General features: G+C 40.6%; 6 protein-coding genes across 9 annotated transcripts; 1 reads left to right on the forward strand and 5 right to left on the reverse strand.

The window, feature by feature from the left end:
• Nucleotides 1-2239: 2239 nt before the first annotated feature.
• Nucleotides 2240-10006, reverse strand: TAAR1 (trace amine associated receptor 1; the record flags this gene model as incomplete). Its single annotated transcript, XM_082757331.1, has 2 exons — nt 9942-10006; nt 2240-3344 (listed from the first exon to the last, which is right to left on the reverse strand). The coding sequence occupies exon 2, from the start codon at nt 3308-3310 to the stop codon at nt 2240-2242; it is 1071 nt and encodes a 356-aa protein (XP_082613457.1). The 5' UTR covers nt 3311-3344; nt 9942-10006.
• Nucleotides 10007-18476: 8470 nt separating this feature from the next.
• LOC309876417 (pantetheinase-like) lies at nt 18477-26288 on the reverse strand. The gene is given in 8 exon segments (XM_082756658.1): nt 18477-20704; nt 20706-20813; nt 21902-22072; nt 22244-22614; nt 23600-23891; nt 24534-24726; nt 25803-25933; nt 26037-26288. Coding segments are annotated over 8 exon segments (1503 nt in total). The 5' UTR covers nt 26250-26288; the 3' UTR covers nt 18477-20680.
• A 3549-nt stretch (nt 26289-29837) lies between these two features.
• LOC309876418 (pantetheinase-like) lies at nt 29838-44913 on the reverse strand. The gene is made up of 9 exons (XM_082756659.1): nt 44895-44913; nt 43373-43469; nt 39542-39783; nt 39307-39437; nt 37610-37802; nt 34823-35114; nt 33291-33664; nt 30662-30832; nt 29838-30409 (listed from the first exon to the last, which is right to left on the reverse strand). The coding sequence occupies exons 3-9, from the start codon at nt 39752-39754 to the stop codon at nt 30311-30313; spliced, it is 1473 nt and encodes a 490-aa protein (XP_082612785.1). The 5' UTR covers nt 39755-39783; nt 43373-43469; nt 44895-44913; the 3' UTR covers nt 29838-30310.
• Nucleotides 44914-46044: 1131 nt separating this feature from the next.
• On the reverse strand, nt 46045-52132 carry LOC309875799 (pantetheine hydrolase VNN2-like). 2 transcript variants are annotated; one of them, XM_082755496.1, is made up of 7 exons: nt 51817-52124; nt 51595-51725; nt 50008-50200; nt 49201-49492; nt 47574-47947; nt 46806-46976; nt 46045-46361 (listed from the first exon to the last, which is right to left on the reverse strand). In XM_082755496.1, exons 1-7 carry the CDS (start codon nt 52027-52029, stop codon nt 46242-46244), a joined length of 1494 nt encoding a protein of 497 aa, XP_082611622.1. In that variant the 5' UTR covers nt 52030-52124; the 3' UTR covers nt 46045-46241. The 2 variants fall into 2 exon arrangements, with proteins under 2 accessions (XP_082611622.1, XP_082611623.1); XM_082755497.1 differs by lacking the exon at nt 46806-46976 and having other exon boundaries at nt 51817-52132.
• Nucleotides 52133-53403: 1271 nt separating this feature from the next.
• SLC18B1 (solute carrier family 18 member B1) lies at nt 53404-69911 on the reverse strand. 3 transcript variants are annotated; one of them, XM_082756494.1, is made up of 14 exons: nt 69755-69911; nt 69386-69516; nt 67543-67638; nt 65907-65980; nt 64977-65124; nt 62555-62711; nt 60836-60972; nt 59071-59172; nt 58286-58377; nt 57019-57114; nt 56175-56249; nt 54706-54799; nt 54559-54605; nt 53405-54113 (listed from the first exon to the last, which is right to left on the reverse strand). In XM_082756494.1, the coding sequence occupies exons 1-14, from the start codon at nt 69798-69800 to the stop codon at nt 54041-54043; spliced, it is 1368 nt and encodes a 455-aa protein (XP_082612620.1). In that variant the 5' UTR covers nt 69801-69911; the 3' UTR covers nt 53405-54040. The 3 variants fall into 3 exon arrangements, with proteins under 3 accessions (XP_082612622.1, XP_082612620.1, XP_082612621.1); XM_082756495.1 differs by having other exon boundaries at nt 69386-69513; nt 69755-69910; XM_082756496.1 differs by lacking the exons at nt 56175-56249; nt 57019-57114 and having other exon boundaries at nt 53404-54113.
• Nucleotides 69912-74924: 5013 nt separating this feature from the next.
• RPS12 (ribosomal protein S12) lies at nt 74925-78623 on the forward strand. The gene is made up of 5 exons (XM_082757986.1): nt 74925-75109; nt 75545-75661; nt 77250-77352; nt 77847-77948; nt 78535-78623. The coding sequence occupies exons 1-5, from the start codon at nt 75096-75098 to the stop codon at nt 78595-78597; spliced, it is 399 nt and encodes a 132-aa protein (XP_082614112.1). The 5' UTR covers nt 74925-75095; the 3' UTR covers nt 78598-78623.
• Nucleotides 78624-144179: the final 65556 nt, after the last annotated feature.

A 144179-nucleotide genomic window follows, 5' to 3' on the forward strand; every position in this document is an offset into this window, starting at 1 on the left:
CACAGTACGAATATGGTGAGAGTGCAGTTCTCAATTTCTGCAATTCTCTCTGAGCCTCCAGCTGTACCAGAACTGCATGGGCCAGACGGACTTTGGAGAAATCAAATGGAGTTCGGCATGATTTGATGCTCTCATCTGTTGCTACTCAAGGAAAATATGACTGCCCACCCCTGTGCCCACAAGCAGCAAAAATCTTGTCTCTGGTGTTACACAGTGATGTCTTTTTATGCCAGGCATATAGTGGATGAAAGGAAAAAGAAAAAAAAAAAAAAAAGAGCTATGTCTCCTTTAACTTCTTGAAGGGTCTATGTTAACATATGCTGAATGTATTAAATACACTTTAAAAGCCTCAGGTGAGCAACACTCCTTTTAGGGAAATTCCTTCAATCTATAACACCATCAGAAAATGGGAGATATCACCTGGCAGCAGCCGTGAAACTGCTCTTTCAAGAGAGATCAAGATATTCTAGTGATCACACAATTCACTTCAGAAACTAACACTGAACATTAGAAAATGAACTGCATCAGACAAAACTCACCAGGGATGAAGAAAAAGACAATTATCCATTAATTTATTGGAAAATTTATTGGAAAGGTAGAGGTGGTTTTTTTTTGTTGTTGTTTGTTTGTTTGTTTCTTTAATCTTTTTTTTATTGTTCTGTGATAAAGAATTAAAGTGGTCATATTGTCACTACCAAGGATTATCTTCCACAGTACAAAAGCTGAGGTGTTGCATATTTCAGTCATTGTTCATTTTTATGTCATTATAGAGTGCAAACTTACAAGATGACAGCGTAAAGGAGACAATTTCAGATACGGATAGTTTGCTCTGCTGAAATGTAGCATCATTGAATTTTTATGCTCTACAGTGCTGAATGCTTCAGAGCTCTACAGAACACAAAAAAGAAAGACAAGATACATGTACAACATGCACATATCCCAGCAAAATGAGCGGAGGACACCATTTGCCACTGAACATAGCTTTTTCTTCAATACCAAGTCATCAACTTCACCATAGCCTCTTCTCAGATACCAACATTTTACTGTCCATTCCCAGAACTAGTCCTCCATACTCCAACCGGATGGCATAGGACCAGGCCAGAGGTATTACCTCCTTCTGTTTGGTGATATGTTAATTCTAGCAAAGCCAGTTAACAGATTAAAAAATTGACAGCATATCGGCCTTCTTCAGCTGGTAACCATGTGCTAGCTTTTGACTTCCTCATCTGTCCTTTCTGTCCCAATTTGGGTGTCCAGAAAGGCTGCACACAGATGTAATCTTGACAGCCTGCTCACCCGGGCTCCATGACACCGAGCCATCCCTATGATTCTTTTTCTGGCACTCCTCCTGGTGCTTCCATGTCCATCTTGCCCCACTCACCATACGATCAGGCAAGCCATAGAATTTCTATATCAATTCTTTATATAGATCCCTCACTGGCTGTCACAGCACTGCTGTAAGCCAAAATATCAATATATCCAAGCTATATAAAGTTCTGAAGGATGTAAATGTGTGGATATTTTACATCAAAATTTTAATTACAAAAGTATCATTTTCTGGCATTGTCAGATTCAGTGTTGCTTTTCACTACTGCTTTTTATTCCTTTATTGTGTTTTCCACAATATCTTTGATCTTATTAAAGACGCTTTTGACCTCATTAAGCAGGAAAGCCTTTAAATGACAAAAGTGACAAGCACTAGTTGAAATGGAAAGAGAAGGAGCAGCATGACTTCTCTTTTTCCCATCTTCCCTCCATGCAGCATACTGGCATAACTGTACATTGGCCTGTTTAGACTTCTGCATGCATACTGAAGTGGAGGGACAAAACTTAAAAGCTTTGGGTTTTTACTCAAAGATGTCTGTATATTCAAAATGAAAGGCTTTTCTGATCTTGTCAGAGGACAGCAAATAACCAGAAATACATATTTTTAAAAATATAGCCTGTTGTATCAGAATCACTTCTTAATGATTAAAAACAGTTAATAAGCTGCTGTGTTTTTTTTTTTTTTAACCCAGGTTTTGCTTTCCTCTGCATGGCATATAAATAGCTATAGCAAAACACTATAATTCCCAGTCTTGAATGAAAGAATAAAACATAATCGTTTCTTATCTGCTTGACCAAATTTGATAAGTTAGCAAGCAAATAGGAGTTTCTTCTGTCATTTTCAGCTCTTCTTTCCTGGAGGTCAGCCTCTAGACAAGATCTCAAAGCCATAAAACCAACCATTTAAAGGATGTCACTCTAAAAATAATTGAATCCTTGAAGAGTCCCTTTGAAAAATGTTTCCAAAAAGAATCATCTTTAATGCTTTGCGAAACCACAGGTAAAAAAATGCATAAACAATTGGATTAAATACAGAATTTAAATAACCAAACCAAACCAAAGCATCAATGAGAATAGGAGGAGCCATATAATTCATAAATGGATCAGTTGCTGTAAAGAAGAAGAATGGGCTCCAGCATATAAAAAATACTCCCATTATTATACATAATGTCCTTGCAGCTTTCCTTTCTCTGCAGCATGAAATGTGGTGCTTCATTTCACATCTCTTCTTTTGGCTAATTGCTTCAATGGATCTTGCATGCCTCTTGGCTATAGAGTATATCTTCCTATAGACGTACAGCATAACAAATCCAGGGATGTAAAAAGACACTACGGAGGCCACAACACCTGAAGTTTCACTAAAGAAGACAAAGCATCCTCCTGCACAATGGATGTGATTATAAATCTCTTCTGCTCCTAGCAGATTTAGTTCTAGAAAGATCATCCCAAAAGCAAAACCAGCAGGGACAGTCCAACTTATGAATATCATGACCAGGATAACAAAAGTATTTATCTTTGATTTGTATCTTAGAGGGTCACACACAGCATAGTAACGATCAATGGATATGAAAGAAAGATGGAAGATGGAAGCTGTGCTCAGCATAATGTCCATGCTTGTGTGGATCTTGCAGAAGAAGTCGCCAAAATACCAGCAGTGTTCAACAGAGCGCACCATGCTGCAAGGCATGATGAGGAATCCCAGCAAAAAGTCAGCTGTGGCCATGGAAAGTATCAAGAAGTTGGTAGGCGTGTGGAGCTGCTTAAAATGTGATATTGAGATGATAACCATCAGATTTCCAAACACTGTGGCCAGAATAATGCAAACCATGAAGATATACATGGAAATGCGGATACTGTTTGACCAGCTGCTCTTTATGCAAGAGCCATTTACAGATTCACAACACAGTTGCATCCTTACTGAGGTACCAAATCCATGCAGCGATAGGGCACAGCTTATATGGCATGTCCTAATGCTGAGGGACATTTACAGCCATTTTTTCGTTTCTTTGTGAGAGAAGCTGAACGAAGAAAAAAAAAGAAAAGAGCAATCATAAACACTTTCATCTAGTTGAATGTGTAGAAAATTCACATTTCACTACTTATGAAAGATGAAATTATTTTGCAATTATACATTTAATAGAACAAGACTTTTATCATAAGATTTCCCTTGAAGCACATATCTCATTTGATAAAATAAAATGTATAATTGGGTGTCCTCATGCCTGAATAACAGTGGGTCCCATTGCACTGGGCAATGTATTGGGTTTTCCTGGCAAAGTTTAGGTAGCAGGTGGGCTTCAGGGGTGGCCTCTGTGAGCAGAGCCCAGCAGCTGCCCCATGTCATATCAGAGCCAGCTACAGCTGGCTCCAAAAGGGACCTGCTGCTGGCCAGAGCCAAGCCAGGGAGTGATGCTAGTTGGGCCTCTTTGAGAGCAGATTTAAGAAAGGGAAAAAACTGCTGTGCAACAGTAGCTGGGAGAGGAAAAATACTGCTGTGCACGCACAGGGCTGGTGAGCACTGAGTACCTGGTGGTGGAAATGGGTTAGCCTTGGTCTTAGAGGCACAAAATACATGTAAATGCCTGGCCACAAATATAGAGATGAGAATCCTTTTGAGGACATCCAATGAAAATGTGTGTTTGTGTAAAACCAGAGGGACATCTTTCTGCTGTACAGGCCTGATGCAGTCTGATTTCCGAGAGGGTAGCCCACATTCACAGGGGAGAGCACTGCCCAGTGAACAGCAAACATGCTCAGCACAGCCTCAGGAACGAAGTGAGAAGTTATACATCAGCATTAACCTCACAGCTTGGGCGCAGGACAGACATGGGCACCTCTCAGCTGCCTTCCTGGCATGGCAGGGAGACCTCTGCTGCATCGAGGCTCCATCAGGCCTTCAGAAGACCCCAGGGCACAGGGCTGGGCCCTCCCTGGGCCCTCCCTACAGCCTGTTCTGGGCTGCTTGGCCTGCGTGTGTGGCAGTCTTCATCCCCGCAGGCTGGCAGCCTCTCTTCCAGACCTGTCCCGACAGAGGGGGCTGAACCTGTTGTACACCTGGCAAAATCAAAATGTTTCCATGAACACCTCATTTTCAGGCAGATGGCACTGCTTGGCCAGATCAAGTCTTACTGTAAAATCCTGTAGGATTGAGTTGGCATGTAGGGAAAAAATGTACGAGGAGAAATAGTTTTCTGATCTTACACTGCACAAATGTAATGGAAGAGCCTGACTACTCTGAAGCACTAAATGCCATTTACGTAAACATCTTTAATGTCAGGCTCTCGTTTATTTCAGCAGTAGTAGTTTAGCATTGTTATGTGTAATTATTTTGTTGATACTGCTTTGGAGAAGGACAGACATGGAGAGAAATATTTGCTGAACATTGCTTTAGTCTGCTTCATTATTTGCTTATTTAGGATGCAAATATTGCTGTCCTTCTCTTGTGAGTGCAGTAATTTGACTATTTTACTAGTCTCTCTCTCTTTTTTTTTTTTTTCCAAAAGCATTTCATGAAAGTATTCAAGCATTTGGCAATGAACATTCATTCTGGTTTTCCTTTAATTAATAGAAAAATAATATTATCATGAAAAAGATCATCACCATATGCTATTCAGTATCATTATGATATAACGTGACTGTTTAAGTCAGAAAAATACTGACACAGCAATTCAACCACCTAACCCATTTGCTTTGGGCTTTGATGCCTGTGTTTATTTTAGACAGAACATAACAGAATAAAGTATTTTTTTCCCTGTTGAAACAAATTTTCTTACAAGCACATTGTGCTATTAAAGCTAACTAGAAGTCAAATGTAGATGATAAACTATAGCTTGCAAACCCCTGACAGCTACCATGAACAGCCTGTGTTATACAGACAGACTTTCTAGTGCCAGACATTGGCTGTCTCATTTTAGGTGGTGGCACCCGAGCACCAGGGATGCAGTGTACCCAGGAGGTACCTTCAGGAATACAGGACAGATGGAATCTGAGTGTGTACATTTACTGTTTGGTGTGCATCTTGCTTCCTCTTTTTCTGCTTGCTAATTATTTTAAACAATCTTTGTTCTTTTACACTTTTCTGTAAATATCAGATTTTGCATATTTTTCCTTCACCTTTAGTCAGTATTTTCATACTACCTATTATTCCTTCTTTTGGCATATTTCCACCCAAAATAGAGAAAGCACAGCCAGCTGGATTTTTATTAACCCAAAATTTCACAACAGAAAATATTAAATGACAATTTAACTATATATTGTACAGAATTAAAAAGAAAAGGAAAGGAAAGGAAAGGAAAGGAAAGGAAAGGAAAGGAAAGGAAAGGAAAGGAAAGGAAAGGAAAGGAAAGGAAAGGAAAGGAAAGGAAAGGAAAGGAAAGGAAAGGAAAGGAAAGGAAAGGAAAGGAAAGGAAAGGAAAGGAAAGGAAAGAAAAGAAAAGAAAAGAAAAGAAAAGAAAAGAAAAGAAAAGAAAAGAAAAGAAAAGAAAAGAAAAGAAAAGAAAAGAAAAGAAAAGAAAAGAAAAGAAAAGTTTAAGTTCATTTAGATTGGAAATGTGTCACATAGATTTTTACCTTCATTTTATGTGTAAAGAAACTAAACAAATATGGTAAAATGGGATATGAAGCCAAACAAAAAGAATTAAGGTGTTACTTCTAGTTTCCTCTTCAACTTTTTGTTGTCTCTGTTTTCTTTTGTTCTCTGACAGTGCAACTGTTTAGCCTAAATGAATATGATTTCCCATGGAAAAAAAAAAAAATTCTTTAAAAAAAAACACACTTATTTTCAGGGGATTTTTTGTTGTAGTTGTTGCTTTTAAACTGAAAGAAGAAACTCCATCCAAAAAAGGAGTGAGAAAAAAAAAAAAAAAGAGAAAAAAAAAAAGAACAAATTGTGCAATTCTGCTCAAGTGTGTTTTGCATGAAAACAGAAGCAAAATAAATCCAAATTCCTGTGGAAAACTATCCAAATGGGCTGAAGAAGTTTTCAACAAGAAAGTAGGATAATTCCCTTAATTACAATGAGCAGTTAGCTTAAAATATGATACAATATGAAGCACCCTTTAAAGAAACTGCTGTCCTACCTTTCTCTCCTGATGCTAGGTGGAAGTCTGCTCTTGGTGCTCATTTGTTTTCTGCTCATTCAGTTGCATCTTTCCTTTTAAAGATGCCCTCAAAAGGCAGCTGAGGCTGCTCATCATCGTACCTGTTCTGGGTATCATATATTTTGAGAGGATAGACACAATCCAGAACAGCCTCCCAGAGCTCCCAGCATACTGCTTAGGATATTGGGTGTAATGAATGGCACTCTTGACCCATTGTCTCAGAAGCAGCTGTTAATAGTAGCTCATACTCTATATTTTGTCATCTACTCATCTTTGTTTAACAGACCTTATTTATAGGTACATTTAATTCATCTGAAGTACGTTTACTTGTTTAATTAAACATTGTGGTCACTTTGTGAGCAGTCCAAGATTGCCTAGGAGCAGAACAAAAACTGTCATGTAGTCTTTCTTCTGTAAGCTTTGGTAGTTAATAGCAATATGTAACATTTCCCTTGAAATACTGTGTACAAATTGACTTGATGTGTATTTGTCAGCCTAATTCTGCTTACTCTACTGAACAAACAAGTTTAATATAACAGGCTAATCAGTTAACAGCTATGTGCAAAATACAGCTACTGAAAAGGTGTTTAAAGTAAACAGCTATTATTGACTGTACTGGAGTCACTGATGAGGATCATTCTTTTCATGCTGCACAAAGGACAATGCAGACCTTTGAAACAACTGTGATGCTGCTGAACATCACAGACTATTAATATGGTGATCATCACCTAAAGCCCACCCATTCGGGGCCATATACAACAATGTAGATTAAGATTATGCTTCTTGCCAACTATGGTCCATGACCTGGTTTAGCTGCTTCATCATATAGGCTGCCCAGGGAAGTGGTTGAGTCACCATCCCTGGAGGTCTTTAAAAGACGTTTAGATGTAGAGCTTAGTGATATGGTTTAGTGGAGGACTTGTTAGTGTTAGGTTGTAGATTGGACTAGGTGATCTTGGAGGTCTCTTCCAACCTAAATGATTCCATGATTCTATGATCATATTACGTGCACAAAAATTCAAGCCTATTCAAACAACTCGGTTCCTTTATTTTTCTTGAAGACTGGGGTGTTACAATGCAAGGTTCTCCTTGCAATGGGAAGAGAGTTTGCCAACTAAAAAAAAGTGTAAAAAACTTTCCGGATGAGTGAGAAATCACTTGAGACAGTCAACAGGATAGAGACGGGACAGATCCGATTACTTAGAGCTGGAGAAATGTCAAAGAGATTCTAGGCACCCTAATGTTTGCCTCTGAGAGGAGTCTTCACCCTTTTGAAATTCATGCCTGTGAGCCTTCCTTGGAGCCAGACATTTCTCTTTGAGGACTGAATTCTTGAGGACTGAATTTTTGAGGACTTTGAGGACTTGGTAATTACCATCTAGACAAACACATTTTTTAGGAAGGTAAAATTTAGGGGAACAGGCTGACATTGCCTCAGTTTGTACCAAACTCATAATTATGAAGAAATCTGATGGCCAGCTTGCTATAGGGACTTAGTCAAAGGACATACATGGATGCACGCACACACTGCTCTCTTGCCATGCTTCTCCTTTGAGAAGTACGGTGGCCAAATCTCATGGGGCTGATCTGGAAAAGCAGCTCTCCTTTGATGTGCTTTCAAGAAGAGCTTTCACGTGTTTCAGAACCAGCAATTAGCCAAATCCCTACATCCTCTGGGATCCCACTGCCACCACAATCAGGGCAGACAATCTGGAAAGCGTATCTATGCTCTGAGCAGCTCTGCTCCTTCAGCTAGCATCCATCTAGGAAAACTGTGTTTGTTTGTTTGCTTGTTTGTTTTTGTTTGTTTTGTTTTTCTGTCTTTTTTCACAGTCAGATTTTTAGTCTGGCCAGTGGGTGCTTTTCTCCAGTTTCTGACTTACTATCCATTCTTCCATGTGACATTCTTTACATGTGACATTTCTCCAGTAAGCGACTTGATTTTTTTTAAACTTGCTCAGGACTGTGGAAAGGTTAGGAGTTCTAAGGCAGATGAATAAAATGAGGAGGAAGAGCTCAAAACCTGATAAAGATGATATGTTGTAGGGTTATTATATTCATCAGATAGCTTTATGACAGTCATTTCTTGTTTGCCTGTGCTGTGCATCATTGGAGTATGCTGGTGGAGGGGAAGTTCAAACAACAAATCTGAGAGCAGCCATTTCGAGTGTAGAACCCCTGGGGAAAGCCACATTTGCTCTCTAGCTATAGCTATCGGTAATGTTTACATAGTTTATACAGTTTAAAATACTTAAATGTATTTTGAAAAGAAAAATGGAGAGAAAGTAGAAAGGTCATACTACAGGTGGTTTTTTTTGTTTGTTTGTGTTGTTGTTTTTCTTTTTTTTCCCTGACATGAGTGTAGCTGGGCTCTCACCTTGACTTCACCCTACAGAAGAAAGGACGGATCCTCCAGGGCCTCCCATAGCCAGCCTTCTGCTCCTACCAAAATCTCAGTTGGCTAAGGGAGAAGGACAAAGCTGCAAGTATGGGCAGGGGTGGTGTGTAATAGTGAAATGTTTAGTAAAATGAACGTAGCAGCTTCTAAGATGCCAAGATAATTAAGTATTTAAGAATGTCAAATTGACAACTAATTTAGAGCAACAAAGAAATGCTGGTAACAAGTACTAATATTATAGGTGCAACTGCTTCATATAGGCATTTTGTTGCTGCTTAATACTGATGTGGATCAAAATATTCTCAGACTTCCAGTTTATAGTATCATAGAGATATATATCAAGCTCTATATTTGCATCCTCAGAACACTTATGAATAGTCACCATTCAACAGTCTTTTGAGTCTGTAATATTATAGTAAAACAGTTATACGTCAAAATTCAAAATGAAGACTTGTCTACAAAATCATTGCTGTGGCTTTCTTTTTTTTTTTTTTTTTTTTGCAAGATTTACATTTTTGTAATAATTAGTTTGCAGATTCTTGGATACAGAGAAAAACAAGAAAAAGAGATGTTTTCACATAGCCTATCATACATGGGTTATCTACATTAAAATAAAATAAAAATAAAAATAAAAATAAAAAATAAGTATATGATTATTAAAACAGAAAAGACAGGGGAAAAAAAAAAAAAAAAAAAAAAAAACATCCCAGGGAATGGAAATAGTACTTTTGCCAGATCTCAAACTCATCTAAACGTGTTCAAAAATGGTTCTGTCCTTCTTTGGGAAGAACTTTGGCAAGAATGTGGAAAGGACACCAGAAATAGGAAGGAGCAGAATGCGTCTAAGGAGTGAGAACAGTTCCCATGGGGGAAAAAAAAATATATATATAAAAGCTGGACAGCAGTGATTTCAGCTGAGGGTCTTGTTTACATTTGTGTGGGCATGGTTTGGTCATTTGGCAGAAAATGTTGTTTTGCAGTATCCATTAGACAGAGGAAAGTTTCTCATTTTCACATGGTTCGTTTTAAAAGCTGGATCTCTCTATGGAATTTAAAATTACTATCTGAGATGGCCCCATGGTTGAAGAGGAATTTTTAAAGTATGTAACTCCACTCACCATTTATGCAGTCCTCAGAAAATAAAAAGCACATCATTACAAGAAGTTATCTTCTTAAGTTTCCATTTGTACATTTGAAATCTGGGGAAAATGCACAAATTGCCAGTAAGCCATTAATTCAAAATAAATATTTAATTATATGGATTAAATGGGAAGATGTACCAACTACTGAGCTGAACATTATTGCTGCAAACCTGGTGTAATTCTGGACAATCTGAAGTTAGACCAGATTTATAACAGGGAAATTTAAAGAACAGATGAGTTGATCAACCTCTAGATCTTTTTCCAATGTTTATATTCTTACTTTTCAGTGCAAAACATTACTTTTCCTTGCCAAGTAGAAATAGCTGTTTATACAGAGAAACATGATGTTTATGCAGCTTCTTAAAGTGCATTTTTTAGGCTCAACCTCCAAAATGAGATAAATGCAACTCTGAAATGCACAGAGAAGTAAGAGATTCTAGCAAGAAAAAAAAATAAAATATGTTTCTACAGCAACGCAAAACACATCTGTCCAAACCCGAGAAACTCACTCTGCACAGGAAGGGTTGTAAATGTTTTATAGCCCTGCTATTAGCAGAAGATACTGCCCCTGACACCAGCACCAGGAAGCTCCCCGGAGGGCAGGAGCAGCCCTTTGGTGCTCTCTCCAGGAGTCTGGCAAGTTCCCCGAGCCATGGTGCCAAAGCAAGTCAGGTTCTCTGTGCCTTTCTGCTGTCCCATGCACCCACCAGTCCCAAAGCAGCACACTCAGGACCATGGCCAGTTTGTAGGCATTTTGGTGGCCTCCAAACACCACCTCCAATGTGAAGGCAAAAATGGAGGAGGGAGGCAGCGAGCAGCAAGCACATAGGATCCCAGCTAGGTCACTCCACATCCTCATGGAATAGCTCCACAGAAAGTGAAGAGCATTGCTCCTCATTCGTAGCTGTGCCTGAAAAGAGGTTTGCCCCCTAGCTATGAGGTATTTGAGGTATTTCTTTGAGGTATTGGGAATTAACATATCTTTGAGATATCTTTGAGGTATTGGGAATTAACAGCTTTTAAAATGATCCTCTGAGCCACTTCCAAAGTCTTACTACTGTTGATGCAGTTGCTGCTCAGTGCAGAAAGAATCATAAGTGCTAGCCACGGAAAATTCATCACCGATAATAATAATAATAATAATAATTTCCTAAACTAACATATTAGCAGCTATCTGTATGTGAGAAGGTAAGACCGTACCTGCTCAGGAGCTATTTCCTCATTACGAACCGGCGCAACCTGCGGATACAGCACAATAGTGACTCATCCCACACGGAGCCCACAGCTTGGCAGCTGCCTGCTTTGGTCTGACTCTGGATTAGAGCCCGCTGGAAACATCTCAGCAACAGAATGACGTAGGTATTAAATATTCAGAAAAGATAAGCAGACAATAAATCTGTTCTGTCACAAGCCGGTTGCATATGCAAAGATGAATGAATCTGAAATAAGTTAAAGCCAGGATCATGGAAAGAAGCATACAAAAGAAAACTGCATGTTTATTATGGTTAAAGCCTAGATGGAGCTAACAGCACTGAACTGTTGCTACTAAGATAGCCTCATGGTTTCTAACTCAGGGCTCTACTTTCAATTTTGTTAGACTTTGACAAGCTTTAGCAATTTGAGTTATTTTAGAAAATTTGATGTGTCTATCCAAGACTTTCAAAGAAATCCAACCACAGTACTTCAACAGTATCTGAGAACAAGAGAGATTTAAAAAAGAAAAAAAGAAAAAAATATATATTGTTTCTTCTTGATTAAAAAAAAAATCTGCTTATCTTCTATTTACAATGCCCTGCTGTTTACAATGCCCTTTACATCAGGGACTTAAAAGGTGTTGATTCCCTATGTATACCTTTTTCCATCTCAGAGGAACTATACCTAAATATGGCCAAATTGTAAATCAGCAGCAGTCAAACCACAACTTGTTTGTTTTTAAAGCACAGCTCATTTACCAGCATGAGTAAACTCTGAGGTTTCTCTGAGCCCTGAGCATGATGTGTGTGGCTCTGGTCACAGCGTCTCCCTGTGGACTTGGTGTTGGGGCAGGTTAGAGAGATAAGAAAGCATGAGCCTGGCAAGGTGGCACAGGGGACATGGAACTGAACAGGAGGGACAACTCTTGGTGAAAGGAAGGTCTTGGAATGTCACGTTTTGGTTTGGAGGGGTGGCTGCTCTACAGGAAGCCATTGAAAAATAAAATGGCCCATAAAGGCTTATATGTCAATAAGCAATCTGTTGCTTACAGGACTCACATCACAGTACTCTCTGCCACTTTTCACAAATGTTAGATTTTACTATGATAGGTGCATGTTGTTTGCCTAGAAACACTGAGTAAATTTGAATGTTTCTAATTTCCCATCCGTAAGCCCAACAGATTGAAGATGCCAGCGCTACTGCACCATGGGCCATTTTTAAGTGGAGGAACCAACCTGTGCCATCTTCTGCTTCTGCAGTTGTTTTCTGCTGCAGGAAGTAGCAGCACTGTGCACGAGCATCTCTGGTGCCATGTCACTGTAGGTGCAGCAGTTCAACCTACACAGAAACTACCAGCTTCAGAAGTTGTGCCCTTTCATGCCCACCCTCTGCTGCCCCATCTCAGGAAGATATGCATGGGCAGTCTGACTTTTCACCAGAACAGTTTCCTCAGTAGCTGATATACATGTATGTCATTTAAATATGCTTTGGGATCACCAAATGGGAGGTAAGGACCTCATGGATTCAGTTTGAATTTGATTTATTATTTGCTATCAAGTTCCTGTTTGCTATCCATCTCTTGCACAATACCTGTGAGACTGGAAGGAACAGATGGCAGGAACAGGAGGTTTACATCCTTAGATAGTTCTCCACCAGCCTGCATAACTTATGTTCTTGCAAGCGATGGTTGGTGGAAAAAAAGAAAAAGTAAATCTTTCTCCCTCTCTCTGTGTGTCTCTCTGTTTTGTTTTTGTTGCTGTTTTCCCTTTTCTGATGAGCAATGTTGTTCACATCTGCAACCTTTGCTGCTTCTTCTGTTCCTTGCAAGTCTCATTGCTCTGTGTGTCTACATGGCCTAATGCTCTAAGTGGACCCTTGTACAGGTCCCTGTTCTCATTTCCATCCCTTCTATTATGCTCTGTATGCATCTGTTAACACATGGTATTAGGTGGGTCATTGAACATCGTCTTCATTACCTAGGTTCATGCCAAGAGCTGATTTTTACAAGTAGGTTGCAATTACAGCTGAAGTCAGTGATAACAATGTTTTGAATGCTTCTTAAATATATAAAGTATTTTTGTAATATGTAATATATTCTTGCATCTCAAGTAATTTTGGCTACTGTAAACATCAGTTTATTTGCACTTCATCTCCTTCTCTATGCAAGAGGATAGAAATTATTCTTTAGTTTGTAGAATTTTGTATTCTTTAGTTTGTATTCTTTAGTTTGCTGCAATGACAAATGTTCTTAAGATATGAAGATATCATCAAATGATAAGCCTTAGAAAATCAAGGAGGGCTCTGTGTTGCATCCTTGGTGAAAGAAGAGCAATGATCTGTAAGAAAAGATTCAGTAAAAAACAACTGGCATTTTAAGACTCTTGGTAAAATCCAAGAGAGGTTACATGACGTAACTGTTGTAGGAACCCCAACTGAGAGAGGCTGCATGCTTACTTTTGATTTAGTCTAATGCTGAACTTGGAAGAATCCCTGCAAACAGAGGCTAATGTCAACATGAATAAACAATCTGCAATGTCTAGTGTAACATTAAAGAAAGTCTTAGGAAGTCTTCAACATAAATGAATGTTTAAACCTGTTGCTAAGCAATGTGAATGATCAAACTTAAGTTTTATTGTTTTAAAACTCTGGTCTTTATAAATAAAGCCATCTGATAGTCAAGGTATAGCTAAATGACATCTGTTATGAAAGGCACCACACGTACTTTTACCCACACCTGCAAAACCTTTCTGTCTTTCAGTCTTGCTACCAGGAAGTACATCATTGTGCATTAATGGCTGTGTTTTAACAGCTTGCTCTTCCCTTTTTTATCTCCGTGTCAGATATATTTGATTTCTGCTTGGGCAAACATAATTATTCTTTCAAACAATAACTTTCCGGGAATGAATTATAATGTGCTTTTGCAATTTGGAATCACGGTATATCCCAAATTGCAAGGGACCCACAAGGATCATTGAGTCCAACTCATGGCTGCACACAAGACCCTACAGAAATCAGACCTTATTGTCTGAGAGCATTGTCCAAGTGCTTTTTGAACTCTGTCAGGCTCAGTGACGTGACCACTGCCCTGGGGAGCCTGTCCCAGTGCAGAATGTCTCTGGGTGCAGAACATTCCCAGCCTGACCCTCCCCTGTCCCAGCTCCATGCCGTTCCCTCGGGTCCTGTCGCTGTCCCCAGAGAGCAGAGCTCAGCGCCTGCCCCTCCGCTCCCCTCGTGAGGGAGCTGAAGGCCACCATGAGGCCTCCCCTCAGCCTGCTCTGCTCTGGGCTGAACAAACCAGGGGACCTCAGCCGCTCCTAATATGTCTTGCTCTCTAGAGCCTTCACTATCTTGGTAGCCCTCCTTTGGACACTCTCTAATAATTTTATGTCCTTCCTAAAGTGTGGTGCCCAAAACTGCACACAGTACTTGAGGTGAGGTGGCACCAGAGCACAGCAAGACAGTCTCTTCCCTCAACCAGCTAGCAATGCCATACTTCATGCCCCTTGGACATGGCTGGCCCTCTTGGCTGCCAGGGCACACTGCCATCTCATGTTCAACTTGCTGTTGACCAGAACCCCCAGATCCCTTTCTGTGGGGCTGCTCTCCAACCTCATTCACCAGTCTGTATGTGTAGGAGGGTTGCCCTGTCCAAGGTGCAGAATCCGGTACTTGCTGTTGTTAAAATTCATATTGTTGGAGATTTGGTTATGCTACCTGTTGTGTCCAACTCAGTGTAAGAGCATCTCTGAGAAAACTAGAGAAGATAACTACTAACCAAGTAGGGGGTGGAAGGAAACAAATGTTTGCACATTTTTGACCAATTTTTGTACAGTTTCAGTTCGTCAGCTGGGTGACAAAACAAAGTATTAGGAATTCTATGGGGCCGGTGAACCTAACTGCTGCCAAGGTGAGAGCTATATGGATCATGATCTATAGGATCTCTCCCGGGCAGAGCCAATGACTTCCAAACCTGGCCAGGCCCTGCTAAGTGGTGTGAGGGCTACTTTGCAGGGTAAACAGAAAAGAAGACGGAGTCCAGCTGTCTGAATTCAAAACTAGATGTACATCTCTTTCTCTGCAGATCCACAATCAGCAGATGTAAGCTGACGTACCAACATTGATTTTAGTAGTAGTACATCTACTTCACTGTCCCCATTTGTCTTTATCAGACCTCAATAAAAAGATCGTTAAGTTAAGATGTTTGGCCCTTAGTGGAGACAAACTGAAAAAAGGAAAGAGAGATATGTTAGATGTTAGATAGCAGTATTTAGCTAGTACAATAATAAATGCTATCTGAAAAACTTTGGAAGGTCTCTAACAAGGATTGGGGAGTATATCCTACAAAGTTGATGACGTAGCAGTGACTACCTTACTAGGCCTAAAGTTCACTCTATTCTTTTTGCTCAGTTTAAGGGACTTGGTGCTAAAATGTCAAAGCTTCTTGTTATTATATATTTACCCTAAGATTTTCATAAATGTTTCAGAATAATGTTTTGATCTTTTCAAAGCTATTCATAAATTTGACAGGAATTACTAGTGAAGTTTTGCCTGAAAATTAAACTGAGCTGGATATTTTGGGTGATTGGTGTCTGTGAGGAAGAAAAAGAATTCAAAGAAAAAGTTTCTGCATTCACAGTGAGGGTTCAAAATCACTGGAATTGCACAAGCCCCTAGATGATCATTAAGGCTTTGCAATACTTCAGTTTTCTCTGAAACTATGAGACTTCCTTGCTTTTTTTCCCATGAATACTCATCACAAAATTTTATCAACACAAGCAGTGGGCATATGTTTATGTTACACCTGAAACAGCAGCTGACGTTTTGCTTTCCCCACAGACGATTGAGGGAATTAGGGTTTGAGGCGCAGATATGAACCTCACATCCTAGCACATGGTAGTCCTCATGCAAACAATTAGTTCAGCTCCTTGCCAAGTTTTAGCTCTTCACTAATGCTTATAATTCCTCAATAAGTCAACACAACTTTAATGAAAAGAAGTTACACCTGTGTGTAGTATTTTTCATTACTGAAATCTATTTTCTAATTTCTACCTAGCAGGTTGGAAGATAAGTGCATAGCTGGTTAACTTTCTTAGAATTCAACATAAACTCTTCCAGGTGAATAGGATTTGTTGCATTCTTCTCCAACTTCAGAAAGATTTTTATAAATTAAAAAATAAATTATAAAAATTAAATTATAAATTATAAAATATAAATTTCAGTGGTATTTGAAAGCTACTATGGTCTATATGATGAAATATCTTTCCTTATTTCCTTATTTCCTGCTTTGTTTTAGTTAAGAATTACATTTACAGACAAATATTTTATTGTCAATTCTATTTCATAGATTCCTTTTCAATTAATAGAATATGTAGTAACCTTCACTATGCACAGTATCAGATTATTCCAATTTTAGTTGGTCTTGTTCTGCCATTAAAAAATATTAACTCCTTCCTACACTTCTTTTTACTCCTGCATCCTTACACCATCAATGCTACAAGGCTAGGAGGTCATCAAAATACACATTAATGTTAAAAGCAGTAAATGATGATGAGTTATAATCATGTAATTGTAATTACAGTGTGTTTTTTATATTGTACATATTTCTAGTACAAATTCACTAATGCCATGAGAATATCTGAACAGACAGTTCAGATAAGTGTGTAAGTATGACTTACACACTTAAAATATTGCATGGTTGTTGTAAATATTTTAATACTTTCACAGATGGAGGCTCCAAGTGCCTTTGTTAATTATCAATTTTTTTCTAAACTGACAGATAAATTAAGATATTGCTGTCAATAAGCTAAGCTTCTGCTTCACAAGACCTATCATCTCTATTTTTTCTAGCTGATACACAGGTAGACACTAGGTAAGACTGTTATGGATATCTGTGGCTTCTGTAGGAAGTGCTGTTTGTCTACAGCATCAGTTTTTGAGAGGTTTATTTTTAGAAGGTGTGCTGTAATTACTTCTCTATGGTCTCCATGACATATTACAGACTTCAATAAGCCACTGAGAAGTGTTCCTATATTAGCTGTGGTAAGCCTTATAATAATTACCTTTATTAACCTTTGCAAGTCATTGCTCTTTTCAGTTTTCCTGCTTTGATGGTGGACAGTGACCCGGCAAACAATATCTGGATGAGGTGGGGGCTACAATTTGGTTCTTGGTTAATTAGAAATGTATGAATTCTTCATCTCAAACACAGGTCATGGCCTTTCTGTCTGTCATCAACTAAATCTGCACTGAATCTGTGTACTTAGGAATGATTACTGTCGGTAATTCACATATGATAACATGAGTTGTTCATAAATGTTTAGTATTGTATTATTGTGGCTAATAGTTGTACAATCTCTGATTGTGCCTCACTGGTCCATGCTATTTAATGGATAACTTGAGGTTATAATGATTAAAATATGTGTACAAGAACAAGGCTGTAGTGTCCTGTTCTCTTAAAAATAACAGATTATTTTGATTCTGTCACTCTACTGTTGCTCAAGATCTGCTTGCCTTAATTCAATGTGGACAATATAATATATTAGATTTTACACAGAGCTTAAATTTTCCCAAAGGTGTTACCAGTCTTACTTAAGTCAGCCATAAGATTTGGATTACATTTGTTTTAATGCAGTATTTTTCTACCTTCATCTGAAGTCTTGCATCAGTAAAACCTCTTAAGGACTTGTTTTTCTCTCTGTATGATCAGAGACACTGTGTAAAGGCGTGTCTTGTTTGCTTTGGCCACCACCAAGGAAGCGTATTGACAAGAGAAGAGAAAGCTTTTCCAGTTCCAAGAAGGATGGAGTTCATGAGGATACCATCTGGAGTAGCTTTTGGGGTGGAGTCACAGACATGAATTACATTAAAAATTAATTTGATTCTTCTTTGGCATGTTTACCCCAGAGTCAGCAAACACTCTTGATCTTTCAGAAACTCAAATACTTTCCCCTAAGGAAAACATAAGAGAGGCTATTTATTTGTTTGCATGTTTATTTATTTATTTCACAAAAGATCAACTAAATTCTCTCTTTTCTAATTTCTACCTAGCAGCTGGTTAAATTTCTTAGAATTCAGCGCAAACTCTTGTAGGTGAATGGGATTTGTTGCATTCTTCTCCAGATTCAGAAAGATTATTATAAATTTCATGTCAATTTGGAATGCATGAAATACTCGGGATTTAGAGTATGAGCATCTTGAAAAATGCTGTTTTGCGAGTGACACTGATGATCTGTGAAGCATGGAACATCTAAAACGTCCCAAAATAACTCTTTTTTTTTTTTTTTTTTGGATTAACATGTAAAAGTATTGATGCCAACCAGTGAAATAATATTTTATTCAGGTGATTTGACTACAACAAAAACAGAAGTCAAATTATGTTCACATGCAGCTACAGTAGAAGTTCCTCTTTTTTTTCCCCCTCTCTCTCTCTTTTTTTTTTTTTTTTTTCTACCATGCTAGTAAATCTAGGCAGGTTAATAAAAGCATATTTTGCCTGAAGTGCTGAAGGTGCAGCTGAGTAAGAGATGGAGGTGAGTGGCAGGGTGCATAAGAAGGAGGTCCCTGGAGTTTGCAGCTCTTGCAGCACCTGTGTGGTAAGAGGGCTGCAGGAAGCAGCCTTTTTAAAATTTTAAGGTCATTTTCAGTACCAGAGTTTCAATGTCAGGGTAGTACTTGCCTTTCTCAGAGCATTTGTGAGGCTTTAGTTACTCTTTTACCTCTTTAGGGGCACATGGATGAGTGAGCAGCACTCGGAGAATGGATGGGAAAGCACCACCTTAGGGACCACCCCCAAGGCAAAGCTCCTGGCTCCTCAGCTGCAGAGACACTTCTCACTCTACGTATGTGGCTGATCACACCCAGTGCAAACCAATGGACCTACATGGTCAACAGGTTGACACTGCAGGTCTTCATAACCAACATGCTTATTCTTGTTTGTCCTTCAGAAATTGCTGCTGGTTACAAACCATAAAAGTTCCTGGAGTGTACCAGACTGGCTTGGGGAGCAGGGATCAGCTCCCACCCATCAGCATGGTCTTCTACATCTGGATATTATGAACTCTGTACCCATTACACACCCAACAGTACTGCTGTTGAGGAGTCAACTGCTCGCTTGACCAAAACCTGTTTGATGAAGGACTGTCCTGGGTTACAACCTTAGGCCAGAGTGAGAAAAGGGTGAGATGCTGGACAAGCCACAAGGAAGCACAACCCTGAGGGCTTGCAAGTTTGAATAACTGCTCCCAAGTAGCACAATCCCTCCCCTGAATATAAACTCAGCTATTTTATTTCCAGGATGAAACAAATCCTAGGAGGAATCTCCAAAGTTGGACGCTGAGAATCAGCACCACAAGGAAAACAAAAATAAGAGGATTACAACAAATTCTGGATAACGTATGTTGGTGTGCTTGTGGTGGGAAGCCATAGAGTTTTTCTATTGTGCCACAGTTAGGGCAGCTCAATGCTAAGCATAGTGCATGCTGTATGCCAGTGATATGAAGGGCAGTAGATGCAAAAGTCTATGGGATAAGTATTAAGGCAGGGAGCACTCCAAGGCATACATGGTGAAATGAGGCCTATTCGCTGCAGAACATGGTATATATAAACCAGACCCAGGGCTGCCAAGTTTCACATGACCCAAGTAATGGGATGTAGATATAATAACATCTAGAAGTCCCAAATAATGCACATTTCTCATACTACATGGTCAAATGTGTCTCGGGTACTAAAACATTACATATTTCATTCATTTCCAGAGTTTTGAAGAAATGTTCCAAATACCCAGTGGAACGTTCTAGTATACTATGTTTAAGTATGATCTGAAATGCTTGGACCCAGCATGTGTATGCCATGATTGCCATGTGTGCCATGCAAGCTCAGAGAGATTGCAGAACTGAAGGTCCTTTACGGAGCAGACTTGGTGTCTGTGTGGGTCATGGAGAACCACTTTCTCTCTCTGAGATTGCACCTAAAACCATTACAAAGCTGTTTTTTTCTTCATAGTTAAGTACCTTGGTCTGAATGCCATCAAGGCCCATTGAGCATTAGGAAGGCCCTGCTGAATGGTGTGTAAGGCTGAGGAACATGGACACTTTTTCATGCAGTGTTCATGCAGTCTGAAAAACAGGAAGGGACAACAAGGCTTCTCTGGGGAAGATTTGTTCAGCATTAAATTGGCAAACTTCACGTCACACATTTTAGTATCAGTGTCTGACTAGTGTTATCCTGGCAACCTACATTATATCTTTGAAAATAAAAAAAAAAATTCTAATCAGAGACTTCATCTGACTGAGCATAAATAATAATTGCATTGGCTCAAGCACTATTTAAATGATGTACCACTGATATAGGTACACAACAGAGTGTTCACATCTCTTTCTCCTAAATAAACCCAACTGCTACAACTGCTAAACAGAAGTGTAAGACTGCAGAACAGGAATGATACAGGATAACTGCCACAAATCATGAGGAGCTCATGGTCACCGTGGGAAATTCTCATTCTGCCTATGCTAATTGTGTAACAGTTAAGGAGTTACATTATGGGGAGTTTCGCAGGGGATGCTTCAGGTCCTTTTCGTAACGTCTTCCAAAAAGTGTTGCTGTTAAGAGTGGTTTTGATGTGCTATTCTTACTTTCCAGACGTCCATCAGGTAGCACCTAAATGAAAAGAGAAAGAGTGATTCTATTACCCACTAACAGAGTAGCAGTATTGCATGGTACAAAAGGGATAGGCCTTAGTGGTCAAATAATTATATACAGAACTTTTTAAAGAAAATTCTCTGTTTCATGCATGGAAATGTTCTTGCACTTCAGGCACTGAAACAGAGCTCAGAAAATTGAAGTATCATGCTCAGCTCTGCCTCTGCCTTCCCACATTTCAGTGGACCTGAAAGTCTTTAAAGTCCTTCCAGCTCCATCTTTGTAAGAAAGATCATTTTCTCTATCTCTAAAGAATACAAGAGTGGCAATAGCTGGTTTGTTATGTTTTCATTAGTTACTTGTACATGGTGATGTAGGTTATATCTAGGACAGTAATATTAAATCTTTTTTTTTATTTGTAGACCCCTAAACAATTTCCAGATGGAAGTAAAAAGAATTGTGGTCTACTGGACATATGTTGCTTTTCTTAGCTACTTTTTACAGATCTGTCTGAAATCATTGTACACAACCTATGGGTACCTGTAACTTTTTTAGAGCCTCTATGACAGTAGTACGCATGTATATGATAAGATAAACTTGTTTCCTCTAAAGCTCTATGAGCTTTTTCCACTGCCTTCATTGTCTCTTGCAAGCTATTAAACAACTCTTACAAATCAATCAAGATTTCATCTAGTCTTTTACATAAATGTAATCTGAAGTTTATGAATGGAAACATATTTTGACAAATATATGAAATTTCATATAAAAAAAGTATTAAACCTGACAAATTACTTAAAAATACCTTTCCGTATTTTTAACTGCATTGGATCTCTACCCTTATGCATAATACTCATTACTAATTGAAAGCTGCTATTTATAGCTTTGGGCTGTGAAGTGGGAATGCATACTTGCTAAAGAAAACACTGAAGAGATTATCAGCCTTAGCATCTATATGTTCTTCTCGATGAGGATGAACTCAGTACATGCATTTAACTGTCCTCTTCTGCAGAACCGGAATGGTTCTGACTTAGCTGCCATAGCAGTTTCCCGTCCAGTACCACAGCCTTGAAAACCTTGTGTCAAACAGTTTTGGAGTGTCCCATTACCTCAAATTCCCCAGGGGCCAGCTGCACGTCGCTGTACAAGACCTCTGGAAAGACGTAGTTAGTGCCAAACGTGCCACTGAGGGAGAACATGTCAAACTTGGTCTGCGCAGTCTCCACCGGCTGCCCACATGTGCTCAGGTCTGTGCTCTTACACTTGAGCAGTGTGCATATCTGTGGTGAGAGGATACAGAAAAGTAACATGCAGTAGGATTTCAGTAATCTAGAGCTGGACTTGATAGAAGAAAAAAAAAGTTCTTATGATGCAGGAATGAGCAAGTGTTTTGGAATGATTCATTAATTTTGGCATATACAACCCATTCTCAACCCTTCTGAACCAATTACCTGCCAGTGGTATTTTATGACAGAACCATGAAGCCCATCAAATGCACCAAGTACATAAATTTCATCGTTGCTCTTGTTTGACATCCTGTAGGTCAAATGACAACAGAGGTCCTTCTGGCAAACTGTATAATTTCCATCTTCGTGCTTGAGTTCACTGAAAGTGAATATATCACGCCGGACAGCTCCCAGAAAAGTGCTATCTTCTGTAAAGTTTTTGACACTTGTAGCATATGAGCTCCAGTTGACTGCAGGAGGGTAGGTGGGAGAAAGACGGGGTCGTGCACTCAGCTTGGCTACCAGGAGACGTCCCTCTTCTGTCTTACTGTTGTAGTAGTAGGTGGCCGCTCCGCCCGGCGTGAACAGCCCGCTCCCTGCAAAGGACACGCACGGCACCCCCTGTTACCACCTCCCGGCGGGTGGCACCATGGGCTCTGTCACCTGTAAACACGAGGCTGTCTTCAGACAACTTGTTAATGAAAACTGCGGAAGAATTTTAAAGTGTGGAGACACTAAAATACACATCATAATTTAAAAAAATGTAAATCTAAAATCCAAAGGTTTTTTGCTTCATTGCATCTTGAATCTGAGCCTTCAGAGGCAATTTCACACAAGGCCATATATATTTTTAATGACTTACATAAATTATGACAGAAATTAGAGCTCTGGAAGTGATATATATGCCAAGAAGGAAACTGTGGGCATAATTACATTTCATAAAAGGAAACCTAGAGCAGTGCCCAAATTCAACGCAGTATTTTAACGGCAGACAAAAATGTTCCTTTGTGGCTTTTACTTCTGCTTTGGGGAGTAGCTACATATGCAGCTAGAACAATGTTTTCTCAGTTAACAGAAAAAAAAAAAGGCAGTAGACATCTATTCATATCGAACCAAAATATATCATCTCGAATTCTTCATCAGCAACAAAAATCTGAAAATGCTTTATTCAATACAAAGGAGAATTCCTTTTTTTTTTTTCTTTTTTTTTCTTTTTTTTTTTGTGGGGGGGTTATTAAGTTCTGTTTAAAACATTTTTATCCATTTAACTGTTGATTGAAATTTAAAAAACAAAAAAATGCTGCCTCTACACAAGATGGTGAACATTTAACTGAATATTTGTGCCATTTCTGAAAGAAAACCTTGCTTTTGAAATACCAAAATTTAATGTCATTCTAATTTTACCTCTCCCTGAACTTTCATCATTTTCTTGCCAGTAGTGGTTTACTGCATTCAATACAGCATCAAGAATATTTTTAATCTTCTTGAAATACTGTTTTCCAGAGCTATTTTAAAACAATGTTGCCTGCTTCTGAATCCTGTACTATGAAGACTATTCCCCTTTTCCTCAGGGCAACTCACCTGTCATAGACATTCCGATGTTGTGAGTATTTGCTGACAATAAATTGACTCTCATGCCCATTGCCCATGCAGAATGAAACTCCACAGCAGTCAGAAAGGGCAGGACATTCATCCAGGCTGTTGGGAAGAGCACCGTGTCCACCTGGAGCTCACTCACCAGCACCACAGCAGGCTCCCGGAAAAGGATGTCGAAGCAAGTGAAAATGCCAAACTTTCCAAAGGGTGTCTTGAAGGTGACAAGTTCTGGCTCTTTAGGGTAATTAAACTGTGTTTCTTGTCTAAATAGGTTGTACTGCAGGCAAAGAAAATGGCATATCAGAAACTATAAATAAGGCAATATTATTAGCTGCCACTTTTTTATCTGAGATTAAAGCAAAACTGTGGGTTGAGATTTCTTTGGGTAAAGGAAATCTCAAAGCTTCCTCGACAGCCACTGGAGATGTCCAGAGGAGGCTCAGTGGTGACTGGGAGTCAAAGGAAGTAAAACCCTCACCCAGAGGTTTGTTGAGCAGGAGGTGGATGTGTCCCTAATGTCTACTGGCAGCAGTGCTGAGCAAATGCTAACTGCTAAATGCTGTCAAGGCATCACCTGAGAAAGTGCTGCCTGGTTTGGCTAAAACCGTGCTGAGAACCAGCTAAGATTTACTGAGCATGGCCAACTGTGCCAATGTTTCATTCCAGTTTGCTCTCATTAATGTAGTCTTGAGGCATTTGATAGCCAGCATGCCTTCTGCAGCTGCGGTGCTCCTGGGAACAGTGCCCGATGGATCAAGTGTTTGCCTGCTCTTCCCTCTGGCCACAAGAGCCTTGCATTGGATTGGCTGTCACTCTACAATTACCTAACGTTATTGTATAAATCTGCTGAAATCGGTGCCAAAGAGATGAAATGTATACTGATGATCAATTACAGAGTGATGCAGAAGTGCCTCTTTACCTTGTGGTAACGAGCCACCAGTTTCCCTTCTGAGTCAAAGACAACATTGGTGTTGTACTGGTAGCGACCGTCACTGGGGCAGCTGGGATCACTGGAATTGCACGACTTCTTGTCCCCGATGTTTGCAACCACATAGATGGAGTTATTCCTGGCCATGCAGCTGAGTCGTTCCAGCACTGGTGCTGGAGCAAATCTAAGGTGTTTTATATGAAATAAACAAAAACATCAACAACAAAATTACAAGTTTAAGTTTGAATAAGGAATGTATTCAAACTTACTATTCCACTAACTGCATATCCCCAGGTGGCGTAAAAGGGAAAGATCGCTTCTGTTCTTTTTCTCCTCTCTGTTCATAGCATCATTTTAAATTCCTGGTGTCTTTTAGCTTTAAAAAAGGGGTTCCCTGTGCTCTTCTTTCCTGTACCCTTAAAGAAACTAAGTTGTTGTTTTCTGTGTGCATATAATTCCCAGCTAACATACAAAGAAAGCTATGGACAGCTTCAGAAAACAAGGGAGAGAATAAACCAATATATAGGTATAAACTTAAAATAACTTAAAAATTAATTATCAGGAAAATCTGAGTCTCAGTTTCAAAAGACCTTTTTAAAAACTCTTCACTCTGTTTAAGGCAGCTGCCTATAAACCATTGGTAAAGAGTGGTCACAACATTTACAGACCCTTGAAATCTTGCTACATAAAGCCCCAGAACAGAAGAATACTAAATCTTAGTTGAGAGGCAACCCTTATCCCCTTGGTGTCCCCTGCTGACACACATTCAGAGAAGCCTGGTATGCCATAGCAGACTGTGTAAGTAGTTGGATTCCTGAAAGGCATTTCATTCAAATCTAGAGAAATATTTTGTGCCATTTGATTAAGAAATCATCCCAGCCACATGAGCTGAGATCTGAATCACATTGTTTAATCCATGCTTTTGCCGTGATAATTAACTGGTTTATAGTTACAGAAAACTTTCTCGAGTAGTCAGAAGTGGTAAACTTTTGCATGATTTCAAAATAATGATGTTGCCTAAAATTTCCTCATTTTCCTCCTCTTCTAATTTTCAAAAGTGAAGCTGTCTCAATGCTTTTTATCTTGCATATTTCAATTACATTTAATTAAGAGTTCTTTTTGAAGCATTTAATTTATACAGCATTTGGGATTTTTAAGAGATTAAAAAATTCATCAGTTCTTAGGCATTTTTTTAGGAACAGCTCACAACTCCATGGGACACCAGTTTAAAACCAGACAAACAGCTGCAGAAGGAATCACCTTGTGGGATCAGTGCAGGGAATCCAGTTCACCTCTGGATCGGGAATGTCCTCCAGGTACGGGTAGATGGCTTCTCTTGTGAAAACCCAGCCATAAATGCCATCCTCAGGAGTCACAATGATGTGCGCGCCCTGGCAGAAGAGGCTCCGTTAAGAAGTCTCCATCAGTACCTCCCCACGGAGGGGTGTCAGCGGGAGAACACACGATTAACACCACTCGGGATACGTCTCATACCTGCTGGGCTGCTTCCTTGATGGCTCCTTCCAAGATGTCCATGTTCTTGTTCATCAGGGCCAAAGCATCTTCAGGAGAAACTGTCTCTTGAGCGGCACGTGGCAGGATGACAGCGTGCTCGTACACAGCCGCAATGAAGGTGTCTGAGGCCAGGGCCTGCAGGGCTGCCAGGGCAAACACCGCAGCGTGCACCACAGGCCAGGGAGGGACCATGGCTGCTGCCTGGCAATTGCTTGAATGCTCTGAGTCTGGAAGAGTCATGAGGAATATAAAGTAGATGGGAAGAGGAGGAGTAAAGTTTGTAACAGGTTTGTTTTGGAAGTAATCTTCTATTGAGTAATCTGGGGAAGTACAGTGCATGTCAACATTCAAGAACATTCATTTATGGTAAGAAGAGAAAGAAACAGTTGCATAAATTGGATCATTTCCAATTTAAAATGTCATAAACAAAAGGTGAACAAATGGCTAAGAGAACGTGCTAGGAGCAACACAGGTCTACAAGAGTCTTCACAGAAGGATCGCTTACAAGCTCCATTCGCATCTTTCTCCAGGCTTCCACACTGATCTCTGCGCTAGCCCAGGCTCTCATGGTGAGGGCACACTGTTCCACACAAACTCGCTCTCTTTGGCTTCTATCAGTTAAAAATGCAGCCAGGGCTGAGGGCAGACCACCTGCATGCAGTGGAGCGTGGCTGCACCTGATATCACATACAGTTATAAGCTATGTGGTCTTGCCATGCTATGCTCTTGTGGCTAATAACTTATCATAGCTAGAGTACTTTAGAGCATCCTCCCTCCCAGGTACACACTGTAGTATACACTAACCCTTGAACTGTTCTGATCTTTCTGTCTAGAGCTGAAGTACTAACTAGTTTTGTGAAGATTAATTAAACAACAAACCTTTTTTGCTATTTTATTAAAAGCAATTTTTTTCACAGTAATTAATTAGAAATTGCTTATAGCAAGCAATTTTTATTCCTCACAAAGAGTATTTTTTTGCATATTTTGGAAATAGCACTTTACTACAATAGCTCCAGGTGCTTCATTAACAGTCCACTGTTAGAAGCTGCATCGTGCCTGTGAGGATGAAGGAACATAACCTGGCTAATCATCTTGACTTTTCGGTAAGACATCAACAAATGTACTCTTCATCCTGACAAAATCTTCCTCTTCATTTTGCAGCTCCATCCAGAAATCTTATTTCTATCCATCAGCATCAAGGCCTTCTCAGGAGAAGCAGGCAAGAGCATGCTGTGCTCATAGACGGCTGCAATGTAGCTGTCCAGGGCCCAGGCCTCAAGAGCAGACAGCACCAAAACCGGACAGCAGAGGCATGAGCCCTCAAAAGCCCCATACCTGAAATCTGGAAGTCACCCAGGAGGAGGACCAGGGTGAGCAAAATCAGGGGACTTTAATAATTTCTTGCAGAAACCTGGGAATTCTCCAGAGTGCCAGAAAGTTGACACCATGCGATGCAATCACTGTGTCCCTAAAGACTCAAACATCAAAGGTCAGAGAGCCACAGGCATTGAGCAATCCTGCCCCATGGTTACACCACCGACAGAGAAGTCGCCACTGTGCTGCAGCTGAAGAAACGCATTGCCGGCCAGATTCACCGAGTGTTCAGGCCCGGCATTACTCTAATAAGGTGAAAGCAAGCCCAGGTCACAGTGGGAAAACAAGCCAGAGGAGTTTAGGAAATCACAGCAAAGACCGGAACAGACACATTCCTGGCCAAAGTGCAGGGTGTGGGGTGCAGGCAGGGCTGCAAGAGGTGGGTGCTTGGGCACCGCCTGTGCCACCCCTGGCTCAGGGCTGTGGGGCCTCTGGAGGCCGCTCCACATCACAGCAGGGATGCCAGCAGGCTGCTTGTCTGGGCAAACCTGTTAGCACACCGCTCCATAACTGAGCTCGGCGGATCTCTAGTCCTTAAAGATGTCTGTTAGAGCAGCATTGTCCTTGGGAGCCATAATTCCTAAATTTTGCCCATTGCACCCTGCTTTAGTTACATCTACAGATCACCCCATTGAAAATCTTGAATCTGAAGCTGCACATGCAGAAAAAATCACATTTGCTAAGGTTTCTTACCTTCTTTGTTCCTGATTCAGCTGTCAGATAAAGAAATGTTTTTTTGTTTTTTTGTTTTTTTTTTTTTTTCCTGTACTGGCCTGGAAGAACAGTCTATTGTTATCAGTGGTTACGCACAGACTTATCTTTATGCACAGTGAGTTGGTATGTGGATGAATGGGTAGATTTGAAAAGGATTATACTTTGTATGCCTGCCTCACTTCATACAACAAAACATTTCATGATTATGAATATTATGCAATCTTTGCGGCAAAAAGAATTTAGTGCAATAATGGCTTATGCCAGCCTTCTATGAGAAAACATTCAACATTCAAACACGTAAATCTACCTAGTCAGACAGCAGTGGTCTTTGAACCAAATCCTAAATTCAAAGTACTTGCCAGGTTCAGGGTTGGGATCATATACTACGTGCACATCCATTTCCTTAGCCAAAAGACTTGTACCAGTCCTGAAGGAGCTGCCTCCCAGCCTCACCACATGCTCCCACTACATCCTTTCTACACTGCAAGATGAAACCTCCTTGCATACCATAGAGTCCTTTAAACTCAGATCCTTTCCTCAGGCAAGTTGCATCATGACCCGCCAGGTTCCTTGGGGACAAGGAGTGTCTGCACTGAGTCTGTATACCTGGGAAGAGGATCAGAGTGAATAACCCTTGCTAAATTGAGATCTGTCTGGGGGCAGGCAACCACTGACTGAAACAGCGAAGAAGGTTTTGAAAGAGCGTGGCTCTAGCAGCACTGATGTTGAGCTTCCATGAGTCAGAGCACGGTATAGGGTTAGGAAGATTTGGGATTTTGATGAACAAGTTCATGATATTGTGTTGTGTCACAACTATTTATTTGTCTTTGAAAGCAGAAAGGTCATATGGTGCCCAGCAGTGATAACTAGTGCTGGAGTCCAGATAGGATTTGCATTTCTACCTTCTTGTCAACTTTGTAACCAAAGTACGAGGAACTGAAGACCTTGAGAGTGCTGTGCTGGGACCAGAAATGGTGCCTGTGTGGGGAAAAAGGAAGTGGAATTGGGACTTATAGGGGTGTCTGACCCCTTTTAAAAGTCCACAGAAAGAGATGCATATCTCTATACACCAATATGCTAAAGGAAGAGGATATGCTTCCCCTGGTCACAGGGGAAGATGAGGAAGCAAAAACATGAATAGTGCTTTCTCACCAGGAGTTGCTAGTATCTAGTAGAAATCTAAACCCCCTAATCCCAACAGTTAATGCACTTGCAGGGCAGCACCACCCATCATTATGATCAAGAAGCAAAGGGTAAGGCTTATTTCACATATGTTGGTGTTACATGACAAGGAAGAAATAGAAAAGATAGGAGGAAGAAGCTGCTACATACACTGTCACTCAGTAACCTCTTTTCTGGCTACACACAGTTCCAGCACTGTATCCAGTACAGCCAGAAGGTCTTGACAAACTTGTTCAGAACCGGCAAGTGGAATATTTTGGGTTTTCAGTTTAAAGTTTTGGGTTAACAGAGATTTCTGAAAAATGATGATTCATCTTCAGTTCTGTACAAGAACAGACAACAGATTTTGGCTCAGGGTGGGCTCTTTGATTGGAGTTCTGGCTTAGCCTCCATCATGCACTGTTCTGTGCTGCTACATGCCACACAATGTTAACCTTTGGCATAAAGACAACAAACACAAAACAACACAGACAGAAGAAAGAATTGTGTAACTGTGATAAAAGAATAGACTTGTAAAGTAATTAGCATTAGGAGCTGCATATCAGAGACAAAACATTACTGAGCTTTGTTGCATGGAGCTGTCACAAACTGCATCTTTCAGTGTTTTATTTACTGATCTCAGCAATCTGCAATTATAAAATATGCAATGCAATTTTAGTAAGAATTTATCTTCTGTCCCAAAATACAGAATTTGAGGGCTAGAAAAATAAAAATTCCAGAAAACAGTGAAACACAACTGCTATTTTGTACTAATAAAAGATTAATATTCTTATAATATAGAAATAGTTACTTCTCAATAAATGGTAGCAATAAAAGAATGTTGCCGATTTTTTCCTATACAAATCACATTGAGAAGTTTGTTCAATGTGAAGAATGAAACAATCCTGATTATTGTTGTAGAGTATCTCATTTGGACGTGAGATTATTAGTGTACAGCTTCAGTTATGGTAACATCACGGGAAGGCTGTCAGTTGTGGGTCTTGTTATAGATGATCCTTTTCATACCACCGACCAAAAAGTGTCACAGTGACAACTGGTTTTGTTGGTTTTGTCTTACTTATCAAACGCCCATCATTCAATACCTGATTGGAAAAAATAAGAGAAAGACATAATTAGAGAAATACTACTATGAACAAACAAAGTGCTCAGAAGGATGTAAGAAAACAAGAAGAAGGTACATCAGACCATATCACTTACTAGTGACTTCATTGAAAAGTATAAAATATGTCTGATTATTCACTAAGAAAAAGTTCTCTTTAGCTGTTTTGATGTAGTTATTCCACTACTAGTCCACAGAAAGTCTAACATGAACCAGTTCCGGAGTGCTCCATTACCTCAAATTCCCCAGGGGCCAGCTGCACGTCGCTGTACAAGACCTCTGGAAAGACGTAGTTAGTGCCAAACGTGCCGCTGAGGGAGAACATGTCAAACTTGGTCTGCGCAGTCTCCACCGGCTGCCCACATGTGCTCAGGTCTGTGCTCTTACACTTGAGCAGTGTGCATATCTGTGGGGAAGTCAAAAAGACAACATATTAAGCAAGACAGAAATATTCTGACATGAAAGCCTTGTGCCATTAAACTTTGTGTGTGTTGGAGTAGGTGTCAGTCACTTAATTTCTTTTATAATCTTAAATCAAAATCTCTTTCATAAACTTCAGTTGTAGCTTACTTTTTCACCCTTGACCTGACTGAGGGTATTACAGACCTGTACTGCCATAATAGTTAGAAATAACCTTTGTTTCTGATGTAAGCACTACCAGAGTTCTTTATTTGATCCCTGCAGGCCAGTGGCATTTCCACTAATTCTTCTAGTTGCCAGTTCTTATTTGAAGATTCCTTTCTCACAAGTCTTATAAAGATGAATTTGTGAATGGAAATTTTAGGAAAATGAAACCAAGTCCTCCTCATGTGTGCACTGGATTACCGTACACACAAGTCCTCTTACTGGTATGCGTACGTGTTGCTAATAACAGTTCATTAGATTGTCTAGTCTATTGTGAGAAATCTGAATTTCATGTTCTCCATCCAACTTCTGGTGAATACTGCAGTATCACACTGAATCACCTGCAATACCGTGTCCAGTTCTGTCTGCCCCCTCCCTTGCCCCCTATACAGGAGACACTTGGACATACTAGGAGTCCAATGTAGGGTTACCAAAATGATCAAAGAACTGGAGCACCTCTCATGTGAGGAAAGACTGAGAGAGTTAGAACCGTTCAGCCTGGAGAAGAGGAGGCTCAGGAGGAATCTTACCAATGTCTACAAATATCTGATGGGAAGGTGCAAAGAGAATGAGGACAGGCTCTTCTCAGTGGTGCCCAGTGCCAGGACAAGAAGCCATGGGCATAAGCTAGAACACAGGAGGTTCTGCTGGAACATCAGGAAGCACTTCTATACTGTGCAGGTGAAGGTACTGTGCAGGCACTGACCCTGCTGGAGTTCAAGAAGCGTTTGGACAACGCTCTTAGACATCCCATCTGATTTTTGAGTGGTTGTGTTGGGTGCCAGGAGTTGAACTCTATTATTTTTGTGGGTCCCTCACAACTTGGGATATTCTATGCTTCTATGATAGGGTCCTGGGCAACCTGGCTCTAGGTGCTTCTGCTTGAGCAGAGGTCCCTTCCCACCTCAACCATTCCATGACTCTGTAATAGATGACCATGTAATGAAGTCAGCATCCTCTGTTACAATTTTGTATTAGCAGCAGTAGCACATAAAGGAAAGTAGGAATGGTAACGTTTTCCTTTTGTCCTTATGGTTTAACCATAAGCATTCTCCATCTTAAAGCTGATAAATGTTTAGAGACACTATGATGAAATATGAAATAGGGCTAGCACTTCTGTGAAGATTCAAGTAACACCGGCTGGCTTTGCTGCCAGATGATGGAACTGTTTTGTCTACTCATGCCAGGTGTTGGGAGCCAGAAGAAGCATAGCTGCAAACAACCAAAGTATTATTCATCAGCAAATATGCTTTCCTATTGAAATGCAAATATGCAGACAAAAAATCTAATTCTCTCAGTGTGTTCTGAAGAAATTAAAAAAAATATTAAAACAACAACAAAAAAGTAGAAATTCCTATCTGCTCTATCATACTCAGTACTGGTAGAGACCATCTGGCAGCTTTCACAATCACTGAAATAGATTTTCCAAGTGAGCTCACCAAGAACTGATTTTATTCAAGCTATCTTCTTAGATGCATTAGTTGAGCTGTTCATTGGCTAAAACCTCTCTACATATCCTGGAGTCTATGCCAGCTGGTATGCAAAGGCCCTGCTGGCAGAGAAAAGTAACTAAAAAAAAATAAATTAATCTGCTGGCACAATAACTTAATTATGAAGGCAAAAAATACAGCTTTAAACAAACTATTATCTAGGATGCAACTCAGTGTCTTCCCACATACTTGATTAAAAAAGAGGAAGAGTGGATATTCCAAGTAAAAGTTATATGCCATTTCAGTAAAATTCATAGCTATAATTTGAAAAAAATGACAAAATATTAACTTCTTCATGAATCCAAATTATCAGAGCATTTCATAAATATAGATAATCAAGTGATTTTTTTAACAGCAACCAGTTGATAAAGATTAAAGGAGAGATTCATAACACTTACTGCAGATACTTACAACAGAAGACTAAAGCGTAACTCCCTGTTTAGCCAATACTGTATGTCTAAAAAATAGCGTGTGGCCTCTGGGAACATAAAAGAGGTTGAGAGATGAGAGACCTCTGCACTGCGTTTCTTGGATTTAAAGGCACATTTGGATATTTGGACATTTTAGCAACTACTTCCTGTTGCTAACTAATAGGACACCAGGACCATAGCATACAAGAAATAAATTATTGTCCTTATCCCCTCCTGCCCCAAGGAGCTGAAGGTTTCTCCCTGTAAAGAAACTTCCTAAAATTTCTAAAATTTCTAAAATTCCTAACCACCATCCCCCCACCCCCCAAAGAATCTTTACCTGCAGATAGTATTGTCCTTCAACAACATGAAGCCCATCAAAAGCACCAAGCACATAAACTTCATCTTCTCGTTTCTCTGCCATCTTGTAGCTCAGGTGACAGTGGAGGTCTTTCTGGCAAACGGTGATACTCCCCTCAGGCTTAGTGAGCTCAGTGAAAGTGAACTGGTCATAGAAGATCAATCCACTGAAGTCATGTTCATCTGGTATGCATTTTTCTACACTTGAAGCATATGAACTCCAGCTGACAGCACGAGGGGAGGCAGGAGAAAGGCGAGGGTGTGAATCTAGTTCAGCAATGAGAAGACGGCCATCCTCAGTTTTCATATTGTAGTAATAAGCTCTGGCTCTATCTGGTGCATAAATGCCGCTCCCTGAGGAGAATGCAATTTTCAGTCCAAAATAGTTCAAACACTTCACATTGTCCTTTTAATTGTCATTATTGCTAGCTTATCCAGTCTTTTATAAATATTGTAGAAATTTTATTCTCACCGAAGACAACTATTATTAACTCAGTATAGAGATCATGCTTTGGCAAAGAGTAGCATTTATTTCTCTACATGAGGTCTGCTCAGTATAGCCTAAAGGCAGATAGTATTATCTTATGATTGTATTCATGACCTCCCCAGTAACAACAGAGTTGACTGAAAATTCCTTCTTTCTTGGCAATTTGATGTAAGAGGACTAACTACTGATTGAGACCATCCAAAACACCACACAGACAAGCATCGCAAGCCCATCCTGATGGGCACAGCAAGAGATAATAGCTGTCTAGCTCAGTTTATACCATCTGAACACTCCGCACTTGGGTAATTCACACATGGCCAGTGCCAAGTGATGGATGAAAATCAAAGAAAATCTGCCATGCCTATTACTGTCAAAGAGCTCTGCCCTTCAGCTACACAAAATGGACAACAAGCAGTAACCTATTAAGCATTTCAAATGAGAAGCCCCAATCCAATATTGTGATCTCAGGGCACAGTCTAGCTGAAATATATTATCCCATAAGCTAAACTCTAGAAAATCAGTGTCAAACTTTTAAAAGAAAATGCACACTTCTTAGCAGTGTTACTGCAATAGGTCTGAAAAAATGATTTCAACACTTTTCCACAACTGTATTTAATACAGCTACAAATGAGTATTTCATTTGTCCAGAATAAATGGAGCCGTGCATTGGCTGTACAACACAGTTCTGCATTTAAGAACAGATTTGGAGGTCTAAAGGAAAAGAGCTTAAGTTTCAGAAGTTTCTACTCATGTAGAAGCAGCAGTAACTTACTACTTGTTTGGAGGCATTAAAAGAAAAAAAGGAAACTCCTAAGAAGCTAGGGAGGAGAAAAGATAACACCAGAAATTTTGCTATGCCATATATGGCACCAGTAGGGACAGGGTTTGCCAGGTTTAAAATCTGTTGGCTAAACTCTTTACCTTCCAGATAAACACATTATAGTCCTCTGCAAAATGACCTTGCAAAATAGGGGAAAAAGATTCCTGGTTATAATGATTTTTCAGACAGAGTTAAAATTAATTACCTGTCATGGACATGATGGTGTTGTGAGTATTGGAAGCTAGGAAATTGACTCTCATGCCCATTGCCCAGGCAGAGTGAAACTCCACAGCAGTCAGAAAGGGCAGGACATTCATCCAGGCCGTTGGGAAGAGCACCGTGTCCACCTGGAGCTTGCTCACCAGCACCACGGCAGGCTCCCAGAAAAGGATGTCGAAGCAAGTGAAAATGCCAAACTTCCCAAAGGGTGTCTCAAAGGTGACAGCTTCTGGCTCTTTAGGGTAATTAAACTGTTCTTCTGACATAAAGAGATTATACTATAGGGGAAGGAATAAAACCAGAAAATAGTTAAAGGTACCTACTGCCATATCCTGGAGTCATTCTGCAAAACTGTTCTGAATGACTTCAGGTTTTTATTCTGTGATGGAAGCCATCATATGTATGATCACTGTAGTGACCAAAAAGTTGACATGGGAAGACACGTATTGTCCTGGCACCTAGCTAAAAAAAACATCTGGCTATCTGTTGGTCTATTGTGTCAGCTACCTGCAGCTCCTTTAAAAATTAGCTTTCCCATCTCCCCACCTAATTTTAAAAACCCGGTGAGCCAAAAGGCACATAGAAGAGAAATGATAATGGAAGAGGAGCATAGAGCATCTGGTGGGTTGGTAATTTTGATGTGAAGATGCATGGACAGAATGTACCAACACAACAGTACTGGAAGGAAGCATGAGACAGCAAAAGGTGACCACAAAACAGAAGAAAACAAAGGTGGTGGTGATGAAGAGGAGGTAAATTGTCACAGCTGACAGAAGAATCCAAGTCTGTGATGCTCCCTGCTTTGTAACATTTCCATTCTTCCTTTGGGTTCTCCTTAACCAAAAGAGTCCTTTAATATACAAGCAGCCTAGGCAATAAACGTACGTAACCGAGCCAGAAAGTGGGTTCAGCGTTACTGAACTTGGCACTTGGCCCATGCCTGGTTGGCACATGGGGGACCAGCATTAGGCTCATCCAGTTTGTGAGCAAGCAAGTATCTTGGCATCACCCATGGAGAACTAGGTAGAATACTAGGTCCAAAGTGCATTAAATAAACAACTGACTTCAGTCTACCCACGTCAGTGTGATATATCTGGTATATGAACCCCAAACAACTTTGATGACCCTTACAAGTAGGTTGCCTTGGGTTTACATGGTGAGTGCTTGGTAGCAGGGGGGGGCTGCAGGGGTGGCCTCTGTGAGCAGAGCCCAGCAGCTGCCCCATGTCAGGTCAGAGCCAGCTCCAGCCAGCTCCAAAGGGACCTGCTGCTGGCCAGAGCCGAGCCAGGGAGCAATGCTGGTTGAGCATCTGAGAGAGAAGACTGAAGAAAGAGAAAAAATGCTGTAAAACTGCAGCTAGGAGAGGGAGTGAGAAAGTGTGGGAGAACCAGCCCTGCAGACCCCAAGGTCGGTGCAGAAGGAGGGCAGGAGGTGCAGGAAGTTCCCCTGTGGCCTGTGGAGAGGCCCCTGGTGGAGCAGTGCTTGAAGAGCTTCTGCCTGTGGGCAGCCCCCGCAGGCTCAGTTGGGGAAGGACTGCATCCATGGGAGGGACCCCACAGGGAGCAGGGGCAGGGAGGGACCATGAGGGAGCAGCAGAGATGAAGCATCAGGGACTAACCACAGACCCCATTCCCCATTCCCCTGCACCGCTCAGAAGGGAGGGCATAGAAGGGGTTGTTTGGGGGCATAGAAGGTGGTTTTATTTTGCTTTTAATTTCTCAGTGTTCTAGGCCTGTAGTGATAGGCAATACATTATATTAATCTTCCTGCGATGAGTCTGTTTTGCCCACGACAATAATTGTTGGGCGATCTCCCTGTCTTTATCTCAACCCTTGAGCCTTTTCCATTGTATTTTCTCTCCAGATTAGGCTCAAGGCCAGTGCTTTACCGCACAGTGAGCTGACAAAACCAAACACAGCCTTTAACAAATTCTCCAGCTTGATATACAGTAAAAGGGAGAACGTGTCATGGATCATATAAAACAGGATCACATAGAGAAATAATGAGAACAACCCAGACAACATTGTGACTAGCAACTGTTAACTAAGTACGATAACTGTAAGCTCCCTCTACAGCGCTCTGATCAAATCTATTTCTATCTCAAGCCTCCAAGCCCAATACTGGGCAACGAAAAGGACTGTGGTGGAGTTTGGCTGCCAAGCAGGATAAAACCACCAAGAGGTACATAAAACTAAAAAGGAAAAAAAAAGAAAAAAGAAAAAAGAAAAGAAAAAAAGATACTTTCATTTGTTGTAAATGTTTCAGTGCTCTCATAACTTTTTGCTCCCAGCAATTTCCACAAATCCTGTTATGCAAAAGCTGTCCAGAAGCTGTGCTGAAACATTGTAAGAAAAACATTGATAGGAAAGGGCCTGTTTTCCTTAAATCAGACTGTTCATGTAAAATGAGATGCAGGTGAACATTTTAAAATGCTGGAACGTGAAGGGGTGTTCTGGTAAAAAGCTGGCACATAAAACTAGGGTTGCTCAAGCAGCAGGATTTCCAGTAAAAGGAAGTTAAACTGAGGCAGTCAACCAACTAACATTGGACCCAAGCAATCAGTCAAACTGTTTTCATTCTAGTCTGCTTTTAGAAACTTACAAATACAAATTTAGTGTCAATACTTTACAGGAACAGAGATTATTTTAAATTATAGCAAAAACCTATACGAGGGAGGTATTTGCCATAGAGCAATTACTGGCATTAAATTGACTTGCCTAATGGAGACATTTTGGAAGATGTGAAAAAAATGGCTTCCATGACCACTGCTTACCTTGTGGTAACGAGCTACCAGTTTCCCTTCTGAGTCAAAGACAACATTGGTGTTGTACTGGTAGCGACCGTCACTGGGGCAGCTGGGATCACTGGAATTGCACGACTTCTTGTCCCCGATGTTTGCAACCACATAGATGGAGTTATTCCTGGCCATGCAGCTGAGTCGTTCCAGCACTGGTGTTGGAGCAAATCTAATGTGTTTTAGACCAGGAGAAAAATAACATAAAATAAGAAAAGATGTACTGACCATGGTGCCCATCACTGGATCACTGAAGGCATGCTGACAGCATCCCTGATTCTGCAGTCACATCAGGGCAGGCATACATAGGGTGGCTGCAGTACTCCTGTGGATTGCTTTCTGTGCCCTGGGGCAGGTCCTGAAGCCTTGAAGCCTTCCCATTGGTGTCTAGAGGGAAATGCTATCGCTGGATTGCCTGCCAGTGCACTGGGCACCCAGAATGGGGTCTGCAGAGAGTAGATAATCCTGGGGCTGGGGGAGGGCACGCTCATCACCGTTGTTTTGTGAAAGGTCATACATGAGATGGAACATGCAGAAGGACTGTTATGCCAGTTATGTAGGGAGCACTAAGGAATAGGGCATGCCAGAATGTGATGGCAGGCATTATGCACAAGGCTGCTGATGAAAAACCTGATTTAGGACAGTGGAAAGATACAGACATCACCTTCACAAAACCTAACTGAGGAACTGGAATAAAGACATGCTTAGACATGTTGCTACCCCCCACACCTCACTTATTGAGAAAGAATCCTTATATTTTAGTTAACTTATGTCTCAGTAAAAAGCTGCTCATCCTGCACTTCTCCCAGCACACATTCTCCATTGTGAGTCTTCCTCTTGGGACCATTGAGGAATCTTATTACAGATGTCACACCATGGTCTTAGCATTTCATCTTTGAGCAGGTGAAGAAAGCTGCATTGCAAAAGCCAGACCATGTTTGTAGTTCTGTGACTGAGCACTTACTGCATACTGTATGAGCCTAAAGTCCAGTGTGCAACTTCATGTTACCACAGTCCTGCTAGAACATGACACTTGAGTGACATATCATGTTCGAGAGCAAAGAGAGTCTAGCAATTAGGACTTTACCTTACTGTAATCATGAAAAATAAGATTAAAACTTTCTGTGTTTGTATCACTTGCAGATTTTGACTTTGACTAGTGACCTCATCACCGCTGTTACTAGCTTTTCAGAAACCAGTTTTCAGTTCTTCACAAGAACAGTATGTGTGCTTTTATATGAATGCAGCATTTATAAACAAACCAACAAAACAAATCAAAAACTAGCATTAAAAATTTCCAATTATTTCCATTCAAAACAATGTGGAAAAAATGAAAATGCAACAAGCAGCAGCATATTCTGGAATCAAAGCTTTTCCAAATGGAAAAAAAAAAAAAAGGTTTTGTCTACATTTAGCAACTCCAATCTCCAATTCGATATATTTTTAATACCTCTTTAAAGTGTCTTTAAACTCTAATTCTTTTTGAATTAAAAATATTTTTAACAGGTTTCCCTTGTGAATCTTAGGTTGTGATTTACCTTCATATGATATGCAACTATAACTGAAACTTGTATGATGTCAAAAGCATTAGCAGTTCCTAGGCATTTATTAGGAACAGCTCACAACTCCATGGGACACCAGCTTAAGATCAGACAAACAGGTGCAGAAGGAATCACCTTGTGGGATCAGTGCAGGGAATCCAGTTCACCTCTGGATTGGGAATGTCCTCCAGGTATGGGTAGATGGCTTCTCTTGTGAAAACCCAGCCATAAATGCCATCCTCAGGAGTCACAATGATGTGCGCGCCCTGGCAGAAGAGGCTCCGTTAAGAAGTCTCCATCAGTACATCCCGGGGGTGGGGGCAGTGGGAGGAGAACACACGATTAACACCACTCGGGATACATCTCGTACCTGCTGGGCTGCTTCCTTGATGGCTCCTTCCAAGATGTCCATGTTCTTGTTCATCAGGGCCAAAGCATCTTCAGGAGAAACTGTCTCTTGAGCGGCACGTGGCAGGATGACAGCATGCTCGTACACAGCCGCAATGAAGGTGTCTGAGGCCAGGGCCTGCAGGGCTGCCAGGGCAAACACCGCAGCGTGCACCACAGGCCGGGGAGGGACCATGGCTGCTGCCTGGCAATTGCTTGAATGCTCTGAGCCACAGACAAATGGTGAAAAGGAAGTATACACAGAAAAGAAAGAAGGGTCAAAGTTTAACTTAAATAAGGGAGGGAGGAAGTGCTGGCCAGTTAAAGCATTACCTTATAATCAAATGTCTCTGGTTACATACAGAAAAGTAGGACATCACAACATCAGAAAGTGAGGATGTCGCAACTCAGACTGAAGAGTTGGCAGAGCACACAGGCAGTCACTGAACTGTGGCTAATGCAAAGAGTAATAATGCCAATATGAAAGTATATTATTAAACACGACTTGAAAGAACAGTCCAATTTTTGCTGTTGTACTTTTTCTGTCATTGATTGTAACACACTTTTGCTCAACTCTGACACTCACGTAAAGGTGGATACAGAGGCATAGGATCATCTAGGTTGGAAGAGACCTTCAAGATCATCGAGTCCAACCTCTGACCTAACACTAGCAAGTCCTCCTCTAAACCATATCACTAAGCTCTACATCTAAATGTCTTTTAAAGACCTGCAGGGATGGTGACTGAACCACTTCCCTGGGCAGCCCTTTCCAATGCCTAACAACCCTTTCAGTAAAGAAGTTCTTCCTAATATCCAACCTAAACCTCCCGTGGCACAACTTTAGCCCATTCCCCCTCATCCTGTCACCAGGCACATGGGAGAATTGGCTAACCCCCACCTCGCTACAGCCTCCTTTAAGGTATCTGTAGAGTGTGATAAGGTCACCCCTGAGCCTCCTCTTCTCCACCCTAAACAAGCCCAGCTTCTTCAGCCACTCCTTGTAAAACTTGTTCTCCAGACCCCTCACCAGCTTCGTTGTCCTTCTCTGGACTCGCTCGAGCACCTCAATGTCCGTCTTGTAGTGACGTGCCCAAAACTGAACACAGTACTCGAGGTGCAGCCTCACCAGAGCCAAGTACAGGGGGACAATCACTTCCCTAGTCCTGCTGGCCACACTGTTTCTTATACAAGCCAGGATTCTGTTGGCCTTCTTGGCCACCTGAGCACACTGCTGGCTCATACTCAGCCAATCCACCAATACTCCCAGGTCCTTCTCTGCCTGGCAGCTTTCTAATCACTCATCTTCCAGCCTGTATTGCTGATTGGGGTTGTTGTGCCCCAAGTGTAGGACCCAGCACTTGGCCTTGTTAACTTCATACAGCTGGCCTCAGCCCATCGGTCCAGCCTTTCCAGATCCTCCTGAAGCACCTTCCTACCCTCGAGCAGATTGACACACACACGTAACTTGGTGTCGTCTGTAAACTTACTGAAGGTGCACGCGATCCTCACATCCAGATCATTGATAAAGATATTTAAGAGAACTGGCCCTAGTACTGAGCCCTGGGGTACTCCACTAGTGACCGGCTTCTAACTGGATTTAACTCCATTCACCATGACTCTTTGGGCCCGGATACGCAGTCAGTTTCTAACCCAATGAAGCGTACACCAGTCCAAGCCATGAGCAGCCAGTTTTTCAAGAATGCTGTGGGAAATGGTGTCAAAAGCCTTACTGAAGTGAAGGTAGACCACATCCACAGCCTTTCCCTCACCCACTAAGCACGTCACTTTGTCATATAAGGAGATCAGGTTCATCAAGCAGGACCTGCCTTTCATAAACCCATGCTGACTGGGCCTGATCGCCTGGTTGCCCTGCAAGTGCTGCATGATGACATTCAAGATAATCTGTTCCATGAGCCTCCCCAGCACCAAAGTCAGACTGACAGAACTATAGTTTCCCAGGTCTACCCTCCGGCCCTTGTAGATGGGTGTCACATTTGCTAGCTGCCAGTCGACTGGGATTTCCCCTGATAGCCAGGACTGCTGATAAATGATGGAAAGCAGCTTGGCCAGCTCCTTTGCTAGTTCTCTCAGTACCCTCGGTTGGATCTCATCCAGCACCATCAACTTGCATACATCTAAGTGCTGTAGCAGGTCGCCAACCATTTCCTTGTGGATTACGAGGGCCACATCCTGCTCCCCACCTCCTTCCACCAGCTTAGGGTACAGGGTATCCAGAGAACAACTGTTTTTGCTGCTGAAGACTGAGGCATAGAAGGCATTAAGCACTTCAGCCTTTTCCTCATTTCTTGTCACTAAGTTTCCTCCCGCATCCAGTGAAGGACAGAGATTCTCCTTAGTCCTCCTTTTTGTGTTTATGTATTTATAAAAACCACTGCCACCTCTGGAGCTGTTGTGGCAAAACTGAAGACCTTAAAAACTGTTTGCTTTATTCTAGCGTCATCACATTCCTTATTTCCTGTGCTAGGTGCCATTATCTGCAGCTTGCATCCCAGACTTTCTTTAGACCGGAGTCATTACATTATCATCTCACTGCACTTAAATGTCATGTACCTAATGTGCCAGTGACAGACCTGTCCCTTGCATTTATCCCAGAGGCTCTCCCAGTTGCTTCTCTTTAGCTGTATGTGAGTTTCCAATAGCCTGTCACCAGCAAATATGCACCTGGAGGGAATGTTTGCTCCTGAAATCAGGCAGGTAAGCCACCAGCCAGCCTGTTATCCACGTGCCTCACTGTTTGGCATCACATGCCTGAAGCAGAGGTCAGGGCAGCTCACCCCACACCACAGCATTCCAGCTCCTCAGCTCACCCTTCCTCACCCTGGGATCATTCTGTTTATTGATCAAAGCAGTCTTCATTTTTAATCTTTGACTTCAGTTCCAATGTGTTTTTTTATGTCATTTTCCTTTTTTTTTTTTTCTTTTGACATTCTAATAGTTGCAGCATTCTCATTTAGAAAAAGTTTCCTGAATAGTACGAAGCAGAGCAGACTGCCTGCTTATGTCCTGCTACCATGGCAGAACCATCTCCTAGGAAGAGCAGAAATCACAGAATCACAGAATATCACATGTTGTGGGTGAACGTAAGCACCAGAGTTCCCTGCAAGAGCAGTGCTGACCAATGGCTTCAAGCATTAAGAACATCAACTTGCACCTACTAACATTCACCATCAAGTATTTCTCTACGTGCATTGGTAGATAAGACACAAGGCACATTCGTGAGCCTTAAATATGAGCATTTAAAAGGGTGCAGTGGAGATGTTAGTGGTAATTGAAGTAATGTAGCTTGGGAGACTTTGTTGTTGTTGCTCTGATTTTCTAAACAAATGAAACCTGTCTGGGTCTTGTTAACTGCAGTGAGCCATAAGTCTGAAGGAGGAAGTGGTAAACTCTGCTGTGTTTAGGGAGAGCTACGAAAACATTCAGCCCGGAAGGGTGACTACTGCAGCCAGGCAGGCATAGAGGCACGCATCTGAAGTCGGCCTGCCAGAACGGGGTTTCTACAGCAACATTAGGTGTCTGGGCCTGGGCCAGCAGGCACCACCGCCAGCTGCCTGCAGAACTGGGAGCTCACCCAGCACCAAGGAACTAACCTGAGTTAAAAATAAATAAATCACCTACATATCCACTGAGTCAACCCCCTGCGAAACTACAGCAGTCCAGGCTATACACAACTACAGGCACTGTGAGAGGATATTTATCTTAGATCTCCCTCTGTTTTTCACACCTCCATTCTCCCAGCCCACTCTCCTCCTTCCCTGCTACCATGTGAGGACAGTGGTTACCGAGGACTTACTTTGGTGACACTGGGTGCAACTCGGTGCTGTCAGCTTAGCCAAAGAGGCAGTCTGCCTTCAGATCGTAGTCCTGCTCCTTGTGCTGAGAGAAGCTGCCTGGAAAATGACTCCTTATGTGTTAATCTTTGCATGGAAAAACCTGTGTGAAGGGACACACCTGAAACCACGCAACCCTGGCAGAGCAGCCAGGTCAGGTGGCCAGGCTGAGATCAGCCCCCTCTGCTGTTTTAGCCCAACACAGTGCTGTGCTGCTTGGCTGTAAAAGGACACTGTGTCCAGGGGTGTACACACACATGCAGAGATAGAGTACTTTTTTTCCATGACAAGTAAAGTGTTTTCCATTACTTCTGTTGTATCCATTACATAGGGTTACCATTTAATGGATCTACAGACTGTAAAAAATCTTGTTTTTACAATGTTCATTTTGTTCAAAGTATTTCACACCCTGCAAGTATATTTATTTATAATTTAATTATTCTATGACTTTGGTCAGATTAAATGTGAATGATTTTATTTCAAAACAAACCTGCTAAACAAACAACAGAATTAACCTCACATAAAAATCAGCCAAATACCACACAAAAAAATCCAGCACACTCACTTGGCACACACAAGTGTATTCAGTCCATTCAGGCTATTAGCCAGCCTTTGCCAGCACCTGCTTACACTTTTGACTCTCCTCACATCAGCATCAGCAACCATTTCAGCTGGGAAACAGGTGTGCCCCTGTGAAACTGCTCATTTTGAGAATTTTTGATATGGATCCACCTGACTGCTTGAAAAAGGTGACCCAGTTATCAATAGTTATGTGGAATGGAAATGTACCACACTGTAAAACTGTGGTCACGAAGATCAAGTAGCCTTCTTCAATTGCAACTTAGGGCACGGCATGCTGACATATTACCGTGTGTGCTGAGCTGACTATCTGATTTGAAGCTGCATTTTTAAGAGGCTTATTTTCTTTTTGAAAGTAAATGATAACTTCAAATTTCAACCTTCTGACTCCAAAGTTTCTGTTAATTTTCTCTGGTTTAGAACAGGGTGTATTCAGAGTTGGAGCTGAATGATCAGTTCTGGAACTGACTTCTGATTAAAAATCATAGAATCATTAAGGTTGGAAAAGACCTCCATGGTCATCTGGTCCAACCATCCCCCCTACCACCAATATCACCCACTAAGCACTGCATGGGGTTGTTGTGACCAAAGTGAAGGACCTGGCACTTAGCCATGATGAACTTCATCCCATTGGCCTCTGCCCATTAACCCAATCTGTCCAGGTCCCTCTGCAGGGTCTTCCTACCCTCCAGCAGATTAACGCTTCCCCCCAGCTTGGTGTCATCTGCAAACTTACTGAGGGTGCACTCGATTCCCTCATCCAAGTCACCAATAAAGATATTAAAGAGGATGGGCCCCAACACAGACCCCTGGGGAACACCACTGGTCGCCAGCTGGATTTCACTCCGTTCACCACCACTCTCTGGGCCCTGCCATCCAGCCACTTTTTAACCCAGCAGAGTGTACCTGTCCAAGCCACAGGCTGCCAGCTTCTCCAGGAGAATACTGTGGGAAACCATGTCAAAGGCCTTGCTGAAGTCTAGGTAGGCTGCGCCAACAGGCTTTCCCTCATCCACCCGGTGGGTTACCTGTTCATAGACAGAGATGAGGTTAGTCAGGCAGGACTTGCCTTTCATGAACCCCTGCTTGCTGGGTCTGCTCCCCAGGTTGTCTTGCACATGCTGTGTGATTGCAGTCAAGATGATCTGTTCCACAACCGTCTCCAGCACTGAGGTCAGGCTGACAGGCTTGTATTTTCCCAGGTCCTCCTTACAACACTTCTTATAGATGGGCGTCACATTGGTAAGTCTCCAGTCATCTGGGACCTCTCCAATTGATTATGACTGCTGATAGATGCTGGAAAGCGGCCCAGAAGTCACATCTCTTTCAGCACCCTCAGGTGGATCCCATCTGGCCCCATGGGCTTGTGACAGTCCGGGTGGAGCAGCAGGTCTCTATTTCCACATCAATCATGGGGGGTTTGTTTTACTCCCCACTGCAGACAGGTCAGGAGGCTGAGTACCCCAAGGATAAGTGGTCTGACTATTAAAGACAGATGTAAAGATGGCATTGAGAACCTCAGCCTTTTCCTTATCCTCAGTAGTCATGTTTCCCACTGCATCCAGTGAGGGATAGAGATTCTCCTTGGCCCTCCGCTTATTGTTAATATATTTGTAAAAACATTTTTTGTATAATAATATAATAATAATAATATATTTGTAGAAACAGCAGTAGGTTGAGCCCATGCCTGGCTTTAGCCTTCCTGATTTTGTCCCTGCACATGCTAGCAACTTCTTTGTACTCTCCCCGTTCAGTCTTGTCAGTCTTCTTCCCCACCAGCTCATCTTACAGCACACGAGGACAGCCATCTCATGTGCCTTGAAGACTTCCTTCTTGAGGAGCATCCAGCCTTCCTGGACCCCTTTGCCCTTCAGGACTGACTCACAAGGGACCCTCCCTACCAGTGTCCTGAACAGTTCAAAATCCTCTTTACTATGGGTCTGTATCCCATACCACTAAAGCCAGTGGACTTTATTTTCTATATCTCTTGTTCCCAGTGGGATAAAGGTCAAGCCTATGACAATCCAAAGCTATCGTATAAAAACAGATACAGAACTGTCTAGCAGAGTAATTTATTTTTGTTGCGAAATTAAGTAAACAAATCAATGTGCAATGGCTATGTTGTTAGTGCAACCTGAGAAACAGAATGCCATTACAATTATGTGTATTAGCATTAACATTAATGTTACGATTAACTAATATTATGATTAATTAGAAACAAGCAGACAAGATCTTAAAGCATCTGAAGTGAAATCATGGTGAAGCTTGCTCTGTGTGTGGGGGGTCCTTTTCATACCATCTCCCGAAGAGCGTTATACTCAAAACTGGCTTAGATGTACCAGTCCGGCTTATCACACGTCCATCACTTAGTACCTAGTTATGGAAAAGCATAGTAAACGGGAACATAAACAAAGTAATATTATTGTATGACAAGCACAAAGTAACATTTATTGATGATTGTTGAGAGAAGTCTTAGAAAAAAGTTGAGAGAAGTCTTAGAAAAAAGACAAAGCACGGCATATATGAGTCTTTTACATGGAGCTACCATGTTTGAGGCCATACCAATTCTGTCTTCGGAAAGATTTTACTCTAGGAGAACTGGGGGGAAATATGGGCGGATCTGGGAATTTCCTGACAGCCTGTAAGAGTTCCAGTTATTTGTTCAAGTGATAAGAGAATTGTGAAATGGAGTTGCTGTACTCAGGCCAATTACTGAAACTGAGGACAGTGATATCTCCCAAGTTGCTTCCATGTCTCACAGTGGCTTTTTAACTATTTGTTTTACAGGGCTGATAACTCCCAATGGTATCTTAGTACCTCAAATTCCCCAGGGGCCAGCTGCACTCCACTATACAAGACCTCTGGAAAGACATAGTTAGTGCCAAACGTGCCACTGAGAGAGAACATGTCAAACTTGGTCTGTGCAGTCTCCACCGGCTGTCCACACGTGCTCAGGTCTGTGTTCCTACACTTGAGCAGTGTGCATACCTGTGGTGAGAGGGTATAGAAAAATCAAAGTACCAGTAAGCTTTCAAAAAATCAAGAGTTGGATTTTTAATATTTTGATTGATATTATGATTAAAATTACAGTTAATTAGAAAGAAGCAGACAAGATATAATATTAACAAAAAGTCTAACTGCAAAACTTAAAAGAACCTGACAAATATACTGACAAGCCATTTGGATGCAAAGGTTATATCTGTAATTTAGTTTCTTCTAATTGCACATTAGAGAATAACATCAGCACAATGGCAAAATCCACGTCTCTCTTTTGTGACATGAGCATCCCTATGAAGACACTGAGATCTCTTACATCTTCTCTCCCTTTTGTACACATATATGGAAACCTTGAAGTGTTAGAGCATAGGAGATAACTCAGTCTGGATTTTCATAATTTATAATATACACAGAAAGGCAGGATCAACATCAGTAACAAAGTCAAAATACCTCATGAAGAAAACAAATGTTTTGAGAGGGGCATAAAAATGCTTCCTTCTGAACCACCTCAATTAAATATGGGACAAATGCAAAGGGGCAGCAAAAAGAACATTCTAGCCTGTCCAAATAAGAATAGAAAACCTTTACCTGCAGATAATACTCTCCTTCAACAACATGTAGTCCATCAAAGGCACCTAGAACATAAATGTCATCTTTCTGCTTCTCTGTCATCTTGTAACTCAGGTGGCAACAGAGGTCCTTCTGGCAAATAGCACGATTTCCCTCAGGCTCAGTGAGTTCAGTAAAGGAGAAGAGATCATGATAAATGACGCCACTGAAATAGTGGTCATTTGATGGAAGCCATTTGATACTGCTGGCATACAACTTCCAGTTAACGGCAGGAGGATAGCCAGGAGACTGACGTGGATGTGAAATCAGCTCTTTCACAAGTAGGTGACCATTTTCTGTTTCAGTATTATAATAATATGTTCTTGGACCATCTGGGGCATAAATACCACTCCCTGCAAACACACAAAACCAGGAAGCAATCTGAAAGCAAGTGTTTATGGTACAAGGAAGCAGTCTTCACTAACTGAACATGTGCCAGATTTTATTCTAATGTTTACCAGACTCTTCTGAAACTAAATTAAGCCTTCATACACTACAATCCTGATCTAATGCTTTTTGCAATCAGCAGAATGTAGACCAAACTCTGATGTTTCTTGTAAATGACAAGATTAGTACACTATGCTGTTATACAGGATTTAAGAGGTTGAAAATACATATTCCTCGTGAAGAGAGGAAATCATTTCATCAGAAATCAGTATTTCTGATTAAAGTGAATTGTAACGCTGTCAATTCAAAACAATCCTGTAAGGGAAAGAAATCACCAAAAGTCACACTTCTATGCAAGTTATTTACACAGGTGCATCTTTAAATCCCAGAATAAAACCTATCCATAAAGAATATGAATTATCTATCTTAGGATCATCAATGACTGACAACAGTAATGGCCCATATTTGCTTTCATTTGGAAAGTAAAGTTCGAAGATGCTTTTCAGCAACACCAGCATATTTCTCTCAGTTGTTAGAGTTAAAAAATAGCATTAAATTTGCGCTTGACTTCTACCATCTGTTCAGTAAAACTATACATTGAAAACTTCACAAGATCACCAGTCCAGAAGCAGTATTTGCAAGACTTACAAGAGCATTTCTCAGCACTAGGCTTCCACCTAGTGGAGGAAAAGAGTTTGGCCCTTCGCACTAACAAAACACAGATAAACACCAAGGTCTGGGTCAGAAGATGTAGAATCACACGCGTTAAATCTCAGAACTGAGCATTTAACAAACTAAAGGTGTTCCAGCTATCTTAAAATATTTCTGAGCTCTTACATATCGTATTTTGATTTCCTCTTTATCTGTACAAGTTCTATTGTCCTAATCCACTCAGAAGGCGGTGAGGCACTGGCACAAATTGTCCAGAGAGGTTGTGGATTCCCCATCCCCGGATGTGTTCAAGACCAGGTTAGATGAGGCCCTGCACAACCTGATCTCGTGGGTGGCATCCCTGCCCCTGGCAGGGGGGTTTGAACTAGATGATCTTTAAGGTCTCTTCCAACCCGAGCCATTCAATGATTCTGTGATAATCTTGTTGACATGCACATGCATGCCTAAAGCTTATGGGTATTTCAGCCCAGGTCAAATGGACTATGTAGATATAATAAATATAATGTTATCCACATGAACACGGTCAATTAGACCAATATCACATTACCTGTCATATCTAAAGTGGAGTTACGTGTATTTGCCGAAAGAAAGTTGACACCCATTCCCATAGCCCATGCTGAGTGAAACTGGACAGCCGACAAAAGTGGAAGTGTATTAACCCAAGCAGTTGGGAATAGAATTGTGTCAACCTGAAATCTGCTTGCCAGGACCACAGCTGGGTCATGAAAGAGTATGTCTGCACAAGTAAAAATGCCGAAATATCCAAATGATGTATTGAAAGTCACAAATTCTGGATACTTGGGATAATTAAATTGTTTCTCTGTCACAAAAAGGTTATACTGTTTGTGGAAAGAAAGAAAAGAGAAAACAAAAACAAAACATTAGAAATCAAATTATTTGATTCAGAATAATATTCATTACGATACTTATTCACTTAAATACAAATAATGGAGAATATATTCTGTGGACATGTTACTACTTAATTTTTAAAATAATTCTTACCATTGTAAGAGTAGTTAAGCACAAATATTCGTGGTTCTGATTTACACCAGCGAAGGGGATTTGTATTTAGTTAGCAAGAATTTAGGATGTTAAAGTTTTAATATTTCATGCGTCACTTCCTACTGAGAAACAGTAAAAACAGAGGTCTGAGTTTAATTAATTTCATTTAATTACTTGCTATTAATTTCAGAATAGCAGGAGTGAAGGTATCTTAAGGCAGTGACTTTTACTCACCATGTGAAACCTGCTAAATAACGACTCTAATACACATAAGCCTGGGAAGTAGCCTTTGTTCCAAATCTTTAATCACCCGCGGATCATATGCTTCCTAAACTTTGTAGAATTGTCTTACCTTGTGATAACGAGCCACCAGTTTCCCTTCTGAATCAAAGACAACGTTGGTATTGTACTGGTAGTGACCATCAGCTGGGCACTTTGGGTCACTGGAATTACATGGCTTCTTGTCTCCCATATTTGCAACCACATAGATGGAGTTATTCCTTGCCAGGCAGCTCAGTCTTTTCTGCACTGGTGAAGGAGAAAATCTAAGCAGCAGGAAAGGAAGGAAATAAGACATCAAAACCAGTGAATTGGTATAAACGCCAAAAATAAGACTACAGATCACAACAGTAGGTTTAAGTAAGATACTCCTAATACAATATAGTTGTTTTCTGTTATTAAACAGGACACGGTGTTTTTGTTTCAAAATTTAGGATGCTGAAACTCTGGCTTCATCTCACGTCAAAAAACTGAGGAACACAGCAGTTTCCTCACAATGAAAGCGAATCTTTGCACCCTCTAATTCTCCCTTCTGCTGCTGTTGTGCAGCAGAGCACTGATGTGACAGCGACATAAGGGCTAATCTCAGCATCCTGCTCCAGTTCTTGATTCAGCTGCCATCTTGACATTGCTCAGGATTTGTTTCTTCTGCATTGTGTTCCATTACCTTTCACCATATCACAGAATCATGAAACCATCTAGGTTGGAAAAAAAAAACTTGTAGATCATCCAGGACATCTGGTGAGTCCTATCACTAAACCAAGTCCCTTAGTGCCATGTCTGCACGTCTCTTAAATACCACCAGGGATGGGGAGGCCACCACTTCCCTGGGCAGCCTGATCCAATGCCTAAGCACCCACTCTGTGGAGAAATTCTTCCTAATGACCAGTCTAAACCTCCCCTGCTGGAATCTGAGGTTGCTTCCTCATGTTCAAGAGTGTCACCATCTGCACTGTAAACTCCTTTCAGGTAGTTGTAGAGAGCGATGAGGTCTCCCCTCAGCCTCCTCTTCTCCAGACTAAACAACCCCAATTCCCTCAGTTGCTCCTCATAAGTCTCAAAAAATGGTGTGATTTATTAAGGAAAAACTTTGCCTTCCTCCCCTTTACAATGCTGTGATGTTAAGAAGAACTGATTATGTTTTAATTTGATGGAAATAAAATACGTTAACAGAATAAAAAGGCCACCATGTCATACTTCTTGTTCACTTAGGGTCAAGATTAAAAAAATATAAATCTAAAATAGTGCAGAATAAGCTTTGAATAGTAGCAGTTATTTTATTCACAAATATTTGTAATGTTCCTAAATCTCAAACATAGAATCACAGAAACGTTCTACAGCATGCATGGAATGCATTATGAAATAGTAAAATCTGCAAGCATTTTTATTTGTTTTATTTATTTATTTATTTATTTTACTTTTAAATAAATCTTGACTTTCATGAGTATACTACCAAAACCCAAAAGAATTAAAGTGAGAAAGACCTATGGAGAAAAACGACAAAGGAAGCTGTCTGAAGCTACTGATGGCAACTATACGTCTAACCTGCCTTCCTCTCACAGCAGTTGTGTATAATTTTAAATGTCCTGGACCATTAGCACTGCTAAACACAGCTGTTTTTCCCACCAGACCACTCCCCCTCACACAGCAGAGACAATACCTTTCAGGATCAGCACATGGAATCCAGTCCACCTGTGGGTCTGGAATATCTTCAAGATAAGGGTATACTGTCTCCCTTGTGAACACCCAGCCATAAATGCCATCTTCAGGAGTCACAACAATGTGGGCACCCTAGTATCAACATACAAAAACAAAGAACATTTCCCTCCCCCCCATATCAATGATGAACATTTAACAAAGCCACGTCTCTAGGTCATAATACCTGTCTGGCTGCTTCTTTGATGGCCACTTCCAAAACATCCATGTTTCTGTCCATCAGCATCAAAGCCTCCTCAGGAGAAGTAGGTTTTTCAGTGTCCTCTGACAAGAGCACGCTGTGCTCATAGACGGCTGCAATGTAGCTGTCCAGGGCCCAGGCCTCAAGAGCAGACAGCACCAAAACCACAGCAGAGGCACGAGCCCTCAAAAGCCCCATACCTGAAGTCTGGAAGTCACCCAAGAGGAGGACAGGGGGAGCAAAGCCAGGGGACTTTAATAGGGAAAGTCTTGCAGAAACTTGGGAATTCCCCGGAGCGACAGAAAGCTGACACCATGCGATGCAATCACGGTGTCCCTAAAGACTCAAACATCAAAGGCCGGAGAGCCACAGGCATTGAGCAATCCTGCCCCATGGTTACACCACCGACAGAGAAGTCGCCGCCGTGCTGCAGCTGAAGAAACGCATTGCCAGCCAGATTCACCGAGTGTTCAGGCCTGGCATTACTCTAATAAGTTGAAGGCAAGCCCAGGTCACAGGAGGAAGAAAGCCAGAGGAGTTTGGGAAATCTCAGCACAGACATTGCTACGCAAACTGTAGGGTGCAGTTGGGGACTGGTCCTGGGGCCGGTGCTGCTGCATGGGCACTGCAGTGGCTCAGGGCTGCTTGGATCTAGCTGTGTGCTGTTTGGCTACACCTAGCACTTATTCACAGCTTCACAGACTGTGCAGCTGTTAGCAAAGCAAACTGGGTATTGAGACCTGCCATCTGATGAGACAGGCACAGCACAGGCTGTGGGAGTGCTCGGTCTCCCATAGGAGACCCCCCTGCTCTCCTTTAACCATGGTTTCTGGACCCCTAGACAATCATGGCAGGAGAACACGCTTGTGAATTAGTTGATCTGAAGAAAAAAATCTGGAAAACAGGATCCCAATTCAGGTTTTCACCTCCACTGTATACATGAAAGAAGGAAGAGAAAACATAGTGCCAGAGCAGTTAGTTAAGCCTGACCAATTTCTAGTGGACTGCTGGCAAAGCTCACAAGTTGCAGGACAGCTCATTATTTTCATTGATATTTATGTTCTGGTAATTCCTGCCACTTAAGTTCTAGCAGCACAGATCAGGTAAGTAAACAAGTAATTCCACAGCAGAGCTAATGAAGTTCATTTCTACAGATTTGCACCTTATGCACTTGGCATTTTCCACCGGTTCTCTCAGCTCCTTCGTACCTGCCTCACCATCAGCACGTGCAGGACTGGCATTTTATACTAGGCTGAGCAGTACACTCTGGATCTCAAAAAGGATACAAAAGGAAACAGAGCTACTGCCAGGATGTTCCTAGAGGAAGGTTGCTCTTTGCACCCTAATGCTTCACAGTTCAGCCAGCTATCAGAGCAAATTTTTGTGCTAAGCATCTAGAGAAGGGCAGATATTTTTTTTCCTCTGTTGGAAAATAGTAGCCCTAACTTCTCATAGATTTACTGTTGCAGAGTCATTTAGTACAAATATTCCAGATGGCATTTATTAACAAAACAGATCTCTCACAGACCAAACTAAGTCTTCATATATAATACGACCATGTTTGTACATACACACACCCAGAGTGCACTGTCTCCTTCAGGACTGAAAATCAGTTCTGTGTGGAGATGCTATGTCTTCTCTTCATTACCTTTGCTTCCCATTTTCAGACACTCATATAACGCAACTGCTGGTACACAAAGACTGTTCCTTTCCAAGAAAATTCACAAAACTTAGGAAAAAAGTTGCTTTATTGAAAACAGTATTGTGCTTAAGTGCTTTGCCATTTCAAATGCTGTCTCAACATTTTATGTTATCAGTTAAAGTATTACAAGATTACCTTTCTTCTAAAAAATATAGAAAAATCACAGTAGCAAAATAGTAGCTTTATCCAAGAATAATGCACAGAAGCCAGACATTTGAAAATGCACCTCTTCACATACAGTGGTACACTGCATATGGAATACAATTAAAGAGGCCAACAGCTGAGGGTTACTCATCAGTGCAACCAATCCACATGAGGACCTCCAAAAGAAAGGCAGTCATTGTTTAGTGTTTCAAAACAGTGATGCAGCTCCAAGTAAACCACAACTGGCTGTTCACTAGGGGGTCGCGTATCATGACTCCAGAATAACGAAACACTGTTAAGTCCACTCATCTCAGACACTAAGTTAAACCACAACAGTAAATGGAGAACCAAAATAATTTCTGGCTATGTTTCACTAGCCAACAGATGAGTTCTTTCTTCATTATCAACAGGAGGATTTTGCAGGCTGGAACTCGAACTGTTTGCAGAAGGAAAAGAACGGTAGGGAAGAAACAGGTTTAATATTCTCTAGATATTTCTATGCAATACCAACATTATGACATAAAACCCACATATAATGTGGAAAAAGCTACCTGGATCATTTAATTTGGCTCCCTACGATTGCACAGAAACATACACTATTGCTTTCACACACATTTCTACAGACACAGCTCACAGATATCCTCCTGCAGGAACTATAAGTAGGGTTTGCTCTTTAATGTCACAGTCCTGTTGCTTGTATAGAACTGGCATTGCCAGGTTCAGGTCTCTGTTTAGGTCAGCGAGGATTTAGTAAAGCATAAAGACAAAGTATGTAAGCAATATTTTTACTGCTCATTATTAGCTTGAAAGTGAAGAAACAAGGGAAGCACAACTTCCAAAGATTTGCTTTAAATAAAATAAAGAAAAATATCTCTGCATACCTTCGTCTTGTGGCCTCAGCAATATAGAATATTCCAATTGCAAGACCCTTTGAGGAAACAGTCAGTTACAATCACATTAACAACAAACTTATGCAATAGTTCTTAATTGCAATAGGTATAAAAAGCAAAACGTTTGTGATTACTTACACTTAACAGTGCCCATCCTCCTTGGATGGCTGAGGCCCATTCAAAACCCAGCTTTTCATTTAGAAATCCTCCTAAAGTGGGACCCATAAATGCCCTGCAACAAATCAAAACGAAGTGATGGCATCCCAAACAAACAAACACACACACACAGATTATATTCTGTGGACAAGTTTTATTGCACTTTGTGGCCTCCCTGCATTGATTCTCTTCCAAGAAAGCAGTTGTGTGCCACAGACCTGACTTGCCTATAATCCACAGTAAGTATTAATTCTTTGTTTGCCACAGCCCCAATAAACCCTCTCAGTTGCCTCCTCAGCTGGAGATAGGATCCATATCAGAGGGCAGAATGCACTCTTTTCTATATCCAGGATGGCTTAGGGGCTCCGTTAAAAACAATGTTCTAACTAAGTGTCTAGACAGACTGTTTCTACCATAAAAGAAATTTAAACCCTTGTCTCTCAAAATTTAAACCTTCCAGACTTCAAGACAGAAGACTGATGGGTACAGGCAGGTAGGAAGGCACACTGCAACAGATGTGGTTCTCATTACTGTGGTCATTACAAAGCTGAGCTTTACGTAACATCCCTGCACCTCTGTCTGTGTAACAATGCCATGAAAGGTTATGCTGCTGTTGTCACTTTATGAAAGATGTTATGTGATATCAACACTTGCTACAGGAAAGGATAAAACTTTGTACAGCTAGAGAGACTTCCTCGAAACAAGCCATAATAAAACCACGTTTAGTAGAAGCAGAAAACTGTGTTTTGCTAAAACTATGCTGCATTTATCTGTACTGAACCCTACACCAAATAAAAAGGACATCTAGCGCTTCAGCTGGCTTACAAAAATGGTGCAAATACATACCATTGAAACCCACAGAGGACTAGAAGGACTGATTGAAAAAGCATCCTGACAGTGACTGCCAAGAGGGGGACTCTTTTCCCACTGAGGGACAACTCAGAGAAGTCACTCAGAAGGTAGCATCTTGCACTCATTTCTAGGGCAACCACTGGGTAAGAATCTCAGACACCCTCTGCTAAGCTAAGCAAACACAGACCCCCAAATAACAGCTGTGGTTGAAAGAGAATAGATGATTCTAACCAGGACAAATGCAGGAGGAAAAAATAAATCAGAGTCCACCCCTGTCTATATTGCACATTAAAAAATCCATTGGCAACAAAATGACCATACAAAAGTGTAAAGTTAACATCCACTTAATCACTGAAGCTTTCTGATATGAAAGTCAATACATTTCAAAGAAGACAAGGTCAGAGGCCATTACCTTTCTAGGATAAAAAGCTTTGTTTCCACATGTCCACTATGCACCTGTTCAGCAAGAACCTCTTGAACGAAGGTCAATATGACGACTGCGGTGAGCGACTTCTATTTGTAATTAGCACACTTTCGGATAGCAATAGTGGAGAACAAGCAAACACTACTAGTTTATAAAAAGGTGACTGTACACCTACCCAAGGGACCACATGGCACTGAAGAGCCCCGACACCAGCCCCAACAGACTCAGACCTTCTTCAAACCCATTCTCACTGCAGAAAGACAGCCCAGTTAGAGTAGTGCAATACATCGCTGCACCTCACTATATTCTTCTCCTGTAAAGCTTCTCCCTTCTTTTAAATACGCGTAACATGAACAGTTAACAAGCAAAAGCGTACACCAGAATCATGACTGTTTACCCAATACTTTCTTCTTTCCTGTTTCTCTGGAGGACTGCAGTGCTACTTCTCATCTCTTACGTCTTCTGAGGGAGATTGCTAACAGCACACCGTCACTCAGTCCCCGTATTACACACGGCAAGTGTAAAACAATGACAGGTGGCTTTTAAGAAGAAAAGACCCTGTTTCTAGAGGAGCAGTAATTCAAGATCCTTTTAGGTCATTGTTCCCAAGCTAAATCATAGACCTTGTATTTTGAGCAAGTGCAATTCCTCTATGTGCAGCTGTTAATGTTAATGCAGCCCAAAAATCCATTGAAAGTTGCTGGCTACTAAATAAATCATATGTACATGAAAACACACCCAGGTCATCCCATATGACACAAAGTCAATTCATTGTGCCTGCAGCACAGATGTACACATTTACAAGATTTTATTTGAAATATAATGACCGTGCCTTATTGGGGTGCTCAGTCAGAAAACCTTAGACAAAAGAGTAGAGGAAACATTTAATTGTTACTCGCTGCCTTGGTCTCAAAAGTGGGAAAAGGCCACACCAAAACCTACTTTGCGTTCACCTCTGAAATTACAGCTTGAGCTTCCTACTGTTAGAAACGTGGAAGATGTGTCGGACAGTTACTTACTATGCACACTGCAGTATCTCTGGAAATACTGGGATAGCACTCATGCCAAGGGAAAAGCCAATCAAAACCAGCACTAGGACAAACATCCACAGCTGACTGCAAAAGAGGCATTTAAACAACAGCTGAAGACTCTTTTCAAATGAGGACACCACCTGACTGAAGGCTGTTATATAAGCTCATCATGACTGACCAGAAAACTAAGTTTATTGAAGCCAAAAAGAGTTTTATTGTACATGAACAATAAGGCTTGAAAAATAAAGCTCTATGTTTAAAAAAGACTTTGCAAAAGCTTTTAAAAATCCTCAAGCGTTTCTCTATCAAAGGCAGTTCAATTTAAGAGGAATACACAGAAGTGGACAGACAAGTTTAATTCAGCAGTACATACATCCAAGCTCCAGCCTCAGTTTGTTGCACAAGTAAAGGATTTTGCAGGTAAAATTATGTACTCTAATATAATATACCCAAAGAAAAGAATGTTGAAGAATTTACTGATTTCTTTTTCTCACCAGCTTGGTTTGAAATGCAGAAGTCTAAGAGGAAGACTAGCTCATTTGAAAAGCAGAAGTCTAGGAGGAAGGAGTTGACTAACTGCATATTAGCAAGCCTATCACCACCTTTAACAAAGTATATAACCCAAGACAGGAGGACTAATCAGTTCTTTTCTAAAGGTAGCAGGGTTTTGCAGTGAATTAATTCAAAGATTATGGCAATGCAGAGTTCAGGTGAAACAGACATAGTCTCTACTTGGCTAGCTGAAAACAAAACTACAGCTCAGTAATCTATAAAGAAAGAAGAAAAATCAACAGCACTGCATAGCCACACAAACAAAACCCACAGTTAATAACTACTGATGAAATTGAGAAAATTGAGAAGTAAGACAGAAAGAGGATTTTGGTTTGCTACAGTGTAAGTGTCAGAGAATGGGGAGGCAAGGAAAATATAAAGCAGTACTTGTTCCACCACATCCATTAACATAAGCAAACAACATAACAAAATGCTGAGGAGGATGCATTTCAAGAAGCTGCCATTTCTACCTTAGCTACGCCTCAATTCTCAGATGCTTCCACTGATTTATGGTTATTATCTCATATTAGAAGTAAAAAACAAACAAAAAACAAAAACAAAAAATAAACAAACAAAAAACACACACCATTTCATGGTCAAAGGTACTAAATTATAGACTTGTAGACAAATATGATTATAATCATGACACCCATCACTAAGACATCACCTACAGAGACAGGTTCAAGAAGAGGCACTTCTGTACCTTTCAATGTGCAGCACAGGAGCAGGTCCTAACATGAAAAAGCACAGGGCTGTTATTAAGCTTCCCGATACCATCAGCCATTTCCTGAGGTGCTGTGAAAGAAAAGAGATATGCAATTTAAAAATGTGAATATTTAACGCAACAATTTTGTCTTTCCTAATAATCCAAGAAGTATTGCTCCTCTAGAGACCACCATTACCCCCGGTTTCTCTACCAGTTCTGAACACCACCAAGAACTACCAAATTCATGTTTCCTCACCACCAATGCAATCACTGCTTAATACGGAGATTTCAGAATACTGAGTAATGGTGCTGCTCTGTCAGCAAAATATTTCAGGTCTTACTCTTCCTTAGTATAAGAAATATAATACAGCACTGCATGCAATTCTCATATACAAAGGCCATTATTAGTTTCTGACAGGTGGTGGCAAAAAAGTCAAGAGAATTGGCACCACCACTCATGCACACCTTCCAAGTCTGGTTTTCCTTGATAATTAGCAGTGGCTGTCACCCAGACACTTTTAGATCTTGCTCCTCTTCTCAGGAGAAGATAAAATTAGGTGTGGACAACAGCATGAGCAACTGTAAAATGCTTTCCCATTATCTGTTCCACATTGGCTGGAAACATGACCTTTAAGTTGGCAGTATTTAGCAGACATGCAAGGTCCTGAAACACAAATCCCTTACAGCAGCAGGCCAACGTCCATTGCTTCCATATGGGAAGCCCTCCAGTTCCAACTAAACGTACTGAGTGCACTACTACCACTACACAGGATAGTACTCACTGGCAGTTTGTCACTTATGAAGCCGAGGAGGGGAGAAGACAGGGAGTACGAGAGTGCCAGACCTAGGAATACCAAGCCCACATAACCAGCTGGAAGTTTGAACTACGAGAAGGAAAAAGACACAACAACACACAAGCCATGTATGTTACATTCATTAAAGGGCAATCAAAGAATTATAGTTCACATAACTGCCATCTGTGCATGATTTTATGTATCAATTGATGCCACGCACAGTTTGGCAAGTATTTGAAGTCATCAGCGGAGATCCAGTTTTCTTCCATTTCTGTACATGGAGCAGCAAAGCCTCACGTGACTGAACTCAGGTAAGGCCTGACCAAGGCACAAACACCATGCTACGTCCCTACACCAGGGCAACTGGGTTCTAACACTGATTGCTGCCAAAGTTGAAGGAGACACTTGACGCACTGAAGTTTAGGTGGATTTAGTCTTTACCTCTCCAATCTTCAGTTTTATTTTCATTTAGAAAAGCATAAACACTGCAGTCATCCACTGCTAATCACGGCACCTTAGAAGAAAGCAGTGCTGCAAAACACAACTATGGCTTTTCAACCAAAGAAGGATTTTTATGAGATTAAGAGGCTTTTAGCACATACCCCGAGGCCTCCATTTTCCTAATGCAGCAACATCTCTATATTGAAAAAAAAAATGCATAACGAATAAAATGCATGCTAGACTCTCAAATTAGGGTTTTAACTACCAGTTACAAGGTATTCCAGGGTGTTTCATGTGGCACAGACTACATAAATATTCACTATTTCCTTGCTATATGCAAGAACACAATAACGACTCTAATTTTGTGGTTAGAGCACTTGCCAAGAAGGCTGCAGTCATTTCACAGCAAGTATCTGCTAGCACAGAGGAGAGAGAAAGCAAACGAGCCATGCCAGCGCACAGTGTTGTACAGTGGGATAATTACAGATCCTGCCTGGGTGTCAGAAGACATACATTCACGTCTCTCTGGGTGCAAGAGGTTAGCACCAAGCCTCCTCCCCATCCTGGATGGGTGCTCTTAGTGCTGAACTAGACCCGGGAAACATAGCAGCAGTACTACAAACTGTGAAATGGTATTCCCTAGAAAAACAATTAATAAGTAAACCACTCAAAAAGCATTGCTTAATTTCAGGCAGGAAGAGAATCATAAACCGTTTACTTGAAATTCATTACCTTAAACAGTATTAGGAAGATAAATAGAATTATATATAAATAAATACAAATATTGAAATTAATTAAAAGCAAATAAAAAACTTGTCTCTGTAATGAGTGCTGAAGAACCCAGCTAGCAGGGTACATAGTTGCAACCAATTTCACTTTGACGTTGTTGTGAGAAGGCCAGGCTGTGATGCCATGCTCCCCAAAACCTAGGTACCCATCAAGAGACACAACACTGCCAATGACTGTTGCAACTTTACAGAAGTTGCTTTCAGAAAGGACAAAAAAGTCCCTAGTTTATAAAAATTGCCCATTCAGAGAATGGCCTCTGCAGTTGAAAGCCAATTAAAAAGGAAAAAGCAAGTATTTAAAAGCCCCCAAATGTACTCAAAGTTACTGAGACCCTGTGGCAACAAATGGCATAAATGGAAACTGATTTATCAGCACTGTGGAAATCAAATCATTTGAAAATCAAATTAATAGCTAATTAAACCAATTCAGTTAGATAAGACAATGTTGTTTGGGATACTAAGCTATAGTTTTTACCACTTATTCACTGCAAGTCAGGACTTTCTTGCATGTTAGCAAGACTTACCTTTTTTAGAATAAACAGAGACATTGTGGGATCCAAAAAGCCCAAGCATGCACTTAGAGAAAATATAGTAAGACACAGAAGTAAGACTTTTGGCAGAAGAATGAGCTTCCAAAAGGACTCCTTGCTAGGGGTTGAATCTGTTTCAGGAGAAAAGGAGGGGAAAAAAAGTCACATTCTTTTCAGCGGCATAAGCTTCAAATGAAATAAATAAAATCAGCATTTCCTCTTTTCTAGTCCTATTAAGCTTGCAATTTAACAAACAAAAGAAAGTCAGTATTAGACTATTATGCTTATTTTATATTCTAAAAACCAAATTTGATAAGTGAATAAAAGAGAAATACACAACTTAGATTCCAACTATTGCATGTATTCCCACTCAACTAGAACAAAAGCACTTACTATTCCTAGGTATGTGAAAATGCAGTTATTTCTCTGCTAGCTCTTTTAAAAGGAAAATCTCATAGACGCATTTCATTTTAAAACAAACAAAAGGGGGGGGGGAATAAAATCTCTTAGTACATCCCTCATAGTTAAAATATTCATATTCAACAAGAGAAACATACCCTGAAAATAAAACTATTGTTATTTATACGTTGAGATCTGTTTGAATTTTTAAGCAACTACTTATTCAAATCTCATTCTTTAAGCAACTACTCATTCAGGTCTCCTACATGTTCCATCTGTATTCCAGACAGGAAGCTTCTTTCAGATCTATTAGATGTCATTTCTAAATCAGGCTCTCTTCTTGCTGCTGTTGGTGCTTTAATAGTCAAATGTAATCTCAGAGTATTATGTATAAAACTGAAGTTCATTTACTAGCATCTACTAGCTCAGAGCTAACATTTATTAATGCAGCTTCAAACTGGCCAATAATATCATTATTCTGCATAATTTCAGCACTTAGAAAAAAAAGAAAGCATTAGCATCATCTGGCTAACCATCATAAATTTTCTGTCAATGATGGTATATATGAAGTTAATCTCCAAGACTTTTATATGAAAAAAAAAAAAAAAAGGAAAAAAACACGTATTTTAAAGTTTCTCCTAGAGAAGACTAACAGAATTGGAACCTTTCAATTGCCATCCTCTGCGAAGACTTACCTTTAAGTTAACATTTTGTCCAAACAAGATCACATAAAATCTAATGAAATGTGTATGACATCCAGCACTTCAGTTAAACACCTCACTTATCAATTTTAACATTCTTTCACATTAATTTGATCAGGCATCATTCAGTGCAAATAACCCCCTTTTGTTCTCCCTACAATTGTTTCCCCCTACACACTATTAACCCCTCAAACATGTCAAACTCTCTTGTTGTAGGCAAAACCAATCTCAATCTTCAAATAGCTACAACAACCAGATGATACTAAGAAGATACAACTGATGCTTCACAGGCCCTGAAGCTGAGAAGATACAACAAACCAAAAATCTCTCTCAGCTCACTTCCAGAGTTCTTAGTGTTTGTCCATCTTAGAGACAGACATGACATGTTGGATTAATTCCAGGCCAACTGCATGCATTATTTAGTATTAAAACATGGGCCTGATCAGGATCACAAGTTAATTTAACCCTTTGAGCTGGATAAGACTCCAGAAGCTGACAATTTTCTGAAGGAGTGTTATATATATACACATATATATATATGCACATGTATATATAGACTACACGTAGTCAAGAGAAGAAGGTAAACAAAAGAGGCAGGAAGAAGGGTGCTTACCGTATTTTGGTAGCATGCACACGTTCACAGGTACTAAGACCAACACCACACATCCCAGCGTAATGAAAGGGACCTCGTAACCAAAGGATTGATATAAAAAGCCACCTAAAGGTGGGCCAAGCACTAGTCCAAGCCCTGTAAAAATTTCAAGGCTACCCTAAAGGATGAAAAAGAAAACAGAAAAAGAAGTCAGTATGCTGAGAAATTCCAATGTAACAATAAAAAGCAAACCACTTCTCTGAGGAGCAATATAACATGGTCAGGCTAGTAAAAGAAAGAGGCACCTGATTGCTAAAGGAGATAACAGCCAGTGCAGACTTTAAAAGGTGGGACAGCAAATAGAATTTAAAGTTGTCTGTGGGACAGCAATTATCTCTTCTGCTTCACTGAGGTGAACCACCTGTACCCAAACCCACTGCAGGGTTGGCCATATAGCTATCACCTGTGTGTCCAAGTCCTGAGGTTAAACAAACGCTCTACTGATGGAAAGCATCTGTAGGCCAACCCAGGCTGAAGTCATCATCTCTCCCACTCAGCACGTGGGAAAGTAGAGATGATCCCACAGCCTTTGTGGTGGAGTAGATCTTGAATGAGCCTACACGGATGAGTCATTATTTCATGAGATGAATGCATCAAGTTAAAGGTTTCTCTCCACAACTGACTGGCTGGATTTGCTGACTATGGGGCAGGAAATAACAGTGAAACTGCTGCAGGGAAAACTCAGATTATTAAGTTATAGTCAAAGTAATCTGTTATCTTTTATAAGATACTGACTTTAAAAGAACAATAATGCAACTACATTTAAATTTTGTGTTACAACATCGGTTACCACCACCTGCCTCAACACGGGATTAATCAGTGCTTGGACTGCCCCCTTTTAACAAGTAACACCTGGTGGTAATAGCTGCTCACAGGTAAAGTTTTGGTAACTTACAGGACTCACAAAGATAGCATAGGGATTAATCTACACATGAATGTTGAATATCTACTTTTACTGACACAAATCAGAGGGGACAAACGCCCCTACAGAGGGTGCAGTCAGTAACAGCCAAGTCCTTTAGCCTAGGGTCCCAGCCTATTCCTTTCCTAGCAGGAAAGGAAATAAGTAGTAACAGCAGTTAACTAGCTAGTCCTCAACATTTCCGGACAGATCTGAGAAATTTTGGTAAGCTTCAACACATGAAGTACCCATAAATTAACATAATTTCATCCAAATAATGCTTTTACTTGTGTTGTTCTAGAACTAAAATATTTATGATCAGTGAGACTTCAGTTCAAATCTGGCTATGCACCATCTAAGTCCTTCTGAGTTAATGAATTAATGCGAGTGGAGGAGGTGCTGTGGCACTGCATTATTACAGGTAAGGGGAGGACAAGGTACATCTGATATTCTAATAAAGTGATTATGTCTGTGTTCTCCAGTATACGTATCCCTCCCATAGAGGGAGGACATTAACAGATGCTGAATTTCCCACTTCAACATGGCTGATGTGGCTGCATTTAGTAACTCCCCATCGTGTTCTTTAGGGTATGGATAGATAAAAGGTGGGCTGAAAACCAATACCAAAATGGTAAGGTGTGGAGAAGTGCTCTTCACTTTTCAGCACTATCATGAAGAGCAGTGGGAAGTGAGGATAAAATCCCTCATCTATTCCTTCAGACTTCACGATTTTACCATAGGATGTAACTTGCTGCAACTTATCAGCTTCTCCTTCTGACTCCTGCCTCTGCAATCACTACAAATACAGCTCACAGTACCTAGAACTCTCCAACATGTCCCTTTAAGAAAAGTAATTCTACACAAATGAATCTGAAGAGGTTTTACTCTCATGTAGAACAACACTTCATGGTATCTAATACGGCAAATGGACTATCAATTTAAAGTGTGGACTATCAATTTAAAAAGTGGGGACTATCAATTTAAAGTCTTTTGGTATTACTCTGTCTTGATCTTGTCTTGAATCAAGGTAGCTACCAGGCCACCAGCTGTGTCACATTTCTAATTGTATTCCTAAGGAGACCTTCATTACAACACACTTTTCACTTATGTATCATTTTTACTGCGCTACCATTTGTGTGAATTATATTTATTTTGAAGTCTGGGTATTAGGTAGATAACCTATGTAGCTAGGTAGTGTTTTAATAGCCTGGTTTCAGCCAATAACTACTACCATTGATTCAGCCAGCCGTCTTCAAAACATATGCAGCATGCACTGCTTTGATTATTTATATTCAGCTGAAGTTATGCTAAGGTCTAAACTTGTTTTAGGATTATAATTCTGGATTATGAAGAAAAACTACGTGACAACTTCGAATACGCTTGCATAGGAAACAGCATATTTTATCCTCCTGGTTTTAGGCTGCCTATAGCAAATTCACTGTATTGTGGGAACTCAGCTGTAACACCACTTTTGGAACTTACCATGACAGTAGCTATATTATTAGGAAATGCCTTTGCAAGGATTGAAAATGATGCTGTCATTGCTGCTGCAAAACCTACTGCATCCATCGCTCTTACCAAAAAGCAAAAACCAATGAACAATGGACCATTTGGCACCTTGTCCAGTATTCTGTGAAGAAAAAAAAAAAAGTTAATACAGACCTCTCCAGATGCAGGAAGTCATCCACTAAAGGATCTGAAACGTAACTTCTTACTAAAGAGCACAGTTACAAGACACCCAATACTGCCTATTGCTACATCATTTTGAATCATATTACTAAAGTCATTCAAACTATCAAACCATTTCAGACAGCCTTCTCCTTTACCCTGTCTTTGGTGTTGGAAAAGGGAATGAAAAAGGGTAGTGCCCTCCCAAGCCATGAAAAAGATCAGTACCACCTTCTGTTGTATTTCATCGCTTTTCCAAGCAACTATGCAAGGAGTATGATGTATTGAATTACAGCTACCTAATAAGAGCTTATTTAGTTTTTAATAAAGTTTTTATTTTGCTAAAATGAGTGGCTTAGCCTCACTGGCTGACAGGTGAATCTTGTCATCTGCATTCAGTGCTGCTTTATTAAGAAAGCAACAATTAAAACACTAAGTAGTTCCCTTACTGCTGGACTTTGACAGATTTCTTACAGTTCATTAACTGTGGAAGTTATTTTTATATAGAGGAACTTTCCCCTTGGCTTTCAAAGTACTACACAAGCCTTTAAACCTACTGAAATGGAGAAGAGTTCACTGTGCTATATAAAGCAGAGATAAAAAGTAAAGATGCCAAAAGCTAAGTGACCTAAGCAAAACCTAAATGATGCTCAAGTATTTCCAGTTGTGTTTTGAAAACATATTTTCATATGAATTAAGGTAATTAGAAGACAAATGTAAAAAAATATATATATTTTTACTCACCCAAACAGAATTGTCACACATCCTGAAACAAACATCCCTGCTACAAACATGAATTTTGCACCAATCTGCGTAAGCTGTAAATTAAATATCATTTCCACATTATTATTTCAAGCCTATTTCAAATATTCCTCAAAGCTATTGTTAAGAAGTCAAAACATTTTTGGCATTTTATAGCCTAACTAAAAGATCTGGAGACAATTCTCCCGCCTGTGTGCCTTCGCACAACACTGAACCTAAAAATATTCTAACTGGTTAAGTGACTTAACCCAGTTTTCAGAATGGTAAGACAATGGTGCAGTTAACTATTTCACAGCTGCATGCTGCAGCTTCTTCAGGGCAGTGGATTGCAGCAGCATTCCTCATTACAAGGAAGAAGTAATACATTCCCCCTCCAGGACTGTCAGCAGTGCCAAGTCAGCAATACCTGTCACGTATATGGCTCAAGCCAATGGAAGCCAATTTTAAAGCAAATTTATTGAGGCAGGAAGTTTTGGAATAGGGGACGTGGTAAATTCAGGCCTCCCCATTTATTGCCAGAAAAACAGCCCCATCTTCCTCCACTTCAGACTCCATCACTAGAGAGTGAAAGATGATGAGAGGCATGCCATAAAACTAACTTAATCCAGTAACAAAGTACACCTGAGGTTCTAATTCCATGCTGTAACATCCCCTAAGGAAAGCAGGTATTTCAGATGTTTTTTTCGTGTTCAGGCCTGGACAGAGTCCCCTGTGTTTCAGACATTATTACTGAAACCTGAATTCTGCCAAGTTTCACTGAAACACTTAAGTTTTCTGCCTGCTGGACTGTCCACCTCTGTTGATAAAGACTTGTTCACTTCACCTGCCTTCAAGTGAGGACAGATCTCACTCGCTCTCTCTCTTGTGAAGTATTCAGTGAGGTTGTGCCATAGCTGAATGCCATCATAAGCACCCACAATGGACTTACCAATGGCACTTGTGTGGCACCTCGATGAGCCACCTCATCATCAGGAACAAACCTTTCACCATGGGGTGAAAGGAGACTGCCCAGCCAAAGAAGTTCTTATATAATTTATCTATAATCGCTCCAGACAGAAAAAAATCCTGAATCTGCATGAAAATTGAAGCTGAAAAAAATGGAGATGTCTATCTCAGGTTGTGATTGGATGAAGTGGAAGGTGAAAATGAGTTAAGCAGCAGTCATAATAGGAGGAAACGTTAAGAAAAAGGCAACACACCAGAAAAGAAGAAGGGTGCAGCAGACTAAAGGAAAAAGAAAACCTTAAGAACACAGTCAAATCAAACAAAGTATATAAATATGTGCAATAAGTAAAATGTGGGCTGGGGGTAAGAGAGGTAAATTAAAGGAGAACTGATGAGCAGATTATTCTGAAGCAAACAAAACAGTTAACCAGAGAAAAAAAAAGTTGCATGTCAGCCATCCTATGTTGCCTTCAAAAACTGTAGAAGAGCAATTTTGAAATTGTGCTGACAAGATCTAGGTCAAATTCAGACTGACTGGCCAGACTCCAATTACTGCAGACAACCTTCCAAGAGTACTACTGAATAGACACCTCTTTTCTCACCCTTAGAGAACTATCTTCATGTAGCAACCTGTGTCATCACAGAAATAAGTCACAGCTGCAATTATACTTACATAATTTCCCAAGATTAAAGAAGTCGAGAAATTGACCAAAGCAAAACATCCAAAAATCAGGCCAACAATCGTGTTACTGGCACCTTTTTTTTCTGCCTGCAAAAAAAGATCACAACCAGTAAAGATGGAGACAAATTCCTCAGGTGAATAACATTCATGCTTTGCGCACATTCTTTTTATCTCTATCAGTGCAGTTACAAACCAATTTCCTTTCTCAAAGGCAGTAGGTGCTCACAGGGTAACACCGCAACAATTCAAAGACACCTTCCACTTCTATTTAAGCTATACGAGATCAAAGGAAAAGTAACATTAATTCTGCAATGAATGGAAACACTCTGTGGTTTGCTGTACTACCGACCAGGTGAACAGACTTCATACTGATCGCTCCAGCTGGTGTGCAGTGGAGCTACCTACAAAGATTTGATCCCTCACACAACAGGAAGGCGGTGAACACAGAAGTCTGTTAACTTTACTGTATCGTGTCTACCCTTCATCATCTTTGCTGTCCTCATCGAAAGGGTCTGGAGGGCAAGATGTATGAGGAGCAGCTGAGGTCCCTTGGTTTGTTCAGCCCTGAGCAGAGCAGGCTGAGGGGAGGCCTCATGGCGGCCTGCAGCTCCCTCACGAGTGGTGCGGAGGAGCAGGCGCTGAGCTCTGCTCTCTGGGGACAGCGACAGGACCCGAGGGAACGGCACAGAGCTGGGACAGGGGAGGGTCAGGCTGGGGGTTAGGGAAAGGTCTGCACCCAGAGGGTGGTCAGGCACTGTGACAGGCTCCCCAGGGCAGTGGTCATGGCACTGAGCCTGCCGGAGTTCAAAAAGCACTTGGAAAACGCTCTCAGACAATAAGGTCTGATTTCTGTAGGGTCTTGTGTGCAGCCATGAGTTGGACTCAATGATCGTTGTGGGTCCCTTCCTAGTAGTGATAATCTGTGATAAAAAGTGCCAGGCAAGTTTTTGACTTAGACAGCTGGTACAGCACACTTAGGTACATGCAGTACATTGGAATATTTACAGTAAAAATAATGTTAACGTTTTTGTTAATAACAGGGAACAACTTGACCATGAGAAAAATGAACTTCTGTTGCAAACGCATAATGGCAGTTTTTTTCATCCCATATTTAAGCATTGCATTCACTCAACATGAACAGCGACTGTATTTTTTCCTGCAGCTACCAGGTCAGTAAGTTTAACACAGCGAATGATGGCCAAGCATGAGTTAACAACGAGGGTGGGTGATATGAATTAAAAGTCCTTGAGCGATTAAGGTACCGAAATGCAAGTCAGGACACAGCTCAAGTTTTAATCTCAACTCTACCACCAAACTGTTATGCAACACTGGGCGAAAAAAAAATATATTTCATTTCTATCTCTAATCTATCCTGTCTGTATAACCCACAGTGATTTGTGATTTACCGTACTAAGAGCTGGATGTCAACTAGGAGACCTGACTCTCAGAGCTGAGAGGGCAGAGAAGCTACCCTCACAGAGGTGACTGCAGGAAATGGCTGCTGAGCAGAAGCCCTATCAGAAAGACAGAGCACACATGAAACCAAGCAAATACACCCTCTCGTATCGTTACTCTGCTGTCTCCTTTACAGTCATGGGGACGATGAAATTAGTCCATGGCCAGGATCCAGGTCACTGTTACACGCGCTCTGAGCTATTCTGGACAGCATCAAGCTGCCACCGCGAATTCCCGTAACTGAAGAGTAAAACTCTGCTTGTCCACAGCTATAAAGGTCCCGTGGTGGCCACGATCCCTTTAAAAGAAGTTTCAGCATGCAAACAAATAAATAAATAAATAAATAAAAATCTAAAGAATAGCAGGCTACATTGTTTACCTCCGCAGGGAAAAAAGGTCCCAGGATTGAATAGCAGATCATCGAGCTGAAGTTTATGGAAGCTGTTGCAACCATGGTGAATAGCTGCTCTCTGGTGAGCCTCCTCGACTCCTCGCCAAGCGTGCTGTCTTCTTAAAACGCGAAATGGCATGCGGATGCGTTGTCAGAGCCGAGAGGACAGCACAGTTTGCAAAGCAGGGCTGACAATCCTGCTCGCAACCCCCATTCCGACCCCTCGCGAAGGCAGGCGCAGGGGCAGCACCTGCCGGCAGGGCACACAGCAGCCCCGCTCGGGCTGCCCGGTCCCGTCCCGTCCCGTCCCGTCCCGTCCCGTCCCGCACCCCCCCCCGCAGCGCCCCTCGCCCCCACCTGGCGGCCGCGGCGGCCCCGCGCCGTCCGAGCCCCGGCTGCCCATGGCGAGCCCCCGCCGCCTCCCCGGCAGGCAGCGGCCACCGGCCGGGCGCCGCCGCTCGGGCAAGGCGAGGCCGGGACAGAGCCGCGGCCCCGGCGGCCGCCGCCACTGAGCATGCTCCGGCCGCGGGGCGCCTCCTGCTCGCCCTGCCCTGCTGTAAGCGCCCCGCCGTGCCTGCGGGTCTCGGTGCTGTAAGCGGCACCGGGATGAAGGGTGGATGGGCTCCAGGGACTCCGCTTCGCTACAGCTGGCTGAGCTGGTTGCAGTTCCTGAAAACCCAACCGCTGTGGCCCAGGTTTGCTGTCTAAGACTCTTCAGGTGTGACTGGCAGCTACTGGAGGGCTGCTAATTCGCCTTGTAAGCACGAGCATGAATCCATGACAAAGGGCAATCAGCATTGCTGCTTGGGAGCGGTGGAGCAAGCAAGGTGCCTAATCACCCGCACAGCCTATAGCAGGGTATGGGAACAGTATAAGAGTAGCAGAAGAGCTGAACAGCAATATTGGCACAACATTTAGTGCCTGTCAGCTGGCCAGGAGTAAATTCAGGCTGGAGCTGAGGAAGAAGCAACACAAACGACACAAGTCCCTATTAGAAAGGGGGAGAGGGGGGAAATGAGGAAGGATATCAAGACTGAGCTGTTATTATCAAACCATAATAAAAGGCAGAAAATGTATTGCTTCAGGAGAAAAATCGGTAATTACTCTTAAAAGCACTATTTTAAGTATGTCATCAGAACTCCATCTAGTCACCAGTTATAATATTAAGACGCGTAATGGGGTATTTCAGGGCAAATATTTCCATTTATGTAACTTCAGAATCCCACACACAGCAACAGGAAGAAAACAATTGCTTTCTTATCACAAGGTTAGGAAAAACTATTTATCAGTCCCAAAGAATGACAGTCATGAGTTCCTTTGCTGAGCCATATTTTGATTATATATTTTGTGGCATATATTACAGCTGTGAAGTTAAAAAAAATCCCTGAGAACTACCTTGATTTTGTCCTGTCTGCCTCCATAAAAAGCCATAAAAATAAAAAATTTTCACAGATGCTGCCCCTTGAGCAGCCTTACCCTCCCCAAAAAGGAAGAACACTTGACGTTGATCCTGATTTCAACAAAAGGATAATAAGAAAGTATTCATGTATGCAAAGCATGATGCATAAATAGAGATAATAAAAGAAACTTCTAAAGAGAAATTAAAACTGTGCAGAAAAACTTTTCATTTTTTGGCTAAACAACCATGTTCAGGCGGTGAAATAGTTTTCATTCCAACTGCTTGCTCTTTTCAGTGCAGATGCACATTCAGCAGTATAATTACTTTCCAGACCTTGTCTTCCTCTCATTAATAATTACATGCAAGTAACGAATAATCCAGTAAAGCCTGTGGAATCAGATTTCCACAAAGTCCATGTGTGCAACAGAAGGACATAGTATGGGATGTAGCAGTGATGTACTGTGATCAGCACGAGCTATGGCTCACATAATGAAACGGGGCTATGAACTCTCAGTGCATGCATACAGTTTTCATTGTTGTGAGAAGAAAATGGTTGGCAGAAAGCTTGTTAATTCTGTATTTTAAAAAAAGGAAACTACAAAACCAGATATGAATATTTATTAGCCTTTGAACAGATAGTTGTTACCAGTCTGTCACAAAAGCCTGTCAAGTCTTACAAGAAGACTTATTTTTTAAAAGCACACAAGCCTTGTTTATGTCATGTCTGCAGCAACTTTAAAAATATATTTCAGATTCAAATCATATGTAGAATTCAAGCCTTGGAGCAATACTACAAATAGAGTCTACCTCCATTGCCAATTCTGCAAGATAAAAACATACTAAGAAAATTGCTTTAAGAACACTTTTCCATGTGGAAATCCAGGATATTCTGAAATGCTTAGCACATTTGGGAATATGTATCTTATATTATTTTACACTATATTTGCAGATATCTTAGACACACTTTGACCTTACAATCCAGAAATCACTTAGTGCTTATTTGCATCATATTTGTATTTTTTTCCCGAAGTCATAGTGGCGCATGTAGGTAGTTGGAAAGTTTACAATTGATGTAAGGTAACCATGTGATAGCCCCATCCTTTGAGAGTCCAGCACAGAATCTGTGGAAGGCAACAAAAAAAACAGCAAACTTTTTCTTATTCAGTTGTCACGATACCACAGAATTTTCTTCCATTGGAGTTGAAATGCCATAGCTTGTCCTCTTTCTGAACCCCTAGAATTGTCTCACCATACTTTCTACAGGCACTTAAAACTTGCTATATGCATCTTTTGTACTTTAGAGTAGTGGCGCTTGGTTGGCTGTTCTGAACTATTTATTACCTGGAGGTGCTTGGAAATACTCATCTCACCCATCTGGGCTGGGGAGCAAGACTTCAGCTGGAGATAGGGTGAGAAATGAGTAAAAGTAACTTGCCCTCTACAAAAACCTTTACGATGCAGAATGTTTTTCTGGACCATGTGACCAGGAAATAAGATAATTTAGGAAGAAGAGGGTAGAATATGTGCTAATATTATTTACAGGAAGGCTTCCAGCTTGATGTTCCGCAAGACTGAGAAATTATGTTTTGGAATGAGATAATTTTGTCTTGTGACACTAGAAATTTATTATAGTGCTGCCTGTGCTTTGCATTTCTAGAAACAGACTTAATAAGGAAGTAAGTTTGGCAAAGATTGTTGAAATTCAGAGCTGATTGTTCAGAGTTTGGTGGTGTTGTGGACCTTTCTTGGGAGTTTTCAAAAGCTGACCCTTTGAGTGCCTGGCTGCCTCACTGTCCTGTGCACTGTCTGAGCCCCTCATTACTCAGTTCTTGGCAGTTAAGTTAAGCTATCATGAGAGTCTGGCATTCTGAAGAAAAGATGGGTTGTGGTTTCCAGGGTGAGCACAAGGTGAGATTAGAGGCTACCAAAGCAAGAGACCAGGAGAGAAACAGAGAAAGAAAAAGCAGCAGGAAGAGGACAGCTGAGACACAGTGAATAATTATATACTCACTGCAGTACCACTCCTTTGAAAAAGCCCCTCCAGGTTCAGTTGCCATTTTGATCATACAGGGTAAAAAGAAGGCGGCTGCTGCTGTGGAAAGGGAGACAGCCAGAGGTGTCAAGGAATTGAATGGGAAACACGGAGGGTAGCAGCTATAAGAGAAGAATTTTAAAATACAAGCAGTGAGATAGTGAGTCGGAATGGGTTGCCCTGAGCAGCTAGCTGGTGAGAACCCAAATTCTTGAACATCACGTGACAGCACCTTGTACATACTCTTACGCTCCTCCTGAAGTCATTTTGCGTGGCAAGGTTTTGGTGGTGGGGGGCTGCAGGGGAGGCCTCTCTGAGAAGAATCCAGCAGCAGCCCCGTGTTAGATAAGGGCCAGTTCCAGATGGCTCCAAAGGGACCCACCACTTGCCAGAGCAGAGCCAATAGGCAATTTTGTTTGTGCCTCTGTGAGAGCAGATTTAAGAAAGGCAAAACAAACAAACAAAAAACTGCAGTTATGCAACAGCTATGAGTGAGGAGCAAGAACCAGCTCTGCAGCCCCCCAGTCAGTGCAGCAGGAGAGCAGGAGGTGCTCCAGGCAGGCAGCAGCAGTTCCCGAGAGGTCCCTGGTGGAGCAGGCTGTCCCCCTGCAGCCCATGGGTCCCACATGGAGCAGATCTCCACGCTGCAGCCCCCCCATGGGTGGAGGAGCCCCCGGTGGAGCAGGTGGATGTGGCCTGGAGGAGGCTGCGGCCCATGGAGAGCCCCCGCAGGAGCAGGCCCTGGGCCGGAGCTGCAGCCCGTGGGGGACCTGTGCTGCTTGGGAGGAGGAGGTGGAAGAGGGTGGATAGGAGGAAGGTACTGGTTGATTGTTCTTTTTAGTTTCTCACTGCTGTAACTTGTTAGTAACAGGTAATAAATTATAGTAATCTCCCTGTGCTGAGTCTGTTTTCCTGTGATGATAATTGTTGAGTGATCTTCCTGTCCTTATCTCTACCATCGAGTCCTTTTCCATCGTATTTTCTGTCCCTTTCCCTTTGAGGAGGGGGAATGAGAGAGTGCTTGTGGTGGAGCTCAGCTGCCCAGCTGGGTAAAACCACCACAACTCCTTGTAGGAAACTGGACAGAATGGTAGAGCAGGTGGAGTGCCAACAGTGTGCTGTGCCCACATGAATGCTGAGTTCACATTAACACACTGTACAGTGGCGTGGACTTTCAAGCTGGATCGTATATTTTCTTTAATTATTATATACATATACCTAGTGTGCTATGCCAACATTGCAACAGAGTTCAGTGCCAATGAGCACCTCCCCTCTACATATAGATAACACAACAGGTTTGTTGCCTTGCAACTGTTCTAGGAAAACTGTTCTTACATATTTGACCTCCAGGGACTATAATTTCCCTGTGATCGTGACCTTTGCTGTAACAGGGATCTTTCAGATGTGCATACTTCCATCTCGTGGAGAGAAAATATATTGCATGTACCCAACAATCCTAACGTGCCTTTTGGCAGACTTCTTGTGTCTATGATGATATTGAGGGAGGGAATGGTTTATTGTTGCACTCAGTACAAAACCTTTTTAGATTGAGAATCTTTGGGGCTGTTTAAGGGGAGCAGGAGGACTGAGGGGTAGATATAGGGAAGAACATCACCCTGGGGAGAGGGAAACAGGGTGGGCATTATCATTTGTGTGTGTTTGCGTGCTTTCTGGGGTTTGGCCAACACGAAGCGACACGTTCCCACTGATAAAACCACTTCTTGCAGAAGAAGAAGGGAGAGGGCACGGCCAAATGCCCCCAGGAGCTGCTAAAGGGGAACGTCTCGAAGCTGCAGCGGAGAAGTTCAGAGTTTCAAGCCGTCAGTGGCAACAATTCGGGGCGATCACGTAAACCTCGGTGGCTGGCAGCGTGAGGAGCGGGCAGCGTTGCTCCTCACAGCCCTGCGCTTGGCACCTCAGGGCATGGGGAGCAGCGCAGCCCCCCACCACCCTCTGGTTACTTTTCGTCAGGCACCGCCGCGGGCAGCCCCCGGCCGCGCGCGCGCCGGGGTCCTCGGCGGCTATAAGAGCGCGAGGCGGAAGCCCCGCCCCCTCTTCGGCGTGCGGCTGTCGGCGGCGGCGGGTGAGCGTGAGCGTGGCGCTGGCGGCGGCGGGGCCTGCCGGGCTCCATCCCCGCGGCCGGCCGGGCATCGCGGGCGGGGGGCGCCGGGCGGGGGCTGCGGGGAGGCCGCCGGCACTCACGGCGCCGGTTTGTGTCTGTATTTGCAGCAGGAAGCCGGGCGGGAGCGGCACCCACCGAGAGGGCCATGGCCGAGGAAGGGTGAGCGGGGCTGGGGCTGGGTTGGGGGGCGGGAGGGACGGAGGCCGCCTGGGCCGCGCCGGGCCTGAGCGCCCCGTGCCGCGCTGCTCTGCCTCGGCCGGCTGCTGGGGCTGCTGCACACGCGGGCCCCGGTGTGCTGCCGCCACCGCCTTCCTGCGCTGGGTGTGAGCTCCGGCTGGCAGGGGGCTGTGCGCATGGCTTTCCCCAGTCTTTGTAAGGGGCGTGTAAGCTGGCTGGCACGTTGCTGGGGTTTCTTGAAATTTATCCCAACTGCTTCTATTTCTTACTTTCTTACTCTGAATTACCTCTTCTTCGGTTTGCTCTTCTGCTGTAATTTTTTTAATGGTTGGATACTTGCAGGTGAACGGGAAGCTTCCGCTTAAAAGCGTGAAGATTTTGGCATGGACAGAGCAATAATGTCTGTCTTCTGTTTAGCATTACTGCTGGAGGTGTAATGGACGTTAACACCGCCCTCCAAGAAGTGCTGAAGACCGCACTTATCCATGATGGCCTAGCTCGTGGGATTCGTGAAGCAGCTAAAGCCTTGGACAAGTAAGTGTCTAGTATTTCCTCTCTAATCTGTGGTGAATAGGGAAAATGGGTAGAGTATATTGTGAAGAAGTATTCTAAATAAGTACAGTGCTTTTTTAGTCCAGTTTTTTGTAGTTGAATGTTTTTGGCATAACCGTGTTTTTTTTTGTAGTGTTTTTTTTAAATGCCTTTAGTTATCTTAACATAATAAGATAAAACTCAATGACTTGAGGATAGAAGCACTTAGTGTACTAGGTTTTGTATTTTTGCAGTCCCAGGACCATCAAATTTTCATGTAGATTGATTTTGTAAAGATAATGGATTGACTGTATGAAGCTGTGGAAATCTGAGGCCTAGTGATTTTGTGTTTTAGGAAATGGTGATCTTCTCAACATTGATAAAAATTTGAATTGGGAGGATTAATGCATATGTCAGACTTGCCTTGAAAACTTGATTTAGTTCTCATAAAAAAGATCTTGCCTTTATTTTTTTTCTAGCTTTGCTTTGTTCATTGTAGCTGTAAATAATTGTTTTGATACTATATCAAAATGATATTAAATCTGTCATTCATATGTCAATTGTAGAATACAGTTACAGTTTCTGGTAGCATGAAGTAGGCTGTGCATCTGCATAGGCACAACCTTCTAATAATAGCCTTAATGTTGAAGTAAAGCTACAGTGTTTGAGTGATGACTCCACAAATTGTCGGATACCCCTTCACTCCTCTTATGAGTGATAACAGTGGTCTGACAAACCTGTATGCGAAAAGCTCCAAGAGAAAGTACTAACTGAGAGAAATGGAACTTACTGGCTGAAAAGTAGTTGGTAAGAGTTCTTTTAAGATGCAAACTTATGTAATGTGAGTTCAGGGGATGATGTATGTGCAAGGTTTAAGTGTGTTTGTGTGTGATGGTTCTTGCTGTGAAGCTGTTTCTGAAAGTTTCTGAAACATTCTGGTGAAGCTTGTTGTGAAGAAGTCTGTAGAGAACATAAGATTTATTTGCTGTGGTCAAATTAAATTAAGCATAGAAGACCTATACAGCTCTCTTTGTTGTCAGGTATCCCTTTGATATTCTTAACATTGTACTGCAGTATACAAAGATCCTAATTAGAATTGGGGCCCTGTCATAACAGCTTCTTTGGACGTAAGTAAAAAAAATTGTTCTGAAGAGCTTATAACAACTTGACATAGAAATTGATTCTTTTTTGATAATTATAATCCTAATGTTAAATTATTGCAATAATGAGGTAAAGAGTGAAAAGCAACTTGTAACTTTGTTGCTTTCTAATAAAGACAGTAGTTGTTTATGTGACTCCAGTGTCTTTCCAGTCATTACATCTTTTTCCAGTGACTGAGATTTAACTTAGTGGGTTTCTAGAAGCTTCTGAAACTGAAATAGAATCTGATAATAAAGCTAACAATGCATAAGTACTGTGTTGTGTTTGAGAAACAACATGTGCTACAAATTATATCAAAAGTACTTTTAGTATTTCAAAAGAAGCATATCAAGACTAAAAATCATTACAAATGCATGTGCTGAGTTCTGTTTGTTATGGTTTTAATTACTAAAGAATTTGAAGCTACATTTGTCTGTCTACTTTTTTTCAGACGCCAAGCCCATCTTTGTGTCCTGGCTTCAAATTGTGATGAACCCATGTACGTGAAGCTAGTTGAAGCACTCTGTGCAGAACACCAGATCAACCTGATAAAGGTGAGTGTCCAAAATTCAGACAAGTCTGTAATGGATACTGTGCTAACAATCTAAGCTACTTCTTTCATATAAAGAGCTGAACCTTGAAACACTGTGCTGTTCTGTATATGGCTTATCTGAGCAATTTCTGAAAGCAGCAGTGACTTTTCAGTTCTGTGTGGTTCTTGTGTGAGCAACGCTAAAACCACAGACATAAAAATGGCTAAGGATTTGTATCATGTATCTTATAAAGTTGAAGTGAGCTTTTGTCCTGTATACTGAGATACAGAATTAATCAGTGGTGATGGAGTGTCGGAAGAGTCTTAAACGTGACTTCGTGTTGAAATTAGAAAACGTAGGAGCTGTACAGTGATGAGACTTTGGCTCCCTCTACTGATATTTATGAGGAAAGCAGCCATACGTTACCCAATACTTCTGAGAGTACAGCAGCTTTTCTGTTGAACCCAGTTATGTTAGAAATTGCCAGTTCTAATGTGATGCAATATTTTACACAGGTTGATGACAACAAAAAGCTGGGCGAATGGGTAGGACTCTGCAAGATCGACAGAGAAGGAAAGCCTCGCAAAGTGGTGGGCTGCAGCTGTGTGGTGGTTAAAGTAAGATACTTGCTTATTTTTTCTGCAGGTGAACAGTAAATATAAGGATGCTTTTGTGGCCCCTTGACAAGAGGAAAACTAAGAAAAACTTACCAGAAGAGAATCTTAAAGAGTAAAATCCAGTTAATAATGTCTGCTCAACTTGAAAGTGTTTTGCAGAGCATATTGTAAAATAATGCTGGTAAAGTAAAGCCACAGTACGAGCCTTGAAGACTTTGTTGTCTTTGAGGTCCCAAGAGATGGCTACATCTTCACCATAAGCAGTAATGACTTATGCATGTATTTACATATTTCTTGTTACTGTTTCACAATCTGATTTTATTTGGCTTTCTTTAAGCAGAAATGAAAAGTCTGCATGCATCTGTACTAATGGTTATGTTTAGATCAAGTAGAATAGTCCTTGAATAACTAAGGGAAAGCAGCTGGTGATGTGATTTCTTTTGAGATTACTTTTTTGGAAGGGTGTATTTGGGGAGTACCTTGAGAAACATTGTCAGAGAATCAATTGTCCTGTTGTCCTTTTAAAAGTAAAATATGAACTCTAGAGTGGATCTGTATGTTAATAATGGGTTGTTCTGTGTTACAGGACTATGGCAAGGAATCTCAGGCCAAAGATGTCATCGAAGAGTACTTCAAGTGCAAGAAATGAAAAATAAACTTTGAGCCTGACAAGAGTGTGTGGGTTTAATGTGTTTAATGGGTCTGTGGAATAATTCTTTGGATTGTAAAGGATAACATGAGATCTAAGGACTTAAAGGTCTTGGAATAGTTCTTAAATATTTTAACTGCTTCGTAAAAAGATGGTGGGAATCCCTGCCACTCCTCTTCCATGATGATGCCTTTAATATTCATAACATAAAGGTTAGGGAACTTGACACAGCTTCTGATTTGCATAAGTGCTGACAGATGATTGTGATCTCTGCGTGCATGTGGTCTGACAGTGCTTATGCCTCTACTTCTGCATGGGTTCCAGACTACTATGTGTGGGGAAGTCTGAAGTACTGCTGCATCTGTGATGAAAATTTGGCTCCCTCTACTGAAATAAGTGAGGAGAACTGCCTTAATTGTTACCCAAATCTTCTGAGATGTTGCAGGAATTCTTTAAATACCTTGTTTGTTTGTTTGTTTTTTCACGAGACTAACTTGGCACTAGGTGTATTTTCCTTCCCTCAGTTTTGAAGTAAATAGTGGGTGGAACTACTTTTGTGTTAGTAGGATTGACATGCACTTGCAGGTGTGCAGGAGTTCTTGGCAGTCAGGGTAGCCAAATTTTTCAGATCACTGCTCAAAGAAGGCAGTGCTTAACTGTGACTTGTCCAGTGTCTTGGTTTCACTGACAGTGGTAAGGTACAGAACTCATTTGTCAGTTTTCCATTTATGGAAATGAGGCAGGATTGGAACAGGTTTAAGATCACCTCTCTCCTGCGAGTTTTGGATGTCTTGCATTTTCTGCAAAGAGCAGCTCTTAAGTGGGCTCAAGGATTTGCTCCGTTACACTGGTGAGTAGGGCATGAGTATAGTGACAATGTGGGGCTGGGCACCTGTACAAGTGAGGAGGCTGGAATGCATATCTACCTCTTGTGCTGTTGAACTTAAATTTTCATTATTGCTTGTAGCCCCTTTTACTTCTTATCCCCAGCCATTTGTGTAGTGAAGAGGCAGGCATCTAGATGCTGGGCTCAACAAGTGTATTCACTTTACTGCAGCTCTCACTAAAGGTTTATCTTATGTGGTGCTTTGCTATTTTGTTTGCAATGACACTCTTGGACAACTTCCCAGTAGCTAGATTTGGGTGACCTGATTTCTGAGAGGTTTCTGTGGTAGCCTTTCAAGTTTTCTTACATGTTCCAAGACTGGTTAAAAGCAAGAAGCATATTTATTGCTTAAGTTAGGTACCTTAACTCTGGTCTGCAGCTTCGCAGTAAAGGTGTTAAATGCAACTTCGTGACACTTTCATACATGCCAATCATGTTGCAAGTAGAGGTACAAATTGGGTAAATTGGTAACAAGTTACAGTTGGTATCAACAAGTGTATGAATATTACTTTTTTTTTTTTTGCATATAATTGAAATTAAATTCTGTTGTAGGTAAGAGCCTTGGTTGCAGATCTCATTGGATCACTAAAGGCTTCTAAATGGTGTAACTTGTATGAATATGCCTTTTTAAATAGAGTTTAAAGACTGCAAAACTTTGTCAGTTTAGTTTGGCTAATAAGCCTTTAGTATATCACTTGTACGTAGGCACATACCAAAGTAGACTTCCTATGCCCTGTTTTAAGGGACTGCATCTTCCACGGATTTAGGTTTTTCTGAAAATGCGTGAAATACTTAGGCATCTTTGTCCTTGGCATTTTTATAATGTTCCCTGCTACATGCTAGAGAAAACTATATAAAATGTTACTGCTGGTGGCAGTCCAGTTACATTTATGGTTTGCTTTGCCTTGGTCCTGTGCTCAATCATAGCTAAATCTACAGTGGGATTTGGAATCCCAAACTGGAGCTTGGTACCTGGGTTCAATGGCCTGTGTGCTGCAGAGATTGAAAGCTGTTGATGCTTCTGTACCAGAATATATATTTATAGGAATAGTAAGTCCTGCCCAGTCCTTGTATCTTTGGACTGGGAGCAACTGATGTGCAATCCAGTAAGCTCCTCTGGGGCAGTGGGTGAAGATTCATCAAGATAAAATCCATGGACTCGCGTGCTCAAATCTGAGAAGTCTTTGAGCCTGTGCAAGCTAACTGAACACTTCCAGATGTTTGTGTTTTGGCTAAAACAATTTTTTTTAACAACACTTCTAACATGACAGGAGAATGAAAGGGAGCGATACCTGATTGAGATAGACTTTGCCCTAGACTACAAAGGGAGTTTAAACAAGTAAGTCATGTAGAAATATTTACCTTCTGCACATATACAATCACGTGAGGTTCCTCTACCCTGCTTAAAGTTTTGGAGCTTTTTGGTAGAATTGTGGTTGTTTTAGCAGGGGCAAATGATGTTAGGATTTATCTTCTTATGCCATTCTAAGTGAAACAAATTCACTGGAGGCCAACTCAACATTAAATTTCTGTTTGTACAACTTAAAAACTGATGGGATCTTTCAGTGTGAAGCACATGTACCAATCCACATTGAAGCTTTGGATGGGACTATTAATTTGCATTTGGAGGAGAAAAATGCAAGGATAGCACTGAGAAGAAAGAGGAAGTGCCAAGGTGAATTGTAATACTGAAGTGATTGATCTTGAAGAACTCTCTGAGATAAGTTAAAGCTGATAACCTTTTCCTTTAATAAAATTACACAGAAGTTGTCTGAATGTTAATTGCCTTCATACACTCAAGATGCGGTAGTCTGTTGTGTAATACCTGAAGTTTTTCCCATTTGTGCTTCTGCTAACATCTTTTATGGAGAAAAATAATTCAAAGTATGTGTTCACTGCTAGATGGCAGTATCATTGCTCGATTTTCTGTCTGGCTATTATAAAAACATCCAAGTGGTAGTGCATTTCGGGAACAAAACCCTAGTCAGAGTTAAGGCGTACATGTGGAAGATCATCTGTCCGTAAGGATGGATAACTTCCAGCAATGTGAGATTTCTTAACTTGGGTTGTATTTGTGTAGGAAGAAGCTAGGACAGCTTTGAAGAAACATCACTGAAGGTGTGAAGTACAGACACCTAGATAGTGTTGGCAATAGCCTATGGGGGATTCAAAATAAAAATATCGTGACTGAGAAAGCTCATTTTGTTTTGGAGCCATCTGCATGTCAAGCTGGTCAGTACTGGTTCTGTGTCCTGTACATGCCTCTTGGTCTTAGATAAACTCTTGAGCATCTGGATACTCGCCCATCCCATGCCCTGCATTTGCACAGCTCCTGCTGTGTTGAAGTTGTGGGTTTGGCTGTGGTTCTTGTTGGGGAGCCAATTCCATTTGCCATCCATACTTTCCCATGGCGATGCCCCTGCTTTACTATCTCAGTCCCATAGAGTCAGGCATAATGGTAGTGATCTGCTGCCGTGTGCAAGTTTGGTTAGGGGGGAAGTAGGTGTCCTTGTAATGTAGTGGGAACCCGAGTGCTCACTGGGAGGGATTTGTTGCCAGGACAACTCATTCACAGCAGGAGCTCCCAGTGTAATATGCTGCTGAGTTTTACACAAAATATCATGGAGATAGGAAAGATGGATGGATGGGCATGGCTTTGTCAGCAAGTTGCTGTGCTGTGCACCCGCATCTGAGGGCTCCACCCTTTCCTTTGGACAGCATTGTTTATTCTGCCTGCTCTGCCAAGGGAAAAGTACATATGCCAATCTTATATAATGCTGAAAGTATGTTATGGCTGGGGAGCATTAATCCCACATGCAGAAAAATGTATTTGGTATTAAAACACACTGTCCTTAACACTTTCTGTTACACACAGGTGCAAAACACATTTTCTTGTTTAATGTTGCTAATTTAGAATTGCTTACACCATCTTGGTTCTGTTGCACTGTAGGACTTATCCCAGCTGTCTGCCCCTGCCCCCATTGTGTCTGCTGTGCTAAGGCTGGTGCAGACAATGTGCTTCGCTTTCTGAAGGCCTTACCAAGATCTCCCATCCAGTGCTGAAAAGGATCTCTGAGCATAGATCTGTTGGTCAGTTTTGCCCTCTACACTGGAACGGATGTGTTTGGGGTTTGAAATCTCAGGAGGATTTTTAACTTTGTGTTTGGCCATTGAACCGGATACTGGGTGGTAGACAAGCCCAGCGCTGTGGCTTGATTTACATAGCCTGAAGGAAAACGAGAGTGGCAAATTTTCTCAAAGGTTATAGGCAATTAGTTTTAGACAGTTAAGTAAAGACGGTTAATTTTAGACTTTATTTTTTTTTCCCCAGGCATTGGTCAGCAAGCAAATGTTTATTTTTAGGATCTTATAACCCAATTGAACACATGATGTAATTAGTATGCTGTCGTATGTAACAATCCTACAGAGTCATTTTCTCATGCATTGGCATTATTTCTGAATGAAGGTCCACCAGCGGAATATCCTAAATCCGTGTTGATTGCTTCACGTAGCTGCTGGAATCGATAATTCCATAATTTTATGGAAGTAAAACATGACCTTTGAACTTTCCAGCATTGGTAACTCTCCTTCCTTCTTTCAATCCCCAAAGTGTCTGGGTCACGTAGTATTATATGAACTGGTGAGAACTAATTTGCGAGTAACCTTGACTTGCAGGAGCATTTATTTCCCCTGCTCTTCCAGTTCAAAAGCAGCTATGGAGACTTTATAGTATTTAAGCAAAAGTATTTAAAATATTTTCACTGGGACTTGTGCCACCAGTACAGTATTACATAAAATGGGGATGTTTTATATAAGGAAAATAATCACATTTTCCTAAAATTTACAAATTGATATAATTTTATTTGTACATGATTGGTTTATTAAAAAGAAATCCTGATATTTCATATTGCTGAAAGATTACTAGGTACAAAGCAGAGTTATACAAAAATAAGTGGAGCAAATCAACCTAGATTTTGTCTTGCCTAAGTGATTGGAAGTTATTTTTAAACTCTTATTAGTTTTCTAGCTCAGTAAATATCAGGACTCTGTTCATCTTTGCTGTAGCCTTATTGAAATTATCATCATAAGTTTTACTGTTTGAAGCACATCAGTAGACTACTTTATACCTTAATACTCTTGTAAAAATACCAATGAATAGGTGGTCAGATATTCTTTTCTAACAGCAATGAAATAATAGGCATTTAGGCCAGTGTCTGGTATGCGAAGTTCCTGCCCTGTAAAATTTTACAATCAAGTTATGAAACTGAAAAAATATATTTTATGCTGACATACAGACAAATGTTTATTAAAGCAAATTTCCTGATTTTTTTGCTCCAAAAAGTTATAATTCCAGTATGCTTCAATTTTTTCCTTTTTTTTTTTTTTTTCATTCACTATTCAAATGGTTCTAAGATACTTTCCACACTGAAAGACTTCAAATTCTAGTTATTAAAAAAAAAAAAAAAAAAAAAAAAAAAAGCTTTGTATTTTGAGGACAGAGTTGAAAAAAGCCATGCCCCCTAAGTAACCTTTTATATTGATTGTACTGTTAGCAGCCAGTGTGTTGGATAACATAATGCAGATACTGCAAATACTTAGGACAGATTTAGGAAGGCAAATGGGGAAAAATACTGAAATGTTTCTAATTTTAAGAGTATGTGTTTAAGGGAATGGAGGTCATGTGCTGTAGAACTTATCCACAACAAATGAAACACCCTCAGATACCACATATGAAAGGTGTTTGTATATCAATATAAGATATGGTAAATATATATATATAAATATATATATTTTTTCCTTCCATCCACTTGAGTGGACAATATTCAAGTAACACTCTTCAGCATTGCTTCTTTCAGGGTAGAAAAATAAAATGTTTGTCAGCACGCATATAAGATACTTCCATGTGCATGGAATTTAGCAAGCTGCTATACTTTTTAATACATATAAATTCAATTCCCACTTCTGCAGTGACTGACTTTTACCCTTCAATTTCATGTGCATGTTTTATATCCAAATCAGAATCTCAGATTAATCTGACTCTTTACTCATGGCTACCTAGCCATCTGTTTCAAACTCATCATGACATCTTTTAATATTTCCTCTTAACACTAGCCTGTCTTGATCCTTTTCTGATCATTGCAAACAGTAGTGTCATTTTTTCTGGTCTTCAAGCCTATGGGATGCCATCTGTATTTCAGTTTTGCCATAGTTCTTCACATTCCTGACTCCTTGTTTGCAGTTTAACGTACAATTTCTCTCACCACCTTGGAGCAATCTCCCCATCTTTGTGTATCTCCAGGTGGGCCTTCTCGATGTGAGCCATGGCATGAACTCGTTCCTGTGATGCATAAGGTGCTCATCATGCATTTCTCAGGGCCTTTTCTAATACAGGCTTACTTCATTTATTTGTTGCTTAGACTGCAAAGCAATTGTTGGAATGCTGTTCAATAAAGTGTCAATAAGTAAATAATTTTTTAATATGCTCAGCATCACATTTGTGACAAGCTCCTTTTAAGTGCATGCAAGGTTACTTTGCTCTTCTTTCCCAGGTCTTCACAAAAGGTTTCTGCTTTCATGATGTCTACATAGAAGGATGACAAGGGCTAAACCTCTTCAGAAATGGGGAGTACTAACTAAAGGATTCATATTCTTTGGTGAATTGGTCTGCCTCAATCTGTTCTCCCAGACTACTTAAGGATAGAGATGGATTTGTTAACCGCTTGTGTAGCGAGTCAAAAAGGATTCATATACAATCACGGAGGAATTTTGCACTGGGGGGATGTATCCTGAGCAGGTATATTTCTGTTGGGAACATCCAGGCCCAATCGTCCCTCTCCCTCTCCCTCTCCCTCTCCCTCCCCTCCCCTCCCCATGTACTCCCTGCTTCCATGAAGGAAGGTGCACCTTCCCACTTACAGCTTAGTATCCCCTGTTCCCCAGAATGCCAGCATCTGCAGGCAAGCTGTTCACAACCTGTAGCCTCTTCACAAGGCACCTTTTGGTGAGGAGGCAAGCAGCACACTGGTAATAGCTGTTCTTTCAGAGTAACACAGACCTATAGACAAAAGCAGTATTTCTTTCAGCTCCACTTATGTGTATATATCTCTATTAAAAAAAAAAAAAAAAAAAAAAGTCCTGGATGGCCACACATACTGCAACAACTGAAAACAATTCCTCACAGCAAATTCATAAGAAGGCTGAAGCAATATGAAGGAACATTTTGTTCTGAAGTGAGTTGGAAAATATTTCCTTTTCAGCTTGTGATTACATGCTAGTTGCACAATTCCGATCTCTTTTGTTGCTATTAGTTCATTGCATCAGTTACATTTGCACTAGCTAATGCATCTGTCCTGGGAACCTTAAATGTTTTTATCTTTTGAACTAATAAAATCTGGGCAACAGAGTGTAGAGAATGTCACATTATCCTGATTGTGCTATAATTTTTAGTTAAGAGAAATTATCTCTGAATCCCAGTAACAGTTTGGGCCTAATGTTATTGTTTGAGGCTGCCAAAAATGTGCAAGTTTGTTTTTAAATGGAGCATCTAATTGAGATTTGGATTTAGATCAGCAGTCTGGACAACTGTCACCCCTTACTTTCCAGCTTTCAGCTGGTGGTAGCAAAAGGGGGTAAAAGATTCTCTCAACTAGTAAGCAAACTAGTCCTCCACAGGCTGCTTTATATGTATATATAAAAAATAAAAAATAAAAAAGCCACCTATGGTTTTGTGGTAAAAAGTGGTGACAGTAGATTTGACCTCTGACGTTGTGCTCCTATGCAGAGGTAGGCAAATCACTTGGAAATGTTCAGAAAGGGTGATGCGTGTTTATTTTCTGTGTGCCCCAGCTTGCCTGAGCCTTGCTCTATAGAACTGCCATACATTCACAACCACTTAAACCTTGCTTTAAGCATAGGAAGTTACTTTATTTCTGAAAAATAAAGCATACAGGAGTCTCAGATGAATGAATCTGAAGGCAGTTTGACCCATCAGTTACTGTGGTACTATGGCAAACCCGTGTACGCACGGTGCCCCCACAACCAACTTGGGCATATTTAACACGGACAGCATCAGTTGGGTTGCCATTTTTTTTTCATTATTTTTGTAAACGGTCGCTTGTGTGTTTAACCAAGCACTGTTTTGGAGCCGCAGCCCGTGGGGCGCAGAGGGCGAAGGCCCCGCTCGCGGCCCTCCCGCCATGGCGGCGCGGCGCTGCCCGGCTGCGCCACAAGATGGCGGCAGCGCTGCGGCCATGGGGCGGCCGCGGCCCGGAGAGTTATAGGAGCAGGTGCTGCCGTGATCCCGGCGAGCCGGCTACATAGGAAACAAATGGGGGACTGAAACTCTTTAATGCCTTTGAATGCTGTCGATTTTTATGCATATTTTCCAGCATTGTAGCCTTGTAAAATCCAAATGAGTCAGATGTTTCGACTTTTACGGCGTGTAGAAATGTGTTTGCATAAACCAAAGGGCTTTGTTGTACAGCTGTGGCTCTAATCTGTTTTTCTCGGAGCTATAACGCACAGAGTGAGCGGTATTGTCTGCTTGCTTGCTTTCACAGAGACATCTTATTTAATGAATTAGCCAGAAAATTTGCAGAAGTTTTGGGGATATGTTTGAGTAGTCAACTGTTTAGAAAATTGCTTTGTACATTGGCTAGCTAAGTAGCGCTGTATGGGCCTAGAAAACACCAGTGTCAAACGAAGCATTTAACTGATTACACAGACTTAAGAGCCAGGATAGGTGAAAGCATTGTTTTTTTTTTTTTTTCCCTGCTCCCTCAAGTATCTGATGTATTACAGCGTTCAAAGCATTTCAGTATGCTTATATTGTATTCACACATATGCAATGTATTTGAAACATTCCTACCAAGGAGATTGTGGTAAAAACTGTAACATGCAGCTTGCTGGGTTTCATTGTAAAGTAATATAATCTCCACATGTGCGAAGGCCAATGCAATATTTTATTTTTTGCTTACCCCAGGGAATGTGATATTAAATTTATCAGCTGAAGTACTTGAATGAGAACTCATAAATATTTTTTGAGGTGCATCAGTGGTGTACATGGGGAGGGAGAAGACATGCGGCATTGGGTGAGGAGGAAGTAGTTCATACTTCTCATTCTCTGCTGTCACATAGCAGCTATGCGTTGGTCTTCATATGGAGTACTGGTAAATTTTCTCAGTGATTGAAAACAAGTTTTAAATTGGGGAGAATTTGTTAGTCACTGATTTTTACTGATAATTGAGATGTTCACAGTGCATACAGTGCTCTGTCTGTCTTGGAAGTAGAGGGGAGAGCTACTCAAAAGAGAGGTATCATTCTGAAAACATTTCAGAAGCATGGGGGAGACTGTTGGACTGTTCTTTTTATCCAATGCACTGTAATTGTAGACAACCTAGCTGAGTGTAGTACTGTAAATCTAGGAGTCTGTGAACTCCATTAATGGAGTTATCTTCCAGGGCTTAAGCATGTATCTCTGCATAGTATTATCCCATGTTGTGTTAGTCTAGTAACTTGTCTGGACTTAATTTGGGTGTCTCCAAAACAACTTTGTGGTTATTTAGAATAATCCAAGCCATGCTGAGTTAGCAGCTCTTTTGTCATCATTGGCTCAATGTTCAGCTGCAGCCAAATTTACCCATATCAGGAGGGTACTGAGAACACAACCAAAGACATTGTTTTGCCACTGTAGAAAATCTTTGTAAACCCACATCTTGAGTGCTGCATGTAGTTGATCTCCACACTTTGAGAAGAGTGTAATAAAGACATGAGAAAAAAAAAAAAAAAAAAAAGCAAGCTATGGATAGGGACATCTAAAGTTATTAAGGGGATGTGACAGCAGGCATATGCTCTCACTTCAATTTGGAGAGTAAGGTTGAACAGGGTTGGGGTTGATTTACTAAATCAAGAAGGCAGTGCAGAAGATGAGTGCTAAACTTATGTACCAGGTCATATACCATTTTGGGGATGTGAATTGAAACTGATAGGAGACAGTTTAAAATGGGTTTTTAAAAAGTGTCTTTCTTCAAAGCATTTGGTAAACTTGTGCAACTTACTGTTGCAAGAAATTACGAAGTCCACACATATCAAGAAATTCAAAATGACAAATTAATGGATAAAAGGTGCAAATCAGATACTTTTGGCAATAGGTAAGGATGTTACTTATGATGTCCCTAATCTAACAGCAGGAGGAGTATGAAGATTAGACCTCAGATAGTCTTGTTCTGTCTGCTCTCCCTGAGCAACTTCTGCAACAACCACTGTGTGAGACAAAACGGGGCAAGGGGATCATTGGCCTCATCCTGTGGGGCATTCCTGATAGGAAAGGATATGGCAGACATGCTCCTAGGAATACTAAAAGAACCAGATAGGTGCCAAAGTCTCTTGTTCCACCATCACAGCCATTAAAGGTTAGAAAAAGATTTAATAGTACTTCCAGAGAACAAGCAAAGAGGGGTGGCTACTTCAGTCCTCTGGAAGTCAAGAAGTTTGGGTGGCTAGAATGTTTTTACTAGACTTTTCCAGGATCCTGCTTCATTAGCATCTGGCTCAAAAATTAAGACTAACAGGGGCTGTAGGTGTTTCAGGGTAGTAGTCACTGAAGTGAAGGAAGCAACAAGCACTTTTACTGTTACTTTGAGAAGACTAGAACTGAGAATGTACCTAATCCAGTTCACTTTCTACATGTTTGTAGGTGATCAGATTAAAATGCTTTTAAGCTTTTTGACCGCTGAGGTTGCTCAGGTCTTGCAGTGGACTTTGCCATCTTGGGAATTACATAACTGTGATGCACTTCACTTGGAACCTGTTGTCAATCCAGCTCAGAAACTGAAGTTGCTGCAGGGTTGAATTTGGCACATGCTGTCTGTTGCCCTGCAAGAATATTGCCTTTGTGCACCAGGACAGGTTGCTTCCAAAAGGACCTGTAAGTCATTTCTGCTGCTGCTCTATAGGATCTCTAATGACCCAGGCCTGCCTATATTAGACAGTAGCTCATCTCTCCCCACAATATTTCAGCCATCAGAAAAGGTGAGCTGGCACTTTTTTGGTGTCATAGTGAGGGAGCTCTTGGCACTTCAGAAGGCGTTTCTCCCTTTGATCTAAAATAGCCCATGCACATTGACTTAGCTGGCATACTGCAAAGTTCACCCATTCTCTTAAGTTTTTCTGAGAGGAACAGAATTTTGAAGGTGGTGAAAGGGTGAGTGGGGGCAAAGATTTATTTGTTTTTTTTCGTTCACTTAGCCACCACATAGCTGTTGTTGGCTTGCGATCTAAGGAGTGAAGTTAAATTTGTAATTTGTAAGGACTGTATTTTGAAATATTTGCCGGTTGCTCCAGATAATAAAATAGGGATTTTTGCCCAGAGGAGAAGAAATGAAAATAAATAAATATGGATCCTTTTCACCTAATTTACGATCTGCAAATATGGTTCCTCCTCAGCCTGCATGATTAACTCTCTTCAGTCAAGAGTGACCATCTTGATTACATCTTCTAACAATAAAAAGCCATGAAAACATTTTTTTTCAGAAGAGAAAAGAAATCCAATAATATCAGATGATTATAGTGTAGATTGTTTTGCCATTTGTACTGTGTTTTTAATGATTTTACAGCCAATATATTAATTATAATACTTCACCTTTCACATCACTGTCAAATTTGGTAGAGACAATTTAATGGAAATTGCCCTTACCCATACCAACTGTGAACACAGTAAAGCTGGTAAGCTGTTTTGTATGGGCAGCCTATAATCTGGTACTACTTTTTCCAACAGATGCTGGTTATGTTATAGCTGCTTTGTTTTTTGACCATGTGGATGTATCAGGAAGGATTACAAAGATTTGTTTGTTTAAAATGTTGCATTTGATTAACATTTTTGAAGCCCAGTATTCTTCTTTTAGAAATACTTTATGGTTTAAGTGCTTGTGGAAGACGGCTAACTCCCAAAGGAAAGGGTGCAGCAGTTCTGTGTTAAGGTCTCTGTTCAAACTTATTATCCCAGCCTCAGCAATGTGTTTTCACTAAGCGACGAGCATGATAAGCTGAAGAAGAGGGTGTGTAGTTTAGGCATTTGGCAGTGCTTCCGCTGGAGCTGCTGTGCTGGGGTAGTGGTGGAGGTTCATGAAGTGAGGTGTTCTTTCGAGTCTATCATGTCTCAGCTACTTTACAATCTCCGGAGGGTCCCAGGCAGAGTTTCTATGAGCTGTGCCTTGGTGTTCACCAGATAGTACATGTGCTGCAGATGTTTTAGGCTGATCACCTGAAGTTTGTGATAACTACAACACGTGGTACGTTTTGGATGATCTCAATAGTAAGTCTAGTATCTTATTTCTGAGGCATTTTTGTTGCATGAAGCAATAAATTCAATTCTGTCATCATTAGGCAGGTGTTTATATGTACTGCAAGACTTTAATCTCTCTCCAGGGAACAAAATACTTTAGGGGCCCATTCTACTACTTGGCGTTTGCTTTCCATCTCTGGCATGTTTCTGTTTCTCTCCATGCCAGGAGAGCAAGCATGGTTTAATAGTTATGATGCTGGCCTTGGATTCTTTCCCAGTTCTGCCAGTGATTACTGTGAAACCTAGAGCAAATCTGTCCATCAGCTCACCAACCTCAGACTGGAGGTAACATGGCTTTTTTTTTTTTTTTTTCCTGCTGAGTGCTACATCTGCTTAGCCTGGAAGCTCTTCAGGTCATAGGCTACTTCGTGATAAGTATATGTGTCATAGATCCTTGTCCTGGATAGGCCTCTACACAAAGCCACAGTCTATCAGTAACAATGGAAGAGAAGTTTAACCTGGGGAATACTTGGTGAAGAGTCCCCCAAAATACAAATGACTTATTGGTATTCTGTATTTTGATGGTCATGTGATGTGCCACCTAGAGATAGATTTTTGTGGCGTGACTGCTGTAATATTTGGGCTTGGAGACTGTCAGTGTGTACTGACATTATTTTCCTAAAACGGTTTATGCAGGTGGTGAGTTGATTTGTAACTGGATCATGAATTAATTTTGTTCAGACCTACCCAATTCTCATCCATGCAATGTCTCTAGTTCCTATAGGAAGTCGCAGTGGTCCCTTCTCTCCATCTTCTGAGGGACTGACTCTTTCTGGCTGCAGTGGTTCCCCAGTCTGAAGGCAGTTTGCAGCATCTGAGTGGCCTGGAAGGCCTGGAGTCCACTGCTGGCTAGTTGTTGAGCAATCGTTACTGAAATTCTGTGCTGAACCTTGGTGAAAATGACATGGGTAGACTTGAGAAAACTCATCAAACAAAGAACTGAGGTGGAGGGAAATGCCTTGAAGCTGCTTTGAGTAGAGGGCTTAGAAGCCCACTAGCTCTTATTGTCAGAAAATGACCTCAGGGATGAAAAGAACAGCATTTTAAAAAGCTGAAAGACAAAAAGCATTTTTAAAGTGTTGGATCCTGGGAGAAAACTAACAAGAATTCAGCAGGTTCTCGCAAGATAATTTTGGTATGCTATATAGATTTGAAACAGCCCAGCCATAAAGGCAATGCTAAAACAATTATCTCAAGGAATTGTGGTCAACTGAAAAAAATAAATAAACATTTCCAAGTAAACTTCCTGTACTTAGAAGATAGCATGGTAGGATAACATTAAGGCAAACAGACTATGAGAAGCCCAAACAAATCCTTACAGCTTTAAACATGAGCTAATTTGTTGTATGCATTAAATCAAGACAGCAACTACCACTTGCACCAAGCAGTTAGATTAATGTGTTCTCTTAATCATAGCTATAGTTAAAAAAAAAATGCATGAGGTTAAGATGATATTTGTTTTACTCTTGAAAACATTTACAAATTCATCATCTTATAAAATGTATTTTAGTCTAGTACTTCAGAAATCTGTGCTGATAAAAAGGTGAATTTTCTATATTGTTATTTTGCAACTTGTAGTTTGTTTATTTAAGGAAAAATACATTATAATCTGAATTTCTGTTTCGCAGAGAGACTGGACAAATCTAATTGTTTCCTTTCCTCAATCCAGCTCTGCCTTTATTCACACACATACAAGTATGCATGTGTACATATACACACTCCAAGAGGATGGCACAGTTTCCCTACAGGGAGAGGTAATGTACCTGCAGATATTTGTGTTATCTCTACACATATATTTCTTGACTTTAATAATAATGATGACAGAATTCCACACTCATTTGTACTTAAAAAGTGCTTAAGAATTTTTAAATGTACGTTACTTTACCGGGTAAAGTTTATTCTAGCAAATGAATGTTCATTTTATTAGCTGTTTCCTGTGTTAGGAAGTTTCTTTAACAGCAGTTTTTACTGATCTTTTTTACAAAGTTACCCAACCCTCTCAGTCTCTGTATGGAGGGAGTGTCCCTACCCCTGCCCCGCTGCAGGTAGACCTGTGCAGCCAGGAATGGTGACATCCTGGGCCAGGAGAGATCTTGATCTGTAGTTTAATGGACGCAATCCTGAACTGGGACTGGGGGAAAGAAACTTACTCCTTGATGCCGAAGTAAACTCTTGGGTCTTTGCTTTTGTTCTTTAATGACTCTGTAGTAAAATGCTGAAGCAGACCATGGGACTTAATGGCGAAATTGGTTTTCCCTTTCCTCTGGTAAGTGGCCCAATCTCTCCCCTCTTGTCTCTGCTTATGACTTCAAGGCTGGTTTAGCAAAGCTATGTACCTGCAAGTACAGCTATCACCCATGTCTCTCTTTACTCTCAGTGGAAAAAAAAAGTAAAAATGTGATCATTCAGTCTCATCTTAAAGTAGCTATTTAAAATGGTGGGTGAACTGAAGCGCCTATGTCTCGGGAACTGTGAAGGGAGCTTCTGATGACCAACTCAAACATCTGCCTTGTACCTTTGGTGCACAGGCTCTTGTTATGCTGTGAACAAAGCTAGCTGAAGCCAGAGCAGGATCCACCATTTAAGTAGCCCTGCTTTAATATGAAAAAGCCTCAGTTAGGTAGCCTTTATTTATTTTTTTTATTTCATGTGTTTCCTGCTAGAGTCTGAGTAGTCACCACTAATACTAAACTGTTGCCACTAATACTAAACACTTCAGATTTGTTGAGAATGGGGAGAATCTCTCACCTAAAAACAAACAAAAAACTAATCCAAACCAACCATTAGGAAAAAAAAAAAAAAAAAAACACACACACACACAAAACAACAACACAAATTCTCACAGAGAAAGAAGCACATTGTGCTCTGTTAGTGGACTGTATGTGAGGGAAGGCATTGGAAGCAGATCAAAGGCAGGGTCAGAGCTTAAAAACAGTGCGCACAGCACCAATAGCCACTTTACCCTGACCACAACCACCTAAAAACTCTTCAAAGTTGCAGTTTTGCGCTCAGTAGAACTCAAATTGCAACCTGTGAGACTGCAAACCCACGTGGAAAGTAGGTTATGATGAGTCAGTTAAACAAATCCCAGCAAATGTAAGCACACAGATCAACTGACCCTGCTTTTAAAGCAAGATGGATCAAGTACAGGTAGACGGCTGGGCCCTTCATCCTCACTGTTTTTGGTGGAAGGTGATATGCAGACTCTTAAATCTGGCTTCAAGATTCATTAGTCCTTGAAAGAAAATGATTAGTGATGGAGAGTTCTAATACAGCAGAAGATCCTTGTCACCTCTGCCACAGCACCTTCATTCAGGATGGTATATTTAAAAAAGTAAAGTTTTCCTTCCCTCTGAAATCTTGGAAAGACATACAGGACATGCCATTTCACCCCATTTTGTTAGAAGGAACCAGAACTCTGTGCCCACCTTTTGTACAGGACAGCTACTAGGCCTTGGAGCCGAAGCCTTGCTTTATGTAACATGGGCAAAACCACAAATGCATATTTCTGTAGAAAAAAAAAATGCACAGTACTGCTTTCACTGAATTTAGGAAGCAAAATGGCCCTACAGAATGCAGAACAGATCAGATCTTAACTCTTTTTAACTCTCTTAACTCTCTTTAACTCTCTTTTTTTTTTTCCCCAGTATGTTTGGGGAACAATATCTCTAATTATTTATTATCCATCTTCAAACTGCATAAGGCTTTCTTAACAAAGCCCATTAGATGTTTCCAAGCTCCACTGTGACCTAAAAGTTGGACAAAGCTGGGTTTCGCGCTGGTTTGGCACTCTTAATTGTCTTAGAGGAGAGCCAGGGAGCCAAAATGCAGGACAGCAAAAAAAAACAAGGCAGCTTGACAGGGATGGTTCATCTGGATGGTGGGGGTCAAAATAATTCAGCAACTGAGATACTCCAGATCGGTGCTGAGATCTGTGGGTAGATGCAGCTCTGATCTAAACGGTGAGCCCCATAAAGGAACTAATGGGAGTGGGGAAAGAGGGGGCTTGTTGTGTGGCTGTACCTCTTTCATCTGCCAGTCCCTTCTAGATGTGCTTGGCCATGCCAGCCCTAAATCTCCCAAAAATTCTGGTAGAAGTGCCTATGGAATAACTCTGCCCTTCTGTATGAGTTACACAGTCTTAATGTGCTTACTGATTAATTTGTTCTGGAGTGTCCTATTTGTCAGTCTTGAGGTAAACAAATTATTAGGAGCTGTATTACAGCAGTGGTGCTGTACATAAAGCTTGGAGCATTACTGAATTGGCTGTGGTAGAGATGCTGAAATGTAAGTAGGAAAAGAAGAAGGAAAAACAGAAAATAGTAAGATCCAAGGAGATAAAACACGCTGTACAACTGGCAGAGCTGAGGCTAGGGAAAGTAGGTCCTCTCGTACTCTGTTCACTGCCCCTGGACCTGGGCTGCTAAGATTTTCTTAAATGTCTGAAATAGTCTTAAAAGGGTTCATATCTCCCTAATCCTCATGGTGTTACTTGAAATGGTTTACCAGTGGTGTATTTACAAGGTTACATGCTCTGTCATCCCAGGATGAAACTAAAGCTTCAAAAATGAATACCAAAAATCTTTCATTTGTCTTCCATTAATACCAAAACTATCTTCTTTCTCTGGCTTTTGTCAGAGCAGAGGGTCAGTTCTGAACTTCAGTTTATGCAATCACAACCAAGATAACTACTAAGAACACTTGTACACGTAGGAACAGTCTCAGAGTGCAACCCAGTGAAATTCACAACAGGGCTATGCCTTTCCTTAGAGCAGGAAATCACTCAGCTGACAGTATTATAAAACATGACCATTATTAAGTGGTTTTCCAGTAATTTTTCAGTGCTCAGCAGAAAACATTATCATAACTGATATACACTAATTTTCTCTTGTTTATGTGTGTATGTAGTTTAAATTCCATTAAAGCGCAATTACATTTACGAAAGGGATTCTGTAGAAATGACCTGGTAGTCTTCCAAATTTATTCTTTCAATGACTCCAGATCAAATTTGCCTACTTTAAGCAACATGTGTTAAAACTGACAGTCTTGCAGATTCTGCCTGGAATCAAGTTGTGTTCTTTCTGTGTTGCATTAGTAATGAGGATGACTTAATTACTTGGCTGACAATGTTATTATTGATGCCGACAGGTAACCTTGTGGGAAAGGGACCACTGGAACAAGAAGTTGTAACAACTGCAGCCTTTAGTAAATAGTTAATTTAGTAAATGGAAGACAGCAGTGTAAAACTGAGGCTGGGTGGACATGCAAGCTTCAACATTTGCTAGGCAGGAAGCTCCATGCTGTCCTCACATTCTTTAAGAGTGGAAAAGTTTGATTATGGTTAGTACAGGAATAATAAGTGGAAATAATAGTTGTAGAAGTGGTTTAGTGATGGGACTCACTAAGTTGACAGTTGGACTTGATGATCTCGAAGGTCTCTTCCAGCCTAAGTGACTCTGTGATTCTGTGATGCGCAAGACAGAAGCATGCAGCCATGTCTTAGGGTCTTTCCATCTTCCTCTCCCAGGAGTCATTGTAATTGTAAGATGTTACCAGAAGGAAAATCTGTGTTGGTTAGTCAAGTGAGGAGATGTATCTGGATGACGAAGACAGCATTGAGTGGGAAGGTGACATTCTGAAGTTTTTCTGATTGTTGTGATATTTTAAGACTGAGAGTTTAGTACACATGTTGAATGAGAGAATTTAAGTGTCTTAAATCACTAAGAAGCTCACTTCATTGGTGGTTGTCTTCTGTTTCCTTTTACCTTGGCTCTAGAGGACTTCTATAAGAGCAACCTGCAACCCTAAATCCCACTCCAGATTTTTTTTTGTGTTACTGTTGGCCATTGCCCAGGATCCATCAGAAGGCTGCTTCATCACACATCACTGCTGTATCACTTCAGCACCCGCCGCTCCCCCATCAATGCTGGAATCATTTACTGGCCATTGTGTGGCTTCCCCAGAAGTAGTAGGTCTGTCTGCATTCAAACATTTTGCATATACAGCTTTGTCAGCTAAGAGCATGGGGAGAAAAGAAAAGAAACATACCAGTAATTAGATCGGCAGTTCTGGTTAATGTTCTTATAACAGGAAAAGCTCTACTGAGAGGTACAACTTATGTCATTTGGGTAGCTGCTATAAACACTGCTAGCAAAAGTCTCCTGCCGATATACACCACATCTCCACTAGAAGAGTTTGTAGTGAAAATGAGGTCTGCGAATACTTCATACTACAGAGGAGGTCCTATCCGTGGTGTGGGAGCACTGTTAGAATGAAAGATAGGATTCAGGTTTTCTAGTCCAGAGTGGAGTCTGAAGCTACATGGAATTAGGATAAATTGGCAAGTTTACCCCAAAGTCTCCTAATACTTTAAATAGGAGCTTGTCCTATAAAGCAGACACTTGTTGAATGTTCTCTCTGTCTGGAAGCTTTGTACCACCTGCAGAGCCTCCAGCGTGTGATCCAGAGCACATAGATTCAGGTGGAAGAGCTTCCACTGACTGTAGGCAGTCTGGCCCTCTGGTTTCTTTCCCTCATCTCGCTGAACAGGGGTGCTGCAAGTCCCCTGCCCTCACCCAACACGCTGGAGGGGCTGCAGCTGAGCTGGGGGAGCAGCATGGGGTCATCTGAGTCTGGCATGCTGGTGCTAGGTGAGCAGCAGCTCTGTGAAATCACTGGTGGGATGGGGATGAAGGCCTTTGCAATGGCTCATACAAACAGAAAAGTTCTTAGCAGAAATATCACCTATCTGGTTTAGAACAACCTGGACCTTGCAGGACTCATCAATGCCGTCACTGTGAACTAGATGGTAATAAGTGGAGCGAGGCCATGCTAGAAACCCGGCAATGTGACCTATTTTTGTTTTTTAAATCCATCTAAACTGGGAATAAAGTGCAGAAGAATTAAAGCACCTGATCACAGGGGTTTCGTGGCTTTAAAAGCAGACATGAGGGAAATGTGTGTTAACATAAGCTTCATTTTAAAGGAAATGGATGCACAGTTGATCTATTAATTATAGTCAAATTAAAGGAAAATTTTATTTCATATTTTAAACAATCCCTGGGAGTACCACTGCTATCACAGTTAACATTTAGAATGAAAAAAAAAAAAAAAGTGAAACCACAGTTTTCATTGTTTATCTGATTTTGTGTGTATCTGTTTAACTCAGTTTAGACTATGAAATTACTAGACTTGTCTGGTTCACTTTCCTTTATGGGCAGTGCAATGTTCTGGTTTTCATATACCATAAAAGTAGTGATGCCACAAAATTACAAGGGAAATTCTTCAGTCCCTCAGTATAGATATAGTTAAATCCAACTAAACTATTTTCATTGCCTAGGATGAGGAATCTTAAATAAAATAAACAAGGCACTCAGCTAATAATATAAAGATCATTTTTAACGCCATATTATCAGACCATTGATGAGAATTTTCAGTTTCATACTTAAATTCAAACCTTTTCTTTAATAAAATATACAGTTATTTTCATATGGTATAATGTCTACAACCAACTGTACATAACAGGACTGTAATCCTGTTGAGCTGCTGTAATGGCATGAGCCACAAAAGCAAAACCTGAGTGGTTTATCAATGTCAACAAACTCCCAGATGGAATTACAGTCTTATGCGCACTGCTCAGTTGTATGCTATTCATTATAACATACGACAAAAATTATGCTTCTATTAAAAATACACAGATGAGAATATGTGTTGTTGAAGGGGACTTGTTTAAATAGCAGAAGTAATCCATCGGTGCAAAGCAGAGTCATTTTCAGTGCAGGATGTGGCCTGTTGCATAGTACCTTTTCAGGCATATTTACAGGATGATGGGGACTTGATTCAAGCTCTGGAAAGAATACAGTGCTTCAGGCTCAGTAGCATGTTTCTGGTTATGTCTCCTCAGCTGCAATTTTCTCATGTTGTCTGCCTCAGGGAAATCTGGCCATCTCCGGAGAAAGTGTGAGCTGGAGCACGGCACTGAGAATCTCTGTGAAATAAACCACGAGAAACACCAGCCAGGGAAGTCCTTTGGGACCCATCAGGACTTCCTAACAGAGCGGTGCTACTTCTAGGATGTATTAAGAGTCATTATTTTGTAAAATTTCAAAACAAATCCAATGACATAGATCCCAAAGTTTGATTTGCTGTCTATGCAGTCGTGTTTGTCATCTTTTTAGAAAAGCCCCAGTGTAAAGAAAATCTTTTTTTCCTGGCTTGAAATGAAATTACAACTGGAAAGCAGAGTGATGAGAGGAACATGGAGTTCAACTGTCACATGTAAAAGTGTTTTCTGAGTTGGACCTAGTTTGGGAACCCTCAAAATATTTAAAGGAATCTTTAGTACTTCCAACACACACTGTGAAATAATTAAGATAGATGGACTTGCCAATATTTATGATATTTCCAAGGGTAATGGCTGCCCAGGCAAGGAGGAGGGCTAGCAGCAGAAGCCATGTACCCTGTGACAGTGATTGGCCCAGGACAATCACTGTGACAGTGATTGGTACCAGGAGGGACATCAGCTCTGTGGATGACCATGAGGGTCCAGCAGTTCACTCCAGGGAGTGAGCCACGCAGAGATGGGCTCTGCAGTGAGAACAGCCTGCTTGTGTGGGTTTAGTTCCTCAGAGCAATGGGTGGCAGTAGCTGGGCAGAGTCAGCTTGACGTGGGGGATAAATCCCAGCTGCTTCCAAATATCACGGAAATGAGGTTCCTTTGCAAGATGGCAAGAGATTTTAAGAGCAAAGATTAGGAAATCAGCTCGAGCTGAGAGGAAATACTTTCATCAGATTAATCTTGGGTTTTCTTTGCTTTAGTAAAGCAGAGTTTAGAGATTTCATTCTGGTGCCTCCTGAGAGCTTGTCCCCTAGAGTCTTTCACAAGTTTTCCTCATGCAAATATCCAAACTGAATGCTTCCCCCCCACTTCCTCTTTCCCCCCGGAAAAAAACTCAGAATTTTTACAGGTTTTCCTGTATTATATTTTTGCAAGTATATTTAATTATATTATATATTTTTAATTGTACGCTATTATATTTTTGTATTTTTCTATATTAAGTATTATATGTTGTATCTTTCATTGTATTTGTATTCAGTAATTTCATGACATGTTGGTAGAAATGTGATTCAGGCTAGTGGAAACATCACCACAACATGTAATAGCTGTAACACCTTGCATTCTGCTTTTAGAGTCAAAAGGGCCAGCTTTGAACTGACTGAAATATCAAATCCTCTTTTCGATAGCAAAATGTCTCCTCTTCCTCTTCTAATGAAACCCTCTGACATCCTTCCAAACAAGCACTCTTGTGGCTAATGGGAACAAGCATAAAAGCATAAAACCACAAATGAAATTTAAAACGAAATCTCAATTTGCAGAACAACATTACCTGTTTTCCAAGACAAATGCCAGAGAAGCAGCATATTTTAGAGAACTGTTGTTATTATAATTCGGAAGTCAAGGGGGGAAAAAAAAGAGGATTTTAAAAGCTTTCTGCATGTATGACTTTGTTATGCTCGGCAATTTTCACATGGGGACTAAAAGCAAGAATAAAACCAGGTGTGACACAGCACCCTGCCCCAGCTCAATGATGCCTTCCGAAATCATTTGGTCTGTCTGCAGTTGGGTGGGTAACTCTTGAGAGAGCTAGAAGTAGCAGGTGAGAGGGTTAAATAAGCTTCTTAAACAACTTCCATCCTGCCACTGCCCTGTTTTAAAATCCCTGAATTACTCACCGGCAGAACTGTTTATTTCATTATTAAAATGAGGCTGCAGAGCTCTCCCTTCTCCCACCCACGCATGATGTTCATGGAAGGAGAACTACTCCCACGTGATTACAAGGTTTGCTATTAAGTGTGAACTTCATATTTAATTGTAATTGCTAGCAAAATATAATTTAACAGCAAAGTATGCTGAATTTGTAACAAAGTACCCCTTTTATTTGAGCAGGAATATGGATGCTGCCCAAATGTATCCGCATGGTTCCAATTAAGGGGAGGAATGTTTAATGTAAAACTCAACTTGATGAAAATAACTGAAGTTTCTGACAAACCAATAAATTGGAGTCTAGAAAGCTCTGCGTATACAGTACAGTCAAGGAGGGGCAACACCCGCTGGGTCATCAATTTTGGTGAAGTCTTCCTGTTCGTTTATACTAAAATAATACTATGTAGGTAATTCAATTTCTCCCCAGCTGTAAACATAGGGTGGAATGCTGTATGTTGATCTGGCTGAGGATGGAGGGGGGCCGGGGCTCACTTGTTAGCCCCTGTGCAATTTCCAGGCTGAAACTGTGAGAAACTAAAACTGGGAGTGCTTTTTCTTTGTTTCCTTTTAAATCTATTTATTTATTTATTTATTTATTTATGTTTCTCTTTAAATGGTAGCACATCAGCAGCAGTGAAGAAGTCCTACCAAATACCTGCTCAGAAGAGTTGAGCATTGGTTGAAGGAGAGCTGCTCATAAAGCTAGCTTTCTGTAGGATCTCCTGAGGATCAGGGCAGGCTGCGGGGAGACTTCCAGCCAGCAAGGTCTGCTCCTCCCAGCCTTTTGCTAACAGTAGGTCCAACCTCGAGGTTGTGTTTAAGCTCAAGGTAGTGCTGGGATCAAATTGTAGCCTTAGATACAGCTATATAAAAATGGATGCACCCCATTAACTTCAGAGCATGGCTGTTTATTTAACAGAGTGTTGGTATTTTTTTTCCCCCCCCACTAGAATTGCTGAATTATAAATGTAAAGGTGTGGTGGTTAATCGGTCACATACACGAAGCAGGAAACCTGTGGTGTACTTATTGTTCTGGCAGCCTGAAGGTTGCATGTGAAACACAGCCCTTCTTGGGAGACCTGCCTTCAGGAGCAGAGAGGCTCAGGGCTGTGAAAGCAGCATGAATCCCAGGGAGACCAGAGCCAGGGGATACGGGCCACATCCTCCTGATGGGAGCTGTGGCAAATGGTAAATGAAGTAGTTGCTCAGCTCATCTACCTCAAGAAGCAGGGAGGATAGGCTAGGGGAGGTGAGACCTTGGGGAGTTTAAAATGACCTCGGAGAGTGTAAAACAAAGGCAATAAAGTATTTACCTTTTCACTTACCAGCCTGCCGTGGCCTACCTACGCCTTGTTATTTCTCATTGCACAATTCCCCTTACACACTCATTGTCGCTTGCCTTGCCTGCTGGAAGTGTGGGCTCCCCAGCACTGCTTTCAGTACATACCACAGCAGCGCCAGGCCCCAGCTGGGCCACCATGCACTCTGGTGCTCACCTACCTCCCCACCATGACAAACAGCTTTGAAAGGCAAAAGTAGAGCTGCCTAATTATGTTGCCTTTTCCTCCCTTCTGATGGAGAAATCCACTTACGCTTTAAATGCAGCAGCCCAGGTTACTCCTCCCCAGGCCAATGTAAGCACAGACTTTAAAACAGGACTTTAAGTATCCACGTTTGCTAGAAATGTTTGGCTCCTCAGTCCTGTGACCAGAGCAAATTATTCACTTGAGCAGAACACGATGGGCTTTTATGTCCCATTGCGAGAAATACAATCCATACAACGTTGAGGACATGGTTAGGTAGCTGACCTTGGAGGGCCAGCTTGAAGTTATTGTTAGCTACCTCGTGCTCTTTCCTTCCATTTTCTGCCTGCTCTCTTGATGCAACTCCATTACAGTCAGCATTTGAGTGTCCTGTTTAAGGGTGAAAGTGTTATTTTTGCCATTTTTTTCCTGTAACTTTACAAATTCAAAATGCTCTCAGGTAATTTTGAAATATGGTGACAGAAATATGGGCTGAATAATCAGCAGTGACTCAGAGGATCTAATATGTATTTTAAGCTATCAGGATATATTGTTCTATTTTCCCAGAAGCTTAATAATGAATAACCATAAACCTGGCATGCTTATATTAATCTCTGTAGGATATTACAGTTTGCACTCGAGACCTGAAGCATTTTTTCAATGAGAGCACCAGTTGGTTTGTGCCTTTATCATTTCTTCTAACCCAGACAGGTCAGTCCATAAAACAGATGGTATTTCTCACTGCCCAGAGACTGCAGGTAGGAGACAATGCAGGGACATAAAAGACCATGTTTGTATTTTCTATTGTTGAAATACTATCAACAAGTTAGGTGTACATAAGATATGACACTTCAGAAGACACTTTTTGTTGGTATACTAGAACTTTAAATTGTCTATTTAATAGACTATTAAATTTTAATTAATAGTTTGACATTTTTGTACTCTCTTTGTCTCATGAATATAAACTTTACATGGTGCTAGATAATCTCTTTTTAGGCTCCCTTTTCCCATGAATGATTAGATCTGATGATCTTAAAAGGTCCCTTCCAATCTGGGCTCTTCTATCATTCTATGATCCTAAACTTATGCAATTGGGCAAAATGTTGCTTGATAACCAGAAGCAAATTTAAAAAATCAGCATTTGGTCTTACACACATCTGTAGAGGTACTGGAGGGGAATGGTTACGTTTGGGACTTTATAGGTGTCCCCGATCATGGGAACCTTGTTCTTGGCTGCAGGAGCTGCTGACCGTAGGAAGCACAAGGGCAGAAGATCCTGTGAGATTTTGTGGTTCAAAGCCACCTCAAAAAGTCACCAGCCATATCCTTTCCTCCAATGATGAACTGGAAATGAGTCCCTGTGCTGTGAGTATTTGCTTGCTTTAGAGTAGCTTCGTATCAGCTGTAGCTGCATTGCTTCTCTGTCTGCCAGACCAGCTAATACCTTGGTAATGCAGTCATGCAGCTTGTTCTGCAGCTAAGTTTGTATTTGCATGTTCTCCTTACTCCCTGATATTGAAGATTAAACATATCTCTTGTGCTTTTCCAAAGCCTTTACATAAATCTTTCATGTCAGTGCACACAAGAGCAAATCCCGCTCTGCTGTCTGTGTGGCTGCTCCCCAGTACAGTTCTGCTTCTAAAGATATGCGTGGCATTCGTGGACCTGGCGCCGCTGCAAGCAGGCTGAGGACAGATGTTAGCTGAAGTGAATCTAGTGCTTAAAATGTCAGTAGATTTTGTGCTCTTAAAAGTGATGGACTAATGCTCTTTGGCTTGCAGCTGGAAGAATGTCAGTTTCTCCAAGCAGTTTTGCCAAATTTGCTTAGTCTTGGCCCATATTCCTTCTTCTGTAGAGGCTTTAGACAGACTAGACAAAATATCGAAGAACATCCAGTTGGGAATAATTTGACCCTGGGATGATGATGACCCAAAAAATAAATCTTCCTCACTTTTGGTTTTTATCATTCCTTTTTCTCTAGTGCTAGTATCTGCTGGCCACGGAGAGAATCTTTTAACCTGTGAACCAAGATGACAACGGCAGACCTGTGGTCTTGTTTTGTCAGCGGGGAAAAGTCAGAGCAGCTGAAAGAGTAGAAGGAGCTGAAAGAGTTTAACTGCAGAAGACAGTTTAGCATTGCTATTTATGTGATCCTCAGGGTGCAGATGTTCTGCTGGGTATTTCCATCACTGTGACAAGCAGGCAGCATTTTGTTCTTATCAGGATTTCCAAATGTCTGGTATATTGGAGCAGAAGAAACTGTATCTTTCTGGAGCTTATTTTTTATGGAATGTGTTATGAAAAGGGGTCCTTAGGAAATAGCAAGTCACCAGAATGTTTATTAAAATGACCTTAAGGTCAGATTCTGCCACTGTTAATCACAACAGTTGTACCTTACTCCGTGAGCTTTCCCATTGGATTCAGTGGGATTACTTAAGGAATTTGGGTACTACCTGATGGGACCAAAGTGGCAGAGAGGCTGGCCTTAATAATTGTAGCAGCTGTAATGTAACATTCCTTTGTTTTTACCTTACATTTTAGCTATTTAAAAATATGTTGCATGAAAATTATTTTCTTTTGAAGATTCCTTCTTCAAAAATACAAAATTTTATGTAACAAAGATATTCTATCATTTTAATCAATATTTTAATATATTTATTGGTGTAGTGTGAATTCACCTTTCCTGAGAATATGCTTCTGGTTTAGAACCTCCCCCTCTTTTTTTGTTCTAAAGCATTGCATAATAGGAAAAAGAAAATAATTTTTCTCTGAAATCTCCTTGAAATTCTGCAGGTTTCACAAAGATAGTTTCTAGGGTTTGTATTTCTGTTTTAAGTCACTTCTACCAAGTAGCCTGATTTAGAAGCGGACAATACCTCCTACTCTTTCTGACATTATGAATATTGAACTTGACTTGGTATTCTAACAGCTGCATGAAACGAATGGGGATGTTACATAATTCTGTATATAAATGGGAAACTCACCTACAAAGAACCCCACAAAGAACCTACAAAGAGCTTCCACAAAATAAAGAGATGAGCACTTATTTACACACTTTTATGCAGTGAGAGAAAGGGATGCAAGATTTTTTTTTTTTTCCTTCTCTTCACTGGAGAAGAAAATAAATTTGGCTTAGGTTTCGCTCTAATAAATAGGTTCCTTTCAGACAGTCACACCAACCACTTCCTAGGGTGTTTGTGAGAACATTCTTAACTTTGAGTGTTAGTTCAGGTTGTTGAACTTGAACTCTAGCTCTTGAGCACTGCAAGAAGGTATTTTACTAATAAAAGCTTTCAATTTTCAAAATAATAAAGGTATTCTTTTTATATTTTATTTTATTTTATTTTATTTTATTTTATTTTATTTTATTTTATTTTATTTTATTTTATTTTATTTATTTATTTTTTATTTTAATGCTAAAGCCAGTAAATTTAAAATGGTCAAATACAGTATAATTCTATGACACACCTAGTAATGTAGACTGCAGCATAGAATTCTATGCCTTTACATCAAAGGGTTTAGGCTCTGTGCTATGCTCAAGAGTAAACTTAACCCTGTCTAGTCTAACTGTGAAATAGTTCATGTCAGTTGTTGAAACTACAATTTTTAAAAGGGCCTTAATAAAGATTCGACTGTATTTAGGAATGTACTATGCAAACTTAATCCAGAATAATCAAATGTCAGTATGCAAGTCAGAAAATTCATAGTTTCATACTGTTTTCCCATGTCCTGTTGATCTGACTACGTTACTGAGATGTTTCCTGTTAAATGCTTTGTGATGGAAACAACCATGATTATAGAAATTAGAAATTAGTGTTTAAAATACGTGTAAGTTTGAATGATGTCACATGAAGAATCAGGATATTTTTTGCTTCTTTCCATGAGCCAAAGTGTGCTTTAAGAGTACGTATATAAATGTCAGTGATTCTTACAAGTTTTGCAGATATAAGGGTGAAAAATCTGTTCCAGTGTTTAGTTAAGCAAGAATAATTATTTCTTATTTGTTATTATTTTTTTTTTTCAGTGTAAAATGTATTCCTTAAATAGAAGGAGAGCCAAAGGAATTTCATGTTATTTTTGAACATAGATTAGTCAATGTGAACCATTAACAGTCAACCTCTGTGCTGAAAATACTACTGAACTATTTGGACAATATTTCTGAAGAATTACTGCATTCAAAGGAGAATGCGATTCATATTGCACCTAAAAGCAAAAAGGAGATGGCTGATTACATTTATCAGTTCCAGAGGGGGAACATTCTGCATCATCCATTCTGGTTTTGACACTACAAGATTGTTCTTTACCGCTAGCTGTAAATGTTTTTGTCCAACACAGTATTAATAGCTCAAAAGCTGAAGGCTACATTACTCTCCTACATTACTCTCCTAGAAAATTCTTTTATACACCAATATCTCAGTCCCTGAGAAGTATTTTTTCCCCCAACATTGGTTCTACTGTTCTGCTTTCTTATCCGCTGATACAACATTATGTATTTTTATATGTAATTTCTCTCACTGAAGATCTTTTAAGTACTTTTTCCTCTGAAATTATGAGTACTCAAGTTATATGTAGGTTATGCTGTAGCTTTCTTGCTTGCATGTGGTCCTAATGATGCTACACCTGCAGATTTGACTGTCCAGTCTTAGGATGGTGTCTGGAGAACATAATCACAGGTCAGGATCCCACGGTGCTTGGTGCTGTGCCTGCATAAACCAGGACACCATGACTGCTCTGAGGAGTTTGCAGACTGAGCACAAGATAAGGAGACAGATACCAATGTGGGGAACACAGGAAGAGCACAGAAATGCTGTCAGACATAATGCCTAGAGACAGTACTTAGGAAAGGCCCATCTTCAGCCAAACTTTGTGCAGTGCTGCTCACTGAGGTGCCTGCAGGCATGCTTTCCTTCCCTTGGGTCATCTGTGCTGGACTTCTGTGTAAGGGCCCTAAGGAAGATTAGAAGAAACCACCTGCAAAAAACTTTTCTTGGCATATAGGGTTAAGCCTTGAGACATTTCCTAGGACAGAGAAGTCTTTTGGCTTCTGTGTATGTATAAGGTTATTTAGTCTCTTTTTCCTCAGGCAGACAATCCCTGAGTTTCTCATTTCATGGTTTGAGTTGGCTGGAAGCAAGACGAGTTTATTGTATTTAAATTTATTTATGTTATACTTGTGACTATTTTATTTCTTAATATTTTTAAATGTCATAAATATTCCAAGTGCTGAGAGCTGAATCATTGCAAACCAGTGCCCAAGAAGTAATCTGTCCAAGAAGTGGTCTGTCCCCTCAGCCAGAAAGGCACAGGACCAGAGGGGTCTCCTTCAGGGGACGGGAGGAAACCTGTGAGCAGGACTTGGGTGTGCAGGTATCCCACTTGAGGTACAAGTGGGTTTGTGGGCTCTAGAAATGCAGTAAAATGACTAGCTGGTAACAGGACGACACTTGGTTTGTGACCTTTGCAGAAGAGGGAACCTGTCTGTTACACACCAGTGTAGGCCTGGCAGGGAATTCCCAGTCCCAATGTTCTCTGGGCCACCATGAGGCCCCTGGCCTCAGCACCAAGCAGGAGACAGGAGCCCTACTTCAGCTTACCTTCCGGAGAGGAGTCACGTTTGCCTTTGGAGGGAGCTTGGCATCCCCATTGCATATCCTGCTTTGGTGGCTTCACACTGTCCTTGTCCTAATCTATCTACCTTGTTATATTCACTCCTATATTTCCCGTATTTGCTACAAAATCAGGTTTAGGGCTTGTGCTGAGTTGTCTGGCTATAGCAACCCCTCGGTTCCTGCTAGTGTCAATTCCTTCCAGGGTGCCACAAGAATATACTACTCCCACATTGCTGTCTGCAACCCACACCCTTGTTCCTAAACATATATATATATTTGCTTGTGGGCATTTAAAATGTCTCCTTTTACAGAAGGGGTGCAGTCAATCTAGGGGCAAAATGCTCCTCTATAAGAGATGTTCTGAGTTACAAATCCATTGGAAAGTATTACATCTTTCTGGGTCTTTAAAATACAGAAGAGAATGATTTATTTTTCTATTTCAGCACTTTTTACATACTCTAACCTCTGCCATCTCATTCTACATTATGTTTGCTTTTCCTCTTATTATGCTTATTTTTATTGCCGGCCTGATCAGGTGAACATCTTTGGCTTTCTCTATCAATTTTCCACACTTTGTAGTGTGTATTGCTTACTGTCCTGGATTTGTTATTTATTACTGTATTTCTTTTTTTTTTTTTTTTCTTCCTCTTTGCCACTGAGTCAAAATGCTTTTGTAGCCAGAGTTGTCATTCTCAACTGAGCAATGGTAGTCTTGTGTCTTTATAATTTAATAAATCATTTTTTATTTTTTTTTCAGAAGCACTTCCATGTTTTACCATCTATTCTTTTCCTCTCAGTTTTGCCTGTGGTATTCTTTACTTTTGAAAATTAATATTCTTGATGGACAAAAACTAAGTTTGTGAAATGTTATCTGGTTCTGAGACAACACATTTTTAGCCCAGGAACTGACTTAACTTTTTTCACCAGAATACAACTCAAAATGAAGGCTAATACCAGTGCTGAACTTTCAGCCTGTAAATAATTTTTAAAATAAACCTACGCTATCACAGAAAATGCTGCTTATATGGGGAAGGAAGAAAGCTTTTGCACGTGGAAAGTTTGGGGATTTCAGAACAGTTCAGATGGTAATTTTCCATTAGCCTTCTTAGGTGTCATTAATTGCTGGCACGTGTAATGCTAATATCTCCTTACAAACCAGGAGAGTGATGCTTCTGAAGAGGAACTCAACCCCTAATGCAAAATTCATTGTCATCAAACTGGTATCAGTGGGATTTAGATGAGTAAATATTTCAAAGTGTATGTTTGAAGTTTGCATGCATATGTCAGAAATCTGCCATTGGTATCTTTTTCTGTTTGGATTTCTTCTACCCATGGTTGGAAAAATGAAAACAAGCTTGATATTATGCTCAAGTTTCATCCCAAACGCCGATATCCTCCTGCCTTTGGTTTTTACTCGCCTAGTGTTTAATATCAATCGAATTATATGTTTTTGTAGTTATTGTTGTTGTTGGTGGTGGTGGTGTGGTGTTTTTTTCTTTCTTTTTTTTTTTTTTCCTTCAGTATATGGTAGTATATGGTAATATCACCAGTATTAGAAAACACAGCACTATGATAATTATAATTGTAGTAAATTAGAAACAAAAAAAGATTTTGAAGATGTTTGTCTGCTCATTACATTTGTGCTTAATCTCATATTCAGGAAAGCATTTCTACGGAAAAGGAGGTTTACAGCTTAACAGCAGTCACAGGTCTGCACCACACTAAGTCACATTTCAGATAGAGCGAAATTTAGGCAAGCACATAGGTATTTTTCAAAACGGAGGCTTCAAGCATAGGTGCAAAAAGGGGATGTTGCAAGAAACCAAGGTAAGGACTGTGTGCTGGTGTTGGGTTGTACCCATGGATGTGTCTCTGGTGTAGTTCCACATAGTCCCACAGATTCCATTCTGACAGCACCATCATGAAAAACTCAGCTAGCAATACGACAAGCAAGAGGGAGGAAAAATAAAGCAAAAGTTTTTCTTACCAGTCATCCGGGACACGTTTGGCAGAATGTAAGGCAGTGGTTCAGAAAACTGGGAAGTCAAGCTAGAGATGCAGTTTGTAACACCATATTTTCCAACAAACGTTTCCATATTTTTCAGCTGGATTGCCGTTGAGAAGATTTTGATTAGTTATTAATCAAACTTATTTACAAAATTCAATGTCTGTAGTTAATTTATGAGTAGTTCTTGGCACACTTCAAACAGCTGTAATGGCTGTACAGTGTATATGGTGTATTTCTGTTTCCTGACTGGGTGAGGGGAATGAGATTTCCACTTCAAATATTTTTTGTAGGACTTCAGAATTTGCTTTTCCCGAGTATTTAAAAATATTTTGAATACTGTTTCCATGAGCATTCCTGTTTTTGCAAACACAAAGTCAACACAGTTGAAATGAAGAGTTTAAATTTTTAAGGGAAAAATAAAGCATTTCTTTTTTAGTGCAATCCTCCCACCTGACCTGAAAGTCACTTTAATCCTAGTTCTAAGGTTTCATAGGGAAGTACACAGCCACAGGCACGTTCACACATTACTTGTGTTCATGGAAGCATTAATTGAATTTCCAAAGTCCTGTCTCAGCACATGCTCCCTGCAGTGGGAAGGATTCTTTAAAAGTCTCTCTTGCTGTTGGATCCCAAATCCTTGTGACAAATGGTGTCATGTAGGAGAAGGAGGAAGGAAATGTCTAATGTTCAAGTTGATGACCACTTATGGGAATGATACTGTAGCATAAGAGGATTTTTGTTGGACAAAGGGAAAAACATAGTGATGGGGCTAATTACAAGAAGAAAAAAGAATCATGCAGTGGAGTTCAAAAGCATTTTTACTTTGGGTTCCTGAAAGAGGAAATACTTTTCCTATACCATAAGTAATACTACCAGCAAGAGATAGCCCTTGAGTATTTCTGATATTTTTTTAGTCATTGGCTGACATATGAACAGAGGCAACAACTTCACCTTTGGCACAGAAGTCTCACAAAAATGCACAGGGAAACGCCACCCTACAGCTTTCATTAAAGGTGGCTTTTCTAAAATGCCTGCGATGCAGATATCCATACCCTGCTAAATACAGACTGCACCTGCATTCACTTCTGCAGCAGGATAGGATGTGCTTGCTGGACACAGATCAGGTTAGATCTCCTCTCTGTCATGCTCCTGTCAGTCACTGCACATACGGACACAGAGGGAAACCTGGCACTGCAGCATTTAATTGAACTGAACCAGCATTTCTTCTTGCTATTTGCCAGTAGTGGTCAAGATGACCTTTCTGACCAGTGTATTTAGGTCTTGGCATCAGTCTGACTCCATAGCCCGTGCACAGGACTAAAGGGATCTAAAGCTCAAACTCAGCTTGGCTAGGTTTCTGGGGATTTTACAATTGAATTTTTCTTTTGTTTGTGCAACATTTCCAAGAAATACTTCAATATATATATATATTAGCATAGCTGTCTGTCAATTTTCACGGCAAAAAAAGTATTTGGAAACCGGAGAATAGTAATAGTAGAGTTGTTTTTAAAGGAATCACCCTACACCATTCTAGGCCAAAAGCTTTTATTAAAGTTTTATGAAAATCCTCCCTGTTTTTTACATTCCAGTTGAGTCTATTAGCTTTGCAGGTTTTGATGATCTAGCAGGTATAAGCACTTCTCACATTAAATGCAGTGTTGACAAAGGAAATTCACTAGCAAAGGTTTCATTAACTGGGGATTATACTGAAACCTTTTCCCAGAATTGCCAATAAATGGAGCCCTAATCCAAAATTTGGCTTTAAATTCAAGTGCAACTAATATAATTTTGTGTTTGGTTTAAAATTACCTGTGGTTATTTTCTCATTTTTGCAATCTATAGCATTATGTCATCTGGACTCTCAAGCAGCATTGTACCTATGATGAAAAAGCAAGTTTAAATCCCAAGTATGAAAGAAACTCCAATTTAACTTGAGTTCTGAAGGAGACAAATGAGCCTGATCCTGTGAAGCTGGAGGGTTAACTAGTGGAAATGATGCTGCAAGAAATGGACATGTTGCTCCGCCAGGGCAGGTCCTGAGGTGAAGGTCATGAGGTGACATATTGATGGGGCGTCAGCACTGCTTGGGGGTGAGGACATGTCCTCCCCATGTTGGTCAAAGCTTACTGTAGGGAGAAGAAGAGACAGGCCGGAAGCAGGAGGGTGCCTATGGTGCTGAGAGTTTTAAATCCTCCAGAGCGAGCAGGATCTTCAAGTCAGGGGAAATCTGGTGCCATCATGGGCAATGGGAGTTTTGCTTCTGACGTAAGTGGATTGGGGATCTTGTCAACCTTGGTACAAAATAATATAATACCCTCTTTCTAATCTCTCCTGCAGCACTGAAGTTACCTGACAGGATCTCCTGGGTTACTCTTGCTGGTCATGCTGAGAGGTAACAGAAGCTCCTTGAACCAAGAAAGTCCTGTCTCTAAAAAAAAAAAAATAAAAAATAATAATAATAAAAAAATTAAAAAAGGAATTCATAAATTTACACACTCTGGGTGCATGGGGGAGTCATATGCAGTGTTTCTGTTTGTGCAATACACTGTCCCTTTTTCTCCCTGTTTCTAGGGAAAAAGTTGCAATGTCAAGTTAGGGGGTTACAATTAGGGAGGCAGTTGTGCTGTGGTCCTGTTTTCTGAGGAGGAGATCCCTGGCCTGGAAAGGCAATGAGAGCTGCATCCAAATCTCCTAAACTCGGTGGGAATCTCTCCAAAGATCTCATAGGCTCAGGGTTTACAACACAGTCTGTTAAGATGAAGTTTTTGAGACTACCTGAGGGAGCTGAGTATAGCTTTCTATTAAAATTAATGGGAATTGGATATTTAAATTCCTTAGACATCTTTGAAAGTCTTACCTCTAAGTAGCATATAAAGATCTAATGTAACTTCCATTGCACCTAATTTACAGTTTATAGTTAAGATGATGTAAACCCTGGGTTTGTTTCAAAATGAAGTTCATTTATTTACAGCTCCCAGAGCTAAGCCACTGTTTAGCATTCTATGAAAAAGAAGCAAATGTTTTGTAGCAGCAGACATTGTGGTCACAGTTAGTGTTTAGACTTGCATTTTACCCAAGACAAGGAGACTGAAGTATCTCATGAAGAGAACTGAGGTGAACTCATAAATCTGAAGTCTCTTTGGTGATCTTTTTTAAAAGGAGCTGGAACTCATATCACCTTAGGCTTCCTTAATGGTTTCACATAAACAATGAAGTGCCTCAGGAAAATCACAAACTCTTCTGTCAACAGACAGCTTCATTTTCCCTCCCATATTAGGGTGGTCTGAAGCTATCAGCAGCTGATCTGACAGAGTAAATCTGAAACAAATTGCTGTTGCTCTAATCCGTCCTTGGCATGAGGTTCTACACAGGAGAGAAACCAAGTATTGTTGCATAACTAAATTGGTTTGGCTTGTGGTTGGCTTGTGCATTGGAGAGTGCTAGGTTCCCTGCAATTCCTATCTGTCTTCCTATCTTTCTTTTTTCTTTCTTCCCATATTTCTTTCTGTCTTTTTATCTATCTGACATTTCTTGGGATATATTTCCTCACCCTCAGAATAATGTAAGAGAAGCCCTCTCCCAGCATCCCCTGATTTTAAGGTTGATCCATGGGTGTGAAATAAAGTTCTTAGTTTCATCTACTAGAGATTTTCATGTTGACGTTTGAGAAATGTGGTAAGATTTTTTGATGGTTTATATTTTTCATGAGACTACTATTTTATTTGAGGTTAAAATTTGATTGGAAAAAGCTATTAGTCATGACAGCAGCGTTGAGTAACTTGGTAGAAGTAATGCACAACTGCTTGAAGTCCTGGAAAGTCTGTAACGGAGGTGACCAGCACAGTATTGCCAGCTCCCAGCAGCCTCTGCTTCCCCTTGGCACTGATAGATCCTGTTTGGTAAGCAAGAGCAGCTCTACATTACTCCCAAATACTTTAATGGAAAGATATGGTTCGGATGCTGTTTATTGCCATTTCTTGGACTGGATGTCAAAGGCTGATTGGCTGCGTCCTGAAACACCTCCAAATTCTGTTGGGCATCATTTTACTGAGCAGTTCTTAAGGAAAGTGGGTGGATGATACAGGGTAAAATGACATTTCTTTCAGTTTGAAGAAAGAATTGCTTTGTTCTTGATTTAAGCTGCTGAGAGAAGTGCCACCAAAGTGGGTGGCACCCCAGGTGTGCACCATGCTCTGTCTTGGGGCGGAAGAGAGAGTGATGGGAAAGGTGGGGGATTTCACAGGGAGTGGCACCTTGAGGATGCTTGTCTCCTCACCTCAGTACCTGCCCTCTCCTCTTTCCCCTTCAGTTATTATCTGCATGCTAATCAGGACTAATCAACTTGTTGAATTGGTTTGGGATTTTTTCCTTCTGTATGTAAAACACCACCAATGGAAGAGAGGGCTTCCCTCTCACATGTTAGTGTAGTCTCAAAAGGAGCTGTGCAAATTGAAAGGATTTTTGTTTCTTGGTAAAACAGAAGAGCTGAAAGATTTTAAAGCCTAATTGCATCAAAGGAAGGAAATTAAAATTTCCTTGCAGGAATTCAGGTTGCTGAAAAATTCAGGCCCAACCCAGACACAAGTATGTTTCATATTAAAACTTAAACAACCAGCCAGTATAATATTTCCTGAAGTTTCATCCATCATGCTACTGGTTTCTGCAGGGAGGGAAACATAACCTTCCCTTGCTATGTCTCAGGGAAAGTAAATAATATTGTTAAGAAGCTTGTCATATCACAAGTGCCTAATTAGGGAGGCTTGGGGAGCTGGCAAGTTTGCAGACTTCATTAAACATGCTGCAGTGCCCCGAGGAAGAAAAATGTAGAGGGATATCTGCAGATTATATAGATGCAGGCTGACTTGCATCCCTGTACCGCCAGACTTAAGATTGGTGTCTCCAGAGGGGCCAAGAAAGCATGTAACTGCATGGGCTAAGGTGCAGAGCTGACACAAGTGTGGCTGAAACAGCTCCCAGTTTGCTCTCCTGCTTGGAGGAATGTCTGAAAAAGCAGAAGGGTTTGGCAGTAGCCCTGCACATTTTGAAGACAAGCAGAGACCTTCTGGATCTGGGAAACAGGGGTCTTGGTACATGATGAGGGCAGCCTTACCACTGACAGAGGTGCCAAGCTGTGAAGCACTGCCGAGCTAAATGCTCTGGACATGACCAGAGAAAGTCATCTGGACACCCAGGAAATCTTACTGTGGTGGGAGGCATAGCCACTTCAAGCCTTTAATGATAAAACAACTTTGCTTTACTCACTATAGTGGGAGGAAATCCTCCTTTGTGTCCTTCTCACTAAAAATGTAAAGGTGGTTGGTAAATTATTTATTTTTTAATCTTAAAGGTGATTAAAAATATTTATTTTCTGATGGAAAGTTTAAATGTTGTATAGGGAAACAGAGTCTAAGAACACTGAGCATTGCTGTTTATTTTGAAATTGAATTTTCTGTTAAAGAAAGAAAGAATTTTTTAGCTATGTGTTTGACACATTTGCATGACTAAAACATGGAAGTCATGGGGAAAATTAATATAAAAGGCTTGTATAAACATCTCCTTAAAAACAGAGTGAAAAAATAAACAGATAATCCTACTAAATTGCTTTTAATGCCCTGAGATATAACTTCTATAACTTTGTAACAACTCTGTTTACTGCTAATGAACCACCAAAATGTCGGGACTGTATGAAAGAAATGCCACAAGTTGTGATTTTATGGCATAAGCTTAGAAAAATCTTCAGTCAATCAAGTCCACATCAGGATTAGGCTTGTAGAGACGCTTAATGAGACATTAGCAAGGCTAATGGAGCTACCGTGAAGGACACCCGCTGAGGATCTAGTTGGACATCTCTTTTAAATGTATTTATACCCAGCCTCTGGGCTGTGGGGTTGACATGCCAGGTCTGTTTTGCTGATCAGACTGTGCTTGCAATTGTTTACAAGCTGAGCAACAGGGGGGCAAAGCACTAAATAAATAACATATTGTCAAATTGTTTCCTTGCCCAATACTGGTTTCTTGTTAGTTCCTTCTTAAACTGTGATCAAGGAAGGATAAAAGCCTGAAGAGAAAAAAAAAAAAAATCAGTCTTATACAATTGTTTTTAAACAGGTGACTTGGAAAATTCTGCTATTGTTATGACAGATACCTTTCAGGCACCTCTATCAGTTAATATACCTCATACCTTTCACCGTTACTTGCAAAATATAGGAGAGATTTCCTCTTGTTTACATGAGTTTTATACCAGACCAATTCTTTTGGTAATTTAACTTGGACAACATAAAAATTGTTGCCAGGATCTTCATGATGTTCCTGCTCTAAGGTTATTTATTTATTTATTTATTTATTTATTTATTTATTTCTACACAGGTCCTCTGTCTTCCTCCTTTATACAACTTGAATGGTGAGCAAGGACACAGTCCTTGGTTGCCCTTGTGCCTTGGCATGCCTGGCTGCTCTTCATGAATTTTCTCTCCACTCCACACTGTTGCATGTAACCAGTGGCTTCCTGGGATACAGGGATTCAGAAACCAGTAGCATGATGGAAGAAACTTCAGGAAATATTATACTGGCTGGCATACAGGAATAAATAATCTTGGGAAATAAATGGGCTTGGGCTTGAGTCTTTATGGAGACTCTTCACACCATCTGGGTGCACTTTAGTGTTCAGAGATGGGCTGATGCTATCTTCAAGACCTGGGGGAAGGGGAAACGCTTAGGATCTCAGCCCACATTATTGCCCAGTGTAAGCCTGAGCAGATATTTACTTTTGGATGGACAGCTGTTTGTCACCTGGCTCTGCCCCCTCTTTGTTTATCAACTACCTCTGTGGCATTTCCGAGGCAGATATATGGGGTATAATACAACATAGCAGACTACCTATAAGATATGCATATAGCCCACATATGCATATAACCCACATAAAGGATCATGAACTCCTAGGCAGCTGAATCTGTCCTTACACACTGCAGACTAACTGCTTAGGTAGGATCAAGGCTTTTACAGGATTAAGGCTTCTGCATTTAAGCATCTGTCTGCGTGTGGGCTAGGTATCTGAATTCCATTCTGGTTGACAGAGAACTAGTATAGTTTGTGCAGTCTAAAAAGAGATTTGGTTGAGAAGTCACTGAATTCATCTGTCCATGCACAGATGCCTGATACTATTTAAGGTGCTGCAGGATGCATTGCCTAACCTCCTACCAATGTAGTAAATCAGAGGTCTCCTGATTGTGTCATCATGTGTCATCTTTATGTACCCTATGCCTGTGCTCTGGATACTCTAGAGCATCTCAAACAGCATGGGAGCAAAATGCAAGCAACTGTGCTCTAAATATATAGTTTCAATTGAGATGAATTGCCTTTCAGACACTGTTGATGGCAGTGAGTAGATCTCCACCAGCTAGAATACAGGTTTGCACACCTGTGTGTACATATCTGAAGTTATGCCTCTTAGTGTAAAGCTAAATCTCACCCTGTAAATCACAGGTTGGTTGAAGAAAGCAATACTGATATTTCTGCTGGATCAGAGAACATAACAAGTTTAGCTACCACACACATAAGGATTGCAAAAGAGAGAGTAGATGTAGCCCAAAATTTCCAGTAGGGTATTGGTTGTATTCAAGAGCTAAACTACCCAGATTTTGTTTCAGAGCTGGATGTCATTTTGCCTAGAGTGAGAGGATTCAGAAGTTTGGTGATTAGCTAGAAAAAACTACTGCTTTGCATTAATTTTATTTTATTAAAGCACTAGAAAAAATTACCTTTGCAGCTGAAAAACATGACTTGAAACTGGACTATTCCAGTTAACGCCTATTTCAGAGAAATGCCACCCACCAGAGTTTTTCTGAACAAGATCAAGAATCAATTTATCAGTGCTCACATTAACTGTAATGCCAGGTCCTTAGCTACTTTACTTTCTTTAATTACCTAACTTTGGTTGCATATGGAATGCCCTGGAAAGCTCAGATGTGGCTCAACCATCTGGCATTGTATTATACATTTTAAAAGGTGTACTTAAGACCTTCTGTGGCTGGAATAACACTTCTGTGGAGCTAGTGCTCTGATCTTTGTTCCAAATCAATCACAGTATTTTCTTATGAGGCCAGAGCTACCATCACTAATTAGGTCTTTTATTTTGTTTTATTAGATTATCTGGTTTTTAACTGTAAGATCTCCTTGTTCAGCCAACAGAACTTAAATATTTGGATGAAGTTATCTGCATAAATCCATGCAAACTCTCAGACAAAACTAACTGAGTTAATTTAAGATTGCCACTTTCCCAAAAATATAGAAAGCAAGGTTTTCTGTCTTTCCCGAGATCCATGAACACCCGTCTGAGTATTGCAAAACAGACCTCATCATAGCTGAATTCATTTGATTATATGTCATTTCCAGAATTTGCTTTTGTGTTATGATAATGTGATATGACAGGGAGCACCAGGAGAACCTGATGTTCAGTGTCCTCCTTTTGTATGAGTCAAGAGGTAGATATTCATCTGAATCAATGCCTTTACTACCTTGTCTCCTTCACATTTCAGGGAATTATGTACATTACCTGTTGTACCCTGTAAAATAGGCAAGTGAAGATACACCATTTAATAGGATCAGAATGAGTTAGGAAAGTACATAGAGAAGAGGAAGATGGCAAGGCAAGGAGAAGCTGCTGCACCCAAATGGATTACCAGACCTTATGGTATTTCTGGATGTTATTAGCACGTGAGGTTCAGAAGGTTTGGGACTTGCATTTGGGTCAGTATGTTAGACTCCACTGCAGTTACTTTAAAGCAATGAAGATAACATTTAAGTATAGGTTATATAGTACAAAAATAGTATATATACAAGTAGTACAAGAATTTCTTTTAAGACATCTCTCAAATAAATAGGAAGTAATCATTTGCAATTTTGCATGTCCCAGATTCATATTTTCTGACATTTCATCCACTGGAGGTGCCTGCTGATAGTCACTTGCATCCTTCCAGAGGATTTACCTCCCATACATCTGGTGGGAAGAAGAAACAACCACTCTGAGCTTGTGTGTATTTATAACCTGAATCTTTTGGTCTGTGAGGCTCTTCTGAAGGCAGCAGAGAAGGTACAGATTTGGCTCTGGTTTCTGAGAGTATCCTAGCTTTAAGATTTATTTTTATTTTTTTTTTCAGTCTTTATCTTGGTCTGCTGTCCCCCACTGATTCTGAGTACTGACTGGAGCCTAAAGGTGCAATTTCTACGACATTTTACAGTCACAGGCCTGGATTAGCACCATCAATATGTTTTTTTCATAGTTTTGAACCAATTTAGCAATGGCTGTTTTACTTTGTACTACTCCTAGTGCTTTTCAAGTGCAAAAGCTGTGCTCAAGGGCACATACCAGATAGCTGGGATAAAGCAGAGTTGAGGCCCCATTCTGCACAGATTCGAACAGTGATGGTGCTTATGCAGAAGCTCAGCTTTCTATATGGTCCGTAGAAAAGGGAGTCTGTGCATGGCTGAGAGCTTAAACACAGCCACCGGGAACTCTCATTCAAAATGAGCTAAATCTACCAAGTTTAGGTGCCACCAGTCCTGGAGGGCTGTTGCAGCTGGTTGAGTCATTCCCTTGGATTTTGAGGAGATTAAAGCTTTTCAGTCATGCTTGCACACCATAGGAAGCAATCTAAATCTCACTCTTCACCTTTTACTCAGACTCTACTTTGGGAGTTTACAGAGTGCGTGCATGGCAGAGAAACACAAGTAGTTTCTTTGAAAGATTTTTTCCAGGCACAGTGTAGCTGACCAGTATTACCACCCACATCTCAACCACCATATCACTGAGACAATATTATAGCTCAAAATAATTTTCAGCAGTGTTTTGGCCTTCAAATTGTGGCTGGCCTTTGAGGTACTATTTGGAATCTCAGTTTTGTTGCTATTGAAAGAAATAGGAGAAGAAGCAGGTCTGTGAATACCACTAGTTCTGTGCAGAGATGAAAATACTACTTTGGCAATATACAAGCTGCTTTTTTTCCTTTGTCAGATGCACAATATTGATTTTGTTTTGACTTAAGTAGCACATTTAATTATGCTACAGTTTTATAGAGACTGAATTCACTTTTCTGTATGGAATAAAGTAACTCCTAATAAATAATGCATATGACATTTCAGCTCATTATTAAAAGAATTATCCTCTTAGATAAAAATCTATCTTTGATCAAGTTTTTGTCAATCTTTAAAAACAAAAGGTGCTTTTTGGATTTATATTTGGTTCAGTATGCAAGTGTACCCCAGGGAGAGATCACTGTGAAAAGAGAAGAGAAGAGAAGAGAAGAGAAGAGAAGAGAAGAGAAGAGAAGAGAAGAGAAGAGAAGAGAAGAGAAGAAAAGAAAAGAAAAGAAAAGAAAAGAAAAGAAAAGAAAAGAAAAGAAAAGAAAAGAAAAGAAAAGAAAAGAAAAGAAAAGAAAAGAAAAGAAAAGAAAAGAAAAGAAAAGAAAAGAAAAGAGGAAAAGCAGACCTCTCATCCAAATACCTCTTTATTATGCAAAAGCCTCCAAAAGAAAGAAAGAGTGAGGTCAGGATGGTGTACTTGCCAGTAAGTAAGCTGAAAAAAAACAAACAAACCCACAATTATGGCACAGATTTCAGCAACAAAGATCCCTTGTATGAAGTATGGGCAAGATTTCTTTTCCATATAAACCTGTCCATGTCTGAAATAGCTCTATTGATTTCAGTATTTTCCACAGACCTGTACCAGTTCTTTGTCCCATGGGAGTTATGGATATTGGACAAGTTATTGGTACACGTCAAAGCACAAGGTTAGAAAATGAATAAAAAGCAAATGCTTAAATGTGCTCCCACTGAAGTGCAACTGGTGACTGCAAGAAAATTTATGCTATGAGGAAGGTCTGCATGAGTGTCTCTGTCAAAGGCCTAGCTTTTAAACTATTAAATAGTTTTTCATTTCTTGGATCTTGGTTTTAGGATCTTCGGACCTCAACTGACTATGCCTGAAAATATTTTAAAAGAAGTGTGTCAGAAGACCCCATCCCCTGCTGGGACTCTGGGCTCTCTGCCACATGAGGAGGGTGAGCTGCACAGGAGCTCAGGCCCCAGGGGACAGAAATGGCTGTGCTCCTCTGATGAGGGCACCTTCCAGCCTGTGCCTGTGCCTGTCTTTGCTATTGCTAGAGAGTAGCAGAGACAAGGAGCCAGTATGGTTTCCAGCAGGTAGTATTGTCATTATAGAGATGAGCAGCACCACATCTAGGCTAGATTCTAAGCTGGCCTCTGGGGATGCCTATCCAATGGGCCTCCCCAAATCTCCTCTTTGCCACCCTGGAAAAATCTGCAGCCTCCCAGCCACAACTCTTATCCCACGGCACGCTGACTGGGAAGGGGACTTGGCAGGGACAGAATCCTCAGCTCAGAATGGGACCAAATGTTCCCAGCAAAACTACCCCACTGAGTTAGCATTGCACCCTGCAGGAATTGCTAGCGAAGAGTGACTGTGCTACAAGGTACCACTCCAAACTCCCAGTGAAGCTTTTGGACTCCTTGGATGCAAATCTCAAGGAAAATCCAGTTGGAAAAAAAAATAAACCTATCTGGAAATATACAGAAAGATTTATGTTTCTATGCCATAGGTAATTTATGTTTTATCTTTAACATTTGTGCCATGTGTTCTTAATTCTCCAACCTAAAAATCTAACAAGCAATTTTAAAAAGTCTTGTAAAGTCCTTTTTTTTTTTTTTTTTTTTTTTTTGTTTCCAAGTTCTATCAGAAATCAATAAACAATGTAGTTTAAAAAAAAATAGACTAAATAATATTAATACCTTAAATACTATTAAAAACAGAATTAAAACTGCATAACAAATTGTAACCATTAAGTCATATCCAATGCAAAGTAAAAATCCTTCCCAAAATGCCTATGTCACAGAAAACTATAGTGTTTTAAACAAGGGTCTTTTCCTGAAAATTTTTGCTATGGTAATATTCTCTAGGGGTTTATGTTAAGGTTCATTTAATTCTATTTCTTTAATTAGCCAAAACATCTTCCAAACAAAGATATGCATGCAGCAACTTTCAATCAGGAAAACTAAATCACCGTATCTTGCTGCTTACAGTTTTTATTATTTTAATATGCAGTTAAAAAAACATAGCAAGTCTTTGTTTCTAGAGAATATTATATTCCAGTCCCAGTGCAGCAGGCATAGCCCCTCTCATTTGAGGAGTGAAATGGCCATGAATATATTTGTTCTGCAAAGCAAAGCCCACCAAATATGTTTACTTTATCCTCTCAAACATGTGTGCCCTGTGCACGTGGCCTACTGGACATTTTGAGAAGAATATCCTCAGCTGCACTGAATTATAATTTTGTTTAAAAAAAATAGCTTAATTGAAAATGCTTAATCAAAATAAAATATTTACATTTATTTCTGTAGAGGTGACATCAAAAGAGAAATGCCAGCCAGCTTACCTGTCTGCTCCTCCTCTAACCAGTTTCAGATTTATTAAGCATCTAGGAGGAAGAGAACAGGAGTTGTATGAGGACTGAGCTAGCAGTGGCAATGATTGAAAGAATTTCTTTACATTTTTAAGTTGTGCTGTCTGAACATCTGACATGATTGGAGTTGATGGATATTTTTCTACTGGCTTTTACCTTAGAGGAAACAAATCTACTGACAAGAGAAGCTCAAGGAAAACTTTTGAAGCAATGTGATCAGGCTTTTTATCCCAATTTGTGTTACAGTCTGAACTTCATACTGCTTGATTTCTAATGCAGCTTTCAATAATAAAAGGGAGGGAACACCTAACGTGGTTTGGGAATGCCAGTAAATGTGGAAGTTATGGGAATGGTATCCACTTAGCATAAGAAGCTTGAAAAGCAGAATTAGAGATCACACCTCTGTAAAGCATCATCAAGGGAAGAGACTCCTGGGCAAGACAAGCTCCACAAGCCTAAACTGGAAAGTATCATGAAGCTAATAAGATGCATTCATTAGCTTCTAACTGGAAATTTTGGAGGCCAATTTTCCTGTTGTAAGTTTTATTTATTTATTTATTTGCCATACAAAGAGCATTCTAAGGTCTAGAAATAGGCAAAGACACCATGATGGAAACAGTCTTATGGAAGAAAATTGTTCTATGTTTTCATTTGCAGTGATCCTTGTCTTCTATCCTTTTCTTCTTTTTCTTCCTCAGATGAAGAAATGTAATGGAGAAGAGGAGAGATTGCCTAGCCAGCACTGAAATGGGTAGATCTGTGATTCAAAAAAACAAAACAAAACAAAAAATAAAAACAAAAAACAGCTTAAAATAGGGTTACCGTGCACTTGGGCTGAGTTAGTCCTGAATAATCTGACAACAGTCTTCACCACCATGCACCATTCTAAGCTCACAGCAGAAAAGTCTAAGGACGCTGCTCCAGCTAAGAACGAAGTCAACTCATAGTGGCCTTTGCAGCTAAAAATAGGGGGATGTCAGTTTGTTGCCACATGACACTTTTTGGCAGGGAGCTGGAACATTTTCACACTGCAAAGCAAACCAATTTGGATTTGCGTGGCTCACAACCTCTCCTCAGGGACCACCCACTCCAACAGCCCCAGTTCCCATGCCAGCCTTCACTGAGGACTCTGGTTTTTGTTTGCCCTGAGAGTCTTTGAACAGAGCTTCCACCAAGTGCCACCGCCATCCCTTTCCATCAAGACAAGCCAGCAGAAGTTTTCCTCAGAGGGTTGCTTCCACAGAAGGAAGCCTTTCCAAGAACAGTAAACAGTAAACATACCAAGTTCTTGCCCACTGTCAGAGCGATGCGGAATCCTGTTTCAGAAAATACTGTGTTGGTGAGGCTGGCTTCAGCATGTCACACACGATTGCACAACATAACGCGGTGCAATGACGTGAGACAACTAAATGACAAAATGCTGGCTCTCAATCAAACACGTAAAGCACCTATTTTCAGCTCTACCATCTGCTATCAGTTTGCACAGTGTCTTTCCCAGCTGAAAACACAAGGCAAACTGGCACAAACGGAGCATTCTTCTGGCTGGTCACAGACTGCAAGATACAAAATTTTCTTCCTCCTGTGGCCAGCCCATCTCTGATTTATTTATTTATTATTGAATTTCCATAGTGAAATAGGGTGTTTTGTGTAAGCTAACTCATGATAGGTTAAAAAAAAATCCCATAGGATAAATGTTTTCTATCATCCTGCCAGGCAAACTGGTGGTTTGTCACTTCTACCTTAAAAATAAACAGGCAGAAATTAACAACTGAAATTAATACCAAGATTGGCTTAACATTTTCTATTGAAACTTTTTCAGTGAGGACCCTCCTTCAGTTGCTTGACACTCTACAGGGTCATAAACTCTATTGTCATCTATGGGTAAACAGGAAAAGTTAGAATAAGTAATTTTTTGTAGTTTTGTAGTTGGCAAATAACTTTTTGTAAAAAAAAAAAAAAAAAAAAAGACACTTTGGGGTATTCAATGTGAAAATCAACAAAACAAAACAAATCCAACATCTAAATTTTTCTATAGAGGTTAAAAAAATCTCAGCCATTTCCTGGTTATTTCCACTAAATTGATTACTCCTTTAGAGCCCTGATTTGGAGGGATGGAGCTGATCTGAAATTCTTTCCTTTATAATAAAGATCAAAACTACTGGGACTTTTGCTGCTTTCTTCTCTGAATAAATAAGATGTTTCTCAGTTGAAACCCTGGCTCTGTTGACTTCACTGGGGCCATGATTTCACCCCAGGAATTATTCTAAAAGCATTACTCATTTAATAAGCATACCACACTAATTCTCTACTGTTTCCGTACGAGCACCTCCCAATGCCAATGTAAACCCACTGCACAAAGCTACATTAAAGCAATATTTATGGTTGAGATCTTAACACAAAAGTCAGGAAACTCAGAGTTATGGTTCCCCCAGCCAACCATAACCAGGGGCAGCTTTAGTGTTTTGCATTACTGTGTCTATACTCTGCAATGTATGTCCAAATACCAGTGACTGAGTTATAGCTGCTGTGGGAACTATAGCTTTGGATTTCAGTATATTTTTGCATTTAAATTCTCAACCCAGGTCATGAACAACTGTGAAAATTATGATTGCAGCAGAGTTTAGTATCTCCAGTTTGCTGTTCTTGGTTACTGCAGAGGGTGACATGGGAGAACGGTGAGATCTCTCCGTGGTGTGGATGATGGAAAGCCTGAGAGTCTCGCTTACCTTCATGAACAAAATACTTCAGCTGCACTTATGAGGTATATAATGATTAACTCTTCCACAAGCTTTGTATCATTCATCAGATACTCTGGGAGAGAGCAAGGGAGTTAATAGGATCTGACAGAGATTACTTAACATGACTAATTCTAATATCCAATTAACTTGGTCAGAGAAAGGGAAGAATAAGCTGCTTTTGCATACACTTTATACAGCATTAGGCAAATGTTGCATCTTCACCTCAAGGGAAATAAGGCTGTTTTTGCCTCGTGCTCTTAGGAACAAACTGCAGGAGATGTGGAAAGGAGAAAGTTTGTGTAGTGGGCAGAGCTAACTAGAATCACTCACAGTCGTGTGAGAGATTCTGTGCTTTGCAACAGCACCCCTCTATCTCAGACCCAGGGCTGTTCATGGGAAATTGTACCTGTAAGATAGGTAGTTAATAGGCAGTTTATTTCAGTAATTGTTTCAGACACAAACATTGTGCAGTAAAAATAGATGCAATAGCTTGACAATAGCTGGAATTTGATGCAGAGGATTACAGTAAATTGAAGATAACTTTTAGTAGTGTTTCTCAAAGGGCATGAAATTGAACTCTGACTTTACGAAGCCAGCTGACTCAGGAGTTGGGTAATGGCTTGAATGCCAAAGAAAGAACAGCAAAGGCTAGAAGCTCTCTCCCTGCAGCCTGTGCCAGTGATGGGCTGGAACTAACTAGTCTGGTCACAGAAAGAAATGAATAGCTGAAGGCTGCTTGCATTTATCTACCATAAACATGGATGGAAATGAAATTACATAGGCATCTATTTCCTTAGGTGGAAAGTTCACAAACAGAATCAAGTTTGTACAACTCTCATTAATTTATATCGGATGTATGTCTTGGGATTCTCTAGCCTCATCTGCGTTGGGACTGTGATCACAATTTTTATTTATTAGTGGACGGCACTTTTCTAAGGCAAGTTTTAATCTTGTCTGTTGGGAAAATGATCCAACCAAAGCAGAGCATGATAACTGGAAAGAGAACTGCAAGTGCCTACTAGCAGCCACTCCAAATCATCACCTTTGTTTGCTTTCAGATGTTATCAACATCCCACTGCAAGGATGAATGAAGTGATATATCTGGCTCGTGGACCAAGACATGAAGAGTGTTTTCCCTTGCTCTTAACAGATGCCAGCAGCAGCACACAGCTGAACTGGCTCTTCCAAAAGTTAATCCCTTTTGAACATGGCTGCTGATATGTTCATACCTCATGCTTATATGTCTTGGCTTTTAGTTTTACGTATTGAATTGCTTGGAGAAGGTCAATATGTACAGCAACAAAATTCCCACTGACTACACGAGTCCAGCTGCTCCTGCCCCGTATTTCCATCAGATTCCCACCTCTGTCTGAATATAGCAATGATATAATTGGATTGCACAAGAGCAAAGCTGACTGTTTTAAGGCCAGGTGGTAGAAATATTTTGCTTTGTGCATATTTATTTCTTCAGTGTATTTTACAGACATTCTAACACATTGCTCTGTTTTAGGTAAGAATTAAAGCCAAGTTGCTTAACCCAGGGCTATTGCAGCACTAGGTCAGACAACAGTACATTGCTTTACATGAGTCTACCACTGTTGTTCACCTGTACATCCTACTGTGTGGCCTGTGTAGAGTGCTATGTCTAAATAAGTATGCATGTGGACAAGTCTTTTGTATGCATGCACTTAAAATCTCATAGTAGGGACAGAACTAAGTAAAGCTTATTAAAAAACAAAAAAAAAAAAAAAAAGGAAAGAAAAAAAAAAAAAAGCAACCTCCAAATAAGCTGTTTTTAGCTCTGTACAAGAAACATGTCAATTGTTTTGAGATAATCTTTATTGGAATCTGCTTGAAGTATAAACATATGGACATTATAAACCTTTGAAAAAGGTTTGCCTGTGCTCTGCTGAATTGTAGGTTTATGCAGAGAAAACGTTATTTTATACTCTTAAAATAACGGAAAGGAATTAGAATTGCTTACAAATTACTTACTATAAATTAATCTTGGGGAATGGCATGCTTCTTGCAAACTGTTTGATCATCTACAACTTGTTAGTATCGCTTAATTAGCAGCTCACCAGAATGTTATTTTGTAAATCTAGAACTCTAGTAAGCACTTACCACGTAATTTGTAAAACAAGTTGGAATTAGGTGTAAACATACTTTTCAGTGTTACTGATGTTGCTGAAAAGTGATGTTGTTGCCATGGCAGCAGGGTATCAGGCTTTTGGGTAAAACTGAATTATCTACCCCACTGCTCATTTAAATCAGAGATTGTGAGTTGGTTCCTAGAGTCAATTTGTGTTCTGGATGTTTCCTGATGCTGAGTGATATGACCCACTGTGTTTCGTTTTGTTTTAAGTAAACTGACTGTTTACATGCATACCTGTCATGAAGCAGGGATCACTAATGGGAACTAAAATCAAGAGTGGTATTTAGAAAGGCATGGTTTAGCTGGTATCTACAGTTTAACTTGATATAACCGAGGGAAAGATGCAAGTCTTTGCCCCTTCGTTTTCCATGGTTTCCTTCTGCATGTGTAGAGTGTTTTGCATACCTGTGACCTTTCAATTAACATTATTTATATCTCAGTAAACTGCCATGCTACTTTTCCAGATGTCCTAATCCTTTATGTAAATGAATTTATTAAACCCAGGCACTCTCTTTCAGTGAAACCTGCCAAGTCCACTGTGTCTGGACCCACATGCACTGTAGACTAAGCTTTATTTGCATAAACTTGTTCTGTAAGTGTAATCTTACTTATCATCTGCAGAGTTAAAGTTTCACTAATGTAAATCCCTGACAAATCAAGTACAGATGTAAGTCTTTGCCCTCAGGCTCAGCCTGTCAATTCACTGCCTCCCTTGTATCTTCTCCTTGCTCTCTGCCTCTCCCCTTGCAAGTATTTTTTAGTACTAGTAGTCATTTAAAAGTGTTTATGTAGATACATTGCAGGTACTAAACATGACACTGAACATTAGTCATTTGGGCTTTTTCCTTCTGATCAAACTGCCTCACAAAATAGTGTTGGCATGTAATCCTGGGTGTCTGTTTGCAACACCTGGAAAAATTTGCTCTGCCAGTCTGCGGGTGTGTTTCAGTTTGCCAGGCGATGTTCCAGATAAGGAGTCAGGCTTAATAAATGGTTAATGTAAGCTGGCAAATTCCATAATGCAGCCAAAGAAAATTCAGTCATAGGGCAGTAGGGGGTGTAACTCCCTAAATCCATGAGCAAGAAGGGGTCGATGGGATGGGGGGATGATGCCTGCCCTTGACGATCCATTGTCTGTGAGAAATGAAAATTCTCTTCCAGTCATAAAACCCATAGATTTAAAAACAAAACAAAATCTGCCAGCTCTTGAACCTTTTATGAAAAGGAGGAAAATGTTAGTTTTGAGTTCAGAGGGTGTTGGCATACACTGGGTTTGTTTCTGATTACTTTAAGGTCTAAATATGTTTCCTTTGCTGGTACCCAGTTGCTATTTATTTGGCTTTAGTCTTTGATCTCCCTTATGCTGGCACATCATAAAAAACATATTCCTGTTTGAGTTCTATATTATGCAGTTAGTCTCTGCTTGGTATGTTCACCAGGCTGGTTGTACCTACAGAATAAGACTCTCTTTGTTTTTGATAGACTCCAGGTGTTTATCACTGTAACTTACTAATGGATTTGACCACAGAATATGCATGCAAGAAGCAAACTGGAAACCTAATGGCAAAATTACTGGTTTGATAATTCAATGGCCTGCTATATAGTAACCACAGGAACCACACACACGCACACATGCATACACATAGGAGCACAGACTGAGTTTTGTAAAAGAAGAGATCTTTTTAAGACCCTGCTTATTGAACTTACTTGAAATGAATTTTCTATATTGGAAATTAAGTTTTACTCCAGACTTATTTGTCACTCAGAGTTTTCTTGGAAAGCTTTCCAACTTTATGCCCTACTCATTCAACTCCACATCACTGTGCATTTTAGGAAGGTCCCATGTCCAGCTGAGGTGCTGGGGTTCCTAGGACTGTGCTCCCTTCAAGTCCAAGAGTTGGCTGTGCATTAGCCTACCCAGCTAATGCAGTCCCCAACGTCTTGGGGAGTGCAAATGTTAATGATCCTCATAGCATATGAACCTCATAGTTTCATATAATGTAGTAACCCTAACGCTTTGCAATAGCTAAAGATGACTTTTTTTTTTTTTTCCCCATTTCCTGCTAACCCAACTTTTTCTAGTAGGAAATGATAGAAATTCCACTTTAAAAAAGGTCTTGTTCCTACACATACCACCAAATGAGAATTGCCTTTTTAAAGTGCACCTATATCACCACTGTAACCCAGAAATAATCTATTGTTGAATTCTTAGGGGGAGAATTAGTAGCAAAATGGCCAAACATACCCATGTGCAAAACCAATAGAAAAGTTTATTCTAAGGATCTGCTGGAAATGTAAAAGAATTTTCATGTCCTTTTTTCTTTGCATATGGTGTTTACAGGAAAAGTACCTGAACCACAGGCTGGAGAGAATACGCCATATAAGTCAAAGAAGCAGTGGCAACACTGTCCTCCTTTGCCACCCCTGGAGTTAGTATTGATGATAATGCTAGATGTTGGGGACACATTGCAATATGGTGTTGGGTCTGGATAAACTTTTGTTCTTACCTGCTAAGAACCTGTTCAACCAGCACCTGCATTTGTTGGACATTCTTGTTCTCTGTCCCTCTGGTCTCAGAGCAGGACTTTTGTGGTGTTGTGTCAATAAGCTTGTGCCATTTAAACCACAGCTTCTTCACCAACCTCTGTTATCTGCTCGGAACACAAAACTAAGTTGGAAATGCCATCCAAGCACTGGGGTTTCCTGAAAAACTTCACTGGTGTCTTGAATTTTGCAGGTTAATATCACCATTATAACGCTCACTATATAAATTGAATATGCTACATGAGAATGGCCTTTCATTGCCAACAGCTCCATGTTAAGGAATTCACATTTTGCAGCATTGAGTTTATTCTTCACTTCATCAATACTTAAAACCAAAACAAAACAGATGTTATTTCATTATTCTAATTTAATAGAAATAGAGACCAACTTCTAGAATTATTTCCTGCTCAGATTATACAGGCCTTCCACAAGGAAAGATGATTTGATTTTTTGTTGTCCAAACACATTGTACTTAAAAAGTATCCTCCTAATGCTCAGTATCTTCTCCTTAGTAAGTATTATTTAATGCCCTGAGATTTTATAAATAAATCTTGGATCAGCTCATTGATAAAGTTTAATGTCTGAGTCCCTTAAGAAATGCAGTATTTATCTTGGGTTCACTTGAACACAGTTTCAAAAATGGAGCTGCACAGACTTATTCTGTATGTGCCTATAAATGTAGACAAAATCACATATAGGTGACCTTGTGTGATTGCAACATGTTATTAATGACACTTGTCATAGTTACAATTAAGATTAGGTCAGTAGCTCAGTTCAATAATAAGTGAATCCATTGTGACATTAGATGTAACCCAACACATTTGTCACTGATGAGTTTTAATTTCTTACTTCTATTGTTTGATCATTTCTGTACCATAAAAAGTTGAAATGCATTTTGAGTCTAGATATGATGCTATGTTTACTGGCTCCATAAAAAAACTGTCAGTTCTGTCAGTTGTTTATATCATTGTGTGTATGCACAAGTACTTCCAATTTTACACACAGCTTACATAGTTGTTGTCTAAGAACCATAGATGCAATGATCTTTAGAAGTGTATAGAAAGGACCCTGTGGATAGATTTATCATGCTGAAGTTCAGATTTACCCCATTTATATCTTCTAAATATTAAACACTGATGTTTTACTTCTTTTATCTTTGGCTGCAGGAGAGGTTACTCTCAGAGGTCAAGCACGCTTTCTGTGTTGGTTACTTGTGTTGTTGCCATGCTGATACAGGGTTTTAGCTAACACCCATGGGCTTGTCTAGCTCTTTCTGTTACGAGAAGAAACTGATGCAGCAATTCAGCATATTAACAAAGAACACATGCAAACCCTGTTTTGAGGAGGATAAGGAAAACAAATGGCAACAGACAGTTTTCCTGCAAATGATTTGTAAGACTGTCTTTCCCCTGCATCCCTAACATTTGACAAATGCTTTTCTGCCTCTCTCAAGTGGTCAGTTTGCCAAGAAAATAGTCTGATTCCCAAATTACAATTTGATTCTGAGTCCAGACCTGAGTCTGAATTCCAGCCCTCTCATGCAGCGCGGCTTTGGTTTAGGACAGGCCCTGGTGATCTTGTCTTGAACAATGACTGCTATTATTTCCAGCTACTCATATAGAAAATGAGTTTAATGCCTTGGACATGAAGGAAGTCAGATCAGCCTCTGGCACTTCTGTTATCTGTAGATCACGTACAGCCAAAGGCAGATAATAACATTTGCAAAAGAGTGGAAAAGGGAGGGCAAGGAACCAGGGCAGTGAAGGAAAAGACAAAGAGAAGATCAAAGTGACTTTAGGGAATGGAACAATGACAATAATTCTTAGGTCCATATCATACAACCAAAAATAATGTATTGAAGAAGGCAGAACTATGAGGCATAAAAAAAAAAAAAAAAAAGGAATTATTACCTGTGTTTTATGTTAAAATATTTTTCTTTTTACTTGGGAAGGTAAAGTCCTTCCCAGAAATGAAAAAACAATGAAATCAGTTGATTTTATACAACATACTGCACAGCACTATCAATCCCTACTTATGTTCTTTTCTACCATGACAACTTAATTTAAAGGAGAAAATCTAATTTCCTGTGCCTATTATATATCCAGTTAATTCCAAACTCTCATGTAACAGTTAACATTGCTGACAATTAATAGAGGAGGCACAGCTCTGCTGGGATAGCTTAGATCCACTCTTATTGAAACACTGAAAAATTTAGGTTGGATGGGGCCTTCATAGTTCACCTGGTCCAGACTCCCCGCTCAAGGCATGGCCAACTTATATTGTGTTGCTTAGGGCTTTGTCCAGTCAAGTTTTGATATCTCCGGGATTGGAAATCCCCCACCCTCTCTGGGGGATTAGCAGTGTTTGACCAGGGGCCCTGTTAGCAGTGTTTGACCACCCTCAGGGTAAAAATATTTTCCTAATCAGAAAATTTTCATATTAGAATTTGTGCTGTTTGTCCCATCTTTTTGCTGTGCACCTCTGAGATGAGCCCTTCTCTGTCTTCTCAGCACCCTCCCATTAGGTAGCTGATGCAAGAAGTAAATCCCCCAAAGCTATCTCCAGGCTGAACAAGCCTCGTTCTTCTCATTTTTTTATTTCTTACAGCCCTGGCTTTCCTGATGGCTCTCCACCAGTCTGACTCTGGTATGTCAACGATCTTGCACTGAGAAGCCCACAACCGGGCACAGGACTCCACTGTTGGCTATACTGGTGTAAATGTTTCCACAGAAAGACTCTGGTGTCTAAACTTCTTTGCTCTAAGATGATGTGAATGCTCTGTTTGTTCCTACAAGAGACATAATATGTAAAAGGCTGTGTGTCAATCCCACCAGGGAAGAAGCTCAAGACTGATGGGGATACCTCTCCCCTCAAAACCTCTTTCAATCAACAGTGTGCAGACTTTATTCTCTCAACTGATTAAAGTAATTCCAACAAAAATTTTTTGCACTACAGCAGGCTTCAGAAAACATAAAAGTCTTCGTTTTGGGCATCATCAGTGCCAGAAAAGCCTAAGAAAAGGAAGTATCTTCTACACCATTTAATGGCTCAGGAACAAATTGCTTACTCCTACACAGACAGGGTTGTCTGGGAAAATCAGAAAAATGTGTCTCCCATTGTCCATAGCATCATACCTGTGCTTAAATGATCTCACCATCTCAGTGAGTGGGATATGAAAGTAATACTTCAGAGGTTTAAATTCTGTTAAACTTTGTGAACATACCCAAACTGCTTTATGGGATCTTCTATAACAGTAAAAATAAACTATATTGAAGAAGTGCTATTTATTTGCCAAGTATGTATTTGCCTTTTGAACCTATAGTTGAATTGTAGATGCAAATTAATGTTGTGTATTAGATTGCTACAGCAAATTCTGAATACATGTGTCTAAATATTTATTCTTGCTGTGCATTTTGTAAAATCTTTGTGGACACTTTGAGAATGTACTGCTAAATCTCAAAAAAGCAGGTACCAGCTAGTTTTTTAAAGATTTAGTAGGTATTTCTCTGAATCAAATCTCATATTTAAGTTTTTAGTAGTGTTTCAATACATAGCTAAATGAGTATTTAGTCTCCGCTTAGTTTGCAAGGAAAAAAAAAAAAAAAGTACATGTCACCCAGCTTCATGTGTAACGGGCATCATTTACAAGGCAAAATTTACTCCTAGCTGCCACCTGTACTTTGGTAACTTCTCTAAAGCTGCAAGACCCCAAGTAATGGCTGTATTTGCAGTGGTAAATGGTACGTGCCCTGTGAGATCTGATACATACCCCAGTGTGGCTGTTATTTGATCCTGGGGGTTTCCGACAGTGACAGGTGCTTATCATTCTTGTTCTTGTTCCTCTTGTTATGAGTGGTAGTTATGGAGACCCTGAAGGCAAATCAGAAAATAACAGCTTAACACTTATATCAGTGATGCAATCAAACTGAATGATTTAGGTGTCCCAGGCCAGCAGAACTCACCCACACATTTCTCTCTGAAGCACTGACAGCAAAATGTATTTTAGCCTTTAACTTAAAAAAAAAATAAAAATGTTTAAGGATAGTCTTCTCAAGATCAGAGTGTCAGGAGCTCAAGACTGTTTCAAATGCACCATAGGAGCAAGCTTGTATTACTGCTTTTTAATTTCCAGTACTTATATAGCTTTGGCACTTGCATATTCACTGAGTCAGATTTTTAGATATTTTTGAAGGTAGGGTTTATGAGACTGAAGTCATTATGAAAATTTTAGCTGTGAAGGAGCAGAAATACCACCTTCTGAACAAACATGTGGCCTATATAGGCTCTGGTGGCCCATGTTGGCTAAACACTGACCTTTGGGTACCCTTTGGGTGTAACTTATGCCTCTAAGAATGTATCCCGTTTTGGGCACTGCAGCTGGGTAGCTTAGCAGCTGAACTTAAAGTGACTAGGATGAGATAGGCAGGGTTTGCTCACCTTTCATGGAGAGGTCACCCAGAGTTTGGTTTTAATGTTTATTGTTTCTATATTCGGTCTTTTAATCTTAAAGCACTTCTAAGGTTGATAATTAAATTGCCACATGGGAACAACTCAGCTCTTGGGCTGAAAAATGATATCTTAGTATGACAATGGTTGATAATTGTTCCATGCAAACCTGAAATACCTTAAGAATCATACAAACAAAGCTGGTGCAGGGGAATGGGTTAACAGTGGACCAGCTGCTGCTCTCATTTATCGTGCTAGACACAAGGGTGTGAAGTCCTTATTTCACAGAACTGGAAGCCTGTGTGGTCATGAAAAGTAAACAGCAGAAAACCAAGGTATTTAAAAGCAGGAGGCAGCTCATTAGTTTGTCCTGAGCCTAACCCTGGTGACCCAGACTGCCTATCCACAGCCTGGTGGCTGTCAGCTATGTCTGCTTCTCCCACTCCCAGCAGAAACCACTACCGGCTGCGGCATCAGGATGCACTGGGAAGCACTGTCCTTCCCCACTCCCTGCTGCTGCCCTCATGGCTGCTCAGGAGAGGGCTTGAGAGAGGCCTGGGGTCTCCAGCCACAGCAGACCCCACTCCCAGGGTGGCCTCATGGCTGGTGAGGGGCCCCGTCTTCCCAGGGTGCCCCAGTGTCAAGCACACTTCTGCCTTCTGTAGTTTCTCCTCTGGAAAAGCACACCGCTTCTGCGCTGGCTGTCAAGTATCTGCAAAGTATCCTGGCCGCTTCTGTAGGGTCTTCCAAGCAGCAAGGGGGGGGGTGTGGGGGGGGGCAGTGAGAGGATGTTTGTTTTAAGAAATGAACGGGAAGCAATATTTGGCTGTAAGCGTATCTGGGGGTGGGCAGACTGGTAGAGCGTGCAGGTTGTATTTCTCAGAGTTGAATGGGAACAAGACAGCAGTGGAAACAAAGCACTCTTTAAGGAAATAAAAAGAGAGGTAAAACTGAAAGAGTCCTTAGTGTAGCATTTTCAGTTTATGAGGCGTTTCCTCTTGATGATGAAGATCGATGGCTGAACTTTTCTGCACATTGTTGTTAAAAATGACTGGAGTATAACTACAAATAGCTGTCTGTTCTCCTGTCTGCAAATTCCAAACACAAAAAATGCAAAATTTAGCATTGGGTTCTGTGTCACATCCCCTGTGAAGCCAATGAAATGGTATAGTTTACACCAACATAAAACATTGCCCACAGTCTGGATTGCTAAACCACAAGGGTAAGTAGTGAGAAAACATATTTATAGACATTTTGGCGATATCTAGAAGCCTTTTCCCATGGCTGTGTTTCCAAGCATCTTCATTTGCTTATTATGAACTCTTCTGTAAATACAAGTTGTTGCACAAAACTTTTGGAAGGTCAGATTTATGAGCATATCAAAAGCGCTTCTTTCACACAACAAGATAAATTCATTGATTAATGAAATGATTTCAAGTATGCAAAAGAAGAGTTTAAGAATGGTTAAGTTATTGTTCAAGAACTGGGGAAACATGCTCGAATCTGAGTGACCAGTTGCTCTATTGAAACCACAAATTTATGACTACTGAGTAAACCTTTGAATATATGCCAAGAATAAATCTGATGAAATATGTTGGCCAAGTTGTTCAATACAAACTGATTGTTAGATAGGCTTGGAAATAATAACATTCCATCTACACAAAGTCAGGATTAATTTGAGGGGTACCTGGATAAAATCTGGAAATACATAGATTTAGAACCTTAGACAAGGTGACCTAAAGATCTGCTCTGTCTTCAACCTTATGAATCCTTATGTAAATATTTAATAGGGCAGCTTGGTGTCATCTTACAAGAGTAACCATCAAAATTCTTCTTGACAGCAACAAAATGTGTTCTTTATGTCTCATATTTGGAAGTGTGTTTCTGAGCCCTTGCATGTTTCCATGGTTCCTTTCCTAGGTCACCTTGGAGAGGCACAGCTCAGAAGGAGGCCCAAGGCCTACCTAGGTCCTTGTTGAGGTGGCCCTGGGGGGCCAACTGGTGATGACCAGTTCTGCCCACTGCTGCCCAGCTGCGTGGATGTTGCAAAGGAGAAAGCTTATGAGCATCCCATGCTTGGAGGGTTCCCTTGGGCAAACTTGCTGTTTTTTTTTGAGCTTGGCACAAGTACTGTGGTCTGTCAGGCAGACAGCTGCCCAGGACTCATTTCTTGCAATGACACCAAGTCTTCCTCAGCTGTCCCCAGTAAGGCAGATCATATATGTCAGCAAAATGGCCTCCACCTGGCTGCTTGGAGGAAGCTCAAGGGTGGCCAGGGCAATGCTGACACAGTGAGGCCTACACGGTATGGAATATATGTAAATACTTCCCATTCAATGTCTCATTTGCTGTAACTCAAGGGCCACGTTAGCCATTCCTGTACTTGGCAGTTCACATCAAATATGAGTGCTTCCATGATGAACTTCCATAACCTCTTTCATGCAATAAACACACTTTTATGCCATGGTCCATGCTTGGTCTGTGCCAGGTCTGTGCCAGGGGTGTGGTGGCTGTGCACAGAATGTTTGTGCTGCTGCTACAGCCACATCCCCTGTTCCCTACAGTATTTATTCACTAGCTACCTATCAGGAACATTCAGATCTTTAGACTACAGAAAAATAATTTTAAACTCAAAATTCATTTTAAAACATGAATGTGTGTTTAGAGGGCCGAATGAAGCAGGCAAGAGTGGACTAAGGCAATCTAGAAGCATCAAGCAAAATGTGCATTAGGCTGCATCATTGGATCATTTGGTGATTTAATCCTCAGTTATGGGGCAAGAAATCCCAATGCAACGTGCAAGAGGATTTGACAGGAAGTGAGACAGGAGAAAATGAATTGTTGTGTCTTGTGATATGCTGTATGCAAAAGTGAGCCAGGGGTGAAAGGGTATGATGACAAAGCTGTTGGCAATTTAAACCTTGGCTCAGGCATAAAATAAATACATTATTCCTGATGGTGAAACTGAACGGTGCTGTCATGGATTCATTTTGTCTTCCTCATGTTTTCCTAGCCCCTTCTCTGTCGTCTGACCTGTGGCATTCATATCTGCATGCCGATGTGTTGAAATGTTCCTTGAATGTGTCAGGTCGTGAGTGCACTTTAATTGCAGGCCAGGCTGCATGCTTTAGAGCTGAACTCCACATCCAGATCCCATTAAAACCCACCAGTTTTGGAGGGCATCATAGCAGGCCCTCTGCAGATGGCACTGATTGGGTCAGTGCTGGTTCAGAGCATGGTAGCATTTGTGCCATGGCTTTTACATTTCTTTGGCATGTGAAAAGCTCAGCAAACTGGCCAGGAGGCTTTTCACAAATCCAGAAACAAGGTCCTTAAAATTCACAAGACGTAATATGGAGATCATAGTGGAAAAAAGTGAAGGAAACTAAAAATACTGTGGGAATGACTGCCAAAAAGTGGGTATGTTGGGAACACTGCCTTCCTGTTTATGTCACCTATGTTTTTTCAATTTTTTTTTTTATTATTATTATTATTTTTTTCCCTCATGCTGTTTTCTCGTAGCTCCTCTTTCCTCCATAGTTTTTATATCCTCTAAAAATGTTGCCTTTTGTCACGCTGTAGATACTAGCACGGGGAAGGTCTCGGAGCCCAGGCCTGGCAGTTCCTGCAGTGCCCAACGGGAAGATTTCCTCCTGGTGCATGAGAGGTAACCTCTGCTTCCATGCTGCTGAGCTTACTCTTATGCCTTTCAAAACATTTCCTTTTCAGTTTGCGCCAGATGGGGGTAAAGTAAAGGGGGCAGGCTGATATTTTCATTTGGATAACCCCTCCTCCCCTTTAATTTGCTTATCTAAGACTTATCTGAAACTTTATGGGCTTGAGAATAAACTGGAAAATCACAAAATCAAACGTTCTTGGCAGTTCTGTGCTACTTCCTGGCCTCAGTGTGGCTGGACATACCACAGGCACAGCTTGTCACATGGTGTTTTGGTAGCTCTAGCTCCTTGCAGATGTCTAGAGCCTGGGTATATATGAAAAATTAAATAAATGAGTTATTGATGGAATTCCGTAAGCGCTCTGGAATGGCTGGTGCTACCTGCAGCTTTAGGCTTGGCTCGTTTCTTGTTTTCCGGGAAAAGTGGCTGACCACTCCTTGCTCTCACAGCACTTCAAAGTGAACTAAACACTGCCCATTGTGATGGGCCCTTGCTGCTGCTGACCCTGGAACCTGTGCTCCGAGCCAGCCATTTTGAAGCCCAGGTGTAAAAGAGTCTCAAAAAGACCTATTTACATTTAAATTCCTTATAAAGTACTTGGTGCCAAGAAGTTATTGTGACTGTGTCTTATGAATCTTAATGGGGGAAAAAAAAAAAAAAAAACAGCCATTTTACTAAAAATATATGGAATAGGATTAGCCTGCACCTTGTAAAATTTTATTTTAAGAAACTAAGGCCCTGGTCCAATCACAATGAGGTCAGTGGGATGCCTTCCATTGATTCAGTGGGCTTTGGATATGGCCCTAAGACATTATTTTCAGTAATAAGGACTGTGAGAAATGTATCTAATATTAGAAATTTATTGTTTGTATAATTCTATAATTAAAATGGCCAGCTGCTGTAAAAAGGCTTCCTCTGAGCTGAATGTCTGTATGCTAAATTTGACTCTGAAGCAAAATTAAAGATGTTGGCTCTTTCCAACAAAGGATTTCTGCACAGTGATCCAAACAGGATGGTGTCTCAGCTATCCTATTCCACAAGGCTCTATTTCAAGAGATTTGTCCAAGTTCTCCATCACCTGCTCCACAAGCATGACAGAAGAAGCCTGCCACCAATAAGTAGATTTGGATTTACTATTTACATACAACAAGAGTGTGACAAGAACAAATGTGACCGATCTGACCCATACTTGATTTGTGTTGTTCTTGGACAGACTCAGGGGAGCCTCCCCTGGGTGTAGTTTCTATTTCTTCATGGTCCTCATGGCCCAAAACCTTGAACACCAAGGCGCTTGCTGTTGACACCATCTGTACAGGCAGCCCAGGAGTCCAGATGGATGGAGGCTCCCTGGGGGAAGCAGCTCTTTGCCAATGTCTTTAGGAAATAGAAGGAACTGCTTGGGTAGACTGCAACCATTTGTATGCAGGTGATTGTCTGACATAATTTTGCCTCTTACAGCTGCTAAATAATGGTGCAGAAATGCTATCTGTATCCACCATCTGTGTCACCCATGTCCGGGGTGAAGGGTGACTCTAGACAGGATGCAGCTTGCAAGACCGAGGTGCAAGATCCAAACTGGAGAGCATAGAAAATATGGAGAAGGGGGAGGGGGTTGGGGGAGAGAACTGTTGTGGGATTACCTCCCTTTTGGGGGCTGAGTGCCCCCTGAGAGTGCTGAGGGTCACGTCTGTGTAAACCTTTCTGTTTAAAATCCCTGTGTCTGCCTGGCAAAGTGTTGCTCATTCCCGAATGCCCTGGGAGCATTATTTAGATTCACAAATTAGCATGGAAGTCTTCGGCCAGTGTCATTTAAGCAATTTTCACAGGAATGCCTGGAAGCTGAATCAGTCCTTCTTGCTGCCCAAGAGAGAAGAAACAGTTCAGACAAAAATCTTTCTAAGAAGTTAAATTTCAGCGCACCTCGAAGCAATCTGAATAATACTGGACGGGAATCACATGTGCTTTATTTCCTTTGTTCAGTGAATCCAACTGCATGCTACAGTCAATACTTCTGCTACAGCTCTTACTAAGATACTGGCTGAAGCCAAATTCTGATCTCACTCCAGCTTCACACCTGAATGACTGCATCTCCTGCAGCCTTATTGAAAGATACTGTATGTTTGGACACACGTTAATATTGGTGAGAAGTTGCACAGTCCTAACTGGTCCTACTGGAGTAAGTAATGACTCATAGATTTGAATTAACTTCAAAATTTGGCTATTAAACATCATTTGACCTCTTTACCTTTTTAACATATGTTGATTAAGTAATTCTTTGGATATGCTATAGAGGTGATTTCAGTTTTGATGGCTTTCCATATAAAATAGGACATCTATGTTTGCTTTATCTGGACCACATTTTATAGTAAATACTTGGTATACAGAGGTTGTTTTAAATGTGAATTATTATTATTACAGTGGCATCTAACGCTTGATCATTGCCAGAACTCCAAAATCCATAGTAATTGGAAAGTAGACTCCTTGATAACTGTGCCTGTTTTTCTCATATGAAATCAACAAAGGCAGAAATGGACACGAATCTTATTTGATATCACCAAACTGGCCTTTTCCAAATGGATATGCTCAGTAATGTTGCACATAGCATACATAAAACACAGATAACAATTAAAAGGAATGTCTTTCCACTGCATTTGGTTGTTTCCCCTTATTTATCATGCATCAATATATATGGTTATATGCCACATATTTAGACAGGTATGCATACTGTATACAGTATTAGAGAAATGGATCAAGTTTTTTGTGGATATTTAAAAAAATGAAAATAGAATGTTGTAAAATAAAATTCTTTTTATTTAAGCCTTATTTATATATTTATTTTAATAACGGAATCATAGAATATCTTGAGGAGGAAGGGACCTACAAGGATCATCAAGTCCACCTCCATTTTCATTATGTTTACTGAAGACATGTAAAGTGTTTAATTTAATCTCATCCTGATCAAGGTATTCAGTGATACTGATAGCAGTACATCAGCCTTGAATTCAGACTGATGTTGTATGTCTGTGCCAGGCACTGTTGTGCTCCTTTCTGTTGCTCATCCTGTCACATATTCCTGGGCTTTTCTTGTGCTGTCATTACTGCTCATGCAACCATGCAGTGCTGGAAGAGCAGAGAACAATAAAGAGATGGACAAGGGAAAGATGTTTTTCAGCTGGATCAGTTCCCTGCTCCAGCTCCCTGCAGAACTTAACAAATTACACGCAGCCACAAGGGCACAAGTAGATCTCTATAGACGAGGAGGGGGGAAGAGACCTCCTCCCCACTCCCTGACTCCCCCCACCCTTTTCAACACAGCTCAGACTTCTGGAATAAAATAATCATGAAACTTCAGTTTCAGTCAAGCAAGCAGAATTACCTGCTGAGGGCTGGTTTGTGGGGGAGCAGAAACAATAAAAGTTGAAAGGAAGCTATAGGGTTTGATGAGGTTTGTCTGTGTTTGGCAAAGACTTTTTCATTTGAGTTTCTTGGAAATGTCTTCTAAACATTCCAGGCTTGGTTTTGGTCCTTAAATACTCTTCAGTGTTTTATTTAAATAGTGAAGAGCCAAATTCTTCCCTCAGATATGTATGCAAAAACTCCCACATTAATCAGAAGAATTGTCTGCACACATCCTAAGTGCAGGAGGTTTCTTTGTGGTATGCACTTTGTTTCCTAAGGAGAAGTAAATTCTGAAGACTCCTCCTGCTCACACAGAGACCAAAACTTTTAATTCTTCCAATGTATATTGGGGGCCAGTTGTTCTTGCCCCACGGTAAGCACTAACATATTTCATTTCAAAGACTGCCCATGGAGCACAGGGTACACCAAGACAGTTAAAATGGAGAATCCTACATTCTGATTTATGAGACATGATGCGGAGATAGGAGGAGGTGCATGAAAGAACGGGACAAGACATTAATTCACTGAAGAGAAATTGTTCCATCATCTTTGATTTAAAATGTAGGGACTGAAACACTAATGTAGGTCTTTAACCTTCTTGATAAAACACTAGTGGACTTAAAAATAGGTTTTAAAAACTGAGCTGCTGTTTTGATTTGTAAAACAAGTTAAACCAAACTTGACAATAAGGCATGTGCTTTAGATTTCCCTGGTTTGAGGCACTGTTTACTCTGGCAGATATATCCTTAAGTGGAGCTTTTTTTCCCCCCTCAAAGCTGTTACATGGTAGACTGATGTTGGCTGACCCTGAAGCAAAAATTTGAAAACAGCACATTTATTTTCCTCCTAATGCTAAACACACATGCCATGCAGCATTTTTTGGTCTAGCTGGAAAATCTTCAAATCTGGACTATTTGTCCCTTTTACCCTGACTTTAATGTTTTCATGAATATAAAAATAACACAACGAGCAACAGAATATGGGGGACCAGAGTGTGTGTGTTTTGCAGCACGAGAGCAGACTGCAATTTGTAGGCTGCAGACTGGGACCAGCAGATGGGAAAAGCCAACTAAGCAGCCCAGTCCCATGCTGTGCTGGTGACAATGGACTTTTCTGTATGCCATGGTACAGAGAAAAGCTCCCAGAGTGTGTCTGGACAACTGGGCAAAACTTTTAGCTGAACTGTAAATTTTCTCTTTGGCCATTAGCTTCCTTAACACAGGCATACAAGAAGCATTAACCCTTCCAACGCTTAAGTTTATTATTTGGAAGGAGGAGACAAATAGCTTCAGCGTGCTGGACATTACATTATTGTTCTTCAATTAGGAGCAAATGCTTAGTCCATGGCAAAATAATAGGTTGACATATCTGAGTAGGAAGAGACCTACATACATATCGACGCATGATAAATAAGGGGAAACCACCAAATGCAGTGGAAAGACGTTCCTTTTAATTGTTATCTGTGTTGTATGTATGCTACATGCAACATTGCTGAGAATATCCATTTGTAAAAGGCCAGTTTGGTGACATCTGATTAGATTTTCTCAGCTTTGTGTCAATTTTTGCCTTTCTTGATTTCATATGAGAAAAATAGCCATAGTTATCAAGGAGTCTACTTCCTATCACTGTGGCTTTTGGAGTCCTGGCAATGATCAAGTTTTAGATGCCACTGTAATAATAATAACTCACATTTAAAACAACCTCTGTATACCAAGTATTTACTATAAGATGTGATCCAGATCAAGGAAAAAAAGATGTCCTATTTTATATGGAAAGCCATTAAATCTTTGCTACCATTTTGAAAAATTCCTTGGAAAAAAAAGGTAAGTATGCAATATTGATAATATTTAAAGATGGCCCTGAAGGAGGATTATTTTGGGGGATGTAAGTATTGCTATGCCAGTTCAGAGTTTGAGGTACAGAGATTTTGTAGAGGCCATTTGTGATTGCCTCTTGTTTAACAGCTTTCATGTGGATGTGAATAAAACCAGCATACTTCTACAGCCACTCTCAGCCTCACAGACACTGATTTCTCTCTCAGTGGAAGCCAACTTAAAAGGATGCCTAAATCTTCCAGGAGTCAGCATAAGGGTGTCAGGGTAGATTACTAGAAGGAACAACATGAGCTTAACTGAAGTCACTGTTCCTACTCTTCTTGCTAACAGAGCAGTGGTTTGGGTAAAACACTGAGGGTCTGTTCCATGCAATTCTTGAATGGATTTGACTGCATTGGACTTCAGCTAAATGGATTAAATTGTTAAACCAATTTAAGAATGTCCATGTTAAAAGATGAAAGAAGTTACTTAAATTGGTGCCAATCCTCACATCAGCAAAAAGGGAAAAAAAGATTTAAGAAAGAAGGACTTATAAAAGATCATTCCTCTTGATGAAATTTCTAACTCTTTGCCAATGTTAACTGAAAGGAATGAAAAAAGAAAAATCCTCTGGAGAGCTTTTAGCAATTAGTTCCTGTTTGCAAAGAATCTGGGCCTGTACTGCACCAGGGCGCTGGGCCCAACCTTAATTTTTTTCAACTTCAACTTTTTTTTTTTTTTTTTTTTTTTCGTCCAGATGCATAAACTGGGCTGCATCTTGTTAGAGATGTCCAGCTGTATTTTCCTCTCTCTTTCACAGCCATACACATCACTTTTCATCCTGTCCTTTTCATCGCCTACTGCTTCTATACCAAGTAAAGCAAGTGAAAATGTAACATGATCTTACATATTTTGCAGATTTCTACTGCTGTTTAGCAGCTGAAAACACAGGTTAATGCAGCACCTTGAGACTAAGTGTTGTGGCCATGAACCTTGCTGATATTCTGTGGCACATGGGCCATAAGCAGCTCTGTTAGATGGTACAGTGGTACCATGGGTCTGGTACACACAATCTTTCATTGCATTGTGGAGGGCCAAGCTGACTTTCCCTCCCAGCTGGTGTATAAACTGGTTTTAGACTAGAAATTACATGCCTGACTTATTGATAGCTACAAAGATAAGGGAAATCACACTGCCATATTTCTA

This window comes from Aythya marila, assembly GCF_965140915.1.
Source record: "Aythya marila genome assembly, chromosome: 3".
Lineage (NCBI taxonomy): Eukaryota > Metazoa > Chordata > Aves > Anseriformes > Anatidae > Aythya > Aythya marila.

Bases quoted from the DNA above. Each gene is read 5' to 3' on its own strand.
- LOC309876418 (XM_082756659.1), bottom strand. From the start codon at position 39,754: ATGGTCCCTCCCCGGCCTGTGGTGCACGCTGCGGTGTTTGCCCTGGCA. The intron at 30,833-33,290 runs GTAAAGATTCTT...ACTTCCCCACAG, and splicing joins AAGGACAATACTATCTGCAG to ATATGCACACTGCTCAAGTG. The intron at 30,410-30,661 runs GTAATGGAGCAC...TTTTCCAATCAG, and splicing joins TGGCCCCTGGGGAATTTGAG to GTATTGAATGATGGGCGTTT.
- LOC309875799 (XM_082755496.1), bottom strand. From the start codon at position 52,029: ATGGGGCTTTTGAGGGCTCGTGCCTCTGCTGTGGTTTTGGTGCTGTCT. The intron at 47,948-49,200 runs GTAATGTGATAT...GTGTGTTTGCAG, and splicing joins CTCCACTTTAGATATGACAG to GGAGTGGTATTTATGCCCCA. The intron at 46,362-46,805 runs GTACTAAGATAC...TTCCATAACTAG, and splicing joins TGGCCCCTGGGGAATTTGAG to GTACTAAGTGATGGACGTGT.
- SLC18B1 (XM_082756494.1), bottom strand. From the start codon at position 69,800: ATGGGCAGCCGGGGCTCGGACGGCGCGGGGCCGCCGCGGCCGCCAG. The intron at 69,517-69,754 runs GTGGGGGCGAGG...TCGCGTTTTAAG, and splicing joins GGGGCCGCCGCGGCCGCCAG to AAGACAGCACGCTTGGCGAG. The intron at 65,125-65,906 runs GTGAGTAAAAAT...TTTTCTTCACAG, and splicing joins TGTGTGACAATTCTGTTTGG to AATACTGGACAAGGTGCCAA.
- RPS12 (XM_082757986.1), top strand. The intron at 75,662-77,249 runs GTAAGTGTCTAG...ACTTTTTTTCAG, and splicing joins GCAGCTAAAGCCTTGGACAA to ACGCCAAGCCCATCTTTGTG. The intron at 77,353-77,846 runs GTGAGTGTCCAA...TATTTTACACAG, and splicing joins ACCAGATCAACCTGATAAAG to GTTGATGACAACAAAAAGCT.